At 44.9% G+C, this 144,179-nt stretch overlaps 1 long non-coding RNA gene across 1 annotated transcript; it reads left to right on the top strand.

Moving 5' to 3' along the window:
* Positions 1–9,567: 9,567 nt before the first annotated feature.
* On the top strand, positions 9,568–88,508 carry LOC141113897 (uncharacterized). The gene is made up of 4 exons (XR_012236828.1): positions 9,568–9,889; positions 10,771–10,916; positions 14,759–14,852; positions 87,538–88,508. It is a non-coding gene; the product is annotated as an uncharacterized lncRNA (long non-coding RNA).
* The last annotated feature ends 55,671 nt before the right edge of the window (positions 88,509–144,179 follow it).

A 144,179-nucleotide genomic window follows, 5' to 3' on the forward strand; every position in this document is an offset into this window, starting at 1 on the left:
TGGAAAACGGCCTTTCGGACAAGATATGGGCATTATGAATCCCTAGTAATGCCCTTCAGACTCTAATGCACCAGCTACCTTTCAACATTTCATAAATTAGGTTTTCAGAGACTTGTTAGACCAATTTGTAGTGGCTTATCTGGATGATATACTTATCTTTTTGACCAATTTACAGGAACACCGGGATCATGTCCGTACTGTCTTATAACGACTACGACAAAATAAATTGTATATTAAATTAGAAAAATGTGAGTTCGAACAAACCTGTATACAGTTCTTGGGCTACATAATCTTTCTCCTGAAGGGCTGAACATGGATTCCAGCAATATCCAAGCCCTCCTAAATTGGCCTACCCCCAAGAACGTAAAGGATGTGCAACGGTTCTTAGGATTTGCAAACGTTTACCAGAGATTTATTTTAAATAATTCAAAAATTGTGTCTCCCATTACTTATGTGACAAGGAAGGAGGTACACTTCCAGTGGTACACAGAGGCAGAAATAGCTTTCTCACATTTGAAAACCTTATTCTCTACTGCACCTGTGCTGGTACATCCTAACCCAGAACTTCCCTTTATAGTAGAAGTAGATTCCCCCCAATACAGCCATCGGAGCAGTTCTTTCTCAGAATTGGTGAAAAAATGTTATTACACCCATGTGCATTTTAATCCCGCCAAATGACCAACTGCAGAGGAGAAATACAATATCGGCAACAAGGAACTTTTAGCAATTAAAGAAGCCTTCTCTGAATGGAGACACCTTCTGGAGGGCAACACACATCCCGTAACTGTCCTTACTGACCACAAAAATCTTGAATTTATTAAATCCGCAAAGAGGCTCAATGCATGGAAGGCAAGATGGACTCTTTTTATTTTTTATCTTTTTTTTTAAAATCTTTTTATTAAGAAACTTTAAATGACCAGGCCATTTTTTGCGATACGCCACTATGTCGCTTTAACTGACAATTGCGCGGTCATGCGACGCTGTACCCAAACAAAATTGACATCCTTTTTTTCCCACAAATAGAGCTTTCTTTTGGTGGTATTTGATCATCTCTGCGGTTATTTTATGCGCTATAAACAAAAAAAGAGCGACAATTTTGAAAAAAAACAATATTCTGTACTTTTTGCTATAATAAATATCCCCATTTTTTTTCCTGTGTAGGCCAATATGTATTCTTCTACATATTTTTGGTAATAAAAATCGCAATAAGCATATATTAATTGGTTTGCGCAAAAGTTATAGCGTCTACAAAATAGGGGAAAGATTTATGGCATTTCTATTATTATTATTATTTTATTTTTACTAGTAATGGCGGTGATCTGCGATTTTTATCGGGACTGCAACGTTATGGCGGACAGATCGGACACTTTTGACACATTTTTGGGACCACTGACAATTATACAGTGATCAGTGCTATATAAATGCACTGATTACTGTGTAAATGTCACTGGCAGGGAAGGGGTTAACTGTGTTCCCTCGTGTGTGTTCTAACTGTAGGGGATTGGACTGACTAGATGAGATGGCAGATCGTTGTTCCTAGCTAGTAGGAACACACGATCTGTCTCTCCTCTCAGAACAGGGATTTGTGTGTCTACACACACACATGTCCCTGTTCTGGCTCTCGTGCCCGCGACCGGTGGTCATCGCGACCGCCAGCCATGCGCTTTGGCACCCCCACAGTGCAGCGGGCGCGCACATGCCTGCTATCCCAGCTTAAAGGGCCGACGTACAGCTACGACGGTTCGCGGGAACGTGCTGACTTTCTGTATTATAAAGACGGCGGCTGGTCGGCAAGCGGTTAAACAATCCACAAAGAGATTTACACATGGACTTTCATGGGGGCCGCTGGACCTTTGAAAAAAAGAATGTATGTCTCTGAAGAGGCAGAACTTGAGGTCCTTCAGCTGGTGCATGATTCAAAATCTGCTGGTCACCCTGGAATTAGGAAAACGGTAGACCTCCTTGTTCGTACCTTTTTGGTGGCCTTCTTATCGGAAAGATGCAAAAGAGGATGTTCTCTCATGTGAGACACAAAGTACCATGCTCCCTCACGGTAGGTCTGCTACAGCCTCTCGTGCCATTGCGACCATGGGGATCCATTTCCATGGACTTTATTGCGGACCTACCTCCTTCCAACTAAGATGGCTCATTTTGTGCCCATCACTAGCATTCTTTCAGCTGAAGACACTGCTGAAATATTAGTACGAGAAATTTATTGCATGGGCTTCCAGATGAAATAATATCTGATCGAGGAGTCCAGTTCACAACACGACCATGGAAAACATTCTGTTCTACTCTAGGAATTGAAGTTAACTTATCAACTGCCTTTCATCCACAATCAAATGGGCAGACTGAGAGAACAAATCAAACTTTAGAGCAATATTTTCATTGTTTCATCTGCCATCTTCAGGATGACTGGACCGAATTTGCTTACAAGAACTCCTGCCATAGTTCCATCTCTCAAAGCCCATTCTCCGCTAACTATGGATGTCATCCATCTTTTATCCCTGGAATTCCCATAGAGTCATCTTTACCAACTGTAAATGCAAGGGTGTCTGCTTTACAAAACAATCGGGAATTTCTGAAGAAGACCTTAAGCGAAGTTCAAGAATCCTATAAGGAAATTGCAAATAGACACAGATGAACTATTCCTCCCTATGCATTAGATACAAGGTCTGGCTATCCACTAAACACTTTCAACTTAAACTTCCTTCTCAGAAATGTGGTCCTAAGTTCATTGGACCCTTCAAAGTAATTGCACAAATTATTCCTGTGGCCTACAAACATAAACTACCACCTTCTATGAAGATCCATCCTGTGTTTCATACGTCTCTATTAAAACCTTTCAGAAGTAATCATTTTTCTGGTCATACACATCCCCCCACCAGACCCTGTCCAGGTGCAAGAGGAAGAAGAGTTCTTATTGGATAACATTTTTGACTATTGTATTAATCGTGGTAAACTACAATATCTATTAAGATGGAAAGACTATGGACCACAAGAGGATTCTTGGGAGCCTGAGGAGCATGTTAAGGCCCCCAGATTAATAAGAGAATTTCACCTGAGATTTCCTCAAAAACCTGGCCCTAAGATGTCCTGGGAGGGGGGGAGTACTGTAAGGACCTGGGCTAAAACCTGGAACCTCTTCTGTGTCTGCCATTGATTCTTCACACTGAGCTATCAGGGATGCTGGACAGCTCCCTGCCTGATCTTTTTGGACAATCCTACCTGATCCATTGGAACATCCCTGCTTCGTGTCTTGATTGCTGTTGAACCTTGAACTCCTTGCTCCTCCCATGAACCTCCTATATAAGCCTTGCCTAGTCTCTTCCTGTTGCCAGATTATTGTGGTCTGATCCTGCTTACTACAGGAGCTACTTCTATTGCTGTTGGAAACGACTTTGGCTTGTGACCTCGACTACAAAACTCTCCTCCTGCATCGACCTTGGCTTGTGACCCGACTACGAAACTCTGCTCCTGCATCGACCTTGGCTTGTGACCCCGACTACGAAACTCTCCTCCTGCATCGACCTTGGCTTGTGACCCCAACACTGGTCAAAGGTATAGCTATTCAGACTTTCCAATCTCTTGCAGACCTGAGAACTGACCTTGTCTGGCGTTGTCGGCCATTGTTCTCCACTCATTACAGGTATTCTCCTAACAATACGTGTGTGTGTGTGTGTATATATATATATATATATATATATATATATGTATATATGTGTGTGTATATATGTGTATATATATATATGTGTGTGTGTGTGTGTGTATATATATATATATATATATATATATATATATATATAATATTATCATTACATCAGGGTCCCCAGAGAGCCCCCCCCTTACATCAGGGTCCCCAGAGAACCCCCTCTTACATCAGGGTCCCCAGAGAGCCGCCTCTTACATCAGGGTCCCCAGAGAGCCCCCTCTTAGATCAGGGTCCTCAGAGAGCCTCCCTCCTTAAATCAGAGTTCCCAGAGAACCTCCTCTCGGAGTCCTCAGAGAGCCTCCCCTCACATCAGGGTCCTCAGAGAGCCTCCCCTCACATCAGGGTCCTCAGAGAGCCTCCCCTCACATCAGGGTCCTCAGAGAGCCTCCCCTCACATCAGGGTCCTCAGAGAGCCCCCCCTTACATCAGGGTTCCAAGAGAGCCTCCCTCCATATCTCAGAGTTCCCAGAGAGAGTGTGGGCAGTGACAGATGATGCAAACTCTCTGCTGCTCTCCGCCCTCCCGTTCTGCCCGCTGGCTCTCCTGTGCTGCCTGCCCGCTGTTTGGCAGGCTCTTCCGAGCAGCCGTCTGCTCTCTGCTCTCCAGTGCAACCTGCTTTCCAGTGCTGCCCATTCTGCCCGCCGGCAGGCCCGGATTTACTCCCTTTGCCGCCCCAAGGCCGGGTCCTTCAATGCCGCCCCCCCCCCACACACACACACACACCCACACCACCATTCTCGTCCTTTATCGATGACTGCTACAATAGATCAATTAAAAACATATCTCCACACACGAGAACACTGAAAATAACTTGCTTTAATTGTACAGACTGAAAATACTCTGTAATGCAGAAAATGCCTTTTAAAGATTAGAGCAGTAAGAAACTCTCTACAATTTTTTTAGTTCTAACTTTTCTTTTGGCAAACTCATCGATAATATCTTCGTAGGACAAAGTATTTAAAAGTTCTGACTCACTGGCAAGTGAAGCTAAACTGTTCAGTCTTTCTTGACCCAAAGATGATCGTAAATAGTTCTTTATGCAAATACATTTTTCATTCATTTTTATGCACCACAGCTCAGTTGCAGTGCAGAGAAACAGTATGCATTTTGCACCACACTGCTCAGCACGCAGTGGCGCTGTTGCAGTGTGAACAGGACACATAGAAAACAATTAACTATTGCCCTTGGAGAGACCTGTGTTTTGCTAGTGCAGAAATCACAGACCCCCTTTTACATCAGTGTCTTCAGTCCCCCCCCCTTCACATCACATCACAGCAGACCCCCTTTTGCATCAGTGTCCTCAGTCCCCCCTTTACATCACATACCCCCTTTTACATCACAACCCCCTTTTACATCAGTGTCCTTAGCCCCCCCCTTACATCACATCCCCCCTGCCTCAACACAAACCCCCGTCACAGACCCTCATTACAGACTGACCCATCACAGGCTGACCCCCCCATCATAGACTGACCCCCCAAATCACAGACCCCTCATTACAGACTGACCCCCATCACAGACCCCCATTACAGACTGACCCATCACAGACTGACCTCTCCTATCACAGACTGACCCCCCAAATCACAGACCCCTCATTACAGACTGACCCCCCATCACAGACTGACCTGACCCATAGCAGAGCCCCCATCATAGACTGACCCCCCATCACAGACTGACCCCCATCACAAACTGGTCCTGACCCATCACAGACTCCCTATCAAAGACTGACCCCCCAAATCACAGACTGACCCCTTCAATCACAGACTGACCCCCATCACAGTCCTCTCTCAATATCAAACTTCTTTACAGCACAGCACTCCCCCCTCCCCAAAGAACCCTACCTTATTCACACAAGACATGGAGTCCTGCCCTTTGTCTAGAGCGGCCGCGCTTCATGTTTTGTGTGAATAAGAAAGGCAGTGTGGGGAGGGGGCAGTGCAGTGATATTAGAGAAGGCATGGACCTGCCATGCTGCTATGTTAGTGCGGAGAGGGGGGCGGCCAACAGGGCAGGGCTGGCAGCCTTATGCCTGGGGGGGCAAGTCCAGTCAAGTGGCCCACTGAACCACCGAATCAGCTCACCATCACCAGTGCCCTTCAGCGCAGCCTCACCAGTGCCCATCAGCGCAGGGACCTGCTGAGCTGGCACAGGCAGCTGCCATCGCTGGGGTGAGAGACTCTGACACCCGCAGCTGAACCCCACATACCATCTACCCCCCCATACACCCTATTTACCCTGCCCCAGGCCAGTGCCCACCTAGTAGTCTAAAAATAGCCCTCAACACTGTGGGTCCTGCTGTGAGCTGGTCATGGCCTCTTGATCCTGCTGGGAGCTGGCCATGGCCAGCAAGACCCACAGGCCAGCGGAACGCACAGGCCATGGCTAGCGGCCAGTAGGCTCCCTGCTGTGGGTCAGTGGGTGGGTGGCTGGCAGGCACAGTGCACACTGCTGCAGGTGGCTGGCCTGGCTCCCTGCTGTTAGAAAGTGTCCCTTCCAGGCCCCATTAGAGACTACAACAGAGTCTAATGGGACCTGGAGGGGGGGGTCTCTCTCTAACAGTGTCCATTAGAAAGTCTCTGTTAGAGAGAGACCCCCTCCAGGACCCATTGGAGACTTCAAAAGGAGTCTAATGGGACCTGGAGGGGGGGTCTCTCTAACAGAGGCCCATTCAGTGTCCATTATAGAATCTGTTAGAAAGAGTCCCCACCAGGTCCCATTAGAGACTGAAAAGGAGTATAATGGACCTGGAGGGGGCCTCTATCTAACAGAGTGTACAGTGAACACCTTCATTCACTCTGTTCCTCATGGGACACCCTCCTTGTGCCATGACTCTCACCCCTGCCCCAACCTCTCACAAAGTAAAAATAAAATTGGCACTGTGTAGCGCTCCTCTTACCTCAACTATGGGTACTGCAGATGCTGCTGACTCCCGCGTCCTCTGTGGCTGGCTCCTGTTGGTGGCTGGCTGGCTCCCGCGTCCTCTGTGGCTGGCTGGCTCCCGCGTCCTCTGTGGCTGGCTCCCGCGTTCCTCTGTGGCTGGCTGGCTCCCGCGTTCCTCTGTGGCTGGCTGGCTCCCGCGTTCCTCTGTGGCTGGCTGGCTCCCGCGTTCCTCTGTGGCTGGCTGGCTCCCGCGTTCCTCTGTGGCTGGCTGGCTCCTTTTGGAGGCTGGCTGGCTCCTGTGTCCTTTGTGGCTGGCTGGCTCCCGTGTCCTCTGTGGCTGGCTGCTGTTGGTGGCTGGCTGGCTCCTGTTGGTGTCTGACTCCCACGTCCTCTGTGGCTGGTTCCAGTGGGTGGCTGGTCAGCACCCTGCTGTGGCTGGCTGGCTGGCTCCCTAGTGTGGGTGGGTCACCGTGGGTGGCTCCTGTTGTGGCTGGTTGTTTTTCTGCTGTGGGTCAGTGGGTGGGTGGGTGGCTGGCACGGTGCACACTGCTGCGGGAGGCTGGCCTGGCTCCCTGCTGTAGGTCAGTGGGTGGCTGGCTGGCATGGTGCACTCTGCTGCGGCTGACAGAGAGGGGGGCACTCACAGAGGGGGGCACTGACAGAGGGGTGAGCTCTGACAGAGAGGGGGGGCACTGACAGAGAGGGGAGGGCACTGACAGAGAGGGGAGGGCACTGACAGAGAGGGGGGGCACTGACAGAGAGGGCTGGGCACTGACAGAGAGAGGGGGCACTGACAGAGAGGGGAGGGCACTGACAGAGAGGGGATGGCACTGACAGAGAGGGGGGGCACTGACAGAGAGGGGGGCACTGACAGAGAGGGCTGGGCACTGACAGAGAGGGGAGGGCACTGACAGAGAGAGGGGGCACTGACAGAGAGGGGGGGCTGACAGAGAGGGCTGGGCACTGACAGAGGGGGAGGGCACTGACAGAGAGGGGAGGGCACTGACAGAGAGGGGAGGGCACTGACAGAGAGGGGGGGCACTGACAGAGAGGGGGCACTGACAGAGGGGAGGGCACTGACAGAGGGGAGGGCACTGACAGAGGGGGGCACTGACAGAGGGGGGGTCACTGACAGAGAGGAGGGCACTGACAGAGAGGGGAGGGCACTGACAGAGGGGGGGCACTGACAGAGGGGAGGGCACTGACAGAGAAGGGAGGGCACTGACAGAGGGGGGGCACTGACAGAGGGGGGGCACTGACAGAGAGGGGGCACTGACAGAGGGGAGGGCACTGACAGAGGGGGGCACTGACAGAGGGGGGGTCACTGACAGAGAGGGGGCACTGACAGAGAGGAGGGCACTGACAGAGAGGGGGGTCACTGACAAAGAGGGGGTCACTGACAGAGAGGGGGGTCACTGACAGAGGGGGGGCACTGACAGAGAGGGGGTCACTGACAGAGAGGGGGGTCACTGACAGAGGGGGGTCACTGACACAGAGGGGGGTCACTGACAGAGAGGGGGCACTGACAGAGAGGGGGCACTGACAGAGGGGGGGCATTGACAGAGAGGGGGGTCACTGACAGAGGGGGGGCACTGACAGAGGGAGGGGGCACTGACAGAGAGGGGGGGCACTGACAGAGGGGGGCACTGACAGAGAGGGGGGGCACTGACAGAGAGGGGAGGGCACTGACAGAGAGGGGGGGCACTGACAGAGAGGGGAGGGCACTGACAGAGAGGGGAGGGCACTGACAGAGAGAGGGGGCACTGACAGAGAGGGGGGCTGACAGAGAGGGCTGGGCACTGACAGAGGGGGAGGGCACTGACAGAGGGGGAGGGCACTGACAGAGAGGGGAGGGCACTGACAGAGAGGGGGGTCACTGACAGGGGGGGGGGGGTCACTGACAGAGGGGGGTCACTGACAGAGAGGGGGGTCACTGACAGAGAGGGGGCACTGACAGAGAGGGGGCACTGACAGAGGGGGGGCATTGACAGAGAGGGGGGTCACTGACAGAGGGGGGAGGGCACTGACAGAGAGAGGGGGCACTGACAGAGAGGGGGGGCTGACAGAGAGGGCTGGGCACTGACAGAGGGGGAGGGCACTGACAGAGGGGGAGGGCACTGACAGAGAGGGGAGGGCACTGACAGAGAGGGGGCACTGACGGGGGGGCACTTACAGAGAGGGGGCACTGACAGAGGGGAGGGCACTGACAGAGGGGGGGGCACTGACAGAGAGGGGGGTCACTGACAGAGAGGGGGGCACTGACAGAGAGGGGGGGCACTGACAGAGAGGGGGCACTGACAGGGGGGGGGCACTGACAGAGAGGGGGCACTGACAGAGAGGGGGCACTGACAGAGGGGGGGCACTGACAGAGAGGGGTCACTGACAGAGAGGGGGGGCACTGACAGAGAGGGGGGGCACTGACAGAGAGGGGAGGGCACTGACAGAGAGGGGAGGGCACTGACAGAGAGGGAGGCACTGACAGAGGGGGGGGGCACTGACAGAGAGGGAGGCACTGACAGAGGGGGGGGGCACTGACAGAGAGGGGGGGCACTGACAGAGAGGGGGTGGGCACTGAGAGGTGGGGGCACTGACAGAGAGAGGGGCACTGACAGAGGGGGGGCACTGACAGAGGGGGGGGGCACTGACAGAGAGGGGGGGCTGATAGAGGGGGGGGACTGACAGAGAGGGGGGCACTGAGAGGGGGGGCATTGACAGAGAGGAGGGGCTGATAGAGGGGGGGCACTGACAGAGAGGGACGGGCTGACTGAGAGGGGCGGGGCATAGAGAGAGGGATGGGCTGACCGAGAGGGGCGGGGCATAGAGAGAGGGACGGCTGATAGAGAGAGGGTACACTGACTGTGAGGGGGTAGATGAGAGAGAGAGACACCTCAGAAGACATACAGCACGCCAGACAGAGAGGCGGGATTCCCGCAGCAAGTGGTCGCGTTTACGCACAGACCAGCCCCGCCTCCACAGTGACCAGCTCCCCTGGGCCAATCAAAGGTGCCCATGACGGCCGCCCTCACATGACCCTGTTCGGCCAATCAGAGGGCGCTCGCATGGACTAGGACTACAGCTCCCAGAATGCCACAGCGTAGTGGCTTTCTGATAACACACCCCGCTGCGGCCGTGCCCCATCCTCCGAGAAAAAAAAAAAATAGTCAGTGGGCGGCCGCGGCGCCGCCCCTGTACCACTGCCGCCCCGAGGCCTGGCCTCGGTGGCCTTGTGGGAAATCCGGCCCTGCCCGCCGGCTCTCCGTTCTGCCTCCCGGCATTGTCATGTGGCCCAGCTGCAGAGAGGTTGGGGACCCCTGCAGAGATCAGATTCGGGGCTATAGCCCCAGTAGGCACCCCCTAGCAACGCCACTAATATACTGTGTGTGTGTGTGTGTGTGTGTATATATATATATATATATATATATATATAAATGTAATTTTTTTTTATCCAAAGGCTTCCATACTTTACACTGCCTTAGGACAGTTATCACATTCTCTCAGTGTAGATCTCCTTTGAATAAAAAATGAAAAATGAAACTAAAAAAGTCTCATGCAAATGATATGAAAAAGTCCAAACAAATCAAAACGTTCTAGCTGATTTTTACTATATATATATATACAAATAAAGGAGAATCCTTTCCATACACCCACAGCGCTGGACAGCAGTGCTGGCGGTACGGATAATTCACCCCTCTCTCTTGCAGCTGTAGCAGTGGGTATAAAGTGACAACACACAATTGGATAACAAATTTAATAGCACAAAATCTACAGCAATTTACTCAGCACCGTGTGCAGCTCCCAGCTTTAACATGTATATCTCATGGCAAAAGAACAGAGGAGCATGAAAGCGGGGCAGCAGGTGGTAAATACATTTCAAGAACAAAAACCATCAGATAAAAGGACAATTTACTAAATGAGGGAACATCAATCTTTTGACTTGCGGCAGTGCTCAAAAACATTGCAGCTTTCACTATTTTTGAAAAAAGAAAAAAAAAATCCCCCTGTTTTCTGACAATATTTCCGCCAGGTGTTTGTGAAATTGAATGTATCTTCAAAGTGTCCAGCTTTCCTTTTCCTGCTGTTTCAGGTGTCTGTTTGTCTTGATATAATTGTTTTAATGCACTACATAAAGTTTTAATTTTTTTTTTTTTTGTTTTTTTTTTTTCTAAATTTCTTTTCAAAAGTTGCCTGTTGCCAGCACACCGAGCCCTTTGAATGGGAGAGCAAAGCGTTTAAAAGTTGCTAGCTGAAAAACGGCGATAAACAACTCTGCGGACATGTTCGGAATGAGAGATCGCGCTCGCCGTGGGCTTATTTCAGGGATGGGCAGGTAAGCCTAGATAAGAATACGATTCAATGAATATGGAATACCAACAATTCATTATTTTTTTTTAAATCTGGAAATGTAAACAATGCGCAATAAAATTATTAAATGTTGTTATATCAAAACTGGAGACTTACAGAATAATTCCAATGTAATTTTTTGGGATATTTGTAATGTGGACAAAACACTAATTTCCACCTGGCGGCTCGAGGCAAAACATGGAATAATCCCTAAACTTTTTTTTGGATACATTACACATTTTTACACCTTTATGCTAATGGTGTCTCATGGCATCGCTGATTCCATACACAACTTTGCATAAAACCAACCAGCTAAAACTTTAGATTTTTTACTAGTAATTGGCTTTTGTTTGTGGTATTTATTTAAAAGATAAGTGTACTTTTAAAAATACAGGCTCTCCTTGACTATATCTGGGGGAACCAAGCAAATTTGCAAGTATAATCTCTGCTATATTCTATTTATTATTCAGAAATTTACACTTGGCATGGGACCCGGAAGACATTGTAGTAGCTGTGTCTACTACTAGACATGTGCAGAACGGAAAATTATTTTCGTTTCGGATAGAGTGGTTATGGAATTTGTTTGTTTCATTATCGTTAACGAATTTGCATTGAAATTCGTTCCGTTTATTATTTTCAGAACAATTCGATTTCGGATCACTCGAAAAATGATCGACCAATCCGAATTCTGTGTGAAGAATAGCTGGTTGTTAAGCAGCGGGCCCGGAAGCCGGCCACCTGCGTCCTTAACAAGCGATGACTCCTCATCTGTCAGCGGGCTTCCCCACTGACAGATGAATGCAGTGTAGCCAACCTAACAGATTGAAATTTGCTGACACAACACCCAAAATTTACTGGCACAGCCAAGTTTTTACTGACATTTCCAAAAGTTACAAAATTACAGTTTTAAGTACAAATTTCATTATTTAGGCTACAAACAAGTACAATATGTAATTAGCAATGTGATTTAAGGTAGATAATAAGGCAAAAAACATATTTCTTATTTTATTTTCGATATAGTAAGTAAGTAGCTCAGGGACAGAACTCAGGAGGGCAAGAAATTAGAATGGGTGGCACACACATGAACTTGACTCTCCAAGTGATACTGACAGCAGTGTGCAGCAGTACAGATTACCGACACGACACGTCCCCTCCTGAGTCACAGTGACAGTCTCTCTCCAAGCCAGGTTGTCCCTCCAGTCCAAACAGCACTGACAGTCCCGCTTCTGGCCTGCCTTGCTCCCATCCCGCAGACCCACACACAAGGCTCTGGCCGCTCTGCTTGGTTCCCTTGCACCATGACATCACAGGACATGCTCTGGCACCGCCTCCACCAGAGCCGCCCGAACACACTGTAGCAGGCACTCGTATGGTCGCGGCTGGCTCCGGGCCGAGCGTCACAGCCATATTTTTTACTGGCAACCTTTTCTTTTTACTGACATTTACTGGCAGGAGAAAATTTTCTGTTTTTTACTGGCTGCCAGTAAAAATACTGACGGTTGGCAACACTGGATGAATGTAAAGAAAAGAATGTCGGCAATACAAAAAAAAAAAATGGTGTGGGGTCCCCCCAAAGTCTATAACAGACCCTAATCCGAGCATGCAGCCCAGCAGGTCAGGAAAGGGAGGGGGACAAGTGAGCGCCCCCCTCCTGAACCATACCAGGCCACATGTCCTCAACATGGGGCATGTGCCCCCCCCAAAGCACTTTGTCCCAATGTTGATGGGGGCAAGGGCCTTATCCCCACAACCATGGCCTTGTGGTTGTGTTGGTCGGAATCTGGAAGCCACCTTTTAACAAGGGCCCCCTGATCCTGACCCCCCCTCCATGTGAGTGAGTATAGTACCCCTACCAATTCACCAAAAAAGTGTCAAAAAGTAATAAACACACAGCGACCGTTTTTGACAATTCCTCTATTAACCACTTGCCGACCGCTGCACGCCGATATACATTGGCAGAATGGCAGCGGTGGGCAAATGGGCGTACCTGTACGTCCCCTTTAATTGGCGGGGTTAGCGAGCGTACAGCATGACCGTGCCCGCGGGACCGGCGGACTCGATATCACGGAGCTGCAGAACAGGGAGATGCCTATGTAAACAAGGCATTTCCCCGTTCTGCCTCGTGTCATGACAGAGATCACTGCTCCCTGTCATCGGGAGCAGTGATCGCTGTCATGTCCTAGGTAGCCCCTCCCCCCCACAGTTAGAATCACTCCCTAGGACACACTTAATCAGTGCATTTTTATAACACTGATCGCTGTATAAATGACAATGGTCCCAAAAATGTGTCAAAAGTGTCCGATTTGTCCGCCATAAAATCGCAGATCACCGCCATTACTAATAAAAAAAAAATAATAAAAATGCCATAAAACTATCCCCTATTTTGTAGACGCTATAACTTTTGAGCAAACCAATCAATATACGCTTATTGTTTCTTATATACGCTTATTGCGGTTCACCTCTGCAGTTTTTATTTTTTGCTCTATAAACAAAAAAAAAAAAATGGTACAAACCTCACTCAAGATGTGTAAAATAAAATGTGATCACAGAAGCTAGTAAAACAGGCACAGTGTATGGTGCCTAGCAGGCAATCCAACGCGTTTCGTCCGATGGGACAGTGCAAAGTCCATCAGAAAATAATTAGCATGCTGATTTCCTCTGACACCATCCAAGATGACGTGAACACACGTTAACACATGGCACCCAGGACTGTGCTTCCACCACCCAAGGGAGGGGTAGGTACTCCTACCCTAAGATGTGGACACACACGCCAGCGGGTCAAACGGGCATAGATGGAGGTCAGGATCTCAAGCCACGGTCTCCTATAGTTGGACGGGTGTGAGCCGCACACCTGCAAGAGATGCGATAAGACAGCAGCACAGGAAGCAGAAACTCAACCATGATATTCCTGGTAAATGCAGACTCCTCGAAGTTCTCCTCCTGCCACGGGAAAATGATGGTCATAAAAGAAAAACAGGAAGGCTTCCACAACGCAGGTATTTAATAATAAAGAAAAAATGGTACAAACCTCACTCAAGATGTGTACATAAAATGTGATCACAGAAGCTAGTAAAACAGGCACAGTGTATGGTGCCTAGCAGGCAATAACCCGACGCGTTTCGTCTGAGCGGACTTCAACTGGGGAATAAGCCTGCTGCCACACACTGCTCTATCTATCTATCTATCTATCAAAAAACAGTAATAGCCTAATTGGACCATAATTACAAAACTTAATTACTGTTTTTAAGCTGAAAATTGGCCTGGGCTGGAAATGGGTGAAAGTGCCCCGTATTGAAGGGGGTTAAACATGACCAAAACCTTCAATCAAGTGTCTAGGGGCTGTAGGAAAACAGAAGTGAAAAAAAGAAAACAAAAGGAATAGTAACATTATAACTACCTGAAGGGTTTCTGGAAGACAAGTATGTTCTGGCCATGAAAATATTGATCAGGGTCACGGCTAAGAAGATCACTTATTGTTTTGCAAATACCGCAGTCTTCGGAGAGTCCGACGTTTTTTTTCTTTTTTTTTTTTTTTGTATCCGGCAGAAAATAAAGCACAGCCAATATTGTCAGAGCAGATGTTATAGTGCAATAAAGCCTTCAGTAAGAGACATTTCCCCACATCAATGGCTTGGCATTCGCACTGACCTTTAACTTACCTGATGGGATATTAGGACAATGCATCATGTGTCTGCACCGCGGTTGACCCCAATGAATCCCGCCATATATAAAGAGCTTATACAGTACAAGCAACACACTGTGTTATGTCAACGCAATCAGATGATTGTAAATCATTGTAACCAAGGTTTTACAATTTTATATTTTTAGGGGCTATTTATGAATAGACGAAGAATTCAGATGGGCTGGTCTTTCCTCAATCACCTGCATTTCCGGCTATTTTGATGCGGCAACAGGCCAGTGGGTGAGTAAAATGTGATGGAGAAACAAGGATGATGGAGAAAGTGTTGAAATGATGAGGGGAAGCTGAGCTCCAGGTAGATATCTACTTCCTCCGGAAGGTTTCTCCCCATCATTACCAGGCCGTTTTTTTTTTTTTTTTTTTTTTTTTTTTTTTTTTGCTATTCATCACTGCGCTACTTTAACTGGTGATTGTACGGTCATGTAATGCTGTATGCAAATGAAATCTGGATCATTTTTTTTTTCTCCACAAGTAGAACTTTTTTTTTGTGGTATTTGATCACCACTGTGTTTTTTTATTTTTTAATTTTTTATTATTATATGTTTATATAATAAAAAAAAACAAAAATAAAAAAAGACTAAACATTTTGGGAAAGAAACAAACATTTTTTACTTTGTGCTATAAAATATATCCAATTAAAAAAAAATCTAATTTCTTCATAAATTTGGGCCAAAATGTATTCTGCTACATGTCTTAGGGATTTTTTTTTTCCCCCAAAGTGTATATTATTTGGTATGCGTGGAAGTTATAGCGTCAACAAACTATGGTGTGTATATACACTATATTGTCAAAAGTATTGGGACGCCTGCCTTTACACACACATGAACTTTAATGGCATCCCAGTCTTAGTCCGTAGGGTTCAATATTGAGTTGGCCCACCCTTTGCAGCTATAACAGCTTCAGCTCTTCTGGGAAGGCCGTCCACAAGGTTTAGGAGGGTGTCTATGGGAATGTTTGACCATTCTTCCAGAAGAGCATTTGTGAGGTCAGGCACTGATGTTGGACAAGAAGACCTGGCTCACAGTCTGCACTCTAATTCATTCCCAAAGGTGTTCTATCAGGTTGAGGTCAGGACTCTGTGCAGGCCAGTCCAGTTCCTCCACCCCAAACTCACTCATCCATGTCTTTATGGACCTTGCTTTGTGCACTGGTCCAAATCATTTGGTGGAGGGGGATTATGGTGTGGTGTTGTTTTTCAGGGGTTGGGTTTGGCCCCTTAGTTCCAGTGAAGGGAACTCTTAAGGCGTCAGCATACCAAGACATTTTGGACAATTTCATGCCCCCAACTTTGTGGGAACAGTTTGGTGAAGGCCCCTTCCTGTTCCAACATGACTGCGCACCAGTGTACAAAGCAAGGTCCATAAAGACATGGATGAGCGAGTTTGGGGTGGAGGAACTTGACTGGCCTGCACAGAGTCCTGACCTCAACCTAATAGAATAAAGTAGCAAGAGAAAAACTCACCCAAGCTCTACCGCTGTATAGTATTGTTGGTGTGTAGAGTAGTGCTCTGGCTAATTAAGCTCACAAAAGATCCATAGAAAGTAGAGGCCAGAAACTCGACAGCTTCTCCATAGAAAATATTTATTTGAGCATTACAGCAATAACATCATCCAAAAATTCTGACGCGTTTCGACCCTCATCAAAGGCTTTTGATGAAGGCCGAATCGCGTCACCATTTTTGGATGATGTTATTGCTGTAATGCTCAAATATTTTGTAGAAATGTAGAAGCTGTCGAGTTGCAGGCCTGTACTTTCTATGGCTCTCAACCCGATAAAACACCTTTGGGATGAATTGGAGCGGAGACTGCGAGCCAGGCCTTCTCGTCCAACATCAGTGTCTGACCTCATAAATGCTCTTCTGGAAGACTGGTCAAAAAAGGTGTATGAATACTTTTTCAATGCACTGTATGTATTTCATCTGTTTATCTCGCTGTTTTGCCTGGAGTTCAACTTTAAAGTAATAACATGCATGTTTACTACATGCATAGAAGGGACAGAGATATTATTTGTTCATTAAACATGTGTGTTGCACCCCCTGCAATGTACAGAACACGATCTATGGTGGAACGGAGCACTTGAGCACAGCGAGTTCTGCTGATGGAATATGAATCAGTAAATGGACGGCTGCAGCCGGTGTATTTATTTCTATTCTTTGACTGAAATTACAGCAGATCTATATGGAAGAAAAGAGCACTTTACATGCATTAGGATTCAATGGCAATTTAGAAAGTCTTATTCCAGGTAATTATCCCCAAACTTCTTTATTAACCCTTTCATGACTAAGCCTATTTCTGACATTTGGTGTTTACAAGTTAAAAATGTGTATTTTTTTTGCTAGAAAATTACTTAGAACCCCCAAACATTATGTATATTTTTTTTAGCAGAGACCCTAGAGAATAAAATTGTTGCAATATTTTATGTCACATTTATGCAGCGGTCTTTTAAACGCAACTTTCATGAACTTAAAAAAAAAAAAAACAGTAAAGTTAGCCCGTTTTTTTTTCTTTTTTGTATAATGTGAAAGATGATGTTTTACGCCGAGTAAATAGATACCTAACATGTCACGCTTTAAAATTGTGCACACTTGTGGAATGGCGACAAACTACGGTACCTAAAAATCTGCACAGGCAACATTTAAAAAAAAATAAATAACGGTTACCAGGTTAGAGTTACAGAGGAGGTCTAGGGCTAGACTTATTGCTCTCACTCTAACGATCGCGGCGATACCTCACATGTGTGGTTTGAGCACCGTTTACATATGCAGGCGCGACTTCCGTATGCGTTTGCTGCGCAAGCTCGTGGGGACGGGGGCGCTTTAAAAAAATTTTTATTTCATTTATTTTTTCTTTTTTTTTTTTTACATTGTGTTTAAAAAAAAAAAAAAATTTGATAACTTTTATTGCTATCACAAGGAATGTAAACATCCCTTGTGACAGTAATAGGTTGTGACAGGTACTCTTTATGGATGGATCGGGGGGTCTAAAAAATCCCCGATCCCTCCTTTGCACTTCAAAGTATTCAGATCGCCGAAAACGGCGATTCTGAATACTGTATATTTTTTTAAAAACCGGCGCCATTGGCAGCCGAGTAAACAGGAAGTGACGTCATGACAGAGAGAAGACTGGAACGAAGCCGTTTCCGGCTTCGTGCCAGTCTGTCTCTAGCCGCCGGAAGTGGCGGATCGTGGATTGGGTCTCCCGGTGGGACAGGAGGCTCGGTAAGAGCGGCGGGAGGAGGGGAGATGTCCCCCTCCCGCTCCTCCGGGATAACAACCGAGCGGCTTTTAGCTGCTGACTTTTGCAGCTGCTGACTTTTAATACCTGGCCACTTACCTGTCCCAGGGTCCAGCGATGTCGGCAGGGGACGCAGAGAACCCGCTCGGTTCTCGGCAGCTGCCGCCGCCATCCTAGGTGAGGGAATCAGGAAGTGAAGCGTTGCGGCTTCACTTCCCGGTTCCCTACTGCGCATGCGCGAGTCGCGCTGCGCATCGTAACTGGTCCCCGCTATCTCCTGGGAGCTGTGTGTTTCCCAGGAGACAGCGCGGACTGACAGGAAGAGGCGTAGACTCCCATGGGAGTCTATGCCGGAAGTGGGTGCAAATACCTGTCTTAGACAGGTATCTGCAAACCCCTCCCCCCTGAAAGGGGCCAAACGTGACACCGGAGGGGGGGAGGGTTCCGAAAAGCGGAAGTTCCATTTTTGTGTGGAACTCCGCTTTAAGGCGTCAGCATACCAAGACATTTTGGACAATTTTCATGCTCCCAACTTTGTGGGAACAGTTTGGAGATGGCTCCTTCCTGTTCCAACATGACTGCACACCAGTGCACAAAGCAAGGTCCATAAAGACATGGATGAGCGAGTTTGGGGTGGAGGAACTTGACTGGCCTGCACAGAGTCCTGACCTCAACCCGATAGAACACCATTGGGATGAATTAGAGCGGAGACTGCAAGCCAGGCCTTCTCATCCAACATCAGTGCCTGATTATACAAATGCTCTTCTGGAAGAATGGTCAAACATTCTCATAGACACACTCCTAAACCTTGTGGACGGCCTTCCCAGAAGAGTTGAAGCTGTTATAGCCGCAAAGGGTGGGCCAACTCAATATTGAACCCTACGGACTAAGACTGGGATGCCATTAAAGTTCATGTGCGTGTAAAGGCAGGTGTCCCAATACTTTTGGCAATATAGTGTCTCTGTAAATTGAGGGCACTATATAAGTACCTGTAATAAAATAATTAATGATTACATGTGACAATATAGTGTATATAATGTATCTCTTCATACAGAGCTGAAAAAAATAACTCAAAAAATCACTCAATGTAATATATTATAATAATGGGGGTCCAATAAGCTAAGAAAAACAACCTGAAGGTGATTAGCTGTACAAAAGACGTTTGACCTAAACCGATCGCCGATATCATCTACAAAAGAAAAGCTCCCTTCCCCGATCAGCGGGTCTCCAGACAGGACAAACGGTCGCTTTTTTCTCCACATCCCCAGAATGAAAAGCTCGGTCTTGCTGCTCCCTATGGGGAGATGTTCCCGCGTACAGAGAGAATAATAACGTCTCTCAGCGCTCCTTCCAGTTAACAATTGCGCTGTAACAGCGGGAATAAAAGCCCCGTAATGTAAGTCTATTTACAAGTCAAGAATAATGTAAGCCGAGGGCAGGCCGGGTGACGGGATCATCAAATTGCGCATTGTGGTTTTTGGTTTTGGAGAAAAGACGAGACAAAGTGATGCCACCGATGACCTTTCTGCTAATGTCTGTCTTCACACCGAGCCGGAAATCACAACATAGCAAGCAAATGAAAAGAGTTACGGGTTTTTTTTTTTTTTTTTTAGCCATTATCTTTCCAAAGTTAACATTTTTACTTGCGTTCTAAATAGGAGATGGAAGACGTGTCCTTTCTGTTGGTATGTCAGCCAGACAAGGTCATCTACAACGTTCTTCATACAGAAGAAGGGGACTTCATTATCGACAAACCTTTGGTGGCCATGCTTCTGTTTTGGGCCACTGATTTCGCCTGATGGGACAGACCTTTCGGAAAGATCCCAACAATATCGTCGGGGATCCACCCACCTGCTGCGTTGACAGCTGGCTTCACCTTTCAGCGTGCGGTTTAGACCAGCTAGCCATTTATAGGTGGCAAGGTGGGCACTGATGGGTGGTACTGTGGGCACTGATGGGTGGTACTGTGGGCACTGGTAGGTGGTGCTGGTGGGCACTGGTAGGTGGTGCTGGTGAGCACTGCTAGGTGGCACAAGTGGGCACAGAAGCCTCTGCAGAGGCTCTCCACGATCGGGACTGATGTCCCTCTCACAGCCGCCGGTGATCTGCTTTTTTTTTTTTCTCCTCACGCTACCAGCGCGAGGAGAAAAAATAGCCGAGTACCGGCTCTGTTTCCATCACATGATCAGCTGTCATTGGCTGACAGCTGATCACATGGTAAGGGGTTGGGTTCGACCCCTTACTCCGATCTGTGGTCAGCTGAGTCTCACAGACTCACTGATCACAGGGCGCGCAGGCCGCTGGAGCACGGGAGGACGTCTATGGACGCCCTCCCGGCAAATTAGGTCTGCGCTGCAGCCGGCTTTCGGCTATAGCGCGGACAGGAGGTGGTTGAAAAAAAACAGTTACATTTCCGGCACATGCTGGGCATGAAACTGTCACATTGGTTGTGCGCTGAACCAAACTGTCAAACCGGCCAATGGCTGGAGTCATAACTGATCACATGTGCAGCATCTTGGCAGTTGAAGATCAAACAGAGGCCAAGATGGCCGCTTCCTTGGCTGAAAACGATATCGGAGGGTTTACTTCCACTTTAAAAAGGCTTGTGAGCAAGGTGCGGCATGGAGTGGCGGGCAGTCAGCACAAAGAGTCTAAGGTTGGCCATACACGGTCGAATTTCGAAAGTTTTTTTTAATTTTTTTTTGAAAATAAGAAAATTTGTGCGTTTTGTGATCCGATGGCGCCACCATTGATTTCGAAATTTCGACTGACCAAGCCTTCAATTTCACCTCCTGTTGCTACAGAAAATAATTTTCGTGGCTGGGAATCTTCTTTTCTTTCCGTGAATTTTCTTTCTTGCACATGCGCATTCCTTTTTCGATTACATTTCTCGCGCGATTCTCCCATCATCAATCAGAAAATCGTTCGTTTTGCAAAAAATTCCCAACATGTCTGATTACTCAAATTCGATGGCCGCATGAAAATCGGCTGTTGCTGCAACCCCACAAATGGTGCCAAATACGAACGAAAATTCTTAGATAAGATTTTCTAAAGAAAATTCTTTCGAAATTCTTCGACCCCCATGTATGGCCTGCCTAAGTCAGGCAATAAAGTTGTATTGTAGAAAAGGTTCACATGCAGCTTATTCAGGCCCGGCAGGTAGGCACCCCCATCCGTGGGGCCATTTATGAACAGTGACAGCAGTAGATTTGAAGATGCGGAATGCTACCTTGTTGGTCCACACCCAAAGAAGGGATGGGCTTCCTGAAGACAGTAGACCTAGTCCCTGCACTGCCCCTACTCCACTGGAACCTTTCTCTACCTCTAAGCAGTGTCCCCATCAGACGGGAACCGGTCCCTACACTTTCCATTTACATAAAGTGTGCCAAACCTGGCAACTGGAGTCTTAAATGGAGTCCGCCTGACCCAAGATGCCAGCAAAGGTCACATGGAGTGCCAGCAATCAAGCAGACAGCTACCTGTGACCAGCAGGAAGTCATAGAGGAACCAAATTCCTCACAACTTCCTTCCCCTTCTGCATTGAGGCTTCAGTCGAGCGACACCTGCAGTAGAGAGTACAGGGTGGCACATTGACATGTAGAATCATCCCTAAAGAATGGGGAACCCACTCCTTCTATAGAGGGAGCAGAAGATGTGCCTCTGAGGGTACAAATAGATGAGAGGCAGAAGGGTTGGGTCAAGAGTGGTGCCGGATCTGAGTGATGTTTGGATACTTGGTGGTATTTCGGTATAACCGTGAAATAGGGGAGTAGTCCAATGGAGTGCTGGATTCCGGGGTGTGGGTTGGTGTCCCAAATGGGCATGTCATCTGACATGAAGGTTTTTTAAGTAGGTGGCTCCAATATACACATACACAGGGGCCATATTGGGCCCTTGTAAAAAAAAAAAGTAATTGTGTGTACAAAGGGGAGCGCCAGACCAATGTTAAAGCCAGGGCTGTCTTTAATATTGAGTTGACCCTGGGCAAAAATTTTCTTGGGCCAATCCAAATTCACTCATCAACTATTTACAAGCAGCACAGGCAGCTTCTTTTGGGGCCCCACAACAATGACTGGGCCCGGGGGAGCTGCCCCTTTTTGCCCTGCGTTAGATGGCCCTGGTTAAAGCCCCTCCCCTTCCTTCCACAACCCTCTCACCTATTCAGAAGTTCTTCAAAAATAAAAATACTTTGTGAAACTTTTTTTCTTTTTTTTTATACTTTCCTAACTTTGGTTTCTGTATCTATCCTTCACTGCCAGGAATGGCCTGTGTCTGCACCAACCATTCGGGCCTTTTCGCGACGTCATCGCTCTGCTCCACCACGAAAGGACCCTGTCACGCGTTAGCCAATAAGTCGTGGCCATTTCACCCTGGCAGTGACATAGACGCCCAAAAGACCCTCTTTCTCTGCAGTGGAAAAAAAAAAAAAGATAGAAGATTTAGGATCCGGCATGTCACTTGACCATGGATTTCAGTAATTCTTTAGGGATTAGAGTTTTTTTTTTTTTTTAATAGGTTTAATGGGGAAACGGGGCGGGGGGGGGGGAGTGCGAAGGGGGGAGGAATGTAGGCCTGAAGGTCAGCTTTAACCACTTGATCTCTGGAAAGTTTTACCCCCGTCATGACCAGGGCATTTTTTGCTATTTAGCACTGCGCTACTTTATCTGGTCATGCAATGCTGTACCCAGACTTTATTTAATTTTTTTTTTTTTTAAACAATAGATGTTTATTGAATTGTAGCGCTGGTAGATTTTAATCTACTGCTGATAGGTAAATCTAGTGGGTTACTTATTATAGGAAGTTATATTTGCCTCTGTTCCAGCTTGGCTGACGTTGCGTGTAGTTCCACATTGTGCCGGTGGGTGTTGTTGTCGCCATGGGCCAGTGTTGGAAAAGCAACGTGTTGAAGCGTATGAGTGCTCCTCTGTCCCGAAGATAACTCGATGGAAGTGGTCCTCCGAGTTGAATTCTGGGAGAGGGTATTTATTGGACAGACGCCATGTTCTGGGGTTCGTTTTCAGCGACCTGCTGGCCCTCCTGGCCGACAGGTATATGTTAGAGTACCACCTCGCGGTCCTCCGTTACGGAGGCCCGCGTCGCTGCGGCGTGTGGGTGGGCCCAGAAGCCTGTCTGGGGCCTACCACAGTAGCAGAGGAATGGTCCTGAGCTGTCTATCCAGAGTGAAGAAGCTGGACAACCGAGAAGATCCCAGGGGAGGAGCCGTCATGGAAGGATCATGCAGAGTGATGGTCTGGAGAGGGGCCTGGTGACTCGGTTGGAGGACATATCCTGAAGTAGTCTTACTGCATAGTACTGCCGGATTGGCTTAAAGGTTCAAGTACTGTGTCTGACATTCATCACAAACCAATATATCCTGTGGCAGAGGATCGTACGGGTTTTATTTCAAGCAAGTCTGTGGTATGTACTGGCTGCTAGACAAGTGAGAGAGGTCTATCCAGGCGGGCAAAGATTGAATCCCACAAGGGGAGCGCATTCAACTGCAAGTGTTCAATTACAAAGAATGTTCTGAAGAAATACTAAGGAAAGGTATTTGAGCTTCCCTGCAGCTTTCCTTCTGCCTCTTTCCTGCTACTTCCTTTATTTGTTCATTAAAGCATTGGAAAACCTACTCAAGTGTTTGGTGCTTATATCGTCCAGAGGTAAACTCAACTGAACCCTAGACCCGGTGTCGGTGAAACAGAGGTATCGAGAGTGAAGGTAACAAGCCCACTTTAAACTAGTTGTATTTTTTTTTTTTTTATTTGTAAAACCGTTTATCATTTTCCTTCCACTTCACAATTATGTGCCACATTGTGTTGGTCTGTCATATAAAATCCCAATAAAATACATTTATGTTTTTGGATGTAACATGACAAAATGTGGAAACTTTCAAGGGGTGTGAATACTTTTTCAAGGCACTGTAGGTGAAAACCCTCTGCACCTATCCTATCAACAAGCTCTTTTGCACTGGGGCAGAACTGATTGGTTTTGCTTGTGCTACTTCTCCTTCCCCTAGTCCGAGCTCTGCTGTACGGGGACTGATACCAAGTTAAATTTAGGTACTTGCTTCGTTCTTCGCAGGGTCCGGTTTGCTCCACAACCACAGGTGTACATTGTGTGGCAGATGGCGAACGTTAATGATGAATTCCACCCAGATTCCGACTCTGGGAAGATTTCCTCTACTAACCCAATCTTATCTGATTATCGGCAGAGGACTTGTTATGGCTGACACCTCGCTGGCATTATCCGTTCTGTACTCATGAAAAGTTCATTTCACTAGAAGATGGGAAGGGGGTGGGGGAATCTGTCCTTTTTGTAACCTGATATGCATAACTCATACATATTAGAGGCGATCGTCTCTCTGTGCCGTACCCGAGCAATAAATCTTGTACGAAACGAGGGAATAGTGTCCCTGCAGCCTGTCATGGCAATCTAGCTGTCCTTTTTTTTTTTTTTCAGTAGGAAGTTTGTAGCTCGGTATTAATCATGTCTTACAAAAAGATGAGCGCCACCGGCCTGAATAGGCAACGTGGTTTTGTTGTTCCTTTTGTTACGGAGTTTATAGATTACGGCTGAGTGTTCCAATCTGGGGTCGTCCATTGAGAAAAGAGAGGACTGGATATGACCCGGGGACAAAATCCAAATGATAACATAGAGATGGAGAAGGAAAGGAACTGCTCATGATCCAAAGCATACCACCTCATCAGTGAAGCATGGTGGTGGTAGTGTCATGGCGTGGGCATGTATGGCTGCCAATGGAACTGGTTCTCTTGTATTTATTGATGATGATGTGACTGCTGACAAAATGTATTTTTTATGAACATGCCGCTTGTTGTAGCGCCGCACTGTGAGACCACAGGCATTCCCAGGCCACCAATACAGTGCATCCGGAAAGTATTTACAGCGCTTCACTTTTTCCACATTTTGTTATGTTACAGCCTTATTCCAAAATGGATTAAGTTCATTATTTTCCTCAAAATTCTACAAACAATCCCCCATAATGACAACGTTAAAGAAGTTTGATTGAAATCTTTGCAAATTTATTAAAAATAAAAAACTTAAACAATCCCATGTACATAAGTATCACAGGCTCCTCCCATGTACATAAGTATCACAGGCTCCTCCCATGTACATAAGTATCACAGGCTCCTCCCATGTACATAAGTATCACAGCCTTTGCTCAATACTTTGGTGAAGCACATTTTGGCACCAATTACAGCCTTAAGTCTGACTTTGAGTATGATGCTACAAGCTTGGCACACCTATTTTTGTGCAGTTTCTCCCATTCTTGTTTACAGGAGCCTTTCAAGCTCCATCAGGTTGGATGGGGAGTGTCGGTGCACAGCCATTATCAGATCTCTCCAGAGATGTTCAATCGGGTTCAAGTCTGGGCTCTGCCTGGGCCACTCAAGGACATTCATAGAGTTGTCCTGTAGCCTCTCCTTTGTTATCTTGGTTGTGTACTTAGGGTTGTTGTCCTGTTTGAAGATGAACCTTCACCCAAGTCTGAGGTCCAGAGCACTCTGGAGCAGGTTTTCATCAAGGATGTCTCTGTATATTGCTGCATTCATCTTTCCCTCAATCCTGAATAGTCTCCCAGTTCCTGCCACTGAAAAATATTCCCACAGCATGATGCTGCCACCACCATGCTTCACTGTAGGGATGGTATTGGCCAGGTGATGAGGGGTGCCTGGTTTCCTCCAGACATGACGCTTGCCATTCAGGCCAAAGAGTTCAATCTTTGTTTCATCAGACCAGAGCATTTTGTTTCTGATGGTCTGAGAAACCTTCAGGTGCCTTTTGGCAAACTCCAGGCGGGCTGTCATGTGCCTTTTACTGAGGAGTGGCTTCCGTCTGGCCACTCTACCATACAGGCCTGATTGGTGGAGTGCTGCAGAGATGGTTGTTCTTCTGGAAGGTTCTCCTCTCTCCACAGAACCATCAGGTTCTTGGTCACCTCCCTGACTAAGGCCCTTCTCCCCCGATCGCTCAGTTTGGCCGGTCAGCCCCCTCTCTAAATAGTTCTGGTGATTCCAAACTTCTTCCATTTATGGATGATGGACCTTCAATGCTGCAGAAATGTTTCTGTACCCTTCCCTGGATCTGTGCCTCCATACAATCCTGTCTCGGAGGTCTACAGACAATTCCTTGGACTTCATGGCTTGGTTTGTGCTCTGACATGCATTGCTAACTGTGGGACCTTATATAGACAGGTGTGTGCCTTTCCAAACCAGGTCCAATTAACTGAATTTACCACAGGTGGACTCCAATCAAGTTGTAGAAACATCTCAAGGATGATCAGTGGAAACGGGATGCACCTGAGCTCAATTTTGAGTGTCATGGCAAAGGCTATAATACTTATGTACATGGGATTTTTTTGTTTTTTATTTTTAATAAATTTGCAAGGATTTCAAACAAACTTCTTTCACGTTGTCATTATGGGGGATTGTTTGTAGAATTTTGAGGAAAATAATGAATTTAATCCATTTTGGAATAAGGCTGTAACATAACAAAATGTGTAAAAAGTGAATACTTTCCAGATGCACTGTATATGAATGTTAAAGCTGAACTAAACTGTATCTGAGCACCACAGACTGAAAACAGTATTTAATTATTTTTTTTTTTCTAATAATCAAAACAAACTCCTCCAGCCATGCTTTATTTTTTTGAGAAATCGCTTTGAAAAACACCCCCCTAGCATTTCTAGCTGCGGCCATCTTGAGTTAGGGCAGATGATTCGTGCATACATTTACTTCCTGGAATCCATCTGCCCTTAGTTCAGGCATGCAGCCAGGAGGGTGTGCTTAGCTGAGAAAGCCCCTCCTCCCCTGAACACACCTGAGATGTACATCATTTGGCCTAGGCCAGAAACCAGGAAGCAGCTGAAGAATTGTAGGAAGAGAGTTAAATTCCTCTTTAAATATGGGCTGTATGACACCAACACTATCCTTCTGAGTCTACTGACCAACACACCTTAGTGCAGGGGTAGGAAGCCTTCACACTCCATTTGCGGTAAAGCTTCAAATCCCTTCACTCCTCTGCCTCTAGGAACGATGTCTGTGGCTATCAGAATCTTGCATTGCCTCATGGCAATTGTAGTTCCACAACAGTTGGAGCATTGAGGTTGCCTACCCTTGCCTTAGTGGCACCAACTTCTTTCCAGATTCATCTCTGTGATAATGTTCCTATTCTCATGTTTGAGCTTCTTCACTATTGCTTTGATAAAGACCGGGGGTCAGCAACCCTTCGATTGCGATCTACCGGTCGATCGTGGACAGGCCCTTTGCTTACATGCAAGTGTGGGACGATGAACGCCTCTGCTGCTTATGCTCATCAGTCTGCTGCTTCTCCTTTCACTGTCCAGTCTCAATGAAGAGGAGGGACCTGTAGGTCTTATTTACTGTAACTGCAGCAGAGAAAAAGCAGATCCATTCTTCCAGCTAGAACTGTGCTGTGTGGTAGAGCTGTGTAACTCTCAGGCCTGGAAGGACATAAATAATATGGCAAGAAAATAGATCTCATGGTATCTACAGCCGTGGCCAAACGTTTTGAGAATTACATAAATATTCATTTTCACAAGTCTGCTGTTTCTGTGTTTTCAAATCTTTTAGTCAGATCTTACTATGGTATACTGAAGTATAATTACAAACATTTCATAAGTGGCAAAGGCTTTTATTGACAATGACATGAAGTTTATGCAGTCAATATTTGCAGTGTTGACCCTTCTTTTTCAAGACCTCTGCAATTCACCCGGGCATGCTGTCAATCAACTTCTGGGCCACATCCTGACTGATGGCTGCCCGCCATTCTTGCATAATCAATGCTTGGAGTTTATCAGAATTTGTGGGTTTTTCTGTTCACCCGCCTCTTGAGGATTGACCACAAGTTCCCAGTGGGATTAAGGTCTGGGGAGTTTCCTGGCCATGGACCAAAAATTTCCATGTTGTGTTCCCCAAGCCACTTATCACTTTTGCCTTATGGCAAGGTGCTCCATCATGCTGGAAAAGGCATTGTTCCTCACCAAACTGTTCTTGGATGGTTGGGAGAAGTTCCTCTCGGAGGATGTTTTTCTACCATTCTTTATTCATGGCTGTGTTCTTAGGGAGAATTGTGAGTGAGCCCACTGCACTGGCTGAGAAGCAAACCCACACGTGAATGTTCTCAGGATGCTTTACTGTTGGCATGAAACGGGACTGATGGTAGCGCTCACCTTCTCTTCTCCGGACAAGGTTTTTTTCCGGATGCCCCAAACAATGGGAAAGGATATTCATCAGAGAAAATAACTTTCCCTCGGTCCTCGGCAGTTCAATCCCTGTACCTTTTGCAGAATATCAGTCTGTCCCTGATGTTTTTCCTGGAGAGAAGTGGCTTCTTTGCTGCCCATCTTGACATTAGACCATCCTCCAAAAGTCTTCTCCTTACTGTGTGTGCCGATGGACTTACACCTGCCTGCTGCCATTCCTGAGCAAGCTCTGCACTGGTGGTGCCACCGATCCCCCAGCTGAATCAACTGTAGGAGACCATCCTGGACTTTCTTGGGCACCCTGAAGCCTTCTTCACAAATGCAGTGGAAATGTTTTTTTATGGGATTAAGTTCATTTTCATGGCAAAGAGGGACTTTGCAATTAATTGCAATTCATCTGATAAATCCACACACTTTGAGTAGCCTTATTCCTATCAACAAATCTCTGTATCAATTAACACACTTCCATGTGTATTCTTAATATAGAGGGCAGTATCAGGGATTAAGGATGGGCTTAGGCGGGTTCGCCTAAACACGACTGAGCAGTAATGGCTAGGAGGGATGGGGTGGACATGAAGCTTTTGTTCCAACAGGGAGTCGGGTAGTTCAAGATCCAAGATCACTTTGACCTGGGTCCTGAATATCTTGCCAATAAGGTCTAAGCTTGGGGTATTCCCACCAAATATGTAGGAATGTTCTCCCGCAGCCCCTCCAGCAAGCATCAGTTAGTGTTGGATAATTCCTAGAAAGTTTGGAGGGGACCCTATACCAGCGAGTCAGTAATTTGAACCCACTCTCTTGCATTTTCGTATTTACAGAGCTGGAATGTGTAAAGCGATAAAGATGGTCAAGTTGTAGTTTGGTAAATTCGTGTTGCAGGTCTCTTTCCCACTCTCTTATGTATAGGGGTTTCCTCTTCAGCTCCAACGACCGCAGAATCCCATGTAGATATAGAGTGCAGGATCACTGAGGTGGACATACAGAGCTTCTCAAAGGGAGTAGCAAAAGAGGGGGATCGAATGGGCTGAGGCAAACTGCTAATGAAATGTCGGAGCTGTCTATAGCACCATTCATCCATTAGAAAGCAGCCATATTGGTCCCTGAGAGCATCCAGGGATAGCAACCCCTGGTCTTGAACAAACCTGACACGCGTCTCCCCATCAAAAGCCCAGGAGCGAGAGAAGGATAGGTGTTCCCCCGGCATAAACCAGGGGAAGCCCCCCAAAGGACCTTAAGGGTGTGGGCAGTAACAGGGGAGGTATACTCAGACAACCCCCTAAGCTCCCTGGTTAACCAGGACACCCAAGCCAAGTTCCGACCCACCAGGAATTTTTCCAGAGGAACCCACAGTTTAGCTGTTACCCCATGATGCCAGTCCAATATCCGCTGTATGACAATGGCCTTGCAATATTTGTGAATGACAGCCACATCCATGCCTCCCTTCCACTTAGATCGCTGCAGGGTACGAAGGACCAAACGTGGGCCCCGTCCATGCCCTATATATTTCAAAAACAGTCTGTTAAGGGTCTAGAAGAAGGATCTGTGTAAGGAAGAGGACACCATTTGCAAGTAAAAAATAATCCTTGGTAGCACATTCATTTTTAGAACACTACTCGGCCCATCCACGAGAATGTCGCCCTGTCCCATTTTTGTAGGTCCGCCCTTATGGTGGAGAGCAATGGGGTATAATTAGAGGTATAGAGTTGAGAACAATGAGGTGGAAGGTGGATACCCAAGTATTTCAAGGAGGATTGTAGCCGTGTTCATAGGTCCCCAGAGATATTCAGGTAGGATTGTTGATTATTGTATTTAATTTTAAAATTAGATATCTCATTAAAGTCCCGCAACTTTGCCATGGCATTGGGAAAGGAAATGAGCAGATCCAAAATATAAAACAAAACATCATCTGCATAAGCGGATAATTTGTGCTCCACAGACCCTACACACAACCACTTAATATTGGGATTTAAGCGTATCCTATTAAGCATAGGTTCAAGGGTGAGTGGAAATATGAGGGGGAAAAGTGGAAATCCCTGCCTCGTTCCATTTACAGATGGGGAACGAGTCAGAAAGTACTCCATTCACTCTAACTTGGGCCGCTGGGGAACCATAAAGTGATGCCATCCAGGCGAGCATGTTGGGGCTAAGGCCTAATTTAGTCAGAACCGCCCAGAGGATTATCCAGTCCACCCTGTCAAATGCTTTTTCAACATCTGTGGAGAGTAAGAGACAGGGCGGTTGGCTGGTCTGTAGTCGGGCCAAATGGATCAACGGGCTGGCATGGTTGTAATTATCCCTGTCTTCTTTCCCCGTAATAAAACCCATCTGGTCCCAGTGAATAACTGTGGGCAATGTAGCAAAGTCTTTTACCTCTTTTGGTCTAATGAGAACCTCCAATGCCAGAGATAGCTGACATCCTTCAATATGTGGTGGGTTGTGAGGCATAGTGGGTGCAAAGATGGTGAAAGTCATTGGGCACCAGACACTTCTTGGATGTAAAAGAGGTTTTATTTCTTTCGACAGTCCTTTTTATATATTTTGGGGGAAAGAGGGTTAGGGCCAGGACACCCCTAGATAGTTGCAAACTCAATTGCTCCTTGTAGTTCTTCAATACTGAGCTCCCGGTCTCTCACTAGACCCACTGATTCACTGACTATGAATCCCCTTGAGCTCCTCCAAGGTTGGCGGTGGCATCTCCCTCAAGCGTCACCCCGCTTCTCTGCTGGGTCCCTAGCTTGGCACTCCAGATACTCCTCAAGCTTCACCCCTGCTAACTGGTGAGGTCCCTGGCTCTGCAAGTGTCTCCTCCGCTGGTTGGGTCACTGACTTGATCACTGCCTGAAGTTTCCCGATTCTCCACTGTGCCCTTCTGTGAGAATATGGTTCTGGGAATTGCTTCCGTTACTCACTGTGGTCCCTGGTAAAGGCGATTGGCCTCTTCCTGACGACAGGTTCCCTTCTACCTCCGACCACTGACAGGTTCTCCGGGCCGAGAGAACCGTCACTTTTGGTTGGACTGCGAGCCACAGTCCCAACCCTGCACTGCCTTCTTACTTCTGGATAGGCCCTCACACAGCCTGGCAGCTAGATGCCCCCGGGATAGGCCCAATCTCCGGCCTAGCAGCCCGGGGCAGATGACACGTCCACCCAGAGTGGCACAGAACAGATATCACCTGACCTCATCCGAATATATAGGCTCTCCCAGCAGGCCAAGGGATTAAAGAAAACCCCTGCCCATTGGTTGGGACACCCACATATCAATAACGATGCATACTAGCTCATTATGCCTTTTGTCTTGCAGGGTTTGTTTGTTTTTTTTTCTTGTGTTTTTTGTTTTGTTTTGTTTTTTCAGAGGTTTACAACAACTTTAAGTGAACCTGTGCGTAAAGAAAACTTTCTTTCCCTGTTAGAGCCCTTTCACACTGGGGCGGTTTGCAGGCGCTATTGCGCTAATAATAGCGCCTGCAAACCGACCCGAAACAGCCGCTGCTTTCATTCCAGTGTGAAAGCCCCGGGGGGCTTTCACACTGGAGCGATGCGCTGGCAGGACGGTAAAAAAAGTCCTGCCAGCAGCATCTTCGGAGCGGTGAAGGAGCGGAGTGTATACCGCTCCTTTACCGCTCCTGCCCATTGAAATCAATGGGATGGCGCGGCTATACCACCGGCAAAGCGCCTCTGCAGAGGCGCTTTGCGGTGGTTTTAACCCTTTCTCGGCCGCTAGCAGGGGGGTAAAACCGCCCCGCTAGCGCGCGCATACCGACGGTAAAGTGCCGCTTACAATAGTGGCGCTTTACCGCCGACAACGCCCCCGCCCCAGTGTGAAAGGACCCTAACTAACTTTAAATATACAGAACTAGTCAGAACTCCTTCATCTTTTTCCAGGTCAGGGCCTCAATGTCGTGTAGTAAATAGAGCATCCTGACAGCCAGGCATCTTGCATTTTTCAGAAGGAGCGGTCATCTTCTCTAACAGGTTTCCTCTAAGAAGTGGAAGAAAGCGACCCTCCCGCGCCGATGCAGCACGTACATTTGTGTCAATTATTCAGAGTTTCTGTTTCACACGCAGACCGTAAAAGTGGTTTATACCTTCTCTGCTGACAAGGAAAACTGCGAGCTGAACATCAATTGATTTCTCAAGTCCAAGCTCGGTGTAACTACATTACTGCCAGATAAATCCCCAACTTCCCCGCAGTTGGGAAAATAAACACTCCATCACTGCTTCACCTCCACTTTTTTTGTTTTCTTTAGGAGAAAATTCCGGCTTGAACAAAAAACTTTTCCTTTAGCTCCAAACGGCAGAGCTGATTAGATGTCTACGGCTCCTCTCACACCCGGCTGGTGCATTGCGGTGCGATATTTCATGCGCTAACGTGTGTTAAGGAAGCTCATTTGTTTTGTTTGGACTGCCAGAGCGAGGATGTGAATCTTAGTTTTTTTTTTCCTCTTTAACTGCTTCAATACTGGGCACTTTTACCCCCTTTCAGCCCAGGCCAAGAATGAAAATTGCGCGGTCATGCAACACCGTACCCAAATGAAATTTGTAGAATTTGTTTCACACAAATAGAGATTTCTTTTGGTGGTATTTAATCACAGCTGGGTTTTTTATTTTTCTGCTAAAAAAAAAAATGTCAAAAGACCGGAAAGTTTGAAAAACATTTTTTTTCTTAGTTTCTGTCAAAAAATGTTGTAAATAAGAAATGTTTCTCCTTTAATGATGTGCGCTGATAAGGCTTCACTGATAGACACTGATGAGGTGGCGTTGATGAGGAGGCACTAATGCCGCACTGATAGGCAGAATTTATGGGCAATTACAGGCAGCACTGATGAGGAGGCACTAATATGCCGCACTGATGGGCACAGATAGGAGGCACTCATGGGCACTGAAAGGCAGCACTGACTTGCGTTACTAATGGCCATAGATTGGAATCACTTCTGGGCACTGATTGGCATCACTAATGGGCACAAATTGGAATCACTTCTAGGCACAGATTGGCATCACTCCTGGGCACTGATTGGCATCACTAATGGGCACAAATTGGAATCACTTCTAGGCACAGATTGGCATCACTTCTGGGCACTGATTGGCATCACTTCTGGGCACTGATTGGCATCACTAATGGGCACAAATTGGAATCACTTCTAAGCACAGATTGGCATCACTGCTGGGCACTGTTGGGGCTGCACTGATAATCAGTGCCCTGATTATCTATACAGGTTCTATCTGTGAGGAGATGCCGCCGATCTTCTTTTCTCTGCTCAAACGCTGTCGGTGTGAGGCGAGGAGAGCCGATTACTGGCACTTCTGCGTTTACATGTGAATCAACTGTGATTGGACACAGCGGATTACATGGGCAAAAAGCCGCTTCATTGGCTCTTTACTGAGATTGGGGTCACGCCGTGTGCCAGGGACACAGCGCATCCGCGATCGCCATTGCTGCGGGAGCGTGAGCGCGGTGAGACTGGGGTGACGTCATGTGACGTCATCCCAGAACGAAAGAGGAGCTAGAGAGGTAGTTAATGCAGTGTATCCCAATGCTTAGAGAGGTCCATCTAGGAGTTGTGATGTGCTGAAACGTGTGCATTAAAGACCACGCCTTTTCTTGCACTTTTTGTTTACATGTAGCAATTAGTTTTGGTTTTTTTTTGCTAGAAAATTACTTAGAAACCCTCAAACATTATACATTTTGTAAAGCAGAGGTCCTATAGAATAAATGAGTGGGTTTTGCAATTTTTTATGTCACGCGGTATTTACATAGCGGTTTTCCCCAATTTTTGGGGGGAAAAAAAAACACTTTTTAAAAATTGAATGCAAAAAAAAAAAAAACACAATAAGTCACCTCATTTTTTTTGTAAAACAGATGATGATGCTACGCTGAGTAAATAGATACCAAACATGCCACGCTTTAAAATTGCGCACGCCAGTGCAATGGTGATAAACAACGTAAATTTTACTATCCATAGGCGATGCTTTAAGCTAGAATTACTGCCCATGATCTGATGTTCACGGTGATACACTAGAAGCTAGTTGTTAAGGAGCGGGGCCGGGGAAGCCGGCTGCGGCGTCCTTAACAAACGATGAGTCAACAGCTGTCAATGGGTTTCCCCCGCTGTCAGCTGAGAAAAAAAAACAAAAAAAAAAAAACATTGCTGGTAAAAAAAAAAAAAAAAAAGTGAATGGTCCTCCCCCAGTCCATACTAGGCCCTTCGTGTCTGGTATGGATTTTAACCCCTTCCCGCCGACCGTACGCAGATATGCGTACTCGGCTTTCCGGGGTTATACCGGGATGATGCCTGCAGCTGCAGGCATCATCCCGGTACCGTTGTTTACAGTGGGCGATCGGCTACCCGTGTATAACAACCGATGCGGCTAAAAGCCGCTCGGTTGTTATACCGGAGGAGCGGGAGGGGACACCCCCCCCTCCCGCCGCCTCCCGCCGCTGTTACCGGGCCTCCCGTGCGATCGGGAGGCCCAGTGTCCATTCGGCTGCCTTCGGTGGCTGGGGGCGGGCTGGAACGAAGCTGTGAGTGGCTTCGTTCCAGCTTTCTCAATGTAAACGCGGAAGCGACGTCATGACGTCACTTCCCGTTTACTCGGCTGCCAATGGCGCCAAATTTAAAAAAGTACAAAGTATTCAGAATCGCCGTTTTCGGCGATCTGAATACTTTGAAGTGTAAAGGAGGGATGGGGGGTCTTTTAGACCCCCCATCCCTCCATAAAGAGTACCTGTCACCACCTATTACTGTCACAAGGGATGTTTACATTCCTTGTGACAGCAATAAAAGTAAAAAAAAAAAAAAAAAATTAAATTAGTAAAAAAAAAAAAAAAATTTTTTTAAAGTGCCCCTGTCCCCACGAGCTCGCGCAGCGAAGAAAACGCATACGGAAGTCGCGCCCGCATATGTAAACGGTGTTCAAACCACACATGTGAGGTATCGCCGCGATCGTCAGAGCGAGAGCAATAATTCTAGCCCTAGACCTCCTCTGTAGCTCAAACCTGGTAACCGTAAAAAATGTTTAAAGCGTCGCCTATGGAAATTCATAGGTACCGTAGTTTGTCGCCATTCCACGAGTGCGTGCAATTATAAAGGGTGACATGTTTGGTATCTATTTACTCGGCGTAACATCATCTTTCACATTATACAAAAAAATTGGGGTAACTTTACTGTTTGGATTTTTTTTAATTCATGAAAGTGTCACTTTTCCAAAAATTTGCGTTTAAAACACCGCTGCACAAATACCGTGTGATAAAAAATATTGCAACAATCGCCATTTTATTCTCTAGATTCTCTGCTAAAAAAATATATATATAATGTTTGGGAACTCTAAGTAATTTTCTAGCAAAAAATACAGATTTTAACTTGTAAACACCAAATTTCAAAAATAGGCTTAGTCATGAAAGGGTTAAGGGGAACCCCACGGGGGACAGGGGCACGTTACAATTTCTTTTTCATTCTTAATTTATTTGATTTTATTTATTTTTACACTGTTGCTTTAAATTATTTTTTTTAATCACTTTTATTGCTGTCACAAGGAATGTAAACAGTCCTCTTCCACTGCTTGCAATAGCAATTGAGCGATCCTATGGCTATTACGAGACAGCCGGCAATCAGCTCTAAAAAACAGTACCAGCTGCAGGCATCATCCAGGTACAACCACTTGAAGTAAAATGGCGTACTAGGTACGTGATTTGGTGGCAAGTGGTTAAAATCAGTGTCGCCCCCCCAACGCGATTGCGACACGGTAACACGGCAATTAGAGATTTAAGTCAGGTGTGAGAAGGCAACACTGTGCCCGGTGATATCTTTGACATCTCCCATGTTGTTCAGGTAGATCTCCACCTCTTGAAGGTTGCCTACTTCTACTTTAGAAGGAGAACAATCAGTTTTGCTCCGTTCACACAGAACTCATTTATCAATTTTTTTTTTTTTTTTTTTTTTATAAAAACACACTCTATAGTGTTTTCTTTGTTTTGTTTTAATTTTCATAGAAAGAACAGTTATTTCTTTAAAAAATGCATTGAGGTTTTCTTATATGGCCAGCATAGGTGTACCGACTTTTGTTATAAATTTGTCCAGATTGTACGTGTCTACAGACAACCCTACAGATCATGGATCATGATTGCTTAGAATCACAAATTACCACGTTCTTAGGCAGATTGGGGAATCGGAAATTCTGGTTGGATTGTTATTCTATTCTATAATATGGGTTTGCCCTTATCTCCTTTTAATGTTTTTTACTTTTTTTTTTTTTGCTTTTCTTATGTGGTATCATCATTACATTTTATATCTTGTTTACACAACCTCACCCCCCTCATTCTATAGCCTTGACTTATGACATTACCCTCCATTTCTGCCTCCTATGACCTCTTCTATCTGACTTCATGACATGTTTTGGAAAGATCATTCAATTCAGTCTTTTTCCTGTATGTGCTTTATGTCAGCTCTATGCTATGTGTTCATTCTGCTTTGTAATACCTTTGAACTTCTGGAGCAGAATGATCCATGGCGGAGTTGATGGAGATTGTGTATCACAATCAGTTTGTCAGAAGTTTTCCAATCTCTGTTCAATGTGAGTTCCTACCAAAGACAATCCCTTCACATCAAGGTAAGGCAAGGGAACAGTTTTTTGCCACCAGTAGTTCTGTGCTGTTGTGCACGAATTGCAGGTGCTTTTATGGTTTTGTTAGGTTTCATTCAATTTTATTTTTTTTTAATGGGTAAAGTCTGTCTACTTCTGAAATAGAAGAACGAGCACATCAATATTTGAGCAAAGATTGTGGCTCTGAGCATAAGAACTGGGCCTTGTCTGCTGGAGACCAGAGTTCAAATCCAAGTGCAGGGCTTTGGTGTTCCAGATTCTGTATGTTGTCTTTCATGTGAGGCATCCCACCAGCAAAGTGTGCCATGATGGAGTTACAGCTCAAAGCATCCTGGAGAGATGTACCAAAAAAGCAATAATTTTTTTTAAAAAGTTCACTGACCTTATATTTAGTGGCCTAGTTTCTGCAGCGATTGAGTTTATCAGCTTAACTCAATCACTCGGGGTCTACAGTGCTTTAATTGGCTCAAACTGGAGGGCTACAGCACTTACTTGGGGGTTTCAATCCTTTCATAGGTTCACACTACAGGTCTACAGTGCTTTCATTGTTCACACACGGGGCTACAACACACCTTTCAAGGTTCACACTTGGGGGCTTCAATGCTTTCACACTTGGGGTCTACAGTGCTTTCATGGTTTTGCACTTGGGCTCTACAGTGCTTTTAAGGTTTTGCACTTGGGGGTCTACAGCTCTTTCATGGGTTTGCACTTGGAGGGCTTCAACACTTTCATGGTTTTGCATTTGGGGTCTACAGCATTTTCAAGGTTATGCACTCGGGGTCTACAATGCTTTTGTGGGTTTGTACTCCGGGGCTTCAACACTTTCATGGTTTTTCACTTGGGGTTTACAGCGTTTTCAAGGTTTCACACTTGGGGTCTACAGAGCTTTCATGGCTTTGCACTCGGGGTCTACAGCGCTTTCATGGCTTTGCACTCGGGGTCTACAGCGCTTTCATGGCTTCGCACTCGGGGTCTACAGCGCTTTCATGGCTTCGCACTCGGGGTCTACAGCGCTTTCATGGCTTCGCACTCGGGGTCTACAGCGCTTTCATGGCTTCGCACTTGGGGTCTACAGCGCTTTCATGGCTTCGCACTCGGGGTCTACAGCGCTTTCATGGCTTCGCACTCGGGGTCTACAGCGCTTTCATGGCTTCGCACTCAGGGTCTACAGTGCTCTCACTCTTCAGATCTACAGCACCTTCTTCAGTTCACCAATCAGGGTCTACAATACCTTCATGGATCTGAACCCAGGTCTACGTGGCACCCTTGACTGTGCTCCTATTCTTTGAGCCACTTGTTGCTGCCTGAGCGATTGTATGTTAGTTTTCCTAATTCAGGAGGAAATAAAAACCATAAAGAAGTAAAAATATAGATACAAGCATAGGGATTCAAACTTGCATCTCAACAGACAGTACTGAAGTCCTGGTCAATTGCTTAACCCCTGAGCTATTAAGTCTTATGATGAGAAAGCTGGCAAATCATGATTTAGTAACGAAATGTATTCAGGGGAAAAAAAAAAAACAAAGTTGTACATTTATTAAATGTACGTGTAGGGATTCAAACCCACTGCTCCACACACAGCACTGGAGTATAGGTTGATTGCATAACCCCTGAGCCATTTGTATTTGTGAGCTACTTACTGGTGAAACGTGTTTTAGTACGTAAAATGTGTTCAGGGACAAATTCAAAAAGTTGATGGAGATTTGAACCTTTGCTTCTAACCTTCAGAAATTCAGCTGGTTGACTACTAAACCCCTGAGCCAGCCAGACTTTTGAGTTACTAATGCAGTAAAGGAAAGCTTAGTAAATAAAATATAATTAAAGACATGCACAAATTAAAAAACCTGAGGATTTGAACTTGTAACAAAGATCTTTGGAAAGCTTGTTGTTATGCCTATGAGCTAGCCAGAATTGCAGAAATCGAGATATCCACAAAATTAAATCAAGACTTGGTAAGCGAAATGTGATCAGGGATCCCACAAATTTAAGAAAGGTTCATCTGAGATTCAAACCTACAAATCTATAAGCTAGGTGTGAACATGGCTGAGTACCAAACCCCTAAGCCATCCAAACCCGTTTTAAGTAAGTGAAACATGATCAAGGACACACACAAATAACAAAACTCAAGATTCAAGATTCAAACTTACAACACAGAAATCTCTAATCACTGAGCCACTGAGCCAGCCAGAACTTCAAGCTTAATTTAGTATCAATAAGACTTAGTAAGAGAAAGATGATCAGGAACACCCACACATTCAAAAATAAAAGCATGAGATTTGGAACCCTCAATTGTAAGGGTACTGGGATAAAGATGATGGGATGCCAAACCTCTAGCCTATCCTACTCTTTGAGCTTGTTGTGTAGTAAATTAATAATTAGTAAGTGAAACATGATCAGGGAAATGCACAAATTGAAAAAAAGTTCAAGATTTGAACCTGCAATTCTAAGAATCCTCTGATAGCATTAACAAGCTGTTAAACCCTTGAGCCAACCAGAACATTCAAGCCCTGCTCAGAAAATCAAGACTTAGTAAGTGAAATACGATTGGGACACTCACAAACTAAAAAATTTGAGGTATGAACTTATACTATACTTTGCTGGGATGGATTAGAACCCAGATCTTATGGTCCGCTTGACAGTGCTCCTACACATTGAGCCACTTGCTGCTGCTTGAGTAGCTGTGCGTTAGTTTTCCTATTTCAGGAGAAAAAAATACATAGAGAAGTAAAACCAAAGACACAAGAGTAGGGACTCAAACCTGCCAAGCAATGGACAGCACTGAAGTCCTAGTCAACTAGCTTAACCCCCTGAGCTATTAGGTCTTGTGAGCAACAAACTGGCAAACCATGATTTAGTAAGTGATATTTAATAAGGCAAAAAACATAAGGTTGTAAAAATATAAAAGCAAAAGTAGGGATTCAAACCTGCAGCTCCAAATACAGCAGTGAAGTAGAGGTTACGTGCTTAACCCCTGAGCCATTTATGCTTGTGGGCTACTGAATGGTGAACCATGAAATGTGAAATGTATTCAGGTACAAATTCAAAATGTTGAATCAGATTTGAACCTTTGCCTCAGGTGACTCAAAGATATACCTATGACCTAACCGGGACAATGACACAAATAAATAAGATTCAAACTTACAACACAGAAATCTCTGTTTGGTAGCTAGCTACAAAACCCCTGAGCCAGCCAGAACTTTGTGCTTGTAGATACTAAATTGAGACTTAGATAAATATAATCAGGAACACCCACCCATTCAAAAAGAAAGCATGAGATTTGAACTCTTAAGTGTAAGAGTACAGGTATAAAGATGGGTGGATGCTCAACCTCCAGACTATCATGCCTTGCAAGCTGGCAAGGTGGTAAATGAGGACTTAGTAAGCAAAATATGATTGGGCCACTTACAAATTAAATTAGAAAAGTTGAGATTTGAACCTATAACTGTAACATTGCTGGGGTGACGATGGGTGGACACTAACCCCTAAGCTACCCAAACCTTTCAGTGACATGGCACTAAATCAAGACTTAGTAAGTAAAATCTGATCAGGTAAATGCATAAATTAAACAAGAAAGCATAAAATTCGAACCAATAATGCTAAGAGAGCTGAGATGAAAATAGGTAGATACTAAACCTCTAAACTATTCAGACCTTTGAGCTGCTCAACAGTAAATCAAGACCTAATTTGTGATATATGATCAGGAAAATGCGCACAATAAAAAATTCCTAAGTACTTCTTGCAATTAAAACTTGATAACGATAACGCTAAGAGTGCTGAGATGAAAATAGGTAGCTACTAAACCCCTAAACTATACTTGGAGCTTGCAGCTCAAGAAATCAGAACTCGATAAGAGAACTATGACAAGGAAATCTACAAATTAAAAAAATTCCTAGTTCTAACCTTCAACTCTGAAAATGCCAAGAGGGATGTCTATCTACTAATATAGATACAAGTGTAGGGATTCAAACCTGCAGTTTGAATCCAGCATTCAGTACTGAAGGCCTGGCCAGTTGTTCAACCCCTAAGCTATCAGGACTTGTGGTCAGAAAGCTGGCAAACCATGAATTAGTAAATTTAATTTATTCAGAGAAAAAAAAACCCATAAATTTGTTAATGTATTAAATGCACGTGTAGATATTAAAACCCGCAGCTCCACAGACACCACTGGTGTATAGGTTGATTCTATAACCACTGAGCCATTCGTGTTTGTGAGCTACTTGCTGGTAAAAGGTGATTTAGTACGTAAAATGTGTTCAGGGACAAATTCAAAAAGTTGAAGGAGATTTGAACCTTTGCTGATAACCTTCAGAAACTCTGCTGGTTGACTACTAAACCCCTGTGCCAGCCAGACTTTTGAGTTACCAACGCAGTAAAGGAAACCTTAGTAAATAAAGTATAATCAAAGACATGCACACATTAAAGATTTGAACCTGCAATGCTAAGAATCCTCTGATAGCATTAACAAGCTGTTAAACCCTTGAGCCAACCAGAACTTTCAAGCCCTGTTTAGAAAATCAAGACTTAGTAGGGGAAATATGATCACCACACTCACAAAGTTAATTAGAAAAGTTGCAATATGACGTAATACTATAACGTTGCAGGGATGAGATTAGAACCCAGCTCTCATGGTCCCCTTGACAGTGCTCCTATACATTGAGCCACTTGCTGCTGCTTGATTATTTCTCTGTTAGTTTTCCTATTTCAGGAGAAAAAAAACATAAAGAAGTAAAAATATAGACACAAGAGTAGGGACCCAAACCTGCCAAGCAATGGACTGCACTGAAGTCCTGGTGAACTAGCTTAACCCCTGAGCTATTAGGTGTTGTGAACAACAAGCTGTCAAACCATGATTTAGTAAGTGAGATTTATTTAGGGAACAAAACATAAGGTTGTAAAAATATAAAAGCAAAAGTAGGGACTCAAACCTGCAGCTCTAAATACAGCAGTGAAGTAGTAGGTTAAGTGCTTAACCCCTGAGCCATTTATGCTTGTGGGCTACAAAATGGTGAACCATCATGTAGTATGTGAAATGTATTCAGGGACAAATTCAAAATGTTCAATCAGATTTGAACCTTTACCTCTAGCCTTCTATGATCTAGCTGGCTGGCTACTAAACCCCTAAGCCAACCAGACCTTTATGTTACCATAGCAGTAAATGAAGGCTTAGTAAATAAAAGATAATTAAAGACATGCACAAAATGTAAAAAATCCTAATGATTTGAACTTGTAACACTTGTAAAATTAAATTAGAAAAGTTTGAACCTATAACTGTAACGTTGCTGGGATGAAGATGAGTGGACACTAACTCTTAAGCTACCCATAACTTTCACTGACACGGCAGTAAATCAAGACTTAGTAAGTGAAATCTGATCAGGTAAATGCATCAATTAAACAAGAAAGCATAAGCTTTGAACCTAAGAGCGCTGAGATGAAAATGGTTAGATACTAAACCTCTAAGCTATTCAGACCTTTGAGTCGCTCGACAGTAAATCAAGACCTAATTTGTGAAATATGATCAGGAAAATGCGCACATTAAAAAATTCCTAAGTACTTCTTGCAATTAAAACTTGAAGACGATAACGCTAAGAGCGCTGAGATGAAAATGGGTAGCTACTAAACACCTAAACTATCCTTGGAGCTTGCAGCTCAAGAAATCAGAACTTGGTAAGAAAACTATGACAAGGAAATATACAAATTAAGAAAATTCCAAATTCTAACCTTCAACTTTGAAAATGCCAAGAGGGATGTCTATCTAATAAGCCCCATCAAGACTTAGTAAGCTAAACATGATTGGGACACTCACAAATTAAATTAGAAAAGTTACATTATGAACCTATAACTGCAACTTTGTTGCGAAGGATTTGAACCCAGATCTTAAGGCCCCCTTGACAGTGCTCCTAATCTTGGAGCCGTTTGCTGCTGCCTGAATATTTGTGTGTTAGATTTCCATAACACACAAAACCCATAAAGAAGTAAAGCTATAGACACGGGAGTAGGGACTCAAACCTGCCACGCAACAGACAGCACTGAAGTCCTGGTAAACCCCTGAGCTATTAGGACTTGTGAACAACAAGCTGTCAAACCATGATTTAGTAAGTGGAATTTATTCAGGGAAAAAAGCATAAAGTTGTAAAAATATAAAAGCAAAAGTAGGGATTCAAACCTGCAGCTCCAAGGACAGCAGTGAAGTAGAGGTTAAGTGCTTAACCCCTGAGCCATTTATGCTTGTGGGCTACTTAATGGTGAACCATGAAATGTGAAATGTATTCAGGTACAAATTCAAAATGTTGAATCAGATTTGAACCTTTGCCTCAGGTTAGACTCAGGTGACTCAAAGATATACCTATCACCTAACCAGGAAAAGGACACAAATAAATAAGATTCAACCTTACAACACAGAAATCTCTGTTTGGTAGCTAGCTACTAAACCCCTGAGCCAGCCAGAACTTTGTGCTGGTTGGAAGTGCAGGTTAAGTGGTTAACCCCTGTGCCATTTGTGCTTGTGAGCTACTTAATGGTGAACCATGATGTAGTACATGAAATGTATTCAGGGACAATTTCAAAATGTTGAGTCAGATTTGAACCTTTGCTTCTAACCTTCTATGATCTAGCTAAGCCAACCAGACTTTTGTGTTACCCACGCAGTAAATAAAGGCTTAGTAAATAAAAGATAATTAAAAACATGCACATATTAAAAAAACCTGAGGATTTGAACTTGTAACAAAGCGCTTTGGAAAGTATTTGGCTTGCTGTTATGCCTATGACCTAACCAGAAAACCAGCTATCCGCCAAAGTAAATCAAGACTTAGCAAGCAACCTGTGTTCAGGTATCACACATATTTAAAAAAAGGTTCATCTGAGATTCAAACCTAAAAATCTATAAGCTAGATGTGAGCATGGCTGATTACCAAACCCTTAAGCCATCCAAACACATGCATCCTGAGTCAATAATTCATGACTTAGTAAGTGAAACATGATCAAGGACACACACAAATAAAAAATTAAATTCAACCAATACAACACAGAAATCTCTGTCTGGTAGCTAACTACTAAACCCCTGAGCCAGCCAGAAATTAGAGCTTGTAGATACTAAATTAAGACTTAGAGAAACATAATCAGGAATACCCACAAATTCAAAAAGAAAGGGTGAGATTTGAACCCTTAAATGTAAGAGCACAGGGATAAAGATGAGTGGAGGCTCAACCTCAAGACTATCTTGCCATGTAAGCTGGTGTGTTGGTAAATCAAGACTTAGTAGATGAAACATGATCAGGGAAATGCACAAAAATTCAAATAATTCAAGATTTGAACATGCAACTCTAAAAATCCACTGATCGCATCAACGAGCTGTTCAACCCTTGAGCAAACCAGAACATTCAAGTTCAAATCAGAAAATTAAGACTTAGTGAGCAAAATATGATTGGGACACTCACAAATTCAGTTAGACAAGTTGAGATTTGAACCTATAAGTGTAATGTTGCTGGGATAAAGATGGGTGGACACTAACACCTAAGCTAGCCAAACCTAACCAAAACCAAAACCAAAACCAAAACAACATGGCAGTAAATCAAGACTTAGTAAGTAAAATCTGATCAGGTAAATGCATAAATTAAACAAGAAAGCATAAGATTCAAACTGATAATGCTAAGAGCGCTGAGATGAAAATGGGTAGATACTAAACCTCGTAGCTACTCAGACCTTCAAGCTGCTCAGCAGTAAATCAAGACCTAATTTGTGAACTATGATCAGGAAAATGCGCACATTAAAACATTCCCAAGTACTTCTTGCAATTAAAACTTGAAGGCAATCTAGCTTTCATAGGTTTGAACTTAGGTCTAACGCACCCTTGTAGGTTTCCCCTTTTGTTGAGCCACTTAGCTCCACTGGAGGGTTGTTCTGGTAGTTCTCCCACTTCAAGAGGAAAGTGACATAAAGTTGCAGAAATACAAGCACCAGAGCTGAGATTCAAGCCTGCAGCTCTACGGACCACTGGCTAACTGCTTAATGCCAGGTCCAGTTTGTTGTATGTGCTTCAACTTGGTAAACCAAGCATTTTTAGGTGGAAGTTGAAATTCAAAAGGCACCATGAGATTAAAAGCTTTGATTCAATAAACAAGTCAGCTGTTAAACCCCTAAGCCAACCACTCTAGCTAGACATTGGATGTGATGGGTAGTAAATCATGATCAGCGACATGCACAAATTCAAAATTTGAACTTGTAACTATAATTCCTTTATTAGTTGGTTGGATTGCATCTAAGCCATTGAGCCAAAAAGATCGTTTAGGCTCCTTGCAGTAAATCAAGACTTAGTAAGTGAAACATGATTGGGACATTCACAAATTGTTAGAAAATTTGAGTTTTGAACCTATAACAGTAACTTTGCTGGCATGAAGATGGGTGGACACTAACCACTAAGCTACCCAACCCTTTGATCCTTTGACTCTAGAAACATCAGGAAGTAAGAAGGTCAGCTCGTAAACACCTAAGCCAACCAACACAGCTGGACAGTGTATGTGCTTGGCAGTAAATCATGATCAGGGACATGCATAAGTTCAAAAAGTCAAGATTAGAATTTGCAACTTTTGTTCCTCTGTCAGTTGGTTGGCTGGCATCTAAGCCATTTAGCCATTGAAAGCATTGAAGAGACTGCCAATAAATGCCAAGTCTTAGCTTGTGAAATGTGATCAGGATACACCCAGATATTCAAAAAGGTTATCTGAGATTTGAACTTCCAATGAAAACTAAACCGTCTGCTTGTTAATCCCCTGAATCAGTCTGACATTTGTGTTGTAAGCCTGTAAATCATACCTCTCTGACAGGAAGATCAGTGACTGAGCTAGCCAGAACTTTGAATATGAAGACTGTAAATCAAGAGTTAGTAATTGAAATGTGATCAGGGAAATGCACATATTAAAAAAAAAAAATCAAGAGTCAAACCTGCAACTCTAACCATCGCTGATAGGAGGCTGCCTGGCGGTTAAGAACCTGAGCCAGCTAGAAGAATGAAATTCTAAGCAGTAAAACAAGACTTGGTCTGGCATTTTGTTTGATCGCTGCTCATTGTACATTCTTTTTTTTCTGTTTTCTATGTGCTTTATATCTGCTTTTTGCTGTGTGTTAGTTCTGCTTTGTAATATCTTTGATCTTCTACATCAGAATGGTCCATAGCAGAGTTGATGGAGATTGTGCACCGCAATCGGTTCCTACCAAAGACAATCCCTTCACATCAATGCTTAGGGTTTTTCCACATGCCACATAGGAGCTGGTACAGCTGAATTTTACAGTAGTGCTGTGAAAGAATTGAAGGTGCTTTTAAGGGTTTTTTTAGTTTTATTTTTTTGTGTGAAATCTGCCTACTGAAACAGAAGAATTAGCCACATAATGTCTGAGATGGGGCTGTGTATTAAGAACTCTGGCGTGCTGGAGACATGAGTTCAAGACCTTGGTGTGCCAGGTTTTTTTTTATGTTGTCTTTCATGCTATTGAGACCTCACCAGCAAGGTGTGCAGTTGAGGTTACTGTTCAAAGCATCCTGTACAGGATATACATAAAAATATTTTATTTTAACCTTCACTGGTATTTTTGCTGCTGTAGGGGGTTTAACAGCTTCAGTTTATGATTCTGCACTTGTGATCTAGAGATGCACTCAGAGTCTACAGTGCTTTCATGGTTTTGCACTGGGAGTCTATGACATTTTCATGCTTTCACACTCTGAATCTACAGTGCTTTCATGGTTTTGCACTCGGAGCCTACAGCACTTTCATGATTTTCCACTCTTGAGTCAGGGCCGGTGCCACCATTAGGCAAACTAGGCAGCCTCCTAGGGCGCCCGGCCACTGGTGTTCCTACTCTCTTCAGCATGCAACTTAGTCTCAACATCAGCAGGCAGCCGCCGCTTCGTTCGCACATAGTGTCAGAGGCGTGGCGGAGGACTGTGTCTGTGTCCCAACTCCCGAGTGAATGTAAGCAAGCAAACATTCATTGATGGGCACTGGTAGGCTGCATTTGATGGGCGCTGGTGAGGCTTCATTTGATGGGCGCTGGTGAGGCTTCATTTGATGGGCGCTGGTGAGGCTTCATTTGATGGGCGCTGGTGAGGCTTCATTTGATGGGCGCTGGTGAGGCTTCATTTGATGGGCGCTGGTGAGGCTTCATTTGATGGGCGCTGGTGAGGCTTCATTGATGGGCGCTGGTAGACTGCATTTGATGGGTACTTCATTAAAAATGTGGGGTATACATGGGCAAGGCAAAGGGGGTGGAGTCAGGGCTGGAGCCAATGGGGGACGACAAAATTAGGTTTCGCCTAGGGTGTCAAAAATCCTTGCACCAGCCCTGCTCTGAGTTTACACCGCTTTCATGGTTTTTGCACTCTGACTTTACAGCACTTTCATGGTTTTGCACTCAGAGTGCAAAATCATGAAAGTGCTGTAGACTCCGAGTGTGAAACCATGAAAACTCTGTAGACTCCGAGTGCAAAACCATGAAAGCACTGCAAAAATACAAAAATACATGAAAGTGATGTAGCCTTTCATGGTTTTGCACTAGGAGTCTACAGCACTTTTGTGGCTTTGCTTGTGGAATCTTAAGCACGTTTGGGAATTTGCACTCATAGTCTACTGTGCTATGGATATGAATTTATATCCCATGGCTCACCTTATCAGGTGCCCCTATTCTTTGAGCCATTTGCCACTGCCTGAGAAGTTAGTTTTTAGCTCTATTTTAAGAAGCTAGAACCATAAAGATGTAAAAAATGTAACAGCAAGAGATGTGAGTCAAACCCGCAGCTCCACAGACAGCACTGAGTGATTGCTTAACTCCTGAGCCAGATGTTCCTACAAACTTGAAGCTGGTAAACCATGATTTAGTAAGTAAAATGTAATCAGTACCATTCACAAATTTAAAGGTTGTATGAGATTTGAACCTTTGTTTCTAACCTTCTAGGATTAAGTTGGTTAGCAACTAAAGCCCCGAGGCAGCCAGACCTTTGCGTTCCGCATAATGCAAAGGTTTCTTTGGGTCTGGTATGGCTTTTAAGCGGAACCCCATGCCAAAATTTAAAAAAAAACGGCGTGGGGTCCCCCCCAAAATTTATACCAGACCCTTATCCGAGCATGCAGCCTGGCAGGTCAAGAAAGGGGGGCAGGGGCAAGCGAGCATCCCCCCTTCCTGAACTATACCAGGTCACATGCCCCAAACATGGGGGGTGGGTTCTTTGGGGGCAGGGGGGCTCTGCCCACCTGGTCCCAAAGCACCGTATTCACCAAAAAAGTGTCAAAAAGTAATAAAAACACAGAGTTTTTGACAATTACTTGATTTGATTTTTTTTACTTTAGAAATGTAATTTTTGCTACAGCAGGTTCTATACATGCTACAGATGCACCACTTTACAGGCAGACTAGGACCCACCACGCACTGTATTTAAAGGAATTTTTTGTTTTTATTGTTTCACTTTAAGCATCATTAAAATCACTACTCCTGAAAAAAACAATTGTTTAAAAAACATTTTTTTTGCATTGATACATGTGCTCCAGGGCAATACCCGGACCCCCATACCCCTTTTATGGCAAATTACCTGCATACAAGTCTTCAAAATGGGCACTTTTGTTTTTTCCTGTTCAGCTCCCATAGACTTCAATGTGGTTTGCCGTTCGGGTTAGAACCTTTCCCCGTTTGAGAGTTCTGCTGTGAACGGAACAGGGGGGTGTTTGGCCCATCTCTACTGGTAGGTAGCTAGCTAGCTGTTATGGCCTTGATCTAGCCAGAACTTCAGCTGTCTATGACAGTAAATCAAGGCTTAGCAAGCGAAATGTGATGAGGACACCCACCAATTTAAAAAAGCCCATCTGATATTCAAACTTACAAATCTATAAGCGAGGTGTGAACATGAGAGGTTACTAATCCTATAAGTCGTCCAAAACTGTTGCACGGCAACAGTTCAAGACTTAGTAAGTGAAACATAAGGGACACGCACTTATTAAAAAAATGTAAGATTCAAACTTACAACTCAGAAAGCGCTGTTTGGTTATTAAACCCCCAGAGCCAGTCAGAACTTTGACTTTCGGCCACTAAAGCAAGGCTTAGTAAGCGAAAAATAATCAGGAACACCTACAAATTCAAAATGAAATTGTACGATTCAAATCCATAATGCCGCGTACACACTAGTGGAATGTCCTTTAGAAAAAGGCAGATGGGAGCTTTCCATTGTATATTCTGACCGTGTGTATGCCCCATCAGACTTTTTCCATCGAAAATTCAGACGGACTTAGATAGAGAACATGTTGTAAAACTTTCTAACGAAACTAATTACTATCGGGAAACCCGCTTGTCTGTATGCTGTTCCGACGTACAAAAAATGATGCATGCTCTGAAGCAAGTACAAGACGGAAGCACTCAGTCTTTCTAGTGCCGTTGTACGTGTTGTACGTCACCGCGTTCTTGACGGCCGGACTTTGGTGACTGTGACCGTGTGTATGCAAGACAGCTTGAGCGGAATTCCGTCGGAGAAACCTTCAGAGTTTATTCTGACCGCAAAACCTGCTTGTGTGTACGCGGCATAACTCTATAAGCACTGGGACCAGTGGCGTCAGCAGGGGGGCGACAGTGGCTGAAGCCTGAGTGGGTCCCCAAAAGGGCCCGGGTCTCGGGTGGGCACGGTTCTATTGTTAGCCCCGAGCACCGCCACCAAGCAGGGACCAATCTAATCTCGAGCGCGGCCAAGTGTAATAGCAGGTCCCGACTTCTGGACCCTGCAGCTCTGATGGACGTCCCACTGGTCCAATGCCGGGACCGCAGGACGTGTGACGTCCATCATAGGCGCTGCAGGCTCCAGAAGGCGGGAATTACAATGCGGCCGTCGCGCCACTGTCAGAAGATCCTGACCCCAATCGGTGCTCGGGTGGGCTGCTCTCCTCTCCTCATCATGGCTCTGGCTGCCAGGAGTCTACTCTACTGTGTGACGGGCGTGCCGCTGAGCTGCAGGAGGACACCTGAAGTCTGGTCAGGTAGGTCAGTGTATGTCGTGTAGGTCAGGTAGCTCAGTGTATGTCAGTGTAGGTCAGTGTATTTTGTGCATGTCAGTGTAGGTCAGGCAGGTCAGTGTATTTTGTGTATGTCAGGTAGGTCCGTGTGTGTCAGGTAGGTCAGTGTATTTTGTGTATGTCAGGTAGGTCCGTGTGTTTCAGGTAGGTCATTGTATTTCGTGTATGTCAGGTAGGTCAGCGCGCGTCAGGTAGGTACTACCCCCCCAGTGCTGAGCTCGGACTTCGGCTGAAGCCCCTGGTTTTTTTTTGCCACCTAGCAACGCTCCTGACTGGGACAAAGATGGGTGGATGCTAAACCCCTAAACTATCCAGATTTTCAGACTCGTTTTGCAATGTATCAAGACTTAGTAAGTGAAAACATGACCCGGGAAAGGCACAAATTTAAAAAATTAAGGTTTGAACCTGCAACTTCAGAAATTCTCTGATAGAGTTTACTACTTGTTAAGCCCCTAAGCCAACGAGAACATTCAAGCACAATGCAGTAATTCAAGACTGAGACCCCATACACACTATTAGATTTTCTGCAGATTTTTGTCTTCAGATTTACCAAAACCATATAATATGAGGTTAAACCTTGCGTTTCAATTTGTATGCAATCCGGCAGGTCCTTGCACTACATGGTTTTGGTAAGACAAAAATCTGCAGAAAATCTAAGTGTGTATGGGGCCTTAGTAAGCAAAACATGATTCGGGAAACACTCACAAATTCAAAAAAAGAAAATCTGACATTCAAACCTATAATAATAATAAGAGCACCCAGAAGTAGATGTATGGATACTAACCAAATGTTGTAGCTTGCCAAGCATTAAATCGGACCTTCGGTCATTTTTTAATCTTTCCATCTATTAAACATTCTGCCCTTGTTGTTGTTTTAATTTGGATAGTAAAACATTTTTTTCTGCCAGTAAATACCTTATACAGCCCACTTCCTCTTCCTGTTTCTTGTCTGGTAAAAAGCGTATGATGTCATGCACAGCTCTCTCTCTCTCTCTGGTGAGAGTTTGCCAGGAAAGGGAGGGAGGATGAGTCATAAGAGGGCCAATGAGAGCTGCAGAGCTGGAGGTGTGCCTCTGTCTAAATCCAGGAAGTGAACAGATAACAGCTTCAGCTGCCCACAGTTAAAATGGCTGCAGCCAGACTCAGTGGAGGGAGATTTCTGCAGCATATTTGGCAAGTACAGAATCGTAGTATATATAAAATAATATGCAAAGTGGTTGGAGGGAAGCTTCAGAATGGCAAAGATGTTTTTATCACAAATTATGTGAGCAGACTGCAGTTCCTCTTTAAATCAAGACTTAGCCAGTGAAATATAATCAAGGAAATGTAAAAATTACAGATTCGAATCAAGACTTAGTAAGTGAAGTATGATCAGGGAAATGCACAAATGTAAACATTCCAGACCTTCAGCTTCAAAACTTGCCCTGGAAGACTATTGAACTTTTATAGGTCTGGATACAGGTCTACGGCACTCTTGTAGGGGCCCTTTTTCTGTGAGCCTCTTCCCAAAAGTTTATTTGTTCTTTCTCCTATTTCAGAAGGAAAGCACCATAAAGTTGTAAAAATGCAAACACCAGAATTGAGATTCAAACCAGTAACCCCCATGGATGTCACTGAAGCACCGGCTGACTGGTCAACCTCTGAGCCAGGTGGGATTATGAGCTTCAACCTGGTAAAATAAGATTTAAGTGAAATTTGATCATTTGGCCCATAAATGATAGGTGTGATAGCACTTGCATGCTATAGGGCCACTTTTTATCCATGTATGGGACTGTGCTTGGAAAGAGAAATGCTTTTATTTTCCCCAAGTGACGACAAGCACAAGAAACAGCTCCGGTAGCAGCCAAGTAGAGATAATTGGAAGAACAACCTCTAGGTTTGGAGAGCCTGAGGCTGGAATTTGTGTTCCCGCACAAAGTCATTTTGGATGATGATGATGATGACGATGGCGATCTCTTCTCAGGCATTTTAGAAGCGCCAAGCAACCAACCATGCAGCACTGACATCGAAAAGAATTTCTCAATCTTCGTATATCTTTATTACTTTACAAATGCTTTGTGAAACAAGAGAGCAAATCGTTCCGAGGAGGTACATAGATCACATGACAAATGGGGTGCCTGTATGCTAGAGCTGAATTCAAACTCCTGTGCATGCATCATATATACTACGGGGGAGAACAACTGGGGGGAATCAATGGTGGAGAAGGATCTGGGGGTTTTGGTGGATCATAAGCTCAATAATAGCATGCAATGCCAAGCTGTAGTTTCCAAAACAAGCAAAGTCCTTTCTTGTATTAGGAGAGGTATGGACTCCAGAGAGAGGGCTATCATCTGTACAAATCATTAGTAAGACCTCATCTGGAATATGCAGTTCAGTTTTGGGCACCAGTTCTCAAAAAGGATATCAGGGAACTGGAGAAAGTGCAGAGAAGGGCAACCAAACTGATAAGAGGCATGGAGGAGCTCAGCTATGAGGAAAGATTAGAGGAACTGAATTTATTCTCTCTTGAGAAGAGGAGATTAAGGGGGGATATGATCACCATGTATAAATACATAAGGGGGGGGATGATCACCATGTATAAATATATAAGAGGGATACAATCTCAATGTATAAATACATAAGGGGCAAGGTGATCAACGTGTATAAATATATAAGGGGGGATATGATCTTAATGTATAAATATATAAATCAGGGATATGCAATTAGCGGACCTCCAGCTGTTGCAGAACTACAAGTCCCATGAGGCATAGCAAGCCTCTGACAGCCACAAGCATAACACCCAGAGGGATGATGGGACTTGTAGTTTTGCAACAGCTGGAGGTCCGCTAATTGCATATCCCTGACATAAATGGTCCATATAGGTGTTGAGTTATTCACTTTAAGGCCATCACAGAGGACAAGGGGGCATGCTTTACATCTAGAGGAAAAAAGATTTAATCTCCAAATAAGGAAAGGTTTCTTCACAGTAAGAGCTGTGAAAATGTGGAGCAGACTCCCTCCAGAGGTGGTTCTGGCCAGCTCAGTAGATTGCTTTTAAAAAGTCCTGGATTCTTTCCTAAATGTACATAATATAACTGGGTACTGACATTTATAGGTAAAGTTGTTCCAGGGAATATCCGATTGCCTCTCGGGGGATCAGGAAGGAATTTTTTCCCCTGCTTGAGCAAATTGGATCATGCTTTGCTGGGCGTTTTTTGCCTTCCTCTGGATCAACTTGGGTATATAAGATTGTATCTTTTTTTTTTTTCTTTCCCCTTTTGTTGATTGAACTGGATGGACCTGTGCCTTTTTTCAACCAGGCTAACTATGTTATTGGTAGATTGGGGGGGGGGGGGGGGGGTAAAATCCAAGTGTAAATATGAGCATGTTATATGGACTTTCATTTTCAAAACAAAAGTGTAGACACCAGTGGCGGCCCCCTAATCCATGCACCTGGCGCCTAATCTCCATGCAGGGTGCGGAGCACATGAATTAGAGCCTGAGGCTCTAAATTGGCTTCAAAAGGGTGGGCTCAGGGTGCAGATCACCCACTTGTGAGACATTAGCAAATTAATATTTGCTAATATCTTCCTGCTTCTCCTCCTGGCTAATCAGGAAGCGGGTCTTGAGACCCGATTGGCCAGGAGAAGCGACCGCCGGGATTCAGGAGGAGATGCAGAGGGGAAGCCGCCGAAGCCGCGACCTGGATGGGGTAAGTGCGGGGCTGGCGGGTGGCCTGGCAGGCGAGCGAAGTGGCGATCGAGCCATTGATTGATAAAGCGACGGAGGGGGGAAGAGTGAGGGGGCCAGGCTTGTTTGCCGCCCCCCAAAAAATAATTAAGCACCATCCGCCACTGGTAGACAACTGAGTTTTTTTTATCTTTAGTTGCAGTATTTTGAATTAAACATCCTAACAAGGAGCAGTACTTATATATTTTTTTTTAAAACATTTAAATGTTTTTTAAAATATAATAATAATATATAAGAAACATTCAAATCAAGTATTAACCACTTGCGGACCGCCTGCCTGCAATGTACTGGGATGCAATCAAGGGGTAACTGTGTGCCTAAGAAGTGTAATGTGTGCTGCTTTTACTAACAGATCTCTCTGCTTTTTCAGGTGCACACATGTGCGTCACCAAACCAGGAAGTACACCGCAAGGTACGGGTACGTCACGGTGCTTGGCTGGGCCACCCGCTCACAGTAAGCACTGTCACAGTTAGGGGATCACATGCTCCCCTATACCCAGAACCACTGATCATATCACATGCTCCCCTATACCCAGAACCACTGATCAGATCACATGCTCCCCTATACCCAGAACCACTGATCAGATCACATGCTCCCCTATACCCAGAAGCACTGATCAGATCACATGCTCCCCTATACCCAGAACCACTGATCAGATCACATGCTCCCCTATACCCAGAAGCACTGATCAGATCACATGCTCCCCTATACCCAGAACCACTGATCAGATCACATGCTCCCCTATACCCAGAAGCACTGATCAGATCACATGCTCCCCTATACCCAGAACCACTGATCAGATCACATGCTCCCCTATACCCAGAACCACTAATCAGATCACATGCTCCCCTATACCCAGAACCACTGATCAGATCACATGCTCCCCTATACCCAGAACCACTGATCAGATCACATGCTCCCCTATACCCAGAACCACTGATCAGATCACATGCTCCCCTATACCCAGAACCACTGATCAGATCACATGCTCCCCTATACCTAGAACCACTGATCAGATCACATGCTCCCCTATACCCAGAACCACTGATCAGATCACATGCTCCCCTATACCCAGAACCACTGATCAGATCACATGCTCCCCTATACCCAGAACCACTAAGGGCCAAGCCAAGGGAAGGAGCAGCAAGGGAGCACTGGCAAGTTGGGTATTTACCCTTAATGGGCAAAGCAACAGTGCCTCCAAGTGTCCCTACTAAGCACTCCCATCACAGGTTGGTAAATACAGCAGTTCACACAAGTGTGTTTTAAATGAGCCCACCACAGTGAATATTCAAACTGTGAATCAGGGCATTGAAAGGGATAAGGAGTTCAAGTATCCATTGTATATTACGACAATATATACAGATTCCTACAATGTAGTGTATACTGTATCCACTTTTCTTATCACCAAAGTGGCAGTATCCCGTTATGATTTTTTTGCAGGCACAATTCATTCTGCATAAAAACTGCCTGTGTGTGTGTGTGGGGGGGGGTGGTCTGATCTCTATGACATCATCACTGTGCTGCATGATCAGGAGCCCCCCCTAAAAGTCTCTGGCCTCAGGGCTGACACCTGGTAGCAGCAAGGGGTTGATTACCCTTTCTAACTCTTTGAACTGCCTTGGTGCCCATAGCATATGCCGTACAAGTCACTTTGATGTGGTTTTCTCAGGTGGCGTTGCTGTGAGTTACGGCAGGGTGTAAGTCCTCCTTGAACTTTACATTATTTAGTACAAGTATTATCCAAAGCATGTTGTCTCCTATAGACACAACAGGAAGTGAGAGAAGATCTTTCCATTGTGAGGGAAATCCCCCTGCCCCTTGTAGCAGGAACATGTGTCCCTATTGGAAGATTTCCTATCTGTTCCAATTATGGTGGCAATTCAAAATTTTGCATTTCCCATCACTTTCACTCTCAGTGACATCGGTGATCGGGGCAATTGGAGAGGGAGAACCTCCCTGATGGAAACACAGACTGCTATAGAAACCTGACAGAGGTTTCTTCACTACTCTATCCAAAACTAAAATAAAATGTTTGACTTTAGTCAGACTTCTGATGTCTGATTTTTGAGTTCTTCTCAACGGGAATTCCAAACCTGTTATTTTTTTTTTTGTCTTTCAAACCAAGAACAGGAAACAGACTTAAGTAAATAGTATTTTATTTGATCGTTCTGTCACACCGTAATATTTACAGACTCTGCTTCACTGGAAAATATCTAAAACAAGAAGAAAAAGCAATATTAATAATAAGTCTGCATACTTTTAGGGAGAGTACATATCTAGTGATATGTTCTAAGCGGTGGTGGTGGTGGGGGTAGGGGGGGGTTACTTGGGTGTTTGGGAAGAGGTTTACCTGGGATTACATTTCAGGTTGAACTGGATGGAATTTTTTCACCCTCACCAACTATGTAACTATGGCCTACACTGTACTTAACCACCTGCCGACTGCTGCACACGGATATACATCGGCACAATGGCAGCAGTGGGCAAATGGGCATACCTGTACGTCCCCTATAATTGGTGGGGCTAGCGGGTGCGCGCCCACCACGAACAGCGTGACCGCGCCCGCGGGAGTCTGACGGTCTCCCGCCGATCGTGTCATGAACTTGCTGAACGGGGAGATGTCTATGTAAGCAAAACATTTCCCCATTCTGCCTTGTGACATGACAGAGATCACTGCTCCCTGTCATCGGGAGCAGTGATCGCTGTCATGTTGTAGTGTGCCCATCCCCCCACAGTTAGAATCACTCCCTAGGGCACACTTAACCCCTTCATCGCCCCCTAGTGTTTAACCCTTTCCCTGCCAGTGTCATTTATACAGTAATAAATGCATTTTTATAGCACTGATCGCTGTATAAATGACAATGGTCCCGAAATAGTGTCAAAAGTGTCCGATGTGTCCGCCATAATGTCGCAGTCCCGATAAAAATAGCAGATTGCCGCCATTACTAATAAAACAAAAATTATAATAAAAATGCCTTAAATCTATTCCCTATTTTGTAGATGCTATAACTTTTGCGCAAACCAATCAATATACGCTTATTGTGATTTTTTTTTTTTTTTACCAGAAATATGTAGAAGAATACCTATCGGCCTAAACTGAGGAAAAAAAATGTTTTTTTATATATTTTTGGGGGATATTGTTGTAGCAAAAAGTAAAAAATATTGATTTTTTTTCAAAATTGTCGCTCTTTTTTTGTTTATAGCACAAAAAATAAAAACCGCAGAGGTGATCAAATACCACCAAAAGAAAGCTCTATTTGTGGGGAAAAAAGTACATCAATTTTGTTTGGGTACAACGTCGCACGACCGCGCAATTGTCAGTTAAAGCGACGCAGTGCCGAATCGCAAAAAGTGCTCTGGTCAGGAAGGGGGTAAAATCTTCCGGGGCTGAAGCGGTTAACTGGTAACATGCCCCACACTGTATGGGTCACCTTGAGACATATTCCATGCTATAGGAAGAAAAAGGCGATAACCCTTAAAATGGTATTTTAACGGCGACAACACTAGCAAAATTGAGTTTATTGGTACCTATAAAAAGATCAATCACACATGTGATGATCTTGTGAAAACAATGCAACAAGAAATGATAGAAACATTGCAGGCATACAATAATGTATAATATTACTCTCCAATGTCCGAAAACACTCTTTGGTACCCGACACGTTTCAGGTTCAAGCCTGTCGTCAAGGGTACTTAAAGCGGACTTCCACCCAAAAGTGGAACTTCCACTCATTTGTCTCCTCTCCCCCTCCGGTGCCACAATTGGCACCTTTCGGGGGGGGCGGACAGGACGTCTTTGACAGGTATCCTGTTCCCACTTCCGGGAGTCCGGGCAACGGCCCGTGATATCACTGCGGGGCTCCCTCCTCCTCCTCCTCTCCCTGTTGCCGGGCCAGTAGGAGAGAGGAGCGGGGCCTCGCGCAATGCCAGTAGGGTTCCCGGCGTGAAGTCGTAAGGCTACACTGCCGGGTTCCCTTAGCCCCAATGATGGCGGCAGCACCTGACAGCTGATGGAAACATCAGCAGCGGTGCCGACATCGCTGGACTCCAGGACAGGTAAGTGTCCTATTGTTAAAAGCCAGCAGCTGCAGTATTATTATTATTCAGGATTTATATAGCGCCAACAGTTTACGCAGCGCTTTACAACATAAGGGAGGACAGTACAAGTACAATACAATTCAATACAGGAGGAATCAGAGGGTCCTGCTCGTTAGAGCTTACAATCTAGGTATGTGTAGCTGCTGGCTTTTAATTTTTGTTTTTGGGCGGAACACCGCTTTAATAGGATAATGTAGGTTCAAATACTTGTCAACATAGGATAGGACAAATAGAGCAATGTTCTGCTGGGTTGTTCAAACAGAGGTCAAAAAACATCACTGCGGGAGATGGCGTCAATGGAGATCTCTGATACCGCCCCCAAGTTCAACCTGGATGCACCACGGAGGTCCTCACAGTAACTGGTCTCAGACCACAAGTACTAGAAACTAGAAAAGCACCGTCCTCCCTGGCAGTGCACTGCCAGGGAGGACGGCGCTTGAACAGGGAAACACAAAACAACACATATACAGGCTGAGGGTGGCAGGATATATACCCATGAGGCTGTTCATCTAAGGACTATGAAGGGCCATATGAGGCCTATATTGTGATATCCCTCCCTTAAAGAACCTGTCACCACTTTTCTAGTACTTGTGGTCTGTGACCAGTTACTGTGGGGACCTCCGTGGTGCATCCAGGTTGAACTTGGGGGCAGTATCAGAATTCTCCATTGACGCCATCTCCCGCAGCGATATTTTTTGATCTCTGAACAACGCAGCATAACATTGCACTATTTGTCCTATCCTATTTTGACAAGTATTTGAACCAACATTCTCCTATTAAGTCCCCCTGACAAAAGGCTTGAACCTGAAACGCGTCGGGTACCTGAAGAGTGTTTTTTGGACATTGGAGAGTAATATTATACATTATTGTATGCCTGCAATGATTCTATCATTTGTTCTTGCCTTATTTTCACAAGATCATCACATGTGTGATTGATCTTTTTATAGGTACCAGTAAATATTTGTTTTTACTCAATGTTGGTAGTGTTGTCGCCGTTAAAATCCCATTTTAGGGGGTATCGCCTTTTTCTTCATATATCCAGGGATGTGGCAACCACTTACCACTTTCTGACGTGGTGGAAACATCTATATTCCATGATATATACAGCAGGCATTACGAAATGGCGGCCCATGGTCCGAATCTGGACCACCGTAGCCATGCCGATCAGCTGCCTGTGTGTCCTCTCTTTCCCACCCACGCTGCTGTCTTCTTCTTCACAGCAGGGCAGAGAGCAGGAGGTGAAACAGGTCTGGTTGGAGGGCAGGCACTGCCCCCACTTTGCAAGTTAACAGTGAGTGATTGGTTGGCTTCGTGTTCCAAGCTGTAGGGAGTACGTCTTCAGAGGAAGTCGTGATGATGAAACGCGTCGGGGCGTGAACGTACATCGACCGGAAACTATCTGTGCGTTCCACGAACAGGAAGTGACGAACCAGGAAGTAAGCAGTGGATGCTGGCGTCCTATAGTGTGAGTCTTATACTACCTGGGTCGTGATAAACGCTGATCGTTAGTTAACCTCATATGCACTTTTACTGATGGAAATGGATGGATTGTACAGATTGAATACTTTAATCCGAGTATCGGTGGAGATCGCAGGATAAAGTGTGACCCTTTCCATGATACTGAGGCTGACGGTTGCCCATACATATCAATGCCTGATGTGTTCATCCCTCTGGTGAGTATAAACCCCAAAGGGGAGTGTGACACACGGACTATTTAACAATATTGTAGGGAGTACTTGGCTGGTGACCTATCACACTGTAGGGGATGCTTACCTGATGATGTTTCCCATGCTGTGGGGGTACTTACCTAGCGACATGTAAAGGTTAACTTACTTGGTGACTTGTACCATGCTGTAGGGGATACTCACCTGGCAACAAGTCCCACACTGTAGGAAAAGGTGTTTTACTCTGTAGGAGATACTTGGTGACATTGTCCCTTGCCGAAGATGATAATTACCTGGTGGGGTGTCCAAAACTGGAGGGGGGTACTTACCTGGGGAGGTGCCCCATGCTATGGAAGATACTTAACTTGCAATGTGTCTTATGCTGTAAGGTGTGCTTACTAGCAACTTGCTCCAAGGTGGAAAAAAGGGTATGTTGGTAGGAGGCTTACCTGGCAATATGTCCAACACCGTAGGGTGTACTGAACTGCTATTGTGTCCAATCATTCTTTTCTTGCCTCCAGCGGACTCCTGGGAAACCTGCCGGTTACGTCTCAGCACTGAATCAGGGATCTGGAACAGGAATGTGCTTCATGAAGTTCTGGGTCAGTGACTGAATACTGGAGCTGGGAGGGGGGGCAGTATGACAGCCAGGCAACTAGAATTTTCAGACCAAGGTTTACAGTGGCAACCTTCACACATCTCTGAGATGGGTTTACAAATATTTTCAATTTAATAATCCACAGGTGGGGGTTTCACACGATAGAACATCTTCTTCAGGAGCACACGTCAACAAAATCTGGAAACGTAAAAACAAATTATTATGAAACACAACATATCATGGTATATATTAAAGAGCAATACAACTCGTATAAATTTCGGTCTTTTAAAACCAAAGATACGGTATATACGGTCTGCTGGATATGTTGAAGTAAATCATCGTTTCCAAATACGGGGGCGACAAAAGAACGGTAAAGAGATGACGAGCACCAGATGTTCACACAAGGAACGCCATAGGAACTAGACATGTGCGGTTTCGTTTTTGCTCCGAACCGAAAATTCTGACAAATTTTACATTACCCGCGAATTCTGATGTATTTGAATCTCCAATTTACAAAAGTAACGAATTTGAACGAATCCGGAATTACAGAATAACAAAAACAGCGGATGAAATTCAGATAGTTTTTGAATCGAATTCGAATTGTTTTCGAATCAAATTTGAATTTCAGGAGAGAATTAAATAGAATAGAAAAAAAAGGAATTGAATAGAAAAGAATTGAATAGAATAGAAAATAAAAGAATATAATATAATAGAGTAAAACAGAACAAAATACAAAATAAAAGAATGGAAAAAAAATAGAATAGAAAATAAAGGGATAGAATAAAAAATAAAGGAATTGAATAGAAAATAAAAGAATAAAATAAAATAGAAAATAAAGGAATAGAGTAGAATAAAAAAATACTATAATGTAATAAAATAGAAAGAATATAACCATCTTCTTAAATTTAAATTCAAATAGAAATTTGAAATTTTTTCAAATCAAATTTGAATTTCAGAAGAGAATTAAATAGAATAGAAAGAAAGGAATTGAAAAGAATAGAATAGAAAAGAAAAGAATAAAATAGAAAAAAAACAAAAGAATAGAATAAAATAGAATATAACCATTTTCCAGAATTTGAATTTAATTTTGAATAGAATAAATTAGAATTCAGATAGAAAAGAATAGAATAGAAAATAGAATAGCAAAAACAATAGAATAGAAAAGAATAGAATAGAATAGAAAATAGAATAGTAAAAACAATAGAATAGAAAGAATATAACAAATTAACCATCTTCTGAAATTCGAATTTCGAATATAATAAATGTGAATAGAAAAGAATAGAACAGAAAAGAATAGAAAAAACAATAGAATAGAATGGAATAGAAAGAATACAACCATCTTCCAAAACTGGAATTTTGAATAGAATAAATTTGAATAGAATAGAAAATAAAAGAATAGAATAGAATAGAAAAAAACAGTATAATAGAATGGAATAGAACTAATACAAACATTTAAAAAAATAAAAAATTTTGAATACAATAAATTCTATTTCAAATGCATTTTAAATAGAATTTGAATTGATTCGAATTTTCCGAATTCAGTTGAATTGAGTGAAACGAATTCCGAAAACAAATTAAATGAATTAAACTAATTTAAACAAATTTATGTAAATAGCGGATCGAAAAGAAACACATTTTTTCATCCTGCACATGTCTACTAAGAAAAACACCCAGCCTATAAATGTACAAAATCAAAATAATTGATTGGAACAAAAAATAATGAAAAGAAGGACAATGCAAAAAAAAGTGCAATAATAGAGTTACCAAATACCTATCCAATCTCCCAAGGCATCACTACCAATTATATAGAAATTCGAAGACAGTCCAATAGGGTTCGGCATAGTTTGGATACAAGGTCTAGAAACAAATATATATATATAATAGTACCCAAAGTTTCCAAAATATAAAGAAAAAAAAACCTTCTTTTGGCTAATATCCATGAGCCCTTTTCACACGCTTTCATCAGCTCTACTTTTGGAAACCCCAGAGCATTTAACCAACACATAGGACTTTGGATACACTCAGATGAATATATCTGTCCTGTATTTAGGCGCTTACTACCACTCAGCAATAGTGAGTACCTTGGCTTGGAACCGATATAGCCCGTGGTTTGGGTATATTTAAACATTTGAAGCTTTTTATGCCTCATCATTTTTGTTTTTTGATTCATATAGAGTTGTGAAGACGGACCGGCTCCCTTCATTTCTGGTCTTTGTTTTTGCCCCCCCCCCCTCAACCTGAGATGAACTGAACTTTCTCCTTTTTGTTTCTTTGATTGTTTTTTTCTTCACAACAACTGAACCTGTTTCCCTCTTGATGGTCCAAAAAAATGGTTGATTTAGGTGCAATCTTAGTAGTAGCAATATCCTTGCTTGTGAATCTCTTTTCATGTAAAGCGATGAGGACTTCCTAGCAGGTAACCATGGTCAACAGAGGAAGAACAATTATTTCAAGCACCACCTTCCTTTTAAAGCTTCCAGTCTGTTATTCTAACTCAATCAGCATTAAAGAGTGATTTCCAGCCTTGTCCTCGTCAACACTTGACACCTGAGTTAATGAGAGAATCACTGACATGATGTCAGCTGGTCCTTTTGTGGCAGGAAATACAGTGGAAATAGTTTTTTTTTCTTGGAATTAAGTTAATTTTCATGGCAAAGAGGGACTTTGCAATTTATTGCAATTCATTCTTCGTAGCATTCTGCAGTATATTCAAAATTGCCATCATAACAACTAAGGCAGCAGACCTCATAAAAATTAATGTTTGTGTTATTCTCAAAACTTTTGGCCACGGCTGTACACTTTTATTTATCCTGCAGTCTTCGGGCAAGTCATATGACGTTGCATGACCTCCTTGGCGGCAGGGGTAGCAGGACCTTACTTCTGGACCAGAGCAGAGCCGCTTAGTGAGGCGTGAGTGGCATTCTATCCGGGAGTACTCTACATCCACGCTGGTGTGATGATGCACCTCCGGGGATGGGGCAACGACAGCCTGGCATCAGAGGAAGTGATGCTGGCCATAATTCAACCTGGAAGAAGATGGGGAGTGCAAGGAGTGAGCATGGTAGCAAAAGCTTTTTTTTCCTTTTTTTAAAAACCTGGTACAAGTTGGACAATTTTTTCATTTAAACAAACATGAAATTTGCCTAAACCTTAATCTTAAAACAAGATCTTGTTCCAAGCTTTTCTATTCTTTTGACGACTCTTTGTTTTTTTATTTCTTTTCTAACTATGAACAGCATTTTCACAGACGGCCTGCTCCCGCTGTATTCCACATCTAGACACAGTGCCCTAATTTAAAAAAAGGAAGAGGTTGAATCTTGCCCAGCAGAAGCCGCCATAACATCTAGAGCTAATAATCCCACGCATGAAGGTGTTGAGGGAAGTAGCTGTGATAGTGGCGTCTTCCTAAGAACAGAGCCCTTTCCTGGTCAGAATATATAATGCATGTTTATGCGCGGTTCTAAGCCTGCCCCAGGGTAATGGTTATGTTATTCCGCGCAACAGTTTGACTCGCAGTCCTACATTATTTATGCTCGGAGCCCCTCGGATAACGATCACACAGCCGATACAGGCCAGGCCTCTGGCAACTTTTGTGACTTTCCTTTTGCTTTTTAACCCGCATTATTTCTGAAATCACTGGCCGGCTTTTTTTTTTTCCATCCCCCCTCCCTTCTCTCTCTCTCTTTCATTCTCGTTTTTATGGACCACAAGTTGTCGAAGAAAATATAAATTATCAGAGCAAAATGCGCCAAGGTATATTATACCGCTCCTTTCATTCTTGAAGCCGCTGCCAATTTGTGAATAGAGAATGGCTGGAAAGCTCAAATGGAGGAATTCAAAGAGATATAAAAGCCATCTCTGAATGGATGTTCGGTGAGAGCGCAGTCTTCCCCAGACGGAGTGCGGGAGATAAGGCGAGAGGAGTAACTTCTGCACGAGCTGAATGCACCCCGGAGGGAATATTTATCAGACTATCATGGCTCTTTATTTGTGCTGGTACAGGATGAAGGGGAAGAATGGGGAAGTTTAGCGAATGAAAGGCGATATGATGATGAAATTCCATAGTTTACATATATTAAATGGTCTCCTGGGCCCATCCTTATTTTATCTTTTCATTAAAGAGAATGTTTTAAAAGGGAACTGCTGGCAGAATTGAAAATCAGACCTCTAAGTGGGCCCATCGTTTGTTTAAAAAATGTGACTCATGCCAAGGTCCAGACCCCAAAATGTGCCCGATAATACACTATGTTGTTAAAAGTATTGGGACGCCTGCCTTTACACGCACATGAACTTTAATGGCACCCCAGTCTTAGTCCGTAGGGTTTAATATTGAGTTGGCCCACCCTTTGCGGCTATAACAGCTTCACTTGGAAGGCTTGAGGAGTGTGTCTATGGGAATGTTTGACCATTCTTCCAGAAGAGCATTTGTGAGGTCAGGCACTGCTGTTGGACGAGAAGGCCTGGCTCGCAGTCTCTGCTCAAAGTCATCCCAAAGGTGTTCTATCGGGTTGAGGTCAGGACTCTGTGCAGGCCAGTCAAGTTCCTCCACCCCAAACTTGCTCATCCATGTCTTTATGGACCTTGCTTTGTGCACCGGTCCAAACCATTTGGTGGAGGGGGATTATGGTGTGGGGGCTGTTTTTCAGGGCTTGGGCTTGGCCCCTTAGTTCCAGTGAAGGGAACTCTTAAGGCGTCAGCATACCAAGACATTTTGGACAATTTCATGCTCCCAACTTTGTGAGAACAGTTTGGGGACAGCCCCTTCCTGTCCCAACATGACTGCGCACCAGTGCACAAAGCAAGGTCCATAAAGACATGGATGAGTGAGTTTGGGGTGGAGGAACTTGACTGGCCATATAGAGCAGTGTTTCTCAACCTTTTTTCAGTCAAGCCACCCTTCAAAAGTTGTGGACAATCTCGAGGCACCCCATTCTAAAATGTAAAAGCTATTCTAATAGTTTTACATAATGCAGCAGCATCCACAAGTCCAAGTAGGACACCCAACATTAGCGATGATTTATTCTTCCAAAGAAAATACACTTTTGCTAACTGGTACTGACTAGTATTCCAATGTTTCTCTTCTCACTCAGTTTAACTCCATACTCAGCTAATGTGACCCCAACGCTGATGGAACGGGGCACAGGGGGGTCAAACAAGGATGCTATGCAGGTGACTGATGTATTATACTCCTCATCAACTGATGATGCCATTGGTCATTAGGACACCTGCAGCTAGAAGGTTGTAATGGTGTACGATGAAAACCTGCGACTTGGTGTAACTTAAAAGGCAGCCTTCATCCACACGCCGGCTTGTATACAATTTTTGGGCAATTTTCAGGCATTTTGCCAAGGCACCCCTGAAGAAACCTCAAGGCACCCTGGTTGAAAAAGGCTGATATAGAGCATAACTAATAGAAGTACAGTTATCATGTAGACCTTTAGTCTAAGATGAACTCAAACCTCACTTACCATCTTGCTCCCCTATACCAACCAGAAGCTGTACCTGACTTTTGATGAATAATCTACACATGGTGGTCAAATTGTATACACTGAAGATGAGGATTAGTGTTCAGGCCGAACCGTTTACTACCCAGTTCTGCCTGAATTTCAATCCCCTAAGCTTTTTATTGATTCCAAAGACCAAAGAGTTGGTCTGGCCATAGAGGCTGAGGAGCAGTTCCAGCAGGTATGGTAAGTATTACACAGATTCTATTATTACCTATTGAAATAAGGCAGTAGGAGACAAGTAAGGTTTACATTTAGGCCGGGTTCACACACAGGCCCGGATTTACTCCCTTTGCCGCCCCAAGGCCGGGTCCTTCAATGCCCCCACACACACACACACACACACACACACACACACACACACACACACACCACTATTCTGGTCCTTTATCGATGACTGCTACAGTAGATCAATTAAAAACATATCTCCACACACGAGAACACTGAAAATAACTGGCTTTAATTGTACAGACTGAAAATACTCTGTAATGCAGAAAATGCCTTTTAAAGATTATAGTAGTAAGAAACTCCCTACAATTTTTTAGTTCTAACTTTTTTTGGCAAACTCATCGATAATATCTTCGTAGGACAAAGTATTTAAAAGTTCTGACTCAATGGCAAGTAAAGCTAAACTGTTCAGTCCTTCTTGACCCAAAGATGATCGTAACTAGTTCTTTATGCAAATACATTTCATTCATTTTTATGCACCACAGCTCAGTTGCAGTGCATAGAAACAGTATGCATTTTGCACCACACTGCTCAGCATGCAGTGGCGCTGTTGCAGTGTGAACAGGACACATAGAAAACAATTGTTTTCTATTGCCCTTGGAGAGACCTGTGTTTTGCTAGTGCAGAAATCACAGACCCCCTTTTACATCAGTGTCTTCAGTCCCCCCCTTCACATCACATCACAGACCCCCTTTTGCATCAATGTCCTCAGTACCCCCCTTACATCACATACCCCCTTTTACATTTTTACATCAGTGTCCTTAGCCCCCCCCCCCCCCCCCCCCTTACGTCACATCCCCCCTGCCTCATCACAAACCCCCTTCACAGACCCTCATTACAGACTTCAAAAGGAGTCTAATGGGACCTAGAGGGGGGTCTCTCTAACAGAGGCCCATTCAGTGTCCATTATAGAATCTGTTAGAAAGAGTCCCCACCAGGTCCCATTAGAGACTGAAAAGGAGTATAATGGGACCTGGAGGAGGGCCTCTATCTAACAGAGTGTACAGTGAACACCTTCATTCACTCTGTTCCTCATGGGACACCCTCATTGTGCCATGACTCTCACCCCTGCCCCAACCTCTCACAAAGCAAAAATAAAATTGGCACTGTGTAGCGCTCCTCTTACCTTAACTATGGGTACTGCAGATGTTGCTGACTCCCGCGTCCTCTGTGGCTGACTCCTGTTGGTGGCTGGCTGGCTCCCGTGTCCTCTGTGGCTGGCTGGCTCCCGTGTCCTCTGTGGCTGGCTGGCTCCCGTGTCCTCTGTGGCTGGCTGGCTCCCGCGTCCTCTGTGGCTGGCTGGCTCCCGCGTCCTCTGTGGCTGGCTGGCTCCCGCGTCCTCTGTGGCTGGCTGGCTCCCGTGTCCTCTGTGGCTGGCTGGCTCCCGCGTCCTCTGTGGTTGGCTGGCTCCCGCGTCCTCTGTGGCTGGCTGGCTCCCGCGTCCTCTGTGGCTGGTCGGCTCCCGCGTCCTCTGTGGCTGGCTGGCTCCCGCGTCCTCTGTGGCTGGCTGGCTCCCGCGTCCTCTGTGGCTGGCTCCTGTTGGTGGCTGGCTGGCTCCTGTGTCCTTTGTGGCTGGCTGGCTCCCGTGTCCTCTGTGGCTGGCTGCTGTTGGTGGCTGGCTCCTGTTGGTGGCTGACTCCCACGTCCTCTGTGGCTGGTTCCAGTGGGTGGCTGGTCAGCACCCTGCTGTGCCTGGCTGGCTCCCTGGTGTGGGTGGGTCACCGTGGGTGGCTCCTGTTGTGGCTGGCTGGTTTTCTGCTGTGGGTCAGTGGGTGGCTGGCACGGTGCACACTGCTGCGGTAGGCTGGCCTGGATCCCTGCTGTAGGTCAGTGGGTGGCTGGCTGGCTGGCAAGGTGCACACTGCTGCGGCTGACAGAGGGGGGGGGCACTGACAGAGGGGTGAGCTCTGACAGAGAGGGGGGGCACTGACAGAGGGGTGAGCTCTGACAGAGAGGGGGGGCACTGACAGAGAGGGGGGGCACTGACAAAGAGGGTAGGGCACTGACAGAGAGGGGAGGGCACTGACAGAGAGGGGAGGGCACTGACAGAGAGGGGGTGGGCACTGACAGAGAGGGGGTGGGCACTGACAGAGAGGGGGTGGGCACTGACAGAGAGGGGGGGCACTGACAGAGAGGGGGTGGGCACTGACAGAGAGGGGGGGCACTGACAGAGAGGGGGGGCACTGACAGAGAGGGGGTGGGCACTGACAGAGAGGGGGTGGGCACTGACAGAGAGGGGAGGGCACTGACAGAGAGAGGGGGGCATTGACAGAGGGGGGCACTGACAGAGAGGGGGCACTGACAGAGAGGGGGGGCACTGACAGAGAGGGGGGGCACTGACAGAGAGGGGGGGCACTGACCGAGAGGGGGTGGACACTGACCGAGGGGGGGTGGGCACTGACAGAGAGGGGAGGGCACTGACAGAGGGGGGGCACTGACAGAGAGGGGGGCATCGACAGAGGGGGGGGTGCTGACAGAGGGGGGGGCACTGACAGAGAGGGGGGCATTGACAGAGGGGGGGGCACTGACAGAGGGGGGGGCACTGACAGAGAGGGGGGGCACTGACAGAGAGAGGGGGGCATTGACAGAGGGGGGGGCACTGACAGAGAGGGGGGGCACTGACAGAGAGGGGAGGGAACTGACAGAGAGGGGAGGGAACTGACAGGGAAGGGCACTGACAGAGAGGGGGTGGGCACTGAGAGGGGGGGCACTGACAGAGAGGGGGTGGGCACTGACAGAGAGGGGGTGGGCACTGACAGAGAGGGGGTGGGCACTGAGAGGGGGGGCACTGATAGAGAGGGGGTGGGCACTGAGAGGGGGGGCACTGACAGAGAGGGGGTGGGCACTGAGAGGGGGGCACTGATAGAGAGGGGGTGAGCACTGAGAGGGGGGGCACTGACAGAGAGGGGGTGGGCACTGAGAGGGGGGGGCACTGACAGAGAGGAGGGGCTGACAGAAGGGTGGGCTGATAGAGGGGGGTTGACAGAGAGGGACGGGCTGACCGAGAGGGGCGGGGCATAGAGAGAGGGACGGGCTGACCGAGAGGGGCGGGGCATAGAGAGAGGGACGGGCTGATAGAGAGAGGGTACACTGACTGTAGAAGACAGTCAGCACGCCAGGCAGAGAGGCGGGATTCCCGCAGCAGATCACCCACAGAGCAGCCCCGCCTCCACAGTGACCAGCTTCCCTGGGCCAATCAAAGGTGCCCATGACGGCCGCCCGCACATGACCCTGTTCGGCCAATCACAGGGTGCTCGTCTGGACTACAGCTCCCAGAATGCCACAGCGTAGTGGCTTTCTGATAACACACCCCGCTGCGGCCGTGCTCCATACTCCGAAAAAAAAAAAAAAAAAGCCTGTGGGCGGCCGCGGCGCCGCCCCTGTACCACTGCCGCCCCGAGGCCTGGCCTCGGTGGCCTTGTGGGAAATCCGGCCCTGTTCACACATGTGTGGTCGCGGCTCACAGCAGAGGGTCCAGTGCGTCTGCCTGAATTCGCACCTGATTCGGAGCCAAAGATGCACAGGACCCTTTGCAAATGCGGACCGCGGCCGCCCCGGAAAGTGTATGAACCGGCTCCATTGAGAGCCAATCCCACTCTCCTGTCATACGAATTGGATGTGGGGAAATCTGCATCCAATTCACATAAGTGTGAACCCAGCCTTAAAGTGAAACTATAGTAAATATAATAAAATTAAAATATAGTAAATAATATAAAATACGTAGTAAATAAAATAAAATCAACTTGCATCTCGTAGTGGTGAACTGGATTTTACGCCACTGATGGCGTATCCTTAATTTTGAGTTGCTATTTAATAGTCCTTTCACCATGATTAGGCTAATCGAGATGTTATTCCCTAGACAGCATATATTGTAGACATGTGCAATTCGTTTAGTTCCGAATTCGTCTTTTAACAAATTTTGACAAATTTCCGAATTTCTGAATTTTTCAATTTCCAAATTTCGAATTTCCAAATTTCGAGTTTCCGAAAATTCGGAATTTCAGAAATTCGAAATTTCGGAAATACGGAAATTGGAAATTCAGAAATTCGAAAATCTGAAATTGGAAAATTTTCGGAAATTGGAAACTTCGAAATTTTGGAAGTTCAGAAATTCAGAAAATCGAAATTTTGGAAATTTGAAATTCATCAATTCAAAAATTCGAAATTTGAAAACTCAAATATGCAAAAATTCGGAATTCGGAAATTCGAAAATTCGGAAATGTGAAAATCCGAATTTTCGGATTTTTGAATTACGAATTCCGAATCTTCAAATTTCCGAAAAAAAGCAGAAAAATGAATGAAATGAAAACTAATTTTTTGTTAGTGCACGTCTATTAATTGTTCTCTGTGGCTTTGTCTATTGCCTAAGAGGATTATTCGTATGCTAATTATTTTTCTTTTTTTATTTCTGTTTTTATCTCGGATTGGTGTCGCCATTTGTGAAATTTTATATCACTAACCTTGTTGGATTTTATACTAATGGATGCAATGCTATCTACACTCCTACATTGTATTTTGTACGAAACTCAATAAAGCTTGATTTTCGATTTAAAAAAAAGGAAAAACTTTAGTGATTTACAGCCAATTATTTCCTAATAAATGAATAAACTGAGGTTTTATAACTTTTTGTATAAAATTTTCATCTTTAATTCAAGTGCACCAGCTAGCTACAAATTATAAATATAAAATTATATATCTCAAAAAATGTATTTCATATGCAATACATATTTAAAAATACCAATGCGTTCCCTTTAAGCTTTAGGTCTGCTTTATCATTACGCACCATTAATTATGTTTCTGTAGAACAGAAAATTGTTTTCCAAACCTTCCGCCCTGAATGAGAATTGTAGATTTTTTTTTTGGTACCACTGATATAAATAAGCGTGCTGTGCAGACAAGGATCCCAGCTGTTCTATAATAATTAATCTGATTTTACAGCAAATCCCTGTTGCAATTAAAAGGTCTATCTATTTTGTCTTCCTGATCACAAGCGTCGAGAAAACCTTATCCTTTCGCTTCAGGAGTAGAGAACAAAAGATGGTCAGGATAAGGAGGATAGAAGCTCTTTTTGGCTGATAATTCAGTCATTCTAGCAAAAAGAACATTTTGAAATTTAAAGGTGCGCTGTTGCCAGACTAAACGCATGGCATACATGTGCCACCAGCCCAGGGCTTGTTCTTCACAGAGGCATAGAACTTCACCATTTGTGAAATACACAAATTGTTTGTTGGGATTCTAAGAACACCTAGTCATTAGACTGCAATTCCCTAACCCAAGGATTCCCAACTCCACCCATCTTAGCCTCGGTTCACACCAGAGGCGGCACGACTTGCAGGTCGCCTCACCGAGGAGACCTGCACACGACTGCCCGGGCGACTTGCAAAACGATTTCTGTATAGAAGTCTATGCAAGTCGCCCCAAGTCGCCCCCAAAGTCGTACAGGAACCTTTTTCTAAGTCGGAGCGACTTGCGTCGCTCCAATTAGAACGGTTCCATTGTACTGAACGGGACGCTACTTGTCAGGCGACCTAGGTCGCCTGACAAGTCGTCCTAGTGTGAACCGAGCCTTAGGGTTGCCACCTGTCCGGATCTTACCTCGAAAAATCCAGGTTTTGACTCATGTGTCCAAGTTTAAGCCTGTCTGAAACCCGGACACATTATTTAGATGGGACTGTGGCTCCCCTACTAACCAAGTACCACAACAAGTCATTATTATTAGTCCTTTCCCTAACCCTAATAGTCCTTTCCCTAACCCAAGGATTCTCAACTCCACCCATCTTAGGGTTGCCACCTGTCTGGATCTTACCCTGAAAAATCCAGGTTTTGTGTCCGAGTTTAAGACTGCCTGAAACCCGGACACATTATTGAGACCGGACTGTGGCTCCCCAACTAACCAAGTATCACAACGAGTGCATAGGTCTGCCCACAGCCTGGGCACGCCCTAATCACCAGGGTTGCCAACCATTCGGAGGGCTGCAGTCGTCTAAACTGAGTGTCTGGGACTCTCTCTCTCTCACACTGCACAGAGCCAGCACAGTTCCACCCCCCCCACCCCAAGGGTGGGAGAGGAAAGAGGGCTTGATCTGCTCCACCCCACCCCTTAATGCCGTCCCACACTCCAATCCCTGGTGTGCTGTGTCTCAGAAAAGGAATGGAGAATGGAAATTTGAGGCCCAGCATCCTGCAGATACATGGTGGATGAAAGGTGCCGATGCCTGAGCCTCCATCCTCGGGTGAATGAGCTCACCATCCATCCCCTGTCTGTGACTGAAGTATCCCCCCATTCCTTTTCTCTCCTGCCTCCGAGCAAGTGAGTACATTAACCACATAAAGACTACATGGGGAAAAGTTGTCGCTTGCCCCAGTCACAGTGAAGATCCACCTGACTGTTAATACCTCAAAGTGAAGGGGACATTAAAAAATGATTAACAGTAAGTGACTGTAAAAGTCCATATATAGTCCGTGGTATTAGAACCTTGAAGGCAGCCCAGTGGAGATAAGAAGCAAATCTTGGAAGGCTGAAGGAGAAAGCACAGAGGCGCCACTCTAAGTGCAGTAAACGTGGAATTTTTAATGAGCAAATTGAACATATATACTCACAAAAGTAGGATTAAAAAGAGCATGTCAGGAGTAGGTAAATAAGCATCCAGGAGGGAGTCCATCTGTGGCTGTGCACTGGTGTGGTGGAGCAGGTTGCACCGGTGGTTGCCGCTTTTCCTGGACCTCGTTCACACAGGAAGCCGTCATCCCCCACAGATGGACTCCCTCCTGGACGCTTATTTACCTACTCCTGACATGCTCTTTTTAATCCTACTTTTGTGAGTATATATGTTCAATTTGCTCATTAAAAATTCCACGTTTACTGCACTTAGAGTGGCGCCTCTGTGCTTTCTCCTTCAACCACTTAAAGACCGCCCACCGCATATATACTGCGGCAGGGCGGCTCTATTGTGCAAAACAACGTACCTGTACGTCATTTTGTGCAAAAGATAGTGTGGGCACGCGTGTGCCCGCTGCACGGAGGGGGAGCCAAATAACGTGTGTCTGGCGGACCCGATGTCCGCCGGCCAACCGCGATCGCTCCATAGAGAGGCAGAAAGGGGATCTGCCTATATCAGTGATGGCAAACCTTGGCACCCCAGATGCTTTGGAACTACATTTCCCATGATACTCATGCACTCTCCAGTGTAGTTGAGCATCATGGGAAATGCAGTTCCAAAACATCTGGGGTGCAAAGGTTCACCATCACTGGCCTATATAAACAAGGCAGATCCCCGTTCTGACAGGGAATTACACAGAGATCTTCTGTTCCTTGTAAGCAGGAACTTGGATCTCTGTGTTCTTCCTGTCAGTACTTCCCCCACACAGTTAGAACACACCCCCAGGGAACACTCTTAACCCTTTGATCGCAAATCCCTGCAAATGTCATTTATACAATGTCGGTGCATTTTTTTTGTTAGCACTGATCACTGTAATAATGTCACTGGTCCCCAAAAAGTGTCACTTAGTGTCAGATTTGACCTCTGCAATGTCGCATTCCCACTAAAAATCACTGATCGCCGCCATTACTAGTAAAAATAATTGAAAAAAAAAATAAAAGTCCATAAATCCATCCCATATTTTGTAGACGCTATAACTTTTGCGCAAACCAATCAATATACGCTTGTTGGGATTTTATTTTACCAAAAAAATGCAGCTATATCCATACTGTATATAGTTTGAGCTAGAGGTGAAATGATCGCATTAGTAATTTTTCTAAATATTCACATTGCTAATAGCTGACACGTCTTTTAAACCTCTTTGATTGACAGAAACACATAACATTATTATATAAAAAAACCCGTAGTGTTGACCTTCTGCTAAATGGCCACTTTTTGTAATGGATACATTCTTTTAGTAACAGAAATTCAGTTCTGTACCAAAACTTACAAATGCATAATAAACTATAACTGAATATATATGCAGTGGGGACGAAAAGTTTTTGTTATATTGCAGCCATTTGCTAAAATCATTAAAGTTCATTTTTTTTCCTCATTAATGTACACACAGCACCCCATATTGACAGAAAAACACAGAATTGTTGACATTTTTGCAGATTTATTAAAAAAGAAAAACTGAAATATCACATGGTCCTAAGTATTCAGACCCTTTGCTGTGACACTCATATATATAACTCAGGTGCTGTCCATTTCTTCTGATCATCCTTGAGATGGTTCTACACCTTCATTTAAGTCCAGCTGTGTTTGATTATACTGATTGGACTTGATTAGGAAAGCCACACACCTGTCTATATAAGACCTTACAGCTCACAGTGCATGTCAGAGCAAATGAGAATCATGAGGTCAAAGGAACTGCCTGAAGAGCTCAGAGAGAGAATTGTGGCAAGGCACAGATCTGGCCAAGGTTACAAAAAAATTTCTGCTGCACTTAAGGTTCCTAAGAGCACAGTGGCCTCCATAATCCTTAAATGGAAGACGTTTGGGATGACCAGAACCCTTCCTAGAGCTGGCCGTCCGGCCAAACTGAGCTATCGGGGACAAGAGCCTTAGTGAGAGAGGTAAAGAAGAACCCAAAGATCACTGTGGCTGAGCTCCAGAGATGCAGTCGGGAGATGGGAGAAAGTTGTAGAAAGTCAACCATCACTGCAGCCCTCCACCAGTCGGGGCTTTATGGCAGAGTGGCCCGACGGAAGCCTCTCCTCAGTGCAAGACACATGAAAGCCCGCATGGTGTTTGCTAAAAAAAACACCTGAAGGACTCCAAGATGGTGAGAAATAAGATTCTCTGGTCTGATGAGACCAAGATAGAACTTTTTGGCCTTCATTCTAAGCGGTATGTGTGGAGAAAACCAACCACTGCTCATCACCTGTCCAATACAGTCCTAACAGTGAAGCATGGTGGTGGCAGCATCATGCTGGGGGGGTGTTTTTCAGCTGCAGGGACAGGATGACTGGTTCAAATCGAGGGAAAGATGAATGCGGCCAAGTACAGGGATATCCTGGACAAAAACCTTCTCCAGAGTGCTCAGGACCTCAGACTGGGCCGAAGGTTTACCTTCCAACAAGACAATGACCCTAAGCACACAGCTAAAATAATGAAGGAGTGGCTTCACAACAACTCCGTGACTGTTCTTGAATGGCCCAGCCAGAGCCCTGACTTAAACCCAATTGAGCATCTCTGGAGAGACCTAAAAATGGCCATCCACCAACGTTTACCATCCCCCCTGACAGAACTGGAGAGGATCTGCAAGGAGGAATGGCAGAGGATCCCCAAATCCAGGTGTGAAAAACTTGTTGCATCTTTCCCAAAAAGACTCATGGCTGTATTAGATCAAAAGGGGGCTTCTACTAAATACTGAGCAAAGGGTCTGAATACTTAGGATCATGTGATATTTCAGTTTTTCTTTTTTAATAAATCTGCAAAAATGTGAACAATTCTGTGTTTTTCTGTCAATATGGGGTGCTGTGTGTACAATATGGGGTGCTGTGTGTACATTAATGAGGAAAAAAATTAACTTAAATGATTTTAGCAAATGGCTGCAATATAACAAAGAGTGAAAAATTTAAGGGGGTCTGAATACTTTCCGTCCCCACTGTATATATACATCACACAAATTCTAACCTAGCTAACTAATTAATTAAGTAACCATATCAAATAACTAATTATATTATGGATAATCTTTGATTTACTATGTAAAAGATCTCTTCAAGCATTTTTGCTCAGTTCTATGACATATTACCCTAATGCCGCGTACACACGGTCGGAATTTCCGACAGGAAATGTTCGATGGGAGCTTGTTGTCGGAAATTCCGACCGTGTGTAGGCTCCATCGGACATTTGTTGTCGGAATTTCCGACAACAAAAATTTGACAGCTGGTTCTCAAATTTTCCGACAACAAAATGCGTTGTCAGAAATTCCGATTGTGTGTACAGAATTCCAACGCACATAATTTAACGCATGCTCGGAATCGAGCAGAAGAGCCGCACTGACTATTGAACTTCATCTCTCTCGGCTCGTTGTACGTGTTGTACGTCACCGCGTTCTTGACGTTCGGAATTTCCGACAACATTTGTGTGATTGTGTGTATGCAAGACAAGTTTGAGCCAACATCCATCGGAAATAAATCCATGGATTTTGTTGTCGGAATGTCTGATCGTGTGTATGCGGCGTATGTGTATTCTTTTCTGTGAAACCACTGACCTACTGACCTTTAGTCATAAACTCTGGACATGGAGAACAACCGGTAGAAAAATGACGTTCACACACCTAACTATTTTAAGATCTGTCTTAAGCTGAGCTAAGTGAGCTTTTTCAAAGTCAAAGCTTAAAAGGGGACACAAACGGCATAAATACAGATCTTGGTTATAAAGCCAAATTGATAAAAATTATTCTACAGTCCACAGAGCTCCCCCTTAAAAAAATAAATGTGCCATACACTGCTAAAAAGTTTGGGTTTTGGTGGGGAAAAGGTGGCAACCCTACCCCATCTGCATCTTTTGCAGTACACTGAAAGAGTGTAAAACCCTCCAATTTTATGTACACCCCCCCTCCTGCATTATTAGGAAACATTCCCACCCCTAATTTTCTACAAAGAAATGTCCAAAAAAAATTTGCAGAATGCTGGGATGGTGGGAGGTTGTACTGCAAAAAATGATACGGGAGGAGGTTGTGGTTGGATCTAAAACCTGAGACAACAAGGACAGCTGTATATATAAAAAGAGAGATAAAACGTTCTCCTTACTGTCATTTACGCACACACATAAAACCATTAATGCATAAAGTATGGTATAAAGTGACAGATCCAGAGGATACATGCACTCCTCCTCACCCACTTCAACAATAAACACAATGGTACATTATGTGTGTGCTTTGAAATGCATGATTTTCACAGCATGGCGTGTAAGCCTAACACGTAAGGTGTAACTAAACCCAAGAATAAAGGCGCAATACATTGTAGCCTATCCATCTGGCTGCATTGGTTTCCTTTTTCCCTTCATTTTCGCCTGGTGATCCTGCTAGCAATGGGACTCTTTAATGACGGGAATGGTACCACTGGATTGGTGTAGGGCCAATGTGGTTCCCATATTTAAAAAGGGATCAAAGTCTTTACCAAGTAACTCTAGACTTGTTAGTGTAACTTCTATAGCTGGGAAAGTAAATGGAGAGTTTAACCACTTCAGCCCCGGAAGATTTGGCTGCTCAATGACCAGGCCATTTTTTGTGATACGGCACTGCGCCGCTTTAACTGACAATTGCGCGTTCGTGCGGCGCTGCACCCAAACAAAATTGACGTCCTTTTTTTGAATAGAGCTTTCTTTTGGTGGTATTTGATCAACTCTGTGGTTTTTATTTTTTGCGCTATAAACAAAAAAAGAGCAACAGTTTTGAAAAAAAAAAACAATATTTTGTACTTTAGGTTATCAGTGGTGTACTCCACTTTTTGGTTGCCATGGACAATCTCAAGTTTCCAGGCAGAAACAACAGTATATATCATATAAAAGTGCATGCAGGGCACTGGACAAAGCACGAAGGACAAACGGGATGTGAAAGGATTTGATACAGTAATGTAATCTGTATGATTACAGTGTACTGTATGTGTTATGTTTTTGTACTTTTTGAATTCTCCACCAGGCTCCGCTCTCATGCGCCTAGACGCTCGCAGGGAATGGAGCCCGGCACACAGAGCATTAGGCGAAAGACACAGCCCGCAGGCACAGCGGGGGGGGGGGGAGAGACACGACATCGCAGGATCCTGGGGATAAGGTAAGTAACCTGGACCAGGATCCTGAGATGCAATCTCGAGTGGGGCTACCACTAATGGTACTGAAATTAAACCCTGAGCCACACCTGGGATTACCGCCAGGGAGGTTAAGAGAGGTATGGACTCCAGAGAGAGAGATATCATTTTGCCCCCCTGTACAAATCATTAGTAAGGCCTCATCTGGAATATGCAGTTCAGTTTTGGGCACCAGTTCTCAAAAAGGATATCGGGGAACTGGAGAAAGTGCAGAGAAGGGCAACCAAACTGATAAGAGGCATGGAGGAGCTCAGCTATGAGGAAAAATTGGAGGAACTCTCTCTTGAGAAGAGGAAATTAAGGGGGGATATGATCACTATGTACAAAAACATAAATGGTCCATATCGTGAACTTGGTGTTGAGTTATTCACTTTAAGGTCATCACAGAGGACAAGGGGGCACTCTTTATGTCTAGAGGAAAAAAGATTTAATCTCCAAATATGTAAAGGTTTCTTCACAGTAATGCCGTGTACATACGGGCGGACTTTTCGACCGTGTGTGGGCTTCATCGGAACTGCAGCGGACTTTTTCGGTCGAAAATCAGATGGACTTTAGATTTGGAACATGTTTCAAATCTTTCCGACGGACTCGAGTCCGGTCGAAAATGCTAGTCCGATGGACGAAAACCGACGCTAGAGCAGCTATTGGCTACTGGCTATGAACTTCCTTGTTTTAGTCTGGTTGTACGTCATCACGTACGAATCCGTCGGACTTTGATCGTGTGTAGGCAAGTCCGTTCGTTCAAAAGTCCGTCGAAAGACCATCGGAAAGACCGTCGGAAAGACCGTCGGACCTTTGATGCCGAAAAGTCCGCCCGTGTGTACACGGCATAAGAGCTGTGAAAATGTGGAATAGACTCCCTCCAGAGGTGGTTCTGGCCAGCTCAGTAGATTGCTTAAAAAAAAGGCCTGGATTTTTTTCTAAATGTACATAATATAGCTGGGTACTGACATTTATAGGTAAAGTTGATCCAGGAAAAATCAGATTGCCTCTCGGGGGATCAGGAAGGGATTTTTTTCCCTGCTCTAGCAAATTGCATCATGTTTTGCTGGGGTTTTTCGCCTTCCTCTGGATCAACTGTGGATGAAGGATTGTGTATATGGGATTGTATGATTTTTTTTTGGTTGAACTAGATGGACTTGTGTCTGTTTTCAACCTGACTAACTATGCACTTCCTGTGCTAGGGTGACAACACTCACTCACTGCACTGTATCTATGGAGAATTAGCATTGTCACACTAGGCTGCTGTCATGATTTGAACTACAAACAACTCCCTTTCCTCATCTTCATTACAAAGGGGAGGTGGAGAGCTGATTGATGGGGAAGTTAAAAAATATTGGAGATTTCAATTCAGTGCAATCTACAATTTAATATAGTTGTACTTTTATGTACAAATGGCAATTACCACTCAGACTATGTCTCTTTGACCTAAACCTGAAAATGAAGCATCGAAGCCCCCCAGCAGCATTGTCTGATTGGCCCATTCATATCAGTCACATACTCCATCTGCTACTGAACGGTGCAGCTGGGGAGTGAAAGAAAGACAAGTATGGGAGGGAGGGGACAGATTAAAAACACACCTATTTCTTTGTCTTAAATGAGCAAAGTACAAGTTTGCTTTAACCTCTAACTTAACTCAAAAACATTTTACTGTAATGTTTCCACTTAATTAGACCTCACCTAAACACCAGGTCTAAGCCTTAACCTGAACCCTAAAATATAACCTGCTGAACCCAAACACTAACCCTAGGACTACTCCATCACCTAAACCCAAACACTAACCCTCAGGGCTGGACTGGGACAAAAGTTCGGCCCTGGACTTTATCCACACTGGCCCACTTTTTTTGAACACGCACAAAAACAGTATATAAGCTAGGCATGGTACAGGAGATGGTCAGAGACTGAGGACATACTACAAGAGATGGTCAGAGACTGCAGACATACCACAGGAGACGGTCAGAGACTGCAGACATACTACAGGAGATGGTCAGAGACTGCAGACATACTACAGGAGATGGTCAGAGACTGCAGACATACTACAGGAGATGGTCAGAGACTGCATTTATGGCTGAACCCAGTGCAAAAGTGTAATGTATCACAGGGTTGCTCCACTCTATTTAAACCAGCGCTGCAAGATCAGGTCAGTAATCGTCCTTTGAAAGTACACTCATGTGACAGAAGACAGCAGCACATCCAATTTCCAAAATACAAATTGTCTTACAAACAGTGAACTGGTCAGTATTAATGGAGGACAATAAACAGTTAATGGGTCTGTTTAGCTTCTAGCCTGAACTAGCAGTAAATCCTTCCAAAAAACATCACAGAAACCATGCAGCACACACAGATCTCTGGCTAAATAACTGAAAAGAAGCTGAAATGGTTAACAGCCAGCCATGTGTCTCACTATCACTGGACAGAGAATACTGATCTTATCAGTGTGCAGGAAAGGCAGCTATAAAAAAAAAAAGTACATAGATTTCTGGAAGACACAGCAGCCAGTGTATATGTGACATTGCTCCCGAGTCCCACGATCTGGTTTCCATTCAGCTAGCGCTCTGTGTGCTGCAGGACTGATTTTTCTGTAGCTGTGGTCATACCTTCTTGTATCTCATGGCTTCAGATATTGTGTGTTTCTCCTTCCTCATGCTCCCATTCAGCCCCACTCCAGCACCTGTGTATTCAAATGTGGCGGGCTGGGGAGGGTTACACTGATTGGCTGTGGATGTGTGGGAGGAGTGGAGCAGGTCCTTGCTTTTACTCTCATAAGCAGAGGAGCACAGAGACTCGTGCTGTCACTGTAAACCGGCCCACTGAGCCATCGGCCCACCGGGAAATTCCCGGTAGTCCCGATGGCCAGTCCATCCCTGCTAACCCTACTCCATCACCTAAACCCAAACACTAACCCTACTCCGTCACCTAAACCCAAACACTAACCCTACTTCGTCACCTAAACCCAAACACTACACCTAAGACTACTCCATAGTCTAATGCCTAACACTAAACATAAGACTATTACCTAATGCCCAGCACTAACTGTAAGACCACTCCATCGCCTAATGTCCAATCATAAACCTAACACAATTCCGTCACCAAATGCCAAACACTAAACCTCTGCTGTCAGAATATAATGTCCTAGTGGGGAGGATTCCTCTATCTATCTTGCTTGTGTAGATGGAGGAATCCATTCATTTTTATTTTGTTCAGCCCGCTGGCTAATCATAAAAAGAAAAACAAGTAAGCCATGGCTTACGACTATTCCATCACTTAATTGCCACCACTAAATATAATACTATTCTGTCACCAAATGCCCAATGCTAAATTTGGGACTACTTCATCACCTATTGTCCAATCCTAAAGCTAGCACACCTCTGTCACCAAATGCTCAACACTAAATCTAAAACTACTCCATCACCCAATGCCCATCACCAAATGTAAGATTACTCACCTAATGTCCAATCCTAACCTTAACTTGCCTACATTACCTAATGCCAAACACTAAATCTAAGACTACTCCATCACCTAATGCCCAACACTAAATCTAAGACTACTCCATCACCTAATGGCCAACACTAAATCTAAGACTACTCCACCACCGAATGCCCAACACTAAATCAAAGACTACTCTTTCACCCAATGGCCTACACTAAATCTACTGTCACCCAATGCTCAAAACCTAATATAAGACTACTTCATCATCTATTGTCCACTCCTAAACCTAACTTGCCCCCATCACCTAATGCCCAACACTAATGCCCCGGTCGGATTTTCCGACGGAAAATGTGTGATAGGACCTTGTTGTCAGAAATTCCGACCGTGTGTAGGCTCCATCACACATTTTCCATCGGATTTTCCGAAACACAAAGTTTGAGAGCAGGATATAAAATTTTTCGACAACAAAATCCGTTGTCGGAAATTCCGATCATGTGTACACAAATCCGACAGACAAAGTGCCACGCATGCTCAGAATAAATAAAGAGATGAAAGTTATTGGCCACTGCCCCGTTTATAGTCCCGACGTACGTGTTTTACGTCACCGCGTTTAGAACGATCGGATTTTCCGACAACTTTGTGTGACCGTGTGTATGCAAGACAAGTTTGAGCCAACATCCGTCGGAAAAAATCCTAGGATTTTGTTGTCGGAATGTCCGAACAAAGTCCGACCGTGTGTACGGGGCATAATTCTAACTTACCTCCATCATCTAATGACCAACACTAAATCTAAGACTACTCCATCACCTAATGGCCAACACTAAATCTAAGACTACTCCTTCACCCAATGGCCTGCAGTACATCTAAGACTACTCTGTCACCCAATGCCCAACACCGAATATATTACTTCATCATCTAATGTCCAATCCTAAACCTAACTCGCTTCCATCACCTAATGCCCAACTACTAAATCTAAGACTACTCCTTCACCCAATGGCCTACACTAAATCTAAGACTACTCTGTCACCCAATGCCCAACACAGAGTATAAGACTACTTCATCATCTTTTGTGCAATCCCAAACCTAACTTGCCTTAATCACCTAATGCCCAACACCAAACCTAACTCACTTCCATCACCTAATGCCCAACACTAAATTTTAGACTACTCCATCACCTAATGGCCAACACTAAATCTAAGACTACTCCTTCACCCAATGACCTGCACTACATCTAAGACTACGCTGTCACCCAATGCCCAAACAACGAATACAATATTACTCCATCATCTAATGTCCAATCCTAAACCTAACTCACCTCTATCACCTAAAGCTCAACACTAAACTGAAGACTACTCTATCATGTAACGCCCAACACTAAATCTAAGATTACTCCATCACCTAATGCCCAACACTAAATCTAAGACTACTCCATCAGCTAATGCCCAACACTAAATCTAAGATTACTCCGTCACCTAATGCCCAACACTAAATCTAAAACTACTCCGACACCCAATACCCAACACTGAATGTAATACTACTTCATCATCCAATGTCCAATCCTAAGCCTAACTTACCTCCATCACCTAAAGGCCAACACTAAAGCGAAGACTACTCTGTCACCAAATGCTCAACACTAAATCAAAAACTACTCCATCACCCAATGCCCATCACCAAATGTAAGATTACTCACCTAATGTCCAATCCTAACCTTAACTTGCCTACATTACCTAATGCCAAACACTAAATCTAAGACTACTCCATCACCTAATGCCCAACACTAAATCTAAGACTACTCCATCACCTAATGGCCAACACTAAATCTAAGACTACTCCACCACCGAATGCCCAACACTAAATCAAAGACTACTCTTTCACCCAATGGCCTACACTAAATCTACTGTCACCCAATGCTCAAAACCTAATATAAGACTACTTCATCATCTATTGTCCACTCCTAAACCTAACTTGCCCCCATCACCTAATGCCCAACACTAATGCCCCGGTCGGATTTTCCGACGGAAAATGTGTGATAGGACCTTGTTGTCAGAAATTCCGACCGTGTGTAGGCTCCATCACACATTTTCCATCGGATTTTCCGACACACAAAGTTTGAGAGCAGGATATAAAATTTTTCGACAACAAAATCCGTTGTCGGAAATTTCCGATCATGTGTACACAAATCCGACAGACAAAGTGCCACGCATGCTCAGAATAAATAAAGAGATGAAAGTTATTGGCCACTGCCCCGTTTATAGTCCCGACGTACGTGTTTTACGTCACCGTGTTTAGAACGATCGGATTTTCCGACAACTTTGTGTGACCGTGTGTATGCAAGACAAGTTTGAGCCAACATCCGTCGGAAAAAATCCTAGGATTTTGTTGTCGGAATGTCCGAACAAAGTCCGACCGTGTGTACGGGGCATAATTCTAACTTACCTCCATCATCTAATGACCAACACTAAATCTAAGACTACTCCATCACCTAATGGCCAACACTAAATCTAAGACTACTCCTTCACCCAATGGCCTGCAGTACATCTAAGACTACTCTGTCACCCAATGCCCAACACCGAATATATTACTTCATCATCTAATGTCCAATCCTAAACCTAACTCGCTTCCATCACCTAATGCCCAACTACTAAATCTAAGACTACTCCTTCACCCAATGGCCTACACTAAATCTAAGACTACTCTGTCACCCAATGCCCAACACAGAGTATAAGACTACTTCATCATCTTTTGTGAAATCCCAAACCTAACTTGCCTTAATCACCTAATGCCCAACACCAAACCTAACTCACTTCCATCACCTAATGCCCAACACTAAATTTTAGACTACTCCATCACCTAATGGCCAACACTAAATCTAAGACTACTCCTTCACCCAATGACCTGCACTACATCTAAGACTACGCTGTCACCCAATGCCCAAACAACGAATACAATATTACTCCATCATCTAATGTCCAATCCTAAACCTAACTCACCTCTATCACCTAAAGCTCAACACTAAACTGAAGACTACTCTATCATGTAACGCCCAACACTAAATCTAAGATTACTCCATCACCTAATGCCCAACACTAAATCTAAGACTACTCCATCAGCTAATGCCCAACACTAAATCTAAGATTACTCCGTCACCTAATGCCCAACACTAAATCTAAAACTACTCCGACACCCAATACCCAACACTGAATGTAATACTACTTCATCATCCAATGTCCAATCCTAAGCCTAACTTACCTCCATCACCTAAAGGCCAACACTAAAGCGAAGACTACTCTGTCACAAAATGCCCAACACTAAATCTAAGACTACTCCGTCACCCAATGCCCAACACCGAATGTAATACTACCTAATCATCCAATGTCCATTCCTAAACCTAACTCACCTCCATCACCTAAAGCCCAACACTAAATCTAAGACTACTCTATCACATAAGGCCCAACACTAAATCTAATGCCGCGTACACACGATCGGGATTTTGGTTGGAAAAAGATATGATTTTCCAACGGGATTCCGCTCAAGCTTGCCTTGCATACACACAAAAGTTTGCTGAACTTTCGACCGTCAAGAACGCGGTGACGTACAACACTACGACGAGCTGAGAAAATGAAGTTCAATGCTTCAGAGCATGCGTCGAATTGTTTCCGAGCATGCGTAGGAATTTTGCGCATCGGAATTGCTACAGACGATCGCATTTTCGGATAGGAACTTTTTCCGACCGAAAAATTGAGAACATGCTCTCAATCTTTTGCTGGCTGGAATTCGGCCAGCAAAAGTCTGATGGAGAATACACACGGTCGCATTTTACGACCAAAAGCTCTCATCAGTGTTTTTCTGTCCGAATTTCCGATCGTGTGTACGCGTCATTAGATGACTCCGTCACCTAATGCCCAACACTAAACATAAGACTACCCCATCTCACCTAACTAAGTGTAATCCCAAACCTAACACACCTCCATCACCAAATGCCAAAAACCAAACCTAGGACTACTATGCCCAACACTAAACCTGAGTTGACACCATTGCCCAATTGTAAACCCTAGGACTACTCTATACTCCAGTACTACATTGTAAACTAATGCCAAACACTAATATATTCTCTCCAAGAACATACTATATTCCAAAAGCTACCATTTCTATGATTGCTCACCACGCAGAGATTCAGGCACTGAAAGCTAATGATCTGTGCTTAGAGCAGGCTGTACTCCATCCAAGCTGAACAATGAGCATACACCCCGTCCCATGCATTGACTACAGAACACCATTATTATAGATCCCCCTCATCACACGATGCCTTTAGAATCAGGAGTACAGACAGTGCTAGTTCTGGGGGGGGGCTCGTCCGGGATTGAAAGGTGATATTGATAATTTAGTGTTTTCAAATCACTAAGATATAAATACTATTGGATTTATTCTTGTAGGGATGAGGGAGAGGAGCTTGACGAGGTTTTTAAGTAACATATACTTTATCCTTAAGCACACTGACAATTACAAATCCAAACAGCGTTCACCTCGCAGCCTTTAACTTAACAACCCTGCCATTTACTAATACGTAGGTTTTAAAAGCGAAATTAGCTGTGATCGGTAAACAGTTGTCTACTTAAAATAGAGCGTAACGTCGCAGCGGAGAGAAACCGCCGACACCCAATCAGTTAATGTCTTGAACAGTTTAACACTCTCAGTGCTCTTTGGGGTAGAAAATCTCATTTCCTCTCATTATAGTGAAGCAATTATTTCTAGCACATGAAATCCATCTCGTGAACAGGATGGGGAAGTTAGCGAGGCAGGAGAAGAAAAAAAAAAAAAAAAAAAGCGCCGGCTCCTTGAGCATCTGCCAAATAAAAAGAATTCAAACAACTAAAGACAGCACTTTGAGGATGATGCGGTAAACAAGTCACACAAACCTTACAAGTGTCTGTCTAATCTGGTTGTTGTGGGGGGGGGGAGCGGGGAAATACGTTGGCCCTACAGGGGATGTAAAAAAACAGGAGAGAAATATTAAAACGATGAGCTTTTATAACACACCTACTCCTCACCATCAGCTCTGCATTTTAGGCTCTGTTTTTCCGGGGACTTCCTATATAGATCTTCCTCCAATTAGAGTTCTTTATGAATCTGCTATTAAAAAGGAACTATTCCATTTAATAAAGTCGATGTGCACCCAATCACTAAAATCTCATATCAAAAAATTACCATATGAACCCCTTCACGCTGACAGTAGGCATATATGCGGCCCCATTAGACTGGGCTTTTTTCTGTGGCATATCTGTCTTTGTGCTGGAAGCGCGCCAGCCTTCCAGCAGGAGCCCCAGGTCCCGATAGGGACCCGGAACTCCCAGTTGCGGGTCACCTGATCTCTGTGATAGCCTCTGTGAAGCCCGCCCGGTGTTTCTTTGTGACTGGAGAGGAAAGATACACTATCTTACCAAAAGTATTGGAACGCCTGCCTTTACACGCGCGTGAACTTTAATGGTATCCCCAGTCTTAGTCCGTAGGGTTCAATATTGAGTTGGCCCACCCTTTGCAGCTATAACAGCTTCAACTCTTCTGGGAAGGCTATCCACAAGGTTTAGGAGTGTGTCTATGGGAATGTTTGACCATTCTTCCAGAAGCGCATTTGTGAGGTCAGGCACTGATGTTGGATAAGGCCTGGCTCGCAATTTCCACTCTAGTTTATCCCAAAGGTGTTCCATCGGGTTGAGGTCAGGACTCTGTGTATAGTTTTGGATAAAATGTGAAAGGGTTGGCTCCTCACTCAGGAGATCCATCCTCTCTGTTGGTCCAGGTGACCATTGTTACTGATAAGAAGCAGTTGATGGGAAATCCAAATTACTGGTATTTGAGTTGTCACAAGAACAAGAGGCGAGCTTGTATCTTCCAAAGGGAAATCTGTTCTGGTGATAGAAGTCTAAAAGGAGTAATCCTGTATAGCAAGGGGGAAAAGAATGACTACAGTTGTGCTCATAAGTTTACATACCCTGGCAGAATTTATGATTTCTTGGCCATTTTTCAGAGAATATGAATGATAACACAAAAACTTTTCTTTCACTCATGGTTAGTGTTTGGTTGAAGCCATTTATTATCAATCAACTGTGTTTACTCTTTTTAAATCATAATGACAACAGAAACTACCCAAATGACCCTGATCAAAAGTTTACACACCCCAGTTCTTAGTACCGTGTATTGCCCCCTTTAACATCAATGACAGCTTGAACTTTTTTGTGGTATTTGTGGATGAGGCTCTTTATCTTCTCAGATGGTAAGGCTGCCCATTCCTCTTGGCAAAAAGCCTCCAGTTCCTGTAAATTCTTGGACTGTCTTGCATGAACGGCACGTTTGAGATCTCCCCAAAGTAGCTCAATGATATTGAGGTCAGGAGACTGAGATGGCCACTCCAGAACCTTCACTTTATTCTGCTGTAGCCAATGACAGGTCGAGTTGGCCTTGTGTTTTGGATCATTATCACTCTCCTGAGTGAGGATCCAACCCTTTCACATTTTATCCAAAACTATATAAAAAAAAAAAGTTAAGCTTTACATACTTCCATGCAGATATTTTTCTATAACAACAAGAGAAATTCCTGGTCTGAAATGCCTCAGTAAAAAAGGTGAGAAAATTAAAAAAAAACTATGCACATTTCGCACTTTTCTTCAGATATAAATACATAGAGCTTGTGACTGACCACTACCTGAGAGCAAAAGCACTGATGGCTTTTATTGTCTTTATTTTTCAGCTTTCCAAATAACAGAGACACGGGCCGTAGGCATCTCACAGCGAGAGAAAAAAGGCATGGATCATAAGACAGAGCTCCCGGACCTGAAGGTCTGAGACGTGTTTACGGATTGCAGTCCCCAGGTGATAACAACACACCATCCAGCTGCAGTTTTATACAGACCTCAAAAAAATAAAAGGCAAAGTGCTGTGAAATATGTGGCCACTGGCAGATACGGCAAGCATAAAAAGGAAATTCATGGAGCTTCAAAAACCATTGGATTCAATAATAAATAACACTAAGTCTATAGAAGGGAGTGGAAGAGGCCGAATATTGAGGGTCATTAAAATTGCATGCTGCTTGAAAGGATTTGCTATTTATTGTGCAAAAACAGGATTTCTGTACTCTCCTTAAAATCCTTAACTTGGAGTTGACTGAGGGATACAGGACTCGGTCACCTTTGGGGTTTTTAAGTGGAGTGCAGTGTGGTGCAATAACAATAATTCACACAGACGCGTGCAATCAAGAACTTGTATTGGAGAATGCAGTAATGGTTCACAATGGAACGCGGGTGGGGGGCATCCGCCCAGCCGGGGTACACTCACGGTTTACAGCAATGAGGATTCTGGACTGACAGCTGCTGTAAAGAGAGCATAATGTGGCCTGACCATCTTGTGCCCAATCGGGCAGATGTTCAAAGGAATCACAGACTCTATACTTTCCCTTGAGGAGCTTGAGAAAGGAGCGCGCCCCACAGCGCATGCTCTGAAACGCGTTGCTTAACGGCAGTACAGCACATACTATTGACTCTGCATTCCAGCCCTCCCTCTCACTGCCTGGCGGAGTTGCAAGACTCGTTTTGGATCATTCCCGTATGCCGGAAGCTGCACCGAACACATGAGCCGACAGCAGAGAGGAACCAGGCTTCCTTCCATCACATACCGCAGAGATCTTCTATGGCTTCTACTGGAACCCCCTGCGCCGGACTAATAAGTCACTATATGTGAGTGCTTTTAATACATATCTGCTATTAAATATATATAATATAATCTTGCTAAGAGGCGCCTGTTGCTGTTTTTCTTCTATACTTTCCCTCCTCGTCAGGAACCTTTCTCTAACAATAGTTCAAGAAAGGTTGACCGCACTCCCAGGTATGAAGCAGTGACGATTACTTCATTGAAGATAAAAATTCATAAAGATACATCATAAGACATCATGAGACCTCTATGCAGGCATGGCAAGACTAATAGGTTTCATGAATCAAAATTTGTTTAGTCATAATCAGAGTGCGGTCAACCTTTCTTGAACCATTGGCTGTTATCCAGGCTGTGGACTGGACTTGCACCACAAGGTTGAAGGGAGAAATCATTCCCACCTGGAGCGGCACAGCTGCCTGAAGAACCTACATCTGAAGATTGCATCAGATGAGGCCTACACATTCACCTGGTAGAACTCAGACAATAGAAGTGATGTCTACAAGGAATACCACCCTGTGGGTGAGACAGAGAAATGTCTCTAAAGTAGGGTTCCTCAACGAGGGTTCCATGGAAGCCTGGGGTTCCTCCAGAGGTTGCTCGGGGTTCCTTGGGTAATGAGCAATTTCTGCCTCTCAGATAAGTTCCCACTGACGCCATTGTTCTTTTTAGCTATCTGTAAGGGGATAATTCTTCCCGATGACCACAAGTCTAAGGAACATGCTTCCCATTGACCATCACATTAATTCAGGGTTTCTTAACCAGGGTTCCATGGAAGTCTAGGGTTCCTCCAAAGGTTGCTCGGGGTTCTTTGAGCATTGAGCATTTTCTGCCTCTCAGACAAGTTCACACTGACACCATTGATCTTTTTAGCTATCTGTAAGGGGGTAATTCTTCTCAATGACCACAAGTGTAAGGAGCATTTTTCCCACTGACCATCACACTAATGTATTATGAGTTGTAGATATAGTCATTATTAGCAGGGGTTCCTCTGTGTTGAGAAAGGCTGATCTAAAGGATACAAATGTCAGTGTGTGAAGAGCAGCGAAAACCAGAGTAAGATCCAATGGGGTCACCTGGGAACGGACAAAGGAGCTACATGGGAGACCGTTCATGTACAGCCTTGTAGCTTGTAGAAAGTCAAGCGATCTGCTGAATGTGCGAAAAGCAGTTCTGTACTTGGTAGTAGCAGATGAGTGAGAAGCTGGTTATCACCTCTAATGATCCACATTTCCTCTTGGCGACTTAGACGTGAAAACTGCAAGGGAAGAAAATTATGACTTAATAGCACAGGAAACATTTCCATCTAATGATCAATTAATATCACATGTTACAGTAAAGTATGCCAATTTTAGCACGCGCTGTCACATGTTGCAGCTTCTGGAATCAGACGAAGGAGATTATCAGGATTGTAGATACTTAAAATGTAGACGGCCTCCAGACACAAGGACAGATATTACAGATCATTATCTAGAGGTGTAACAGCACCTCCTCTCCAATACAGCAATCAGTAAAACACATATTCCCAGTGAAGTGACTGGCCTCAGGTGATACACAGAGATGAAACAAATCCACCTACATAAGTTGTACCTGTTTATCTGCAGCCTTTCCTGTACAGCCTCATAAAGCACACATTTTACACATCATCCCTAAGCTTTCAGAGGTGGGGGGGTCTGACATCACACACTGCACAGCACTGAGTGTAATCCGAGACATGAATGGAAGGAAATTACACACCCACCCCTGCACGGTCTCATAGGGAAACATGTACAGCTGCGGCTGTCAATCACGTGTTGTATGCTTGGGGTGGGGGGGGCTGTCTCGTTGGATTGCTTGGTGTAGGCTTAGACTCTTAAGCTGGTCAAAGATTGTTTGAATCTCAGCCAGTTCAGCAGAGATTGGCCGAGATTCGAACCATGTATGGGCAACCTGATTGTGCCCAAGTTGATTAGTCGATCAGCTTGAGTACAACCAGCATGTTGCATTCTTCATGCGATTATTGGCAGTGACTATAGTCCCTAGCAATAGTCACTGTGTTCTTCCTGCAGTGAAGGCTCCCCAACCCCTGAAATCTATCAGTAATTAGAAAGCAAACCTGCCCCTTGTTAGTACAAATTAATATCAGCTGGTTCAGTCTCAACTGATGTCCTCATTAAGAAGGTGTCACACAAGAAACATCTCATAATGGGTAAAAACAAAGAGCTATCTCAAGACCTTCTCAACCTTATTGTTGCAAAACATACTGATGACATTGGTTACAGAAAGGATTTCTAAACATCTGAATGTTCCAGTGAGCACTGTTGGGGCCATAATCCGGAAGTGGAAAAAACATAATTTCACCATAAACCGGCCACGACCAGGTGCTCCTCACAAGATTTCTGTCACGAATGAAAAGAATTATCAGAAGAGTTGTCCAAGAGCCAAGGACCACTTGTGGAGAGCTTCAGAAAGACCTGGAATTAGCAGGTACAATTGTTTTGAAGAAAACAATAAAGCCTCGTACACACGCTTAGATTTTCGGACAACCGAACGTCCATTTTTTGTGGCATGCTAGTCTCATGTCGAAAGTGAAGAGGTTACTCACAATCCGAAAATTTTCGTACAACAGAATACAACGTCAGAAGTGACGTAATGTGTTGAATAGTTTTGTATGTGTTCTTTCATTTCTGAGCATGTGTAGTCTTGCCCTTACAATTTTTTTCGTACGAAAACCGCACTAAAGAAATTAAAATCGGACGTTGAGTCTGACAAAAATTTTATAGTCTGCACATCCAGCTTTTGCCTGTTGAAAAAGTAAAAGCGACTGTCAAAAGCACCATACTGACGATCCGTAAATCGGCAAACAGCTTGTCGTACAAATTTTTCCATCCGGTTTTCGTATCATGTGTACGGGTCTTAAGTGGTGCACTCACCCACCATGGCCTGTATGCACGCTCACCATGTAAGACTCCATTGCTGAAGAAAAAGCATGTTGAAGCTCGTTTAAAGATTGCTGCACAACATTTAGGCAAGCCTGTGAAATGCTGGGAGAATATAGTCTGGTCAGATGAGACCAAAACTCAACTCTTTGGATGCCATAATACACATCATGTTTGGAGGTCAACAGTGAGGTTCGGAGATAGGAACATCATGGTGTGGGTGGGGCCGTTTTTCAGCATATGGTACTGGCAAACTTCATATTATTGAAGGAAGGATGAATGGAAAAATTTACCAAGACATTCCTGATAAAAATCTGCTGCCATCTACCAGGATGATGAAGATGAAACGATGGTGGACGTTTCAGCAAGACAATGATCCCAAACACAAAGCCAAGGGCACTCTCAATTGGTTTCAGTGAATGGCCCAGCCAATCACCTGACTTGAATCCAATAGAAAATCTATGGAAAGAACTAAAGATCAGAGTTCATAGAAGAGGCCCCACGGAACCTTCAAGATTTGAAGACTGTTTGTGTGGAAGAATGGGCCAGAATCACACCTGAGCAATGCATGTGACTAGTTTCTCCATACAGGAGCCTGCGTCTTGAAGCCGTCATTACCAACAAAGGATTTTGTACCAAGTAATAAATACATTTCAGTTAGCGTGTTCAATACTTTTTCCCTGTGTACTTCCATTTTATTACACAGAACTTCATTTCTGAACGTGTTTGTTTTGGTGTCTTTGTATGTATGGATTGTTACCGTCATGTGGGGAACGTTTCATTACAATAGCACCTTTACCAATAGATTTACCTAGAAAAATGGTGATGTCTTCAATACTTATTTTACCTGCTGTATCTAAGAGGGGATCTCTCTCACTTTGGAGAGATCTCCTTCACTTCTTTTTCTATCTACAGTGCCTTGCAAAAGTATCCCCCCCCCCCCCCCCCCTTGGCTTTTTACCTATTTTGTTACATTATAACCTTTAGTTCAATGGGTTTTTTTTTAATAAAAAAAAAAACTGATAATTGGCATGTGCGTATGTATTCACCCCCTTGGTTATGAAGCCCATAAAAAGCTCTGGTGCAACCAATTACCTTCAGAAGTCACATAATTAGTGAAATGATGTCCACCTGTGTGCAATCTAAGTGTCACATGATCTGTCATTACATAGACACAGCTTTTTTGAAAGGCCCCAGAGGCTGCAACACCTAAGGAAGAGGCACCACTAACCAAACACTGCCATGAAGACCAAGGAACTCTCCAAACAGGTAAGGGAAAGTGAAGGTAAATCTTTCAAATGGGACATGGATGGTAAACACAAAAAAGCCAACAGAGGTTCTAATCTTTCCTTACTCAGTCCAAAGTGGAAAAATGTTTTGCCTATAAATATACATTACACTAGTATTGGACTACCATGCTTCTTTAGGCTGCATTCACACCTGAGCATTTTCAGCTGATAAAACGCTCGAAAAAAAACGCCCAACAAGCAAAATCCCATTCATTTTAACGGGACCCGTTCACATCTGAGCGTTTTGTCACCTGAAACAAAACGCCCTAAGCTCAAAAAAGAACATGAGCTTCTTTGGGGTAGATTACAGGTGTTTTTCTGCCTTTCACATTGGTGACCTGAACAAAAACGCAGCAAAATCGCGGTAAAAACACACGTGACTTTGAAACGCTCAGGTGTGAATACGGCCTTATGCTGCGTACATACAAGCAGACTTCTCGTCGGACTGAACTCCGATGGACTTTTCGACGGAGTTCCAATGAAATAGACTTGCCTACACACGATCACACCAAAGTCCGATCGTTTCTAACGTGATGACGTACGACCGGACTAGAATAAGGAAGTTCGTAGCCAATAGCTGCCCTTACGTCGTTCTTTGGTCCGTCGGACTAGCATACAGACGAATGGATTTTTCGATAGGAATCGAGTCCGTCGGAAAGATTTGAAACATGTTCTATTTCTAGGTCTGTCGGAATTTTCGACAGAAAAGGTCAGATGAAGGTCCGACGAAGCCCACACACGATCAGAATGTCCGACGGAATCGTTCCGTCTGACCTTTTCTGTCGGAAAGTCCGCTCGTGTGTACGCGGCATTACTTCCTGTGGATAATGGTTCTTATTTGGTTTGTCCAGTTTAGAAGTGATATTTGTCAAAGTCAAACTTTTGATGGATTAGGTTGTCCAGGTTTGTTTCCACCATCAGAATCACATAGCTGAAGATAGTGTTTAGTTCTGAGGAATATTTCCCATCACACAGCCCCTCTGCAGTCACAACATAATTGTCCCAACGCTTACAAGTTGGATGCCAACTGGTTTGGTGCCAACCGTTATTGCATGTATAAAGCTTCATTCATATGACATCACTCAAACCAGACCGAATAAAACCGAAGTGTGGAAAGCATGGCGAATTGTCTTCTGATTGGAATCCCTGCTGACTGGGTATTTATACACGGAGGAGCATTGCAATGGAGCCGAAGATGATAGATTTGGCTCATTAGCCTGGAACACAATAGAGTTTCTAATGCCCGAGCAAACAGAGTGAGCGATACTTACTAATTCCAGCATCTGTAAACTGATGAATGGAGCCGTGTGGGGTCCGTTTATCACAGTCACTGCCGCCGGAGAGGAATCACAAGATGGGTTCTGCTCTGTGTGTTTTTTTTTTTTTTTAAAGGGGGATGCATTTGCGTTTTAATTTGTAACAATCAAGGATCTAATTAGGGCAACGCAATTAATATCTGTCCAAAAAAAAAAGGACTGTAAAGCTGGCCATGGACTGATCGAAATTTGTCCGGTTCAGCAGGGACCGGCTGAATTTCAATCCACGTGGAAGCCGTTCCTGTTTAGACAGAAGTTGAATGTTAGAAACGGGAATGTTGAAAAAGTTTTGCCGATCAGCCTCGCTTGTGTGGATGGAAAAATCTGTTCTTTTTTTTTCGTTCAGCCCACTTGTTCATTAACTGCTTCCTGACCAGGCCATTTTTTTTTTTTTTTTTTTTTGCGATACGGCACTGCGTTGCTTTAACTGACAATTGCGCGGTCATGCAACGCTGTAACCAAACAAAATTTACATCCTTCTTTCCCCACAAACACAGCTTTCTTTTGGTGGTATTTGATCACCTCTGCGTTTTTTTTTGCGCTATAAACAAAAAAAGAGTGATTTAAAAAAAAAAAAAAAAACACAATATTTTTTACTTTCTGCCATAATATATATCCAAAAAAAAAAATAAAAAAACCCCAAATATATTGATTGGTTTGCGCAAAAGTTATAGCGTCTACAAAATAGGGGATAGATTTACGGCATTTTTTTCTTTTACTAGTAATGTTGGCAATCTGCAATTTTTAGCGGGACCGCGACATTGCGACGGACACTTTTGACACTTTTTTGGGACCACTGACATTTATACAGCGATCAGAGCTAAAAAGAGCCACTGATTACTGTATAAATGTCACTGTCTCTCTCAGGAGCTATCACGGCTGCCGGGCACGTGCATCAGCTCCTACGTCACGCGCCCCTTATGCCCCTTAAAGCGCCCGCCGTACAACTACGGAGATTTGCGCAGGGGAGCCAACCTGCGGCAGCTGGTCGGCAAGGGGTTAATATACACTATAGTACCAAAAGTATTGGGACGCCTGCCTTTACACGCACATGAACTTTAATGGAATCCCAGTCTTAGTCTGTAGGGTTCAATATTGAGTTGGCCCATCCTTTGCAGATATAACAGCTTCAACTCTTCTGGAAAGGCCGTCCACAAGGTTTAGGAGTGTGTCTATGGGAATGTTTGACCATTCTTCCAGAAGAGCATTTGTGAGGTCAGGCACTGACGAGAAGGTCTGGCTTGCAGTCTCCGCTCTAATTCATCCCAAAGGTGTTCTATCGGGTTGAGGTCAGGACAGTCAAGTTCCTCCACCTCAAACTCGCTCATCCATGTCTTTATGGACCTTGCTTTGTGCACTGGTGCGCAGTCATGTTGGAACATTAAGGGGCCATCCCCAAACTGTTCCCACAAAGTTGGGAGCATGAAATTGTCCAAAGTGTCTTGGTATGCTGACGCCTTAAGAGTTCCCTTCACTGGAATTAAGGGGCCAAGCCCAACCCCTAAAAAACAACGTCCACACCATAATCTCCCCTCCACCAAATGATTTGGACCAGTGCACAAAGCAAGGTCCATAAAGACATGGATGAGCGAGTTTGCAGTGGAGGAACTTGACTGGCCTGCACAGAGTCTGGCTCTGTGACATCAGCCAACAGCGGGCTTCAGACTGCTGTCTGCTGAAAATGGGTCACAGGAGTGCAGAGCGAACTGCACTCCTGTGATCCACGGGAGAAGTACAGACAAATGAGCTTTCCCCCTACTTCTCCTTTAAACCCCTAAAACTAAAAGGTGAACCTACAACCTCCCTGGTCCCCAGTCCCTGCTGTGCTTTCTTCTCTGGGTGATTATCTGTCAGTGCCCACTCGGCAGGTGCAGCGGTCCAGGGATTTGAAATCGCTGCTCGTTTTCCATGTTGTAGGGCTTCCAGGATGGCTCGGAGCGATTCTGGCATGTGACTACTTTGACCAATTGGAATCACTATGACCCGTCCCGGAACTTCTAAAGCCATAGATGGATCAAGTTTCATGTGATTCAGCAGAGACCGGACGATTTTCGATTCATGCATGGACAGGATGATTGTACCCAAGACTATCCATCAATTGACTTCAGTACAACCAGCTTATTGGATTTCTGGCATGTGATTATTGTCACAGTAATCATTGTGTTCTGTTGGCCAGGAAGGCTCACCCCCACCCCCCATGGCAGAACACAATAGCACTGCGGGAGGGATTCTCATATCAACACTGACTGTGTTGATGGGGGAATTGACCGATGTTCTTGCTTGCAACCCATGAGAAGAGCTGGGCTTTCAAATGCCCAGACTGCTGCATCGTCTACATGGGCAGGGATCCAGCACCTTCCTCACCCGGGCTAGTTCTTCACTAGCTTTCAGGTTCCCAGCTCCAACATCTTAACTGTGGGCAGCCAGCCCACAGTGGGGGGAAATGGGGGGGGGGGGGGGGGACTACCTGTGGGAAAGCGGTTACCTGTCAAATCTAGGTACTCACTTCCAGCCCAAAAAAATGACCTGCCAAATGTGGCAAAGGAGGGGGAGGAGGCAGAACTTTCTCTTTTGGGTGAAGCTCCACTGTAACCACCTCCCTCCCACCGTAATGACAAATGGCGAGAGGGCGATGGTTCTATTGTTCTGGGACAACGTCATATGATATTGTCCCACTCTAGCCACAGGGGCCATGCAGCGTGGCAATCGGTGGGGCGCTCTGCCCCGGGACACGATGACGAGGCTCTTTACCCATATAATTGGCTATGCCCAATCACAGCTGATTACATGTAAACAAGCAAATGCCAGTTATTGGCATTCCTTTCCTCACACTGGCAGCGTGTGAGGAGAGGAGAGCCGATCAGCGGCATTTCTTCACAGGGGAGATCTGCACAGATAATCAGTGCCCTGATTATCAGTGCAGCCCCAACAGTGCCCATCAGTGATGCCAGTCAGTGCTGCTTTTCAGTGCCCATCAGTGCCTGCTCATCAGTGCTGCCAATTAGTGCACATCAGTGACGCCTATCCGTGCTGCCTGTCAGTGCCCATAAGTGTCACTTATCAGTGCCTATGAGTGCCATCAAATGGTGCCCATTAATGCCACCTATCGGTGCCCATCAGTGCTGCATGTCAGTGCCAACTATCAGTGTCCATCAGTGCTGCATATTAGTGCCTCCTCATTAGTGCCCTTCAGTGCTGTCTCATCAGTACCACCTCATCAGTGCAGCTTATCAGTGCCCTTTAGTGCTGCAAACCAGTGCCCATCAGTGCCGCCTATCTGTGCTGCCTATCAGTGCCCATAAGTGCCACCTATCAGTGCCACCTATCTGTGCCCGTCAGTGCCAACTATCAGTGCCCATCAGTGCTGCATATTAGTGCCTCCACATCAGTTCCCTTCAGTGCCATTTCATCAGTGCCCATCAGTTCTGCCTCATCAGTGCTGCCTCATCAGTTCTGCCTCATCAGTGCCCATTAGTGAAGGAAAAAAAATTATTTATTTACAAACAATTTTAAAAGAAACTAAGAAAAACTTTTTTTTTTTTCAAAATGTTCAGTCTTTTTTTAAAAAAAAATTTAGCAGAAGAAACCCAGCAGTGATTAAATGCCACCAAAAGGAAGCTCCATTTGTGTGAAAAACAATTTCATATGGGTACAGTGTTGCATGACCGCGCAATTGTCATTCAAAGTGCGACAGAGCTGAAAGCTGAAAAATCGGCCTGGGCAGGAAGGGTAAAAGTGCCTGGGATTGAATTGGTTACTTGATAACAATGAGAGGTTACAGAAAGTAGCAGTCTCGGGTCTCACTCTCAGGGTTTCGCCCATCTCAGTGGGAATGCCAAACCTGCAGAAATCACAGCAACCTGCCGAGTTTCAATGGTGACATTTCTCCCATTGTGAAGCCCCCCCCCTCCTTCCCCCTCCCCCCTCCTCCTTCCCCCTCCCCCCTCCTTTCCCCTCCCCCCAGCACACTTTACAATCCGAGTCTTATAGTGTTAAAATCCACAGCTCAGCAGTTATGTCACTCCCAAATTGAGACTCCAGCAGCAGCTTTTAATACGACACAAAGCTAAATGCTAATTTTATTGCTCTGTTGCTATGACTGTTACTCTGTGAATTCTATTCCTGATTTAGTGCAATCCGAAGAATAACTTAAAATGAAGATGATATATTAATCTAGCGATACAGACAGTAAACAGCGGAGACCTCACTGAATATAGATTTGTTCATGTTTTCGATCATAAAGTGAAACTTTAATAAAAGAAAACTCTTCTGCATTGAAGTTCCTTACCCGCCTGCCCACACCGCACACTGAGCCGTGCACGCGCAGCTCAGTGTATGACTTCAGCATCTGCCGCAAATCTAGACATGTAAGTAGGGTGACCACCTTTCCACAGAGTGTACAAGTACACAGTACATACATACATAGCTCCCAACTGTCCCTGATTTGGAGCAATGTCCCTCTGTCCTCCTCATTTGTCCCTCATTTTGGTCTGATCTTCATAGTTGTATATAAAATGCACTTTTTTATCTTTCACAAAGTGTTTCCCAGTGCTAAACCTTCATCTGATTTCTAAATTGCTACATTTGTAAATTCCAAAAGCCAATATAAAGGAATAGTAGTGGTAAAAAAAAAAGCACCTGTGGGTTCAACCAATCTTGTTTTTTTTTTTTTTTTTGTACAATTCTCCTTTAAGGGGGCATGGCAAGGGGTGTGTCCTATGCCTGCATACTTTTGCTGATAGGTGTCCCTCATTCCCATCTCAAAAAGTTGGGAGGTGTGCTTACAACACTCCTTGGAGAAGTGCAAAGTCCCTTGGTCCATTGGAACTTTCATCTGTATCTGTAGACCAGTGGTGCCACCCCCCCCATCCATGCGTCCGGCCCCTAATCTACATGCAGGGTGCCAGACGCATGGTTTTTAACCACTTGCCGCCCGCCATATAGCAAAATGATGGGGGAAAAGTGGTTTCAATATCCTGACCGGACGTCATCGCGGCGATCGTTGTTACGGTGTGTCATTCTGACACACCGCAACTCCGATCTAGGTAAAGAGTCTCTGACGGAGACTCTTTACCACGTGATCAGCCGTGTCCAATCACGGCTGATCACAATGTAAATAGGAAGAGCCGGTGATCGGCTTTTCCTCTCTCGCATCTGACAGACGCGAGTAGAGGAGAGCCGATCGGCTGCTCTCCTGACAGGGGGGTCTGTGCTGATTGTTTATCAGTACAGCCCCCCCTCGGATCCCACCCAGGACCACCAGGGAAGCTGCCCAGGACCACCAGGTATGCCCCTTAGACCCCCAGGGAAATACCAATCTGTGCCCAGGCAGCTGCCAATCTGTGCCCACTCCAATGCCTAGCACTGCCAGTGCCACCAGGGATGCCTATCAGTGCCTCATATCAGTGCCCATCAGTGCCACATATCAGTGCCGCCTATCAGTGCCCATAAGTGCCCAGCAGTGCTGCCTTTCAGTGCCCAGTGGCGCCTATCAGTGCCAACCAGTGCCACCCATGAGTGCCCATCAGTGCCGCCTATCAATGCCCATCAGTGCTGCATATCAGTGCCACCCATCAGTGCCGCCTACCAGTGCCCATCATTGCCCGTCAGTGCCCGCTCATTGGTGCCACTTCATTGGTGCCACCGTATCAGCGCCTGTCAGTGCCGCCTTATCAGTGCCCATTAGTGAAAGAGATCACTTACTTATTTACAAATTTTTTTAACAGACACAAATGCAAAACTTTTATTTTTTTCAAAATTTTCAGTCTTTTTTTATTTGTTTAGCAAAAAATAAAAACCCCAGAGGTGATCAAATACCACCAAAAGAAAGCTCTATTTGTGGGAACAAAATGATAAAAATTTAGTTTGGGTACAGCAGGGGTGTCCAAACTTTTTTCAAAGAGGGCCAGATTTGATGTGTGAGGGCCGACCATTTTGCCTGACATTCTTTGAACCATTAAAATTCGGTCTAAGTGTGTTCGTTCGAGCACTAATACACTGCGCTCGTTCCCGACACACAGGCGAATGCTCTGCTCTTTAGGGGTACCGTTAATTCTCAGTGCAATTCAAAAAAAAGAAAAGGTCGGGGACTTCTTTACCTGCATTTTTGTGGGTAGGGAAGCCCATTGAAATGAATGGGCTGCCCTACAGGTAGCACGCAGCCACACAGATGTGAACCAAGGGCTTGTTCACATGTCAGGTTGGAGGGGTAGTAAAACCACATGATTAAGCTGTTTTTATCACCCCCAACTTCTCCCCCTTTAGCTGCAGAGGGAGCAGCTGGGTGTGTACACATGCTGTGGCTGCAGCTGGAGGTATACCCAGGCTTAATGGGGCTGCACTGCAACTATCCCGCAACTGTGTGCATTGCACGGTTGCGGTATAGTGATGCTGCATTTACGGGCTTAAAACAGGTGGTGAGGAGGCAACATAATGCCCCTTTACCGCCTGTCATATGCCTCTGAAAAGCGATCTGTGCATGGATTGCTTTTCAGAGGAGCAGCAGTCCTGGCTGCTATCACAAACAAGCCCTACAAAAGCAGTTCTGGTGGTACAGGAAATGGGGGGGGGCAGATTAAAAGTAACATACACGCATACATGCAGACACATACACAAACACAGACACATGCATACACATACATACAGACACATGCACACGCACATACATACAGACATACATACAGACGCACATGCACACGCACACACACATGCACACACATACAGACACATACACACACACACACATACAGACACATGCACACACACACATACAGAGACATGCACATACACAGACATACATACAGACACATGCACACACACACACATACACATACAGACACATGCACACACACACACACACACACACATACAGACACATGCACACACACACATACAGACACATGCACACACACAGACATACATACAGACACATGCACACACACACACACACACAGACACATGCACGCACACACACACACACACACACACACACATACAGACAGACACACATGCACAGACACATGAATAAAGCCCTTTTAAAACGCATCTAGCTTCAATCACAGTATTGTACCTTTCCAACTTCCTCATTCAGCCGGGTACTGCACTGTAGGGGGAAGCAGAGAGCACAGCACACTCCCCTGCACTTTACTTTCACTTTTGAGGCTGACGGATCTTCTCACAGTGCCGATGTACAGTTTGGCAGGGGATCTTGCTCATCTGACAGCCCTGATCCCGCGGCACACTGGCTGAGAAAGGCTGGTTTAGATAACCAGGCGGGCCGTTCAAAACTGGACCGCGGGCCGCGATTGGCCCGCGGGCCGGACTTTGGACATGCCTGGGGTACAGTGTTGCATGACCGCGCAATTGTCATTCAAACTGCGACAGCGCTGAAAGCTGAAAATTGGTCTGGGCAGGAAGGTGTATAAGTGCCCTGTATTGAAGTGGTTAATGTTTTTTTTTTTTTTGAAGCACATGATTAGAGCCTGAGGCTCTAATTGGCTTCAAAAAAAGGGTGGGAGGGCACTGCACCCCGAGCCCACCCACTTGTATGACAATAGCATATTTATATGCGCTATTGTCTTCCTGATGCTCCTCCCAGCCAATCAGGAAGCAGTTCCTGAGATCCGATTGGCCCGGGAGTCTTAGGACTCCCGGGCTAGTCGGGTCTCAGTCAGGACCCACTTCCTGTTTGACCTGGAGGAGAAGCAATGGCCCCGGAGCGGGGAACTGCAGCCCAGATCTATGTCTCCCTGACCTGCCTCCTCCCTAAGGTAAGGAGGACTCTGATCCCCGCCGCATTCCGACTAATGTCCACCGGCGACCCGCGTTTACTGTGTACAGAACAGGGAACTGCCTATGTAAACAAGGCGATTCACCGTTCTACCAGATGCATACCTCCCAACCTTTTGAGATGGGAATGAGGGACACCTATCAGCAAAAGTATGCAGGCATAGGACACACCCCTTACCACGCCCCCTTAAAGCAGAATTGTACAAAAAAAACGAGATTGGTTAAACCCACAAGTGCTTTTTTTACCACTACTCTTCCTTTATATTGGCTTTAGGAATTTACAAATGCAGCAATTTAGAAATAAGATGAAAGGTTTAGCTCTGGGAAACACTTTTTGATAGATAAAAAGTTCATTTTATATACATCTATACTGATCAGATCAAAATTAGGGGGGAATGAGGGACATTGCTCCAAATCAGGGACAGTCCCTCAAGATCAGGGACAGTTGGGAGCTATGCAGATGACATGTCAGAGATCTTTTGATCCTAGATAGCAAACAGTGATCTTTGTCATGTTCCTGGAAGCCCATCCCCCTCCAACAGTTAGAACACACACACAGGAAACACACTTAACCCCTTGATCGCCCCTTAGTGTTAACCCCTTCCCCGCCAGTGTCATTTTTACATTACATTGATCGGTGCATTTGTATAGACCTGATCAATGTAATAATGCCACTGGTCCCCAAAAAGTGTCATTTGGGGTCAGATTTGTCCGCCGCAATGTTGCGGTCCCGCTAAAAATCGCAGATCAACGCCATTACCAGTAAAAACAATAGAAAATAAAATAAAAGTCCCTAAATCTATCCCATATTTTGTAGACGCAATAACTTTTGCGCAAACCAATCAATATATTCCTATTGCGATTTTTTTTTTTAACCAAAAATAGGTAGAAGAATATACATCGGCCTAAACTGTTGAATAAATTAGTTTTTTATACCAAAAAAAGCTCTATTTGTGGGGAAAAAAAGGCATACATTTTGTTTGGGTACAGCGTCGCATGACTGCGCAATTATCAGTTAGAGTGACGCAGTGCCGAATAGCAAAAAATGGCCTGGTCATTAAGGGGGCAAATCCTTCCGGGGCTGAAGGGGTTAATGAGACATCGAGACCCTGGAGACCCTGGGGCGGGGCAGGAGTCTGCTTGTCAGATTTACACACAATTTTGGTGGCGGTAGTCTCTGGAAATTTGTGTAAACCACCCCCACCTCCCGCTGTTGGGTCCGTACGGCGATTTTCAATCCCGCTCCTTCAAATTTTCTTGTGACTGCGGTCGGATATGAGGATCAATTTAACCCCACTAATGATTACAAAATCTAACGAAAGTTCTAAAAACATCTAATAAAATTATAGTAGTAGTGTATGGCCTGCCTAAATGACATTACACTGAGTGGACTTCCAGCCAGGGATCTGTAACCCACCACAAGAAAGTAGAACAGAAGCACCCAATATAATATAACTGCTTATCTCTGAATACACAGAGATAGGGCGTTAGGTAGATTTAGTTCTTTGTGGCTCCTCTATAATCATTGGAGCAGTTTTTGATTGCTTTGGGCTGTTCTGGATGTCACATGCTGCAGGTATGATTGTTTCCCCCTTGCACCCTAGGGGCTTCTACAACATAGTGGGCAGGAAAGTCAAACGAGCAGCCTGAATATTTATTGTGCTTCAGTCAATCCCTAGGGAGGTGGGCCCAGTAGGTGGCCGAGGGGACACATAAATAGTCTGAGCTTTAGAACAGCGAGGCTTCCAGTTGGGGGGATTCCACCCATCCAGGAAGCCTGCAGCGGTTCTACTGATTCAAGCTGATGTTCATTAAGGTCCCAGCTGTGGCATAGTTGGGGGGCCTATCTCTAACTAAATACTTCTGGAGCTAAGGATCTGGTCTGGAGAACTCACTGAAGAGTGTCCAGTGGATAGTTGGAAATGTTGAACTATTCTGGGACATTGTCAGTACTGACCTGAGTTCAAAACTCTGGCGACTGCATGCTTTTTTCTTTTGAGTGAAGGTGCCAGTGGTAGCCCCAACTGAGACAGCTCCTACAGGGTCTCAGTTCTGGTTTTGCTCCTGGCAAAGAGAAGCCTAGCCAGAGAAGCCTAGCCTTAGTTAAGTGTCCTCCTGTTGCTATTCATTGCTCCTAGAGTATCCCATTCCACCCCAAATCTCCCTCCTGTTATCAGTTCTGCAAGGTAATAAACTTTAAGAAAAGGCATCCACTAGACCACATGTCTTGAAAGTACCTTGGATGGCAAGAAGATCAAACCAGTCAATCTTGAAGGAAATAAACCCTGAATATTCACTTGAAGGACAGATCCTGAAGCTGAAACTCGAATATTTTGTCCACCTAATGCGAAGAGAGGACTCATTGGAAAAGACCCTGATGCTGGGAAACATGGAAGGAAAAAGGAGAAGAGGACAACAGGAAACAAGATGGATAGATAGCATAATTGAAACAATGAACATGAAGTTAAGCAAGCTTCGGGAGGCAGTGAAGGACAGTAAAACTTGACGCGCTATGGTCCATGAGGACACGAAGAGTAGGACACGACTAAACGACTGAACAACAACAAAGACCACATGTGCCAAACACAAGGCCCATGGGCCAAATCTGGCCTGTCATGCCATTTCATGTGGTCCTCGCACCCCTCCTGCAGCTGCAGTTCTCCCCCCTAGTCTCTGCCCTCACCTCGTCTCAGCAGTTGGCAGCAGAGAGGAGGGAAAAACTCCTCCACCAGATCTTGTGCTTCTCCATGCAGCCGCAGAGAGACTTGTCTCTGCCTCCCTGTCTCAGCAGTCAACAGCAGAGAGGAAACCAGAACTCGTTCTACAGATCCTCTATGTGCAGCCGCAGCACCCCCTTGTCTCCGCATCCCCTGGTCTCAGCATTCAGCAAACTCCAGCAGCTGACTCCAGCCCTCCTCTGGTCCTCCCCTAGACTCTGCACTTTCTGATTCCCAGCTCCGCCCTTAGCTTCTTCCCAGCAGCAGTAAGGGAGGGTGGGGGCCTCTTTACTTTTGATGGTGGGGGGGGCCCTGACATCTGATGGGGTGCTCTGGACATCTAGTCTTACAGATATAACAGGCCCTTTGAGGGCAATCATAATGCTGATGTGGCCCGCGATGAACACTGAGTTTGACACCCCTGCCCTAGATTGTTTAATGAGCCAAAGAGAATGGGCTGTTATTGCGTGCCTGGCTTCCTGTGCACTAGTTTGGAAAAGAACCAATTAAATACAGCGGCTCCTTACTTGGTAGAGCTACATGTAAGAGCCAGATGAAGAAAAGCACACAGAGCTAACAAGGTACAATCAATTCTCCACCGGCAACCCTGACAGCGGATAGATTAAAACATGTGGATCATTACTTAATAAACCCTTAGGCAACGACATACATCAGACAAAAAAAGGGAAATGGCAATTCCCTGTCCCTAAATACAAGCATACATATACTGACACGCGCGTTACTTACAACCCCAGTGTACATATGGAAAGACAAGATCCTAAAAGAAGCTTAGACCGGGTCCTGACCACACCTCAGACATATCTTCAGTCCTACATCTACATCTGTCCACATTGTTTCCTCACCTTGAGTTTTCCAGATCTGATTTCTCCTCACCAACCCTCAAACAAAATGATTAGAGTCTAATGACTGAGGTGTGAGATTATTGTAATCTACTGAGCAGATATAATGACTATGGGGTCAATTCACCAAGTTCACTGAGTTAAATAATGGCTAATAAAATGCGGTAAAATACTGCATGTGGTAACATTTGTGCAAATGTTCAATTCATTAAGAATTTTGGGTTAAATACTGAATGTGGTATTTGTTCGATTGAATTTCAGCATTATTTAATGCGGTAATTTAACGTATTGAGCTGGTTGCTAAGGCCAGGAAGCCGCCCCCCGCGTCCTTAACAACAGATGACTCATCAGCTGTCAGCGGATTCCCCGCTGACAGCTGAATGTAAAAAAAAAATGCCGACAACTAGAAATGATGACAAAAACACAGGGTGCCCCCCCCCCCCAATCTATACCAGACCCTTATCCTAACATGCAGCCCAGCAGGTCAGGAAAGGGGGGGGGAGCGAGTGAGCAGCTTAATAAACCCCCTGCCCGCAGACCTCCAAAACCACTGGCCACGGTTGTGGGGATGAGGTCCTTGTCCTCATCAACATGGGGACAAGGTGCTTTGAGGTGCCCCAAAGCACCCCCCCATGTAAAGGGCATGTTGCCTGGTATGGTTCAGGAGGGGACCTGCCAGGCTGTATGCTCGGATAAGGGTCTGGTATGGATTTGGGAGGGGACCCCACGCCATTAAAAAAAAAAAAAAAATTGTCATAATTTTTAGTTGTCTGCATTTTTTTTTACATTCAGCTGTCAGCAGGGAACCGTTGTCAAGGATGCGGCGGCCAGCTTCCCAGCCCACTCCTTAGCTAACAATGTGGGGGTCCCCTGCTGGAGGGGGGGGGCACTTGCTAGATAGAGCCAGGAAAAAGGATGGTCTCTCAGAAGGGCCTGGTGACTCACTTGGAGGACACACTAAAATTTGGGAACGTGCCTACAATGTTGCTGGGTCAGCTTAAAGGTTCTGACACTGTGAAGCTAGACATTGATCTAGATCTGGAGAGACTGTAAGCAATCTGCTATGGTATCTGGGACCCCAAACCCTCACCTCCTTATCCGTCCTGTAATAAAACTTTAAAAAGACAAAAGTGACTTGTGCCCAATATATTTTCTCGCCCCCCCCCCCTTTTAGCCATGAACTCAGACCTGGAGTGAGAGGCTAGCCCGTCCCTGGCCTCTGGAGGTGCTATCCTACCTTTGGGGTGTCAGAGGGGTGCTACATAAGTGTAAGTTTTGGATATATATGCAATGCATTTGGAAAGTATTCACAGCGCTTTACTTTTTTCACATTTTGTTATGATACGTATTCCAAAAATGTATTAAATTCATTATTTTCCTCAAAATTCTACAAACAATACCCCATAATGACAACGTGAAAAAAGTTTGTTTGAAATCTTTGCAAATTTATTAAAAATAAAAAAAACAATAAAATCCCATGTACATAAGTATTCAAAGCCTTTGCATGACACTCAAAATTGAGCTCAGCTGCATCCTGTTTCCACTGATCTTACTTGAGAAGTTTCTACAACGTGATTGGAGTCCACCTGTGGTAAATTCATTTGATTGGAAATGATTTGGAAAGGCACACGCCTGTCTATATAAAGTCCCACAGCAACCAGTGCATGTCAGAGCACAAACCAAGCCATGAAGTCCAAGGAATTGTCTGTAGACCTCCGAGACAGGATTGTATGGAGTCACAGATCTGGGGAAGGGTACAGAAAAAAGTCTGCAGCATTGAAGGTCCCAATGAGCACAGTGTCCTCCATCGTCCGTAAATGGAAGAAGTTTGAAACTTCCAGGACTCTTCTTAAAGTGGGCTGCCCTGCCAAACTAAGCAAACGGGGGAGAAGGGCCTTCGTCAGGGAGGAGACCAAGAACACGATGGGTTCCAGCATTTCTTTGTGAAGAGAGGAGAACCTTCCAGAAGAACCACCATCTCTGCACCACTCCACCAATCAGGCCTGTATGGTAGAGTGGCCAGAGGGAAGCCGCTCCTCAGTAAAAGGCACATGACAGCCCCCCTGGAGTTTGCCAAAAGGCACCTGAAGGACTCTCAGACCATGAGAAACAAAATTCTCTGGTCTGATGAAAAAAAAGATTGAATTCTTTGGCCTGAATGGCAAGTGTTTTGTATGAAGGATTATCTGCAGGCATCGCTCATCACCTGGCCAATACCATCCCTACAATGAAGCATGGTGGTGGTAGCATCATGCTGTGGGGATATTTTTCAGCTGCAGGAAATAGGAGACAAGTCAGGATTGAGCAAAAGATGAAGCAGCAAAGTACAGAGACATCCTTGATGAAAACCTGCTCCAGAGCGCTCTGGACCTCAGACTGGGGCGAAGGTTCATCTTCCAACAGGACAACAACCTTAGCACATAGCCAAGATAACAAAGGAATGGCTATGGGACAACTCTGTGAATGTCCTTGAGTGGCCCAGCTAGAGCCCAGAATTGAACCCGATTGAACATCTCTGGAGAGATCTGAAAAAGGCTGTGCACCGATGCTCCCCATCCAACCTGATGGAACTTAAGAGGTCCTGCAAATAATGGAAAAAACTGCCCAAAAATAAGTGTGCAAACCTTGTAGCATCATACCCAAAAAGACTTGAGGCTGTAATTGGTGCCAAAGGTGCTTCAACAAAGTATTGAGTAAAGGCTGTGATACTTATGTACATGGGATTTTTTTCCTTTATTATTTTTAAAAAATTTGCAAAGATTTCAAACTTCTTTCATGTTGTCATTATGTGGTATTGTTTGTAGAATTTTGAGGAAAATAATGAATTTAATCCATTTTGGAATAAAGCTGTAACATAATAAAATGTGGAAAAAGTGAAGCGCTGTGAATACTTTCCGGATGCACTGTACACTAACTTTTGTTATGCATAAAAAAAAGACCAGAAGAGAGAATTACCGCCATGGAACCTCCGCTCCCCCAGCGTGGAAACTTGTCTCTGTATGAAGTGATAATACTGAAAATACATTTGTCACCTTGCTGGGCGCTCGTATTTTGCCGATCCATGCTGAATTTGGAACACCTCCTCTAGTTTCTATATTTCTACCGAAAAGCAGCGGAAATAAAAGACAAAAAAAGCTGCATTGTTCTGAGTAAAATAAACCAACAAGTATAGACATCACGGTGTATATACACCGAACAATAGGAAACAGAACATATCAGCAAACTATGGAACTGTTCTCACATCATCGAAGACCAGCGCTCTAAACAATGAAAAGGAAATAAATACAGATTGCAGAAATTGTAAATGTAGAAAAAAATACATTCCCTGCTAATCCAAACAGAATGAAGAAGCGGTTCTCCTCCTCCACCGCATCTCCCGGCAGTTGTTAGACGTGTCAGGAGCTGGGAGAATACATCACATCCATTTCCATACAACACCTGCGACGATACTTAACACTAACAAAAGCAAGTGAGTTTCAAACTGACGGGGAAGATTTTCCGGGGCCGGGAACCTTTATTGAGGCGGGATGCTGTTCTGCAGAAGAGAATGACAATAATGTGGTTATTCATACACGCATTAAGTGATTGTTACTGTGACGGAACCGTCCAGCACCCCGCTTAGGCGCTTCATCAAGATATTGCTTCCTTCAGTCTGGACATAGAAACCAGATATTATAACGGCACATTGCACCCAAGATACTAGACGGGATTAGCTCAGATGCAAAACCAGGACCCTTTATTGAAAACTCACACAATATTTATATACCACACACACAATCAGGTGAGGGTTGGTCATATTACCCTAACAATACAAAGTGTAAACAGGGATGTAATTAACATAACTAAACAACAACCAACCTTTACTAGAAACATTAAGCTAATTAAACTAGCCACCTAGGTGACTCAGTGCCCACCCAGACAATGCTGTGATTAATCAGAGGTCTCATTCCAGGTCAGACTGTCCGACACCGAGCTCATAAAGTACATTACACATTATCATAAGTATAAACACATAACATCTCACAATAGTTTGCTAACAAGGCGGAGTGCACACAATACTTAGCAGACAGACAGAAACAATAGGTGACCCAATTAACAATGGGAGAAAGACACTTAGGAGGCACACTATGGGAAAGAACTATGGCCATTATATGTGTGACCACTTGAAATCTATGCTAGAGATCATAGAGCAGCTGCGTGCTATCGGAGAGGACATCAAAGATAATCATATAGTTGCCCTCCTCCTCTGCAGCCTTCCAGAGACATATTATCACGTACCTGGTAGAAGAGCCTGAATGGACGAGCAAGGCCTCTCTTACCACTCTGACTTAGGGCCCCTGATAGAGCAAACAGGAGGCACCAAAGTACAGAGTCGCACGAGTGCCAGAAAGTCTTTGGTGGTAGCAGGGTAGCGGGTCCGGTCGTGCTGAAGAGACACAGGAAAGCTTCCGCAGGAGACTAGCAGATGGCAGCAGGTGCAGACGACAACGACAAGCAGCAGGGTCAGGCAGGCAGGGTCATACACGGTAGATCAAATCGGGTACTAGGTGCAGGCAGGATCGTAGTCAGGAACAAGCCGGGTCAAACCAGATCAGCAGTGCGGTAGCCAGGGAGAAAGCAGAAGATTAGTCACAGGACAAGCCGGGGTCGGTACAGGCAGAGTTCAAGGAAAGGTAACAGGCCGGGCCAGGAGTCAGGATACAGGTTCACAGGTTACTGGACACTCAGAAGCTGAAGACAAGGCAGCACCAGGCCAAGCACCAGCTGGACTTAAATAGGACGTTTGGCGCCAACGTGAACGAGCGCTAGTGCGCGCGATAGATACGTACGGAAGTGTACGGGTGCCGATCGTATCTCAGGAATGCGTGACGGCCACTGTTTGCGCTCTTGTTCGCGCATGCGCACGTCTAAATGTCAAAGCCCGGTTTCTGTGTGCAACAGGAATATGTCTTCCTCTGAGCCTTAGACATCTTCGAGGCGGTCTGCTGATGGGTGTATCCTGACATTGCCCCCCTCCAATGGGCAGCCTCCGGATGCCCAACTGAGCTAGTCTCTCCGGATGGTTTTGACAGAATGCTTGGATAAGTCTGTTGGCATGGATATTGCCCTCTGGTTCCCAGGAATTCTCCTCAGGTCCGTACCCTTTCCATTTGACCAAGTACTGGACCTGATTCTGTCTCTTCCTGCAATCCATGATCGCCTCGACCTCGTATTCCTCTTCCCCATCTATCATTACAGGTGCAGGAGGATTACTACTTCGTTCGGGAAATGGATCTGGACTAGCAAGTTTCAGTAGAGAGATATGGAAGACTGGGTGGATTCTGAAGGAATCCGGGAGTGCCAACTCATAAGCCACGTTATTGATCCTTTTCTTCACCCTGAAGGGTCCCACAAACCTAGGGCCCAGTTTTCTGGATGGGCAGGCTAATTTCAGATTAGTCGTAGCTAACCAGACCGGATCACCAGGTTCCAGAATCAACTCTCCCCGCTTCTTCTTGTCAAAGGATTTTTTATAGTCTTCCTGGGCCTTGGTCATCGTCTTCTGTAATAACTGATTGTTGGTTCTGAAAAAGTTTATTGTGTCCTGAACTGCCGGAACAGGGCATTCTGGGGCGGAGGCAGTCAAGAATGAGGGATGGAACCCATAGTTGGCGAAGAATGGGGCTTGTTTGATGGCAGAATGCTCTGAATTATTATACGCAAACTCCGCCAGAGGTAATAGTGCTAACCAGTCATCCTGTGAGAAGGAAGAGAAACAACGTAAGTATTGCTCTAACGTCTGGTTGGTCCTTTCCGTTTGACCATTGGTCTGGGGATGGTAAGCTGAGGAAAAGGATAGTTCGATTTTCAAGGATTTACACAAGGCTCTCCAAAATCTAGATGTGAATTGTACCCCGCGGTCCGACACGATATTGGCAGGAAGTCCATGAAGTCTCACGATTTCTTTAATAAAGACCTGCGCTGTCTCAGAGGCAGACGGGGTACCCTTCATGGGTAGGAAATGTGCCATCTTTGACAACCGATCTATGACTACAAAGATGGTAGAGTAACCTTCGGAAGGAGGGAGCTAAGTGATAAAATCCATAGAGATCATCTGCCAGGGTCTATCTGGAACTGGTAAGGGTCTCAACAAACCCCAGGATTTTGTTCGGCTATATTTATTTCTGGCGCAGGTAGGGCAGGTTTCAATGTACTTCTTGCAGTCTTCTTTTAAACAAGGCCACCAAAAGGTACGCTGTAAGAGCTCAGTTGTCTTGTGGACTCCAAAGTGTCCTGCAAGGGCATGGTCATGGCAGAGACCCAAGGTGGGGACTCGTAGACCTTCAGGCACAAAGATCTTGTTGTTGTGCCATAACAGGCCATCTTTAGCTTGTAACGTCATCTCAGGAGATGGTGAGACATCAATAGTGGCTTGTCTAATCTGTGACAACAAATCTTCCTGTAATAAAAGGAAATTTCCGGGAGGAAGAATGGTATCCGGAGGAACCGGTTCTTCTGTCGTGCCAAACATTCGGGATAGAGCATCCGACTTAATGTTCTTAGATCCTGGCCTGTAGGTAATATGAAAGGTGAATCTTGTAAAAAAGAGTGCCCACCTGGCCTGCCGGGGTTTTAAGCGCTTTGCGACTCGCAGATACTCTAAGTTTCGATGGTCGGTGTAGATCAGGATCGGATGAGCTGCACCTTCCAGTAGGTATCTCCACTCTTCGAGAGCAGCTTTAATTGCCAGAAGCTCACGGTCTCCTACGTCATAGTTTTTCTCTGCCGGGGACAACTTGCGGGAAAAAAATGCCACAGGATGTAGTAGGGACTTGGCCCCTTGGCGTTGAGACAGAACTGCCCCTACTGCCGTCTCTGATGCGTCTACCTCTAGGACGAACGGCAGAGCAGGATCTGGATGACGTAATATAGGTGCAGCTGTGAAAAGACCTTTCAGAGTTTCAAATGCGGTTTGCGCCTCGGAAGACCACTGGAACCGTTGGGACTGTCTTGTCAGTTGAGTTATGGGAGAAATTATTGCGGAAAACCCCTTGATAAATCTTCTATAGAAGTTCGCAAATCCTACGAACCGTTGCACCCCTTTCTTGTCCGTAGGAGCCGGCCAATCCAGGATTGCCGAGACCTTCTGGGGGTCCATCTTAATGCCACCTGTGGAAAGAACAAGGCCCAGGAACTGGATGCTTGGGCATTCAAATTCGCATTTTTCTATTTTTGCAAATAAGCTGTGCTGTCTGAGTCGAGCCAAAACTTTTCTGACATGTTCTCGATGGGCTTCTAAAGAAGGAGAGAAAATCAAGATATCGTCAAGATATACAATAACAAATAAGTCTAAATAGTCCCGGAAAACATCATTAATGAAGTGCTGGAACGTTGCTGGGGCATTGCATAGCCCAAAGGGCATCACCAAGTATTCGAAATGTCCAAACCTGGTACGAAAGGCCGTCTTCCATTCGTCACCTTCACGAATACGTACCAGGTTATATGCCCCTCGCAAGTCTAACTTTGTGAAGATGACAGCAGAACGGAGTCTCTGAAACAACTCTGGTACTAGAGGCAAGGGGTATCGGTTTTTGATCGTGATTTTATTTAAGTCCCGGTAATCCACGCACGGGCGAAGGGAAAGATCCTTTTTCTCAACAAAGAAAATCCCCGCTCCGGCTGGGGATGTAGAGGGACGGATAAATCCCTTTCTCAGGCTGTCATCAATATAGATTTTTAAGGCGGCAAGTTCAGGTTCAGTCAAGGGAAAGATTCGCCCAAAAGGTATCTCGGCCCCAGGGAGGAGCTCGATGGGGCAGTCGTATGGTCTATGTGGAGGTAGAATCTCAGCTCCCTTCTTACTGAACACATCGGCAAAGTCTTGGTAGGGTGCTGGAATGGAAGAACGGGTTTCATCATCTGAGTCCATGCACAGCAAGGGGGATGGATAACAGAAGGGTCTGGAGAAGCAATGTTGCTGGCAGTAGAGAGAGGGAAACTCGACTTTTCCGACATCCCAATGGATACAGGGATTATGTGCCTGGAGCCATGGCATACCCAGAATGATAGGGAACAGTGGTGAAGCTATGGCATCCAGGCGTAACAGTTCTCTGTGGTCACCAGAAATAGTAGCTAATAACGGAATAGTCTCCTGGGTAACCGGACCGGATTTAATATGTGACCCGTCTGCCAGGTGGATAGATAGTCCATGGGTTTTGGGTTGCAGAGGAATCTTATGTTGAAGAGCAAAAGTCAAGTCAATGAAGCAACTGCAAGCCCCTGAATCTACAATAGCAGGTACTTGGATCACTCTTCCTGAAAGTTGTAGTGAGATCTGTACAGCCAGGTGAGAAGACTTGGTAGGCCGGAAGGACTGGCTGGCAGGGAGAAAGGTCAGACATTTCCGAATCTTGGCAGGACAGGAACTCACATAATGGCCATCCCTTCCACAATACAGACACAAGTGGTTCTGACGACGGTACAGACGTTCCTCTGGAGAGAGGGAGGGATGGAACCTGCTGGGTTGAGATGGACTAGATGGACCAGACTCTTGTGGTAGCAGCCCTAGAGGCTGGAATCGTTCAGTTGATCTCTCTGCACTGCGTTCTCTCAGACGTCTGTCAATTTGAATTGTCAGGTCGATGAGTGCTTCTAAGGATTCAGGTACTCCAACACGAGCTAGTTCATCTTTTAGGGGTTCGGATAGTCCTAGTCGAAATTGGTAACAGAGAGCAGCACTGTTCCATTCGACGTCTGCGCTCCAGCATCTAAAGTCCGTTACATAGTCCTCAGCGGCTCGATGGCCTTGCTGGAGCGCATGCAGAGCAGACTCGGCCGTGGCCGTTCGCAGAGGGTCCTCGTAGATTTGAGCCATGGATGCAAAGAAAGTGGTCAGGCTTGACAGACAGGGATTGCCTTGTTCCATTAAACGGTGAGCCCAGGACTGAGGTTCACCCTGCAGGAGGGAGATAACAAACCCTACTTTGGTGATCTCCTGAGAGAAGGTCTGGGGCTGTAATGAAAAATACAGGATACAGGCATTCTGAAAAGTCCTGAACTTGCCACGGTTGCCAGAAAACTTCTCAGGAATCGGAACCCGGGGTTCCGGTGACTGCATTACTAGAGTAGGTGTTGGAGAGAGTTCATGAATCCGTTCTTCCAGCTGGCTGTAACTTGCTTGCAGGCTCTTGACTGTTTGAGTAAATGCAGTTAGGTGATGACACAGCTGCTCTACGGAGGAGGTTGCTCGTTCAGGCTCAGTCATGGCTGCCTTGTACTATCACGTACCTGGTAGAAGAGCCTGAATGGACGAGCAAGGCCTCTCTTACCACTCTGACTTAGGGCCCCTGATAGAGCAAACAGGAGGCACCAAAGTACAGAGTCGCACGAGTGCCAGAAAGTCTTTGGTGGTAGCAGGGTAGCGGGTCCGGTCGTGCTGAAGAGACACAGGAAAGCTTCCGCAGGAGACTAGCAGATGGCAGCAGGTGCAGACGACAACGACAAGCAGCAGGGTCAGGCAGGCAGGGTCATACACGGTAGATCAAATCGGGTACTAGGTGCAGGCAGGATCGTAGTCAGGAACAAGCCGGGTCAAACCAGATCAGCAGTGCGGTAGCCAGGGAGAAAGCAGAAGATTAGTCACAGGACAAGCCGGGGTCGGTACAGGCAGAGTTCAAGGAAAGGTAACAGGCCGGGCCAGGAGTCAGGATACAGGTTCACAGGTTACTGGACACTCAGAAGCTGAAGACAAGGCAGCACCAGGCCAAGCACCAGCTGGACTTAAATAGGACGTTTGGCGCCAACGTGAACGAGCGCTAGTGCGCGCGATAGATACGTACGGAAGTGTACGGGTGCCGATCGTATCTCAGGAATGCGTGACGGCCACTGTTTGCGCTCTTGTTCGCGCATGCGCACGTCTAAATGTCAAAGCCCGGTTTCTGTGTGCAACAGGAATATGTCTTCCTCTGAGCCTTAGACATCTTCGAGGCTGTCTGCTGATGGGTGTATCCTGACACATATACTGCCTTTTATTAACGCTTTAGAAACCAGACCTGAGCAGCAGCTGACACTAGGATATGTCAAAGGGAAATATATTGATAAATATGACAGAAGGAAAGAAAATACGCACTGTGATGACAAAGCTCTTAAGATGTACAAAGGCACAAAGCACATGCTGTTGAGAAGGGGTGTTGGAAAAGTACATCAGAAAAGTTGCTTATAAACTGACATATATATATATATATATATATATATATATATATATATATATATATATACATATACACATACAGTGGGGGTTATTTACTAAAGGCAAATCCACTTTGCACTACAAGTGCACTTGGAAGTGCAGTCGCTGTAGATCAGAGGGGGACATGCAAGGAAAATAAAAAACAGCATTTTAGCTTGCACATGGTTGGATGATAAAATCAGCAGAGCTTCCCCTCATTTCAGATCTACCCCTCAGATTTACAGTGACTGCACTAACAAGTGCACTTGTAGTGCAAAGTGGATTTGCCTTTCGTAAATAACCCCCAGTATCTCACAAAAGTGAGTACACCCCTCACATTTTTGTAAATATTGTATTCTATCTTTTTATGTGACAACACTGAAGAAATTACACTTTGCTACAATGTAAAGCAGTGAGTGTACAGCTTGTATAACAGTGTAAATTTGCTGCCCCCTCAAAATAACTCAACACACAGCCATTAATGTCTAAACCCCTGGCAACAAAAGTGAGTACACCCCTAAGTGAAAATGTCCAAATTGGGCCCAGTTAGCCATTTTTCCTCCCCGGGGGCATTTGACGTGTTAGTGTTACAAGGTCTCAGGTGTGAATGGGGAGCAGGTGTGTTAAATTTGGTGTTATCACTCTCACTCTCTCATACTGGTCACTGGAAGTTCAACATTGCACCTCATGGCAAAGAACTCTCTGAGGATCTGAAAAAAAGAATTGTTGCTCTACATAAAGATGGCTTAGGTTATAAGAAGAGTGCCAAGACCCTGAAACTGAGCTGCAGCACGGTGGCCAAGATACAGTGGTTTAACAGGACAGGTTTCACTCAGAACAGGCCTCGCCATGGTTGACCAAAGAAGTGGAGTGCACATGCTCAGCGTCATATCCAGAGGTTGTCTTTGGGAAATAGATGTATGAACGCTGCCAGCATTGCTGCAGAGGTTGAAGGGGTGAGGGGTCAGCCTGTCAGTTCGCAGGCCATAAGCCGAACGCTCCATCAAATTGGTCTGCATGGCTGTTGTCCCAGACGGAAGCCTCTTCTAAGTATGACGCACAAGAAAGCCCACAAACAGTTTGCTGAAGACAAGCAGACTAAGGACATGGATTACTGGAACCACTGGAATTACTGATGAGACCAAGATAAACCTATTTGGTTCAGATGGTTTCAAGCATGTGTGGCAGCAACCAGGTGAGGAGTACAAAGACGAGTGTATCTTGTCTACAGTCAAGCATGGTGGTGGGAGTGTGTCAGAAACCATGAATCAGACTGAGACAGAAGTACAGTTAAATCACACTTGTTTAATAATAATAAAAAAAAGGTAAACAGAGTAAACATAGTTAAAACATAGCCAGAGTTCAGGAACCAGAACGGATAGTCAGACAAGCCAAAACGTCAGGGAGCCAGAGAACAGCGTAGTAGAACAGCAAGCAGGATCTGGAGCCAGAAGGAATGTCAGCCAAGCAAGTCTTTAACAGGAACACAGGAGAGCGTCTCTAGAGATGTGACCAAGGCGAAGGCAGAGATCATCTGGACTGGACAGCTTAAGCAGGCAGGACTGACAAGCTGGATATTATCAACAGGTGAGTCACTGTGGAGAGATAGGAGCTGGCAATTAGCCGACAGCTGAGCGGCCCAGCTCAGAGAAGGAAGGGCTGAGCCCAGCCCTGACAGAGTGTCATGGTCTGGGGCTGCATGAGTGCTGCCAGCACTGGGGAGCTACAGTTCATTGAGGGAACACCATGAATGCCAGACAGAAGAGAGGATACTATAAAAGTAGCCAAAAAAACGGACTTTGTAGGCATGGAAACAAATGGAGAAGTGAAAAAAATAAATTCAACATATTTATTGAAAAACATACAATATATAAGCATTATGTTCAAAAATAGATAAAAAATATGAAGGTTGATACAATTAGTACAGTGAGCCTTTGTGCGCACAAAGGCTCACTGTACTAATTGTATCAACCTTAATGTTTTTTTACTCTTTTTGGACATATTGTTTATATATTGTACTTTTTCAATAAATATTTTTAATTTATTTTTTTCACTTCTCCATTGTTTCCATGCCTACAAAGTCTGTTTTTTTGGCTACTTTTATAGTATCCTCTCTTCTGTCTAAATAATTTGGGATGTGGCATTGGTAGTGCTTCTTCTTCCCATTTTCTTTAAACCATGAATGCCAACATGTACTGTGACATACTGAAGCAGAGCATAATCCCCTCCCTTCAGAGGCTGGGCCGCAGGGCAGTATTCCAACATGATAATGACCCCAAACACACCTCCAAGACGACCACTGCTTTGCTAAAGAAGCTGAGGGTAAAGGTGATGGACTGACCAAGCATGTCTCCAGACCTAAACCCTATTGAACATCTGTGGGGCATGCTCAAATGGTAGGTGGAGGACCGCAAGGTCTCTAACATCCACCAGCTCCGTGATGCCGTTTAGGAGGAGAATATTAACAATGCTCACCCTGCTGATAAAGGATTTAGGGGTTCGTGCACATGGGTGAGTGGGTAGGTGCAGCGTGGCGCAGCAGCAGTAAACACACAGAATCCCGTTGCAAAGAACAGAACTTGTATTAATGCAGAATCCAGTAATTCACAAAAAAAACCCAGAGGGAAGGAACCCGACCAGGAACACTCACGGCAATATCAGCGATGTGTAGCAAAGCAGGTCTCAGATGTGCCGACAGCATCTGTCTTGAGGAAGGGAATGTAGCCTGACCATTCCGATCCCAAATGGGGAGGTCTCCAGAGCAATGGCTTGTCCCTATCCTTTCCCTACTCATCTGGAACCTTTTCCTAACGACAACCACTGTTCCTGTCAGACGGGCGATCTGTCCCTTCACTACCCACACAATGCATGGGAGCCAGGGCCTTAAACAGGCTCTGGCTGAACCAAGATGGCTGTTAGAGTCACATGGGGCAGCAACATCCAGTCAGATAGCTTCCCCAGTGACCTTGGAAATCATAGAGGAACCATGTCCCTCTGCAGTTGAGCTGCATGAACCAAAACGAGAAAATCTGCACTTATGGTTGCGCATATCAACCATATTTTACGATGTTATTGCCCAGGGCCAACATGTAAATATCTACAATGGTTAGTCATCACCACTGCTGCTGCTACACATTAATGATGTTTATACCCAATCCCGGAATGAGTCATTCATGTCACAGAGGTGCGTTCGAACAATTACCTCAACCTTCAGTCCTTCAGAACTGGCTGAGGTTTTTCAGCGCATGGGCCGACACTGTGTAAATGACTCATTAAATATTATCAGAGTATATATCTCGGCTCCTGGCTGCTGTATCTGGGCCTGTCCCTTCTTAGCATCTGTATACTTCAAAGGAGTCCCCTCTTTCATTAATTTCAACATCTGTGATACATCACTGCAGTACCCCATTTATTGACAAACTCTCATCACCCTGCGCGCCAACGTTCTTAAAGGGTCCCAACATAGGAGGCAGAAGAATCAAATAAAGACTTGCCCAAGTTACTCAATCCTGTGGGCAGAACTGTGTTTAGCTACAAGTCCGTATTTTGCAGGCTTGAAGCTAGGCCCTTTGTATGAGAGCTTCCAAGTGGCATGGTTGGCCTTAGTTTGTTACCCTTGTTTGGTCACTTGGGGTGTACCATCTCACATGGAGATAATCACAATTAGTGGAAAGGCACTAAATCAACATAAAATATACAATAAATGTATCATCTCAATTATGAATATGGAAACGGAGTAGTAATGTTAATACGTGAAGAAATGCTCTCATACGGTGGCCACCATAAAAAGGTATGTATCAATCCAGTGCAGAAAAAAAAACCACACACAAAAGTGCTAACACGAATCAACGTGAATAAAAATAAAATTATGTTTTGTGAATATAGTCTAGTGCAAAAAAAGTTATCAAAGAAAACACAATTCTGCGTGACAGTGCTAGGAAAGTTCAAAATCCAGTGAAGCAATAATAGCTCTACATTTCCTACATTGTGTCTACAGGACAGGAAATGAAGCAAGATCTCTCTTGTGGGATACCGGGAATTTCACCCTTCCTTACTCCATCAAAATGTTTTGACATAAGATATAAAAAATAAGATAAATAAGCCCAGTATGTAAAAGGCGAGATAAGTGCTAAGTAAAACTTTAGCAAAAAGTCAGGTGTGGGGATCTTTCAGATATAAGCAATCTATTGGAGGGAGAATCATTCACTAAAAACATCCACTGTATTGTCAAAAGTATTGGGACTCCTGCCTTTACACGCACATGGACTTTAATGGCATCCCAGTCTAATGCCCCGTACACACGGTCGGACTTTGTTCGGACATTCCGACAACAAAATCCTAGGATTTTTTCCGACGGATGTTGGCTCAAACTTGTCTTGCATACACACGGTCACACAAAGTTGTCGGAAAATCCGATCGTTCCAAACGCGGTGACGTAAAACACGTACGTCGGGACTATAAACGGGGCAGTGGCCAATAGCTTTCATCTCTTTATTTATTCTGAGCATGCGTGGCACTTTGTCCATCGGATTTGTGTACACACGATCGGAATTTCCGACAACGGATTTTGTTGTCGGAAAATTTTATCTCCTGCTCTCCAACTTTGTGTGTCGGAAAATCCGATGGAAAATGTCCGATGGAGCCCACACACGGTCGGAATTTCCGACAACACGCTCCGATCGGACATTTTCCATCGGAAAATCCGACCGTGTGTACGGGGCATTAGTCCGTAGGGTTCAATATTGAGTTGGCCCACCCTTTGCAGCTATAACAGCTTCAACTCTTCTGGGAAGGCTGTCCACAAGGTTTAGGAGTGTGTCTAGGGGAATGTTTGACCATTCTTCCAGAAGTGCATTTGTGAGGTCAGGCACTGATGTTGGGTGAGAAGGCCTGGCTCGCAGTCTCCGCTCAAATTCATCCCAAAGGTGATCTATCGGGTTGAAGTCAGTTCCTCCACCCCAGACTCGCTCATCCATGTCTTTATGGACCTTGCTTTGTGCACTGGTGCGCAGCCATGTTGGAACGGGAAGGGGCCACCCCCAAACTGTTCACACAAAGTTGGGAGCATGAAATTGTCCAAAATGTCTTGGTATGCTGACGCCTTAAAAGTTCCTTTCACTGGAACTAAGGGGCCAAGCCCAACCCCCGAACAACAACCCCACTCCATAATCCCCCTTCCACCAAATGATTTGGACCAGTGCACAAAGCAAGGTCCATAAAGACATGGATGAGTGAGTTTGGGGTGGAGGAACTTGACTGGCCTGCACAGAGTTTTGACCTCAACCCGATAGAACACCTTGAATTAGAGCGGAGACTGCGAGCCAGGCCTTCTCGTCCAACATCAGTGCCTGACCTCACAAACTGCGCTTCTGGAAGAATGGTCAAACATTCCCATAGACACACTCCTAAACCTTGTGGACGGCCTTCCCAGAAGAGTTGAAGCTGTTATAGCTGCAAAGGGTGGGCCAACTCAATATTGAACCCTACGGACTAAGACTGGGATGCCATTAAAGTTCATGTGCGTGTAAAGGCAGGCGTCCCAATACTTTTGACAATATAGTTTGTCAGTTGAGGATGGACTGACCCTTTATATCGTCCATCCACAAAAGAATATTTCAATATCTCCCAGAAAAAATAATGACTGTACGGAAACCGCACAGATTCTAACTCAAAATGATCCAGAGTGAATTATTGAAGTCACACGTTTATAACAACCCATCCTTCCCTTTTCTCACTGGCGCTGTCTTGGTTTGTGTTTAGATAACAGACTTAATCGACCGCGTCTGAGAACAGTTGGCTGATTTGTCTGCCAAGTTTGCCGCACAATTCTTCGCTAAAAGGAGCATATGTTGTTGTAGGGGGGAAAAAAAAATTGTCAGATCTAATGGTGTTGTTTACAGTACGTCTCTCCAAACATGTTACAAAGGAAATATGTTGTAGATGTATGGAGTGTTATGCTTTCAATTACCAACACAACTGCGTTCAGGGAAACGCGGGGAGGGATGAGGATTCTGGAGAAACAAGCAGCCAGTTCTTAAAGTGAGCCTGTCATGCGGGGCTGCCCTTGCTTACCTTTTCTGAAAATGCTCATTGACTGGCTGTCAGTGTGAGGATTTTGGTTCAGTAAACAGGTGCACGTCAAAAAATTTGAATATCATCAAAAAGTTCATTTATTTCAGTAATTCACTTCAAAAAGTGAAACTCATATATTATATACAGTAGATTCATTACATACAGAGTGATATATTTCAAGCATTTCTTTCTTTTAATTTTGATAATTATGGCTTACAGCTCGAGAAAATCCAAAATTCTGTATCTCAGAAAATTTGAATATTGTGAAAAAGTTGAATATTGTAGACTCACAGCGTCACACTCTAATCAGCTAATTAACACAAAACACCTGTAAAGGTTTTCTGAGCCTTTAAATGGTCTCTCAGTCTGGTTCAGTAGGTTACACGATCATGGGGAAGACCTCTGACTTGACAGCTGTCCAGAAGACAGTCATGGACACCCCCCCACAAGGAGGGTAAGTCACAAAAGGTTATTGCTAAAGTAGCTGGCTGTTCACAGAGTGCTGTATCCAAGCATATTAATGGAATGTTGAGTGGAAGGAAAAAAGTGTGGTAGAAAAAGGTGCACAAGCAACAGGGATAACCGCAGCCTTGAGAGGATTGTGAAGCAAAGGCCATTCAAGCATTTGGGGGGGGATTTACAAGGAGTGGACTACGGCTGGTGTCCGTGCTTCAAGAGCCACCACACACAGACGTATTCAGGACATGGGTTACAACTGCTGCATTCCTTGTGTCTAGCCACTCCTGAACCAGAGACAATGTCAGAAGCGTCTTACCTAGGCTAAGAAAAAAAGGACTGGACTGTTGCTCAGTGATCCTCTTTTCGGATGAAAGTAAACTTTGCATTTCATTTGGAAATCAAGGTCCCAGAGTCTGAAGGAACAGTGGAGAGGCACAGAATCCAAATTGCATGAGGTCCAGTGTGAAGTTTCCACAGTCAATGTTGATTTGGGGAGCTATGTCATCTGCTGGTGTTAGTCCACTGTGTTTTATCAAGTCCAAAGTCAGTGCATCCCTCTACCAGGAAATTACTTCATGCTTCCCTCTGCTGACCAGCATTATGGAGATGCCGATTTAATTTTCCAGCAGGACTTGGCACCTGTCCACACTGCCAAAAGTTTTAAAATCTGGTTTAATGATCATGGTATCAATGTGGTTGATTGGCCAGCAAACTCACCTTACCTAAAATCTGTGGGGTATTGTCAAGAGGAAGATGAGAGGCACCAGACCCAACAATGCAGACGAGCTGAAGGACACTATTAAAGCAACCTGGTCTTCCATACCACCTCAGCAGTGCCACAGGCTGATCACCTCCATGCCACGCCACATTGATGAAGTAATTTGTGCAAAAGGAGCCCCGACCAAGTATTGAGTACTTTATATGGACATACTGTACTTTTCACTAAGCCAACATTTCTGTATTAAAAACATTTTTTTTATTGGTCTTATGCAATATTCAGATTTTCTGAGATACTGAATGTTGGTTTTTCACTAGCTGTAAGCCATAATTATCAAAATTAAAAGAATTTTTTTGCCACGGCAACAGTACTCTAAGTACACATTTTATGACCTGCTTACACTATTAGTTTGCTTTCTTTGCCCTGGATCCTGCACAGATCATTAAGTCAACTTGCAATCTCATCTCTAGCAGTAAAACCTTCTTCTTTGATGATGCTTCAGGAATCAGTCTACAGAGGAGAACTGGCCTAAAATGCTGCAGCTCGACAAATACAGTATAATTAGTGACTGTTGTCATCCTAGGACAGGAAGTATGTTACTGGCAGGATCGCCAGGTGAAAATAAAGCATAAAAATCTACACAAGGACTGGTAGGCTGCAGTATATAAAAAGTTTGTTCTTGGGTTGGGTTGTTGGCAGGAGGTAGAGCAGGTCCCCTTCAAGGTGCCTCCTACCCCCCTGAGAGAAGGTTGGGAGTATAGGCAGGACCAGGGATGAAGGTGGGTCAGACTGGAGAAGAAGGAGAAGAGGCAACGTTTAGCAGCTGTGCCCCTGCTCTTTCCCCATTCGGGGGGGGGGGGGCAATGTGCCCTGGGGTTCCCCCACCATTGCCCCAAGAGAGGAGCGCCCCAGTGGTTCAATTCGGGTCCAGAGAAAGACTTCGGGAATTGGTCCACCCTTCGATTCATCCCCTCCAAGCCCAGGCATAGAATAGTAACAGAGCTACAGGGAGTGCATGCCCTTTGCCTCAGACACAAGCTGCCTCCGGCAGGGCCTAATGTCAGCTGTTCCTCATATTTTGCCTATAGAATTGTTAGAGTCTGCGACCCAGTTAGAGCCATGTATTGATTGAGGTTTTTCAGTAAAAGAACGTTAACCACATCCAGTCTTGTGGTGCCTTTATGCGGTTGACATGCTGCTCTGAAGAGAGTGGGAGTGCTACTGGTGTCTCCTGGCTGCCAGGCCTGGAAAAGGTGACCCACTGACTAAAACCCCTGGGAGTGAGGGGGTGAAGCCGTGCAGACAGCAGGGTGGAAATGGGGTCAGTCTCTGCCCACTACTCACACATCGGGGAGAGTTGTGGGCAAAGGTATCGTTTGGGGGTCTCGCTATGGCCACGCACGAGGCAGCCCACAAACCCCCAACAGGATTCTTCAAGCAGGTAAGAGCGAATACAGAGGTTGCCAAATTTGTCCTCTCGTCTGCAAATCTAGTGTATTGCTGTCATGCCGATCCAATGGCTTCCAGATATTCCCAGTCGCTGACCAAGAACTGATAAGTAGTAGACTTTACTTGCTGCAAGCCTGTTCTTGGCCATTGATTCAGAAAGTACTGAAGCCAGGCAGCTTGCATTTTAGCAAAGAAGATAGCAGGTTTCATTAAAAGGCACATTTCAGCAAAAAATTTACGTTTGCATAAAAACCTTGGTCAAAATTTGGAAGCATCCGATCTCTCAAATGATTTGACACCTCAGACTTACCTTCCTTTAGTAAGTTTCTTCATCTTTCAGTTGCTCATCATCGTCTATTACCATCGTACATTCCCTCATCAGAATATCATCTGCCCTGTGGAGTTGCAGCCATTATAGATAACCTAGAAGGAGTTATCGGGGAACCTGCATGGAAAGAAAAAAAAAGATAGCTTTTCAAAAATAGATAAAATACATTCCTGCACACATAAAAGGATCACGCTTCCAAGAGGTAGATAGAAATGCAAGTACATTCTGCCTACCAGAAATATCCCTAAATCTGGGCAATGTAAAGAAGAAGGGACCATAAAGAGAGAAATGTACAAGCTGGTTACAGTTCGTGGAAACCAAATCTCAAAGTGGTGAGCAGATCAAGATGTACAGTGGGGAAGATAATTACTTGATCCCCTGCAGATTTTGTAGGTTTGCCCACTTACAAAGAAATGAAGGGTCTATAATTTTTATCGTAGGTGTATTTTATATGATAGAGACAGAATATCAACCAAAAATCCAGGAAAAACACATGATACAAATGTTATAAATTGAGTTGCAGTTCAGTGACTAAATTAATATTTCACCCCCAAGCAAAACTTGACTTAGTACTTGGAGAAAACCTTGTTGGCAAGCACAGAAGTTAGACGTTTCTTGTAGTTGGTGAACAGGTTTGCACACATCTCGGGAGGTAGTTTGGTCCACTCTTCTTTACAGATCTTCTCTAAATCCTTAAGGTTTCTTGGCCATTGCTTGGCAACTCGATTTCAGCTCCCTCCATAAATTTTCTATCTGGAGACTGGCTGGTCCACTCTATGACCTTAATGTGCTTCTTCTTGAGCCACTCCTTTGTTGCCTTGACAGTATGTTTTGGGTCATGGTCATGCTGGAAGACCTATCTACAACCCATCTTCAGTGTTCTGGCTGATGGAAGAAGATCCAAGATTTAACAAAACATGGCCCCGTCCATTGGCCCCTCAATGCAGCAAAGTTGGCCTGTACCTTTAGCAGAGAAACAGCCCCAAAGCATCATGTTTCCACCTCCATGCTTGACTGTAGGGATGGTGTTCTTATGGTCATAGTCAACATTTTTCTTCCTCCAAACACTTTGAGTCGAGTTAACACCAAAGAGAGCTCAATTTTGGTCTCATCTGACCACAGCACTTTCTCCCAATCCTTCTCTGAATCATTGAGCTGTTCATTGGCAAACTTCAGACGGGCCTGTACATGTGCCTTCTTGAGGAGGGGGACCTTGCAGTTGCTTCAGGATTTTAATCCATGGAGGTGTATTGTGTTACCAATGGTTTGTTTGGTGACTATGGTCCTAACTACCTTGAGATCGTTCACATGCTCCACCTGTGTAGTTCTGGGCTGATCCCTCATTTTTCTCATGATCATCCTTACCCCATGGGGTGAAATCTTGCATGGAGCTCCAGACTGAGGGCGATTGATTGATTATTTTGTATTTCTTCCTTTTGCGAATAATCGTTCCAACAGTTGTCTCCTTTTCACCAAGCTTCTTGCTTTTGGTCTTGTAGCCCATTCCAGCCTTGTGCAGGTCTACAATCTTGTCCCTGATGTCCTTTGACAGCTCTTTGGTCTTGCCCATGATGGTGAGGTTTGATTGGAAGAAACAGATTCTGGTCAGGTGTCTTTTATACACATAACGAGTTGTCGTTAGGAGCACCTTCTTACATTGACAGGACTAATCTGTGTACCACATGAGCACCTACTGTAGCCAGTCTGTGGGAGCCAGAATTATTGTTGGTTGACAGGGGATCAAACCTACACAATCTGCAGGGGATCAAATCATTATTTTCCCCACTGTATAAGCAGCTAAAGTCAATGGAAACCTAAACTCCTTCCTATTGGTCCTTTAATCTGGTTTATAGCTTCAATAATCAATAAGGCGGCGAGATGGGGTGGGGCCAAGCAATATCTCACACAAGAACAACAGTTGAAATTGGCATATTTCTCAATCTGCTGATCATAATATGCATTTTCCACCATAACTTCTGATTTATGTGTAGCACTAACTCTCGGTGGAGCTGCTGGTTTAAGCGGGCTGTTACCTTCACTCTCGATACCTCTGTTTCACCGGGTCTAGGGTTCCGTTGAGTTTACCTCTGGACGATATAAGTACAAACACTTTAGTACGTTTTCAATGCTTTATTGAACCAAGTAATGAAGGAAGTAGCAGGAAAGAGGCAGGAGGAAAACTGCAGGGAAGCTCAAATACCTTTCTTTAGGTTTCTTTAGAATATCCTTTAAAGTTGAATACTGTAATTAAATGCAATCCCCTTTTTTGGGACACGATCTTTGCTCGCCTGGATAGGCCTCTCTCACTTGCCTAGCAGCCAGTACGTAGCACGAACAAAAGTCTCTGCCACAGACTTGCTTGAAATAAACCCGTACGATCCTCTGCCACAGGATGTATTGGTTCACGATGAATGTCAGACACAGTACTTGGACCTCTAAGCCAACCCGGCAGTACCATGCAATAAGACTACTTCAGGATACATCCTCCAACCGAGTCACCAGGCCCCTCTCCAGACCAGCACTCTGCATGATCCTTCCATGACGTTTCCTCCCCTGGGATCTTCTCGGTTGTCCAGCTTCTTCACTCTGGATAGACAGCTCAGGACCATTCCTTGGCTGCTGTGGTAGGCCCCAGACAGGCTTCTGGGCCCACCCACGCGCTGCAGCGCCGCGGGCCTCCGGAACGGAGGACCACGAGGTGGTACTCTAACACATACCTGTCGGCCAGGAGGGCCAGCAGGTGGCTGAAAATGAACCCCTAAACATGGCGTCTGTCCCATAAATACCCTCTCCCAGAATGCAACTCGGAGGACCACCTCCACCGAGTTGTCTCCGGGACAGAGGAGCACTCATCCGCTTTAACACGTTGCTTTTCCAACACCCGCCAATGGCGATGACACCCACCGGCACAATGTGGAACCACACGCAACGTCAGCCAAGCTGGAACAGAGGCAAATCTAACTTCCTATAATGAGCAATTCACTAAATTTACCTATCAGATGGTAGATCATAAATCTACCAGCACTACATATATTTTTTTTTTTTTAATCATATGTGACTGGTTAGGACTGCTACAATGAGATGCAAGAAGGCAGGACCTGTAAAGGCAGCATGGGGTGACATGATCTCTGGTATGAAGAAAATGGACAGAAATATCAAACAGCAGGAGAATTAATTTTACTCATTGTTGCTTTTATTATCACTCCACTTAATGTTTTTTTTTTTTTATTATCAGTCCACATACACTTCAGTTTAATTCTCTTGGTAGAAAATAGAATGGCATAACCTTTAAAGCAATGAGCTGCCCAACATTCTTAGTCTGACACAAAAGCTTCTCAAAAGCAGTTTCTTGCCATTTAAGGTAGAACTCCGGCCATAATAAAGGACAGAGAAAAGAAAGGGGGAATTGAAGAGGGAGAAAAGGAGAAGGGGTGTGGGGTAACATGGGTGGAAAGAAAAGGGGGGAAATGAGGAAGGAGGAAAGAGAGTAGGGAGAATAACAAAGGGGGGGGGGGGGTCGAAGGAGGATAAAGAAAAAAGGAGAAGAGAGCAAAGGTGGGGGGGGGGGGGGGGTGAGGAGGGAGAAAAGAAGAGGGTGGGATATGAGTGAGGAAACAAATGGAAAGGGAGATGAGATGGGAGAAACAATGGAGGAAGTTTGGAGGAAGTGTCAGCCCGGACCCCTGCCAGGCCACACCCCTAACGTGTTTTGTTCCGCCCCCAGAGCTTAAAGTGGAAGTAAACTTCCATCACTAACTTTTACCTGTAGGTAAGCTTATAATATGGCTGATCTACAGGTAGTATAAATATTTACATCAAAAGTACAGGCCGGCAACTCGACAGCTTCTCCATGGAAAATGTTTGTTTAAGCATTACAGCAATAACATCATCCAAAAATCTGACGCGTTTCGGCCAGTCCATGGCATCATACATGTGGTAGACAAACGGTGTGTCCCGCAGGCCGCACATCAAGACAGACCCAATAAGGTAGAGTGAATGGCAGTCTCAGCCTGGACCTCTGACAGGCCACATCCCCAGGATTGTTTCACTTGCCCCCGCTTCCCCATGATTAAAGCAGTTGTATACCGCTGGACTTTTTTTTTTTTTCCTCTTACCCTGGATTATGTGCTAGTATGCATCCCATCCTGCGCCAAGATGTCAGCGCTGCAGACGCTCCCATCTTCACGCGTCTTGCTTTCGGGTTTCGCGGACTTCGGCTCTGTGACTGGCCGGAGCAGCATGCGCGCGGGAGCCGCTGGTCACAGCACAAGGCTCTGAAGGAACGGCTTGGGTGGCTGTTCCTTTAGAGCGCATGCGCCAGTGATGTCACTGGCTTCATGTAATGTAAATATTTATAAAGTAGCAAGAAAAAAACTCACCCAAGCTCTACCGCTATATAGTTTAGTTGGTGTGTAGAGTAATCGGTGCTCTGGCTGATTAAGCTCACAAAAGATCCATAAAAAGTACAGGCCGGCAACACAACAGCTTCTCCATAGAAAATATTTATTCAAGCATTACAGCAATAACATCATCCAAAGATGTTGACGCGTTTCGGCCTTAGGCCTTCGTCAACTTGCTTTTAATTAAAAAGGAATCCCTCCAACTCCCCCTATTTAGACAAAACAGGCGTTCCCATTGGAATCCTTCTCCATTTCCCGGGACAAGTGAAAAACGTTACTTCCTGTCCTAGAGACCATTATATAAAGAAAATGAAAAATTGTATCAAATACTTACCGTAGGTTTCCTTTCCTGGAGCCAGTCCATGGCATCATACATGTGGTAGACAAACGATGTGTCCCGCAGGCCGCACATCAAGCCAGACCCAATAAGGTAGAGTGAATGGCAGTCTCAGCCTGGACCCCTGACAGGCCACATCCCCAGGATTGTTTCACTTGCCCCCCCTTCCCCATGATTAAAGCAGCTGTATACCGCCTTGTCCCGGGAAATGGAGAAGGATTCCAATGGGAACGCCTGTTTTGTATAAATAGGGGGAGTTGGAGGGATTTCTTTTTAATTAAAATGTTTGTTAAGTCTAAATTCTAATTTAGTGCCAGCCCGTCTATTAGAGCCTGGCATACCACACTATGTAAGTCATTTCTAAAAACGAGCGTTGTAAATACCTATTAAGAGCTATCTTCAGGCCGGTCACGTGACTCGTGGCCGCTTTACAGCTCCGATATCTCCGTCTGACGTCAGCCGGGGAGATCACGTGGCCTCCCGCAGAAGCCCTGTCTCAGAGCTCTTAAGCGACCGCGAGTCAACCTGAGAGGCCTGAAGATAGCTCTAAATATTTACAATGCCTCATTTTTAGAAAGGACTTGCATAGTGTGGTATGCCAGGCTCTAATAGAGGGGCTGGCAGTGACCAATGTAGGTTTTTTTTTATAATAGCGGCGTGGGGGCACGGCGGAGACAGACACAGAGAGGGAGCTGACAGGCAAGGAGGAGGGGTGAGGAGGAGACAGGAGAGCAGAGAGGACAGCTGTGTATGACAGAGGGACGCACTCTGACCACGGTGGTCAGGGCTCAGCAGCCCTGATTTTTGTGGTCAGTACAGAGAGGGGATACAGGAAGTGGCAGGTTCAGGGAGGTATAAACAATAAATAATGTGGCACTTCCTCAATACGATAAAGTGCATATAAAACTTCAAGAAACAATTTAAATAAACTGTGCAAATAATAAAGTGCAAATAACATTCAGTAATGAATACTATGATTCAGATACTAAAACCAGATGTATGATTCCACATAAAAAGTTTTGGCAAAATTCATAAAGCGCTCCGTACAAAAACTGGAGTACAAAAAAATATTGTTCATATAGTGATGTCAATATCCACAGTGCACAATTATATATTTTTCAATTCTTTCAGAGTGAAGAACTTTCCTTCATCCGTGACCACAGTGTGCCCCAGCCTCTCACCTCAGGGAAAGACCCCTACAGGTCTAGTCGCACTTCTGGTATCACTCTCTAAGGGGTCAGCAGCCGCAGGCTCTTTCTCCTTGGAGCGCTCAGCAACCATAACCTTCTTAATATAAACAGGGAACTCCAATGGGTACTTTATATTTCATCTCATCCACGTTCTTCCATAGTAAGCTCACATGCAATATAAATAAATCTCCATGTGCAGAATCCCAATAAAATATTTTAATAAAAAGCAGCAACTTACATCTAAAATAACACTGTTCAGCTTCACACAAATCAGAGACTTCTGGTCTCGGCCGCCACCGGAAGTGATGTCACCCAGCTCCTCCCGACACGTTGCGTCACTGATCACGTGACTTCATCAACCGCTTGCCGACTGTCACACACAGATGTACATTGGCAGAATGGCACAGGCAGGCAAATGGACGTACCTGTACGTCCCTTCAAATTTGCAGCCTCCTGGCATGCGTCCACCGCATGCCGCAGGAGCGTGCCCGCCGGTCCCGGGAACTCGGTGTTCACCGGCGGCCTGTGATTGCGGTATGGAGAGGCAGAACGGGGAGATGCCTATGTAAACAAGGCATTTCCCTGTTCTGCCTTGTGACATGACAGAGATCCACTGCTTCCTGTCATGTCAGTGGTAGCCCACCCCCCCACAGTTAGAACACCTCCCACCACTGATCACTGTATAAATGACAATGGTCCCAGAATAGTGTCAAAAGTGTCCGCCATAATGTCGCAGTCACAATAAAAATCGCAGATTGCCGCCATTACAAAAAAAAATAATAAAAATGCCATAAATCTATCCCCTATTTTGTAGACACTATAACTTTAACCAAGCAAACCAATCAATATGCGCTTATTGCAATTTTTTTTACCAAAAATATGTAGATTAACACATATCGGCCTAAACTGAGCAATAAATTTGCTTTTTTATATATTTTTTGGGGATATTTATTATAGCAAAAATTAAAAAATATTACTTTTTTTTAAAAAAAATTGTCGCTCTTTTTTTGTTTATAACGCAAAAAATAAAAACTGCAGAGGTGATCAAATACCACCAAAAGAAAGTTCTATTTGTGGGAAAAAAAGGATGTAAATTTTGTTTGGGTGCAGCGTCGCATGACCGCGCAATTGTCAGTTAAAGCGACGCAGTGCCGAATCGCAAAAAGTACTCTGGTCAAGAAGGGGGTAGATTCTTCCGGCGCTGAAGAGGTTAAGGGAACAGGATCTGAATTGTTTTATTTTTTGGGGTGAACAAACACTTTACATGAAGATGAATTACATCTCAGAAAGTGAGGGAAACACAACAAAAAAGAAATGTAAAGCTCTTATTTAGGTTTCTGGAATCTACTTTCATACTGTACAGGACTAAGCCAAAGCTAATCACTTATAATGACTCTTCATTATCAGGTATGCAGATGTAATTGCCTCTCCTTTTGTATCGGGTCTCAGCAGACATTAAACCTGGTGAACCTTCCTTTGCAATGTGAACAGTTCAATCGACAAACGCACCGCGAGATTTATATTTTTTGCAGGCGCTCCAATCGCTCCAAGCCCCTACAAAAGCCAAATCGTCTCTCCACCGAAAGTAAAGTATGATTAAACGCAGTGGAACTGAGGCTTGCAAAAAAGAAAGAGGGAAAGTAATTTGCTTTGACCTAAGCCATAAATCTAGAGGGCAGTAATGACCGTCTTTTGACACAAGTTGGGACGTTGATTAAGTAGACACCTTGAGCCAAACGGTAACACTACAGCAAAAAAACGCTCGGCACCAGCTTCTCTTTAAAAGAGAACTCAGTTGGTTGGATATAATATGATGTTTGATCCGGATAATAACACCTGCCACTTCGCCTGACTCCATCCCATCCATCTTTATCGATCGAGACGTTGTATTTGTGTATTGAAATTTGCAACAGGACGGGTCTCTGTCTTTTGGTATTCCTAACACTTCTTCCGCATTTCATTTGGAAGATGGTAGCCTACGGAGTGATAAAAGTCAAAAGGATCGTTAGATTAATGGCAACACTTGTGTTATGGTATTTTGCAATGCATTGATTGGAGCTTTGCTTGGGAATTGTCGCAATGCAATTTATCACTATGGTCATTATAAGTGTATATATAAGGCGCTTGAAATAATGCACCGTGTTTTTCAAGTACCGGAGGTTTGAAGCCAAAAAACTGAAACTGATGCAAATTGAATGCAGCTGGCCTAAGTCCCTGAATTTGTCTTTATGTCAGCATCTGGTAATCCTCCCTACTGCAAAACTCAGGCTGAGAAATGGACAGCACGAGGGGCCAATCACATTCTTCTGCATTGCACATGTACCGACAAAGAGCAGAGAGCGATTATATACTCGAGTATAAGCCGACCCGAATATAAGCCGTGGCACCCAATTTTACTACAAAAAAACTGGGAAAACGTATTGACTCGAGTATAAGCCTAGGGTGGGAAATGCAGCAGCTACTGGTAAACAATGCCCATCTGCAGCCTCACTGTGCCCATTTGCAGCCTCACTATGCCCACCTGTATCATCAGTGCTCATCTGCAGCCTCAGTGTGCCCATCTGCAGCCTCATTGTGCCCATCTGTAGCCTCACTGTGCCCATCTGTATCATCAGTGCCCATCTGCAGCCTCATTGTGCCCATCTGTACCCTCACTGTGCCCATCTGTATCATCAGTGCCCATCTGCAGCTTCACCTTTGATTACACACAGCGGGTGTCTCTCGCTGTGTCATGCAACTGCAGTCTGTTCGGCGGCCGTCCATTGTAACAAAGCCCCGCCTCCTCTTCGTCCGTGATAGACGGTACACTGATTCAGTTTCCCAATATTGTATCAGTGTTCAGGCTTTGTTACAGTGGACGGCCGCCGAACAGTTAAGACAGCATGACACAGCAGGAGACCCTCACTCGAGTATAAGCCGGGGGGGTAGGTTTTTCAGCATAAAAAATGTGCTGAAAAACTCGGCTTACACTCGAGTATATACGGTACCTCATCGGGGTTCCGCTGTTTCTTCATTGAATGTTCAGCTGGGGGCATATTCTTGATCAGTGGCAGGCGCTCATTAGGGGCACACGAGTGCCACCCCCCCATCCATGCGTACGGCCCCGTAATCTACACGCAGGGTGCCGGACACATGGATTTCAATGGATTTTTTTTTTTAGAAGCACATGATTAGAGCCTGAGGCCTAATTGGCTTCAAAAAAGGGTGGACTTGGGGCGCAGAGCGCTGCCCCCTAAGCCCACCCAGTTGTGTGACATTAGTGAATTAATATTCACTAATGTCTTCCTGTTTCTCTTAAGACCCCATAGGCCGGCAGTCCGAAGACACGATTGGCCGTGAGGAGAAGCGTTGGCTGGGACACGGAGGAGATGGAGGGGGGGAAGCCGCCGCCCAACGCTGTATCCTGGCCTAGGCCGACAAGGCCTAGGGCAGCACGGAAAGAGTCCCCGCCAGCTTGCACTGTTAGTGTAGCGCCAGTTTTATGGGGCGGACTCGGTTGAGAGACAAATTAGTCTAACTCCCCCATAAAGCGGCTGCACTGCTTCCGGTATGCGGGCGGCCTGGCATTCCGCAACTGTGGGAAGGGGTGCTTCTAATTTTGACTGTCCTACCATCCTGGACCACAAACCTTCCTCAGTGTGCTATATGTTTTCTGGTGCACCATTGGCATGGTTATATCTTCTTAGTCCTCTCCATAAAATTATCAGAAATTTGTGCTTAGAGTAGAACTATAGGCAACACTTTTTTTTTTTTAATTTAGGAAAGAGTAAGGGAGGGTTATAGCCCCTGTCAGTTTATTTTTTACCATCCCTGTCCCATTGCAGAGATTTCCCTTCACTTCCTGCCCCATAGCCAAACAGGAAGTGAGAGGAAATCTATGCAAATTAAGGGAATCCATTGCTCCCCCCCCCCCAGGCCCTCAGAACTAGTGTCCCCACACGAACATTTCAGAGCGGGTCTTAAACAGCAAGGGTTGTGGCCTTGACAGGAAGGGGTGGGTCATATTTAAATTAGGGGTTGCACGAGTTTAGTCAGGCCTAGGGGAGCACAAAACCTAAATACAATACTGCCGCCGCCACAGCTGTGACCTGCAGTGCTGACAGGGGGCCTGGAGAGCCAGAGGGCGAGCGAGTGAGCCGGAGACCTAGGGGGGGTGTAGGTATGGTGTGCGGTGGCGGGCTGGAGCGACGGGGGGGCGGGAGAGTTAATATTGGATGGTGGGCTGGGGCACACGGGGAGGGAGGTGTCTGTGGTCAGGTCTGTCTGCCGCCTCCCCGACCGATTGACCACCAGCCGCAACTGTTCCTGATCAAGCTGTACAGCAGATCAAGGCTCTGGCCATGTTGTTTGCCAGGGGTGCCTGACTTACTCTACACAGTGCCCAAGCCAGAAGGAGGGATCCTGGATATCACCCCATGCCACTTACTTAAAAAATGCAGAGCACCCTATAGGACCATGCTTGCTCCCCCAGAATAAGGAAAGGGATGGTCGGCTGTCATGTACCTGGTCACAGGCCTGAACTGCTGAGAGGGCTTCCCTTGCGGCTGAGTGTAGGGAACCCCTGGAGGTGGTGACAGGAAGGTTTATTCCCAAAGAAGCAGGGGCTGCCAGCTGTTCCTTCATTGAATGTTCAGCTGGGGGCATATGCTTGATCAGCCTGTACAGCAGATGAAGGCTCTGGCCATGCTGTTTGGCAGGGGTGCCTGAGTTTTTCTATACAGTGCCGAAGCCAGAAGGAGGGATCCTAAATATCACCCAATGCCACTTACTTCAAATGCTATACACCCTGTAGGACCATGCTTGCGCCTCCAGAATAAGGAAAGGGATGGTCGGCTGTCACGTACCTAGTCTGCTGAGAGGGCTTCCCTTGCGGCTGAGTGCAGGGAACCCCTGGAGGTGGTGACAGGGAGGTTTATGCCCAAAGAAGCAGGGGTTGCCAGCTGCGACAGGCTGAAGTGATGAGAGGGGAAGGAGTCCCTCAGAAGTACCAGGTGAGACTTGGTAGAAGGGAGAGCCAGAAGCAAGGTCAGGAGCCAGGCCAGAAGTCATACACAGAAGATCAGCCAGGGGTGAAGCAGCAGGCATAGTCAGGAGAAAGCCGGAGTCATACACTGGTAATCAGGCATCGGTGGAGTCTAAGAGGTCATACACGGATCAGCAGGCAGAAGTGGAGTCAATGGAGCAAGCCGAGGGTCAAAGCCAAGAATGGAGAGAAGACAGGTCAAAGGCAAGCAGGGTCAGTAACAGGAAATCCAATAATATCAGGAACAGGAACACATGGGGGAGCTGAAGACCAACCAGCAACTAGTCTAGTAGATCAGGCTGCTGGCTTTAAATAGGCAACTGGGTGGCATTGCATGCACCATCCTTTTGCTTTTACTATTACTCTACTCTTGGCTGTTCCAAAGTCCACGAGAGTTCATCATTTAACCGCTTGCCGACCGCCCTATAGCAGATTTACTGCTACAGGGTGGCCATGCTGTGCAGAATCACGTATATATACTCATAACTCCCAACTTTTTGAGATGGGAATGAGTGACACCTACTAGCAAAAGCATGTAGGCATAGGACACGCCCCCTTAAAGGAGAATTAACCTAAAAAAAAAAAAGATTAGTTAAACCCACAAGGGCTTATTTTTACCACTACTATTCCTTTATATTGGCTCTTGAAATTTACAAATGCAGCAATTTAGATTTTGGATGAAAGATTTAGCACTGGGGAAACACTTTTTGAAAGATAAAAAGTGCATTTTATATACATATCAGACCAAAATGAGGGAAAAATGAGGAGGAAAGAGGGACATTGCTCCAAATCAGGGACAGTCCCTCGAAATCAGGGACAGTTGGGAGCTGTGTGTACCGTATGTGATTCTGCACTTTCCGGGGAAGGGTCGCGCGCGAAGCCGATCAGCGGGATCTCGGTGGATGTCCGCCGACACCCGCCGATCGTTGGGAAGACACACAGGACAGAGCTATGGCTGTGCAAACCATGCAGAGATACATTCTGACAGTGGGAAGCTTAGTAAAAGCTCCTAACACAGTGCACAAAACACAGGCTAGGCACACGATTAACCCTTTGATCGTCCTAGATGTTTAACCCCTTCCAGTGTCATTAGTACAGTGACAGTGCAAAATTTTAAGCACTGATCACTGTATTAGTGTCACTGGTTCCCAGTTAGTGGTTAAGTTAGTGTCAGATTGGCCGTCACAATAAAGCAGACCCGCTACATAAACCTTTGATCGCCACCATTACTAGTATATAAAAAAAAAAGTTCCGGTATATATCCCCTGTTTTGTAGACACTATAACGTTTGTGCAAACCAACCAATATACGCTTATTGGGATTTTTTTTTTTTTTTTACCAAAAAATATGTAGCAGAATACATATTGGGCTAAACTGACGAAGAAATTAGATTTATTAAAATTGTTATTGGATGTGTTTTATAGCAGAACGTTATAGCAGGGAAACCTCAATTTAAGTAAATAAAAATAGATATAGCAATAACAGATAATTAAGTGCAAGGAGACAAAAAGTAAAAAATATTGTTTTTTTTTTTTTTTAAATTGTCGTCTTTTTTTGTTTATAGCACAAAAAAAGAAAAAATAGCAGTGGTTATCAAATGCCACCAAAAGAAAGCTCTATTTGGGTGGGAAAAAAATGACATAAATTGTATTTGGGTACAGCGTCGCACCACCGCGCAATTGTCACTTTTTTGCGATTCCGCACTGTGTCCTTTTAACTGTCAATTGCGCGGTCATGCGACGTGGCTCCCAAACAAAATTGACGTTCTTTTGCTATAATAAATATCCCCCAAAAATATATAAAAAAAATATTTTTTTCCTCAGTTTAGGCCGATAAAGGGGATAGATTTATGGCATTTTTATTATTAATTTTTTTTTTTACAAGTTTTGGCGGCGATTCTTGTGATTTTTATCGGGACTGCGACATTATGGCGGACACATCGGACACTTTTGACACATTTTTGGGACTATTGGCATTTATAAAGCGATCAATGCTATAAAAATGCACTGATTACTGTAAAAATGTCACTGGCAGTGAAGGCGTTAAACACTAGGGGGCGATCGAGGGGTTAAGTGTGTTCCCTCTCTGTGTTCTAACTGAAGTGGGGAGGGGACAGTCTAGGGGAGATGACAGATCACTGTTCATACTTTGTATGAACACACGATCAGTCACTTCTCCCCTCAGAGGACTGGAAACTGTGTTTACACACACAGATCCCGGTTCTCGGTGTGTCAGCAGCGATTGCAGGAGCCTGGCTGTGATCGCGACCGCCGGGCACTCGCATCGGCTGCGGGAGCGAGCAGCGGTCGCTTGCGCGCCTCTAGTGGCCACAGGGCGAAGCGACTTTACATAACCTTGTTTCGCCCAGCTGTGCCATTCTGCCGCAGTAAAACTGCGGCGGCTGGTCGGCAAGTGGTTAAAGTCACGCAGTCCCGTAACGCAAAAAAAGGGCCTGGTCAGGAAAGGGGTTTAAATCTTCCGGAGGGCAAGCGGCTAATAATGCTGAACACAGTTTGTCTGTTTTAATTATTGTTCTCCTATAACTGTGCCCCATAGCCTTCACCCTGTTCCAAATTCTGGATTTAAGGCCCCCCTTTCACATTTGTGCGACTAGCCCTGCGAGTTGGGACTGCAAAGTCGCATACATGAAAAGTCGTACCCCCCATGATTTCCTATGAGTACCGTTCATATCTGTGCGACCGGGGGCGGACTGACCATTTGGGCACTCGGGCACTGCCCGAGGGCCCCATGCCACTAAGGGGCCCCATCAGGGTTGCCAGCCTCAATAAAACCAGGGACAGTATGTAAAAATCTGTGTTTTTTTAAAAATCCCAAGATTATAGCTGCCCCGCCTCTCCAGTACCTTTTCAGTGTGTGTATGTGTATTCTGTGTGTGTATATTGTGTGTCTGTGTGTGTATATTGTGTGTCTGTGTGTGTATATTGTGTGTCTGTGTGTGCATACTGTATGTGTGTGTGTGTGTATACTGTGTGTGTATATTGTGTGTCTGTGTGTGCATACTATATGTGTGTGTGTGTATACTGTGTGTGTATATTGTGTGTCTGTGTGTGCATACTGTATGTGTGTGTATATTGTGTGTCTGTGTGTGCATATTGTATGTGTGTGTATACTGTGTGTGTGTATATTGTGTGTCTGTGTGTGTATATTGTGTGTCTGTGTGTGTATATTGTGTGTCTGTGTGTGCATACTGTATGTGTGTGTGTGTGTATACTGTGTGTGTATATTGTGTGTCTGTGTGTGCATACTGTGTGGCTCCATAATCTATTGCCTGAGGGCCCCATAATCTCCTAATGCCCGGGGGCCCCATAATCTTCTCCTATTGCCCGGGGGCCCCATAATGTCCTATTGCCCGGGGGCCCCATGAGTTGTCAGTCCGCCCCTGTGTGCGAGTTCAAAGTAGTCCCTGCACGACTTTGGTCCGACCTTGATGCGAGACCCTCAAGATTACGCAGGCATTGCTTCAAGTCGCGTCAAAGTTGCGTCAAAGCAGTGCGACTTTCAGGTAGTGTGAATGGGGCCTTAAAAAACAAAAAACTTTTTTTGTACTGTGAATAATACCAACAAAAAAGTTGCTTTAATATTTCTCCATGATAAAAAAAAAAAAAAAAAAAAAAAAAAAAAAAAGCATTTCCAAGTATCATTATTAGATCTCTTTACTTGTCATTCCGTCCACTCCCAGCCGTCATTCTGACATCAGTGTGAAGCAAGGATGGCACCTTCTCAGCATTATGCTAATGAAGGTGTGCAGACAGGTGGCCTCCTGTGAGTTGTCTACGTCTTTCCAATAACAGCTGAATTTACAATGCATTTAGTCTAATGAAGGTGACAAAAGTGATTAGATTCTGCCAGTCCCCCAAACCATTAATCATTTATAGCTCAGCGATGTGTTTAACATTGCACGTGTCCGGAGCTTTCCGGGAAGGAAATGCAAGATAAATAGGTATCTCTATCAGGGCCGTTCCGAAAAAAGAGACGTGGCAGGAAAGGTGGGCCTACTAGCAGGTTTGCTGGCGATGGGGCCATTTACACTAATGTTTTGGTATGGCTGAATCAGAGCCCTGACTTTAAGTCCTTACTATAGAAAGCCTATGGAAGAACCTGAAGCATGAAGTTGATGGACGAAGCCCACCAATTTCTCTGCAGAGGAACTAAATAAAATTCCTCCTGATGGAACTGATGGAACCAGCAAGACTGATCATCGGTTACTGGAAAAGTTTAGGACCTTCTTCTTGCCCATGGAGGAACACAAGTTCATATGCTTTTTGCCACACACATACAGTGGGGGAAAATAATTATTTGATCTCCTGCAGATTGTGTAAGTTTGCCCATCTACAAAGAAATGAAGGGTCTATAATTTTTTATCATAAGTGTATTTTAGATGATAGGGCAAAATATCAACCAAAAATCCAGAAAAACACACATGATACAATTGTTATAAATTGAGTTGCAGATCAGTGAGTATAATAATTATTTGATCCCCAAGCAACACTTGGTGGAGAAACCCTTGTTGGTGAGCACAGAGGTCAGACGTTTCTTGTGGTTGGTGACCAGGTTTGCACACATCTCAGGAGGGATTTTGGCCCATTCCAAATCTTCTCTAAACCCTTAAGGTTTCTTAGCTGTCACTTGGCAACTTGAACTAACTAACTTTTGGTAGTATTTGATCACCTCTGCGGTTTTTCTTTTTTGCGCTATAAACAAAAAAAGGGCCGGCGACGAATCGACGTACAATGACGGCGATTTGTGTCATAGAGCCAACCTGCCGCAGCACAACTGGTCTTTAAGTGGTTAAATAGGCCGTTTGGCACCAGTGCATGCACACGCTCATATGTTTGTGCATGCGTGCCAATCCCCATTCCGTGTTGAGCCTTTGCTCATAATTACGAGCATGAACATGTAATGGCCTTCTGGTTCTACCTGAGCTTCTCTTTCAGTAGAGATGTATACAGAATTTCCAACAGTTGATTTACTAAAGGCAAATAATTGCTCCAGAGCTTAGTAAATTAGGGGAAGCTCTGCTGACGTCCATCATCCAATCACGTGCAAGCAAAACAATTTTTTTTTTCCTTGCAAGTGATTGGGTATTCTTTGTAAAATCAAGCTTTACTTCATTTAGGCTAATTTCACACTGAGGCGCTTTACAGGCGCTAAAAATAGCGCCTGCAGAGTGCCTGTAAAGCGCCTCTCCTCTAACTCCAGTGTGAAAGCCCGACTGCTTTCACACTGGGGCGGTGCGTTGGCAGGACGTTAAAAAAAAAAAAAAAAAAGTCCTGCAAGCAGCATCTCCGGGGTGCTTTAGGAGCGGTGTACACACCGCTCCTAAAGCGCCCCCGCCCATTGAAATCAATGGGCAGCGCTGCCGAAGAGCCTGCAAAGGGCCTCGGCAGCGGCGCTTCACGGGCGCTTCTAAACCTTTATTTGGCCGCTAGCAGGGGTTAAAAAACGATGGTAAAGAGCCGCTAAAACTAGCGGCGCTTTACCACCGACGCCCCGCGCCTCAGTGTGAAAGTGCCCTTACTAAACCCCAGAGCAACTGCACTTGCAAAGTGTACTGCACAGTCTACTTGCCTTTAGTAAATCAGCCCCGTAATCTGGACTCTTCTCAAGACAAAAGATAGAGGAATTTAGCAATGCCGGCTGCTAATTGCATCTTCTGAAAACGATGTCCCTAAAACTGCAGATGTTCCCGCGCTTTCAAGAACTGCTATATGCATTTTCCTTTTAAATATTTATTTTTGTATTTATTTATACACCAGGTATCTATTCTCCTGGGTGTTCCCAATCCTCCAGCTCTTCTTTACGCCTTTTCAATGTCATCTTCCCTATTGATATTGTCACAAACTTGCCGTCTTCAAGTATAAAACCCAAAACGAAAAGTTTAGCCTGCACTCAGATAAAATATTGTCCTCCAAAACACAAAGTGACACAAATGAATTCTGATCTGCTCCGGGGGAAGCAAAGGAACATCTTGCGTGATGGAAGGTGCATGCTGGAAACCTTAATGGCTTCTTCTGAAAAGTGGTGTTTTTTTTTTGTTTTTTGTTTTTGTTTTGTTTTGTTTTTTTTTTTTAATTTCGACTAGAATGGCAAAGGTAAAATATAGCTTAAAAGTTAAATCCAAAATCTAAATCTAAAGTTACAAAAAGTCCAATATTTCACTTGTTAAGCAAAATCATAGTCATACAAAAGGTTGGATTAAAGCAAAAAAAATTCATTTTTTAACCTACTATTCCAGAAGAAAGAAGAGCAGGGACCCCACACATCACATGATCAAGGATCAAAGTTTTAGACATTTATAGGATTCTTTTTATTGTTATTTCAGCAATAATTAGCTAAGAAAACAGGGACTATGTCAGGGCTGGGTTCAGCCCTTCCTTTTCTCAGCTGTCGGCTAATTGCCAGCTTCTTTCTCTCCACAGTGACTCACCTGTTGATGATATCCTGCTCGTCAGTCCTGCCTACTTAAGCTGTCCAGCCCAGAGGATCTCTGCCTTAGCCTTGGTCACATCTCTAGAGACGCTCTCCTGCGTTCCTGTTAAAGACTTGTTTGGCTGACATCCCTTCTGGCTCCAGATCCTGCTTGCTGTTGTACTACGCTCATCTCTGGCTCCCTGACGTTTTGGCTTGTCTGACTATCCGTTCCGGTTCCTGAACTCTGGCTATGTTTTGACTGCATTTACTCTGTTTAACTTTTTATTACTATTATTATTAAACAAGTGAGATTTATTTGTACTTCTGTCTCAGTCTGATTCATGGTTTCTGACAGACTACCTGACTGGACTTCAATTTTAATACTTGCCTTAAAGTGTATGTAAACTCTAACAATACATTTCTCGGATTTTCTATATGTAGCTCCACCCCTGCAGGACCCGCTGGAATCTCGATTCCCCCCTATTCCTACACAGTCAGGCAACACGCATTGCCCACTTGCATCCAGACACAAGAAATCAGTCCATGGGCTTGTTTATATCGTTTTAATGGGGGAAACAACTTGGCTAAGGTATAGGGGTATATGGGATGCCCAACTTGACTTGAAGAACAACAGATGAGGACAAACGTCCTTCTCTAAAAAAAAAAAAAAATGAAAGATTCTGGACTGTACCCCCCTCTGGAATAATCGCAGTCTCTATGGATCAGTGGCAAAGTTGTTTACGAATCAGGAGCTCTCAGTCCCCTTTTAGCACAAAGCCCCAAACTGTATGTGATACTCTTGTATCGGGTATCCTCAGTAGAACCTCACACAGTTCTGATGCTTGCAGATACTACCAGCCCACCTGGCTTCTCTGAAGAATGTCCCAGTGACAAGGGATTGGGGTTTAGCACAATGCTGTCCCTGGAAAATATGCTACATCTGGCAGTCTCTCTCCTTGTATGCCCATGGGTGTGCTGAGGTAGTCACACTGTCCTTTTCTCCCTACTTCACTGGGCAATACTTCTATTCAGGCCTCCAACTGTCCAGATCTTCCCATGCCAGTAATGGAGATCCTTCTCTTAGGATTCCTCTCCCTCCGTTCCTCAGCTGCGCCCATGATCCCGAAGTCCCCTCCCAGGCCACACGACAGCAACCTCAGCACTCCTTCTTCCACCCTGCTGGTAAGGCTCCACCATGTTGAAGGGCTGACCCAACCACACTGCCAAGCCCCACCAGGCCCTCTGCCTGAGGATTGGCCATATTCCCTCAAGCATGCAGTTTAGGACCTTTTGGCCTCCATCCACTAACTTCCGGAAGCTTCTCCAAGCTTCTAGATCCAGGAGGAGGTACCAGAGACCTCCCCTGTAGAACCATTCAGCCTGACCTGTAGTAACCCAACCTAATTACAGACTCCCAAAACTACAGTATCCCACAAAAGTGAGTACACCCCTCACATTTTTGTAAATATCTTTTCATGTGGCAACACTGAAGAAATGACACTTTGCTACAATGTAAAGTAGCTCAACACACAGCCAATAACGTCTAAACTGCTGGCAACAAAAGTGAGTACACCCCTAAGGCAACCTGTGAAGCTCTGGTGAAATCTATGCCCAAGAGGTTTAAGACAGTGCTGGAAAATAATGGTGGCCACACAAAATATTAACACTTTGGGCTCAATTTGGACATTTTCATTTAGGGGTGTACTCACTTTTGTTGCCAGCGGTTTAGACATTAATGGCTGTGTGTTGAGTTATTTTGAGGGGACAGCAAATTTACACTGTTATACAAGCTGTACACTCACTACTTTACATTGTAGTAAAGTGTCATTTCTTCAGTGTTATCACATGAAAAGATAGAAGAAAATATTTACAAAAATGTGAGGGGTGTACTCACTTTTGTGAGATACTGTACCATGAGTCACAAAATAAATTGACCTACAGTATTTTCTCACTAGTGGGTGCTACATATATATGCTTAACAACTGCAAAAAAAAAAAAATAGCTGTTTGTTTATCCAGAAACCTTGTGAGCTAACAAGCTCCCCTGTGCTCTCTACTTCTGGACTGTTATCAGTTAGCACTGTTTCCTGCCATCTTCGTGGACTACAAAAAACCTCCCCCTGTGATGGAGAAGAGAGGGAGGTGTTATGTAGTCATAGCACAGTGTTATGTAGCCCTAACACATCC

Source organism: Aquarana catesbeiana, linkage group LG12 (assembly GCF_042186555.1).
Source record: "Aquarana catesbeiana isolate 2022-GZ linkage group LG12, ASM4218655v1, whole genome shotgun sequence".
Classification (NCBI taxonomy): domain Eukaryota; kingdom Metazoa; phylum Chordata; class Amphibia; order Anura; family Ranidae; genus Aquarana; species Aquarana catesbeiana.